Source organism: Canis lupus, chromosome 23 (genome assembly GCF_003254725.2).
Source record: "Canis lupus dingo isolate Sandy chromosome 23, ASM325472v2, whole genome shotgun sequence".
NCBI classification, from domain to species: domain Eukaryota; kingdom Metazoa; phylum Chordata; class Mammalia; order Carnivora; family Canidae; genus Canis; species Canis lupus.
Genome location: NC_064265.1, coordinates 51,459,832 through 51,604,010, shown reverse-complemented (window position 1 = coordinate 51,604,010; position 144,179 = coordinate 51,459,832). Strand labels below are relative to the sequence as shown.

At 43.9% G+C, this 144,179-nt stretch overlaps 2 protein-coding genes and 1 long non-coding RNA gene across 3 annotated transcripts in view; 2 read left to right on the top strand and 1 right to left on the bottom strand.

Annotated features, from left to right (window-relative positions):
* Positions 1–29,973, bottom strand: part of RSRC1 (arginine and serine rich coiled-coil 1) — a 397,789-nt gene extending 367,816 nt beyond the window's left edge. The window contains exons 1-4 of the mRNA XM_049099884.1: positions 29,967–29,973; positions 28,357–28,671; positions 18,654–18,849; positions 17,762–17,887 (exon numbers count right to left, since the gene is read on the bottom strand). Coding sequence (XP_048955841.1) covers positions 17,762–17,887; positions 18,654–18,849; positions 28,357–28,671; positions 29,967–29,973 — 644 coding nt within the window. The remainder of the gene's footprint in view (positions 1–17,761; positions 17,888–18,653; positions 18,850–28,356; positions 28,672–29,966) is intronic.
* A 1,793-nt stretch (positions 29,974–31,766) lies between these two features.
* SHOX2 (short stature homeobox 2) lies at positions 31,767–42,173 on the top strand. Its single transcript, XM_025436161.3, has 5 exons — positions 31,767–32,651; positions 35,172–35,380; positions 37,854–37,911; positions 38,216–38,304; positions 39,863–42,173. Exons 1-5 carry the CDS (start codon positions 32,306–32,308, stop codon positions 40,118–40,120), a joined length of 960 nt encoding a protein of 319 aa, XP_025291946.1. The 5' UTR covers positions 31,767–32,305; the 3' UTR covers positions 40,121–42,173.
* A 37,850-nt stretch (positions 42,174–80,023) lies between these two features.
* Positions 80,024–117,541, top strand: LOC118352082 (uncharacterized). The gene is made up of 2 exons (XR_004808598.2): positions 80,024–80,415; positions 114,740–117,541. It is a non-coding gene; the product is annotated as an uncharacterized LOC118352082 (long non-coding RNA).
* Positions 117,542–144,179: the final 26,638 nt, after the last annotated feature.

Sequence of the window (144,179 nt, the reverse complement as noted above, 5' to 3'; positions counted from 1 at the left end):
TCAGCTCAGGGAGTGATCCCAGGATCCGGGATCGAATCCCACATCCGGCTCCCTGCGAGGACCCTGCTTCTCCCTCTGTCTATGTCTCTGCCATTCTCTGTGTCTCTCTTATGAATAAATAAATAAATTTTGTTTAAAAAAAATCTTAAAAAACAAAAAGTTCGGGCAGCCCCAGTGCCTTAGCAGTTTAGCACCACCTTTAGCCCAGGGCATGATCACGGAGACCCGGGATCAAGTCCCACATCGGGCTCCCTGCATGGAGCCTGCTTCTCCGCCTGTGTGTGTGTGTGTGTGTGTGTGTGTCTCTAATAAATAAATAAAATCTCAAAAAAAAAAGTTCAATAACATAGAACTATGAACAGATGTTTGACTAAACAAAATCAGAAAAACAATGCATAAACAAAATATTAGTAAAGAGATAGAGACCATCAAAAAAGAAACAAACAGAAATTCTAGAGCTAACAAACAGAATAACTAAACTGAAAAATTCATTAGAGGGGTTCAACAGCAAATTTGATCAAACAACAACAACAACAAAAATCTGTGAACTCAAAATCAGATATTTTGAAATTACTGAGTTAGAGCAGCAAAATAAAAAACAATGGAGAAAGAGGAAAAAGCCTAAGGAAATTATGAGACAAAAACAAGTTGATTGATATACAAGAGAAGAAACAGAGGACACAAAACTTGTTAAAGAAATAATGATCAGAAATGTGTAAAATATGAGCAAGGTAATAGACATAAAAATTCAAAAAGCTTTGAAAAAAATTGCCAACCAAGAATACTATAACCAGCAAAACAATCCTCCAAAATTAAAGGTGAAACAGACTTTCTTAGACAAATAAAATTGAGGGAGTTCATTACCAGCAGATCTGCAAGAGAATCCTGCAAGATAAATGGAAAAAAACACAAGACAGCAACACTAGAACATTCGAAAATATAAATTTCACTGATAAAAGTAAATACATAAACAGATACAGAATACTCTAATATTGTACTGATGATAGGTAAACCACTTTTAATTCTGGTACAGAATTTAAAAGCCAAAAGTATAAAAAATAATTATAGTACCCTAATCTCAGCTCAGGTCATGATCTCTGGGTCTTAGGACTGAGCCCTGAATCTGGCTCTGGGCTCAGTGCTGAGTCTGCCTGAGATGCAATCTCTCTCCCTCTTCCTTTGCCCTTACCCCTGCTCATGCTGTCTCTGTATCAATTAAGCAAATAAATCATTTAAAAAAAAAAAACTAAAAAATTATGTCAATAGATACACACTATACAAAAATATAACTGTTAACAAAATAACAGTTGGAGACATGTAAAATGTATATAGGAGTTATATTACCCTTGTGAGTTTTTATTTAATTTGAAATTATCAGAAAACAGTTTCCTATACATTATCAATGAACAAATGGATTTTAAAGAGCAATATGATTCATAAAAATTTTTGTAAACCAAAAATGGTGCCCCCTCACAATGAAGTACTTAGGTAAAAAAATCTAACAAAATACACACAATATCTATTGAAAGACAATTTAAAAAACTCTGATGAACAAAATAATAACTAAATGGATATTCCATATTCATGGATTAGTAGACTGAATATTGTCAAGATGAGTGTTCTTCCTAACTTGATCTCTAGATTGAATGTAATCCCAGTTAAAAGCCCAGCAATTTATTTTGTATATATCAACAAACTGATTCTACAGTTTATATACATAGGCAAAAGACCCAGAATAGCCAAAAAGAATTGAAGAATAAAGTTGGAAGACTGACATTACTTGACTTCAAGTCTGCTCTAAACCTATAGTAATTAAGGCAGTATGGTATTTACAAAAGAATAGATAAATAGATCCACACAACAGTAGTAGACCCACAGAAATAGTTGATCTTTGACAATGGAACAAAAGCAATATAATGTAACAAAGATAGTCTTTTCAGTAAATGATGTTGGACCAGCTGGACATCCACAAGCAATAAAAAAAAGAAACAACAAATGAACCTAGACAAGGATCTAGTATCCTTCACAAAAACTTACTCAAAATGGATCACAGACCTAAATATAAAACACAAAACTATATAATCCCTATAACATAGAAGAAAACCTAGATCACTTTGGATATGGCAGCAACTTTAGATACAAAACCAAAGGTATGATCCATAAAAGAAATAACGGATAAGCTATACCTCATTAAAATTAAAAACTTCTGCTCTGCAGAAGAGAATGTGAAGAGATAACACAACAAGCCACAGACTGGAAGAAAATATGTACAAAAGACACATCTCATAAAAGGAGTGTCACCTAAAATATACAAAGAATTCTTAAAACTCAACGATTTAAAAAAAAAAAAAAGCCAAATTAAAATATGGGCCAAAGACCTTAAGAGACAACTCAACAAGAAGATATACAGATGGCAAATAAGCATATGAAAAGATCTTCCACATATGTGTCATCAGGGAAATGCAAATTAAAGTAATAATGAACTACCACTAAAAACCTATGGCCAAAATCTGAAACACTAGCAAGGCCAAATGCAGGTAAGGATGTGGAGCAATATAGGAACAGCCACCTTGGAAGACAGTCTGACAATTTCTTACAAAACTAAACATACTGGGGATCCCTGGGTGGCGCAGCGGTTTGGCGCCTGCCTTTGGCCCAGGGCGCGATCCTGGAGACCTGGGATCGAATCCCACGTCGGGCTCCCGGTGCATGGAGCCTGCTTCTCCCTCTGCCTATGTCTCTGCCTCTCTCTCTCTCTCTGTATGACTATCATAAGTAAATAAAATTTAAAAAAAAAAAAAAAAAACTAAACATACTCTTACCGTATAATCCAGCAATCAGGCTCTTTGGTATTTACCCAAAGGACCTGAAAACTTAAGTTCACACAAAAACCTGCACACATATTTATAACTGCTTTATACATAACTGTTAAAACCTGGAAGAAACCAAGTCATGCTGCAGGAGGTAAATGTACAAACTGTGGTACATCCAGACAATGGAATATTACTTAACACTAAAAAGAAATTAACTATCAGGCCATGAAAAGACATAGATGAATCTTAGCTGCATATTACTAAGTAAAAGAAGCCAACCTGAAAAGGCTGAATACTATATGATTCCAACTACAGGACATTCTGGAAAAAGCAAAACTATGGTGACAGTAAATAGATCAGTGGTTGCCAGAGGTTGTTTGGGGATTGGAGGAGGGTGAATAGGCAGAGGAATTTTAGGGCAGTTAAATTACTCTGTAAGAAACCATAAGGATAGATACATGTCATGATACGTTTGTCTAAACCCATAGAACGTACAACACAAAGAGTGAACCTTAATGCAAACTATGGACTTTGGGTGATTACACATTGTCAGTGTAGGTTCATTACTGGAACAAATGTACCACTCTGGTGTGGGGGATGATGAAAATGGGGGAGGCTATGCATGTGAATGGAGGGGCAAAGAATACATGGGAAATATCTATACTTTCCTTTTAATTCTGTTATAAACCTAAAACTGTTCTAAGAAAAAATAAAATCTTTAAAAACTCAGTAACTATAAAAGTAGGTTAATAGATGCACAATATATTATGATATAATTTGTGACATCAATAACAGAGTCAGGGTAAGCAGACGTAAAAGAGTAGTTTCTGTATATAACTAAGTTGTTACCAACTTAAAATAGATTTTTCTAATTTTAACATTTTAATGTAAATTCCACAGTCACAAAGAAAATAATCATAGAAGATACACAAAAGAAAATAAGGAATCAAAGCATGTTAATATAAAATGACAAAACACCAAGGAAAGCAGCAAGAGAGAACAGGGAAGGCAAAACAGCTATAAGACAGCTAAAAAATAGCTATGATCTTTCTATAGTTATAATTTTTTTTGAGCCCTCGAAGATAATGTAAGTGACTTACGCTCTTCAAACAAAAGATATAGACTAGCTGAATGAGGTAAAAAAACAAGATACAATCATATGCCATTTACCAGAAATCACCTTAGATATGAAGACAGAAACCAGCTGAAAAAAATCAAAGGATGGAAAAGATATTTCATGCAAATGGTAACCCAAAGAAAATAGAGGCTGACACAACAGCCCCTATTTATAGGGACGCAACAGACTAAGTCAAAAATTCACAAGGAGGAAAAAAGGATATTATGTCATAATAAAAGGGTCAAGTCACCAAGAAGATATAACAATTGTAACTATATATGCATTTGATATCAGGATACTCAGATATATGAAACAAACATTGACAAAATGGAAGAAATGGAGCAACACAGTAAAAATAAAGTGTTTCAATCCTCCATTTTTTAAAAGATTTTATGTATTTATTTGAGAGACAGCACACATGAGCAGGGGTGTTATTTGAGACACAGCACACATGAGCAGGGGTGGGGGCAGGGGGAGAAGCATACTCAATATGCTTCTCAGACCTCAATATCATGACCTAAACTGAAGACCTCCACTTAACGGACTGAGCCACCCACTCAATCCTCTACTCTCAATAATGGAGAAAACAAAGACACAAGATCTATAAGAGAACAGAAGACTTGAACAACACTATAGACCAATTGGATATAAAAGATATATAAAGAACATTCCATCCTAGAGTTGCAGAATATACATTCTTCTCAAACACACATGGAACATTCTCCAGGAGAAATCACAGGTTAGGCCACAAAACAAATTGTAACAAATCCATACAAAGTATCTTTTCTGACCACAATGAAACTAAACTAGAAACACAGCAGCAGAAAAACTGGAAAATCCATAAATACATGGAAATTAAACATATACTTGAAAAATCAAAGGGTCAAAGAAGAAATCACAAGGGAGGGGCACCTGGGTGGCTCAGTCAGTTAAGCCTTTGGCTCAGGTTATAATCTCAGAGCCATGAAACCAAGCCCCACTTTGGACTGGACACTCAGCAGAGACTGCTTGTCCCTCTCCCTCTGCTCTTCCCTCAGCTCTCTCTTCTCTCAAATAAATAAATAAAGAAACTCTTTAAAAAAAAAAAAAAAAAAACTCTTTAAAACAAACTAAAAAAGACCAGAAATAATGAAATAAAGCATAGTAAAACAATTTTAAAAGTCAATGAAACAAAGGGGCAACTGGGTGACTCAATTAGTTGGGTGACCAACTCTTGGTTTTTGGTTTGGGTCATGATCTCAGAGTCATGGGACTGAGCCCCACGCTGGGCTTGGCCCTCACCAGGTAGGCTGCTCGAGATTCTCTCTCCCTCTCCCTCTGCCCTTCCGCAGCTCCCATGCACACACTCTCCCTCAATCTCTCTCTCTCTCTAATAAATACATCAATTTTTTAAAAAGTCAGTGGAACTAAGAGTCTCTTTCTTAAAAAAAATAGAACTGGCAAGCCCCTAACTAGATTAACTAAGGGAAAAAAAAGACATAACTAAAATCAGATATCAAACAGGAGAAATTACAACTGATCTCAAAGAAATAAAAAGGATTATGAGACTACTATTACCAATCATACATCAACCAACTGGATAACAAAAAAATATGGATAAATTATACAAATACACAATCTATGAAGACTAAATTATGAAGAACAGATAATCTGAACAGAGCATTGCAAGGAGACTGAATCAGTAATCAAAAACCTCACAACAAATAAAAGCCCAGGACCAGATGGCTTCATTGGAGAATTCTAGCAAACATTTAAATAAGAATCAATGCCAATCCCTCTGAAACTCTTCCAAAAAATTAAAGAGTAGGGAACACTTCCAAACTCCTTTTATTACCCTGTTACCAAAGCCAAACAAAGATAGTACAAGAAAACTACAGACCAATAGCTATTTGAATATTGATGCAAAAAACTCAACAAAAAACTAGCAAATCAAATTCAACATTCAAATAATTATAGAGCATAAACAAATGGGTTTCATGCCTTGAATGCAAGGATCATTAAATATACAAAAATCAGTGAGTATACCACATTAGCAAAATGAAGAAAACAAAATTACATGTTCATGTCAACTGATATAAAAATATTTGACAAAATTGGGCAGCCCAGCCCGGGTGGCTCAGCGGTTTAGCACTACCTTCAGCCCAGGGTGTGATCCTGGAGACCCGGGATCGAGTCTCACGTCAGGCTCCCTGCACGGAGCCTGCTTCTCGCTCTGCCTGTCTCTCTCTCTCTCTCTCTCTCTCTCTACTGTGTCTCTAATGAATAAATAAATAAAATCTTAAAAAAATATATTTAACAAAATTAAATATCTTTTCATGTAAAAACACTCAACAAATTAGGAACAGAAGTAACTCAATATAATAAAGGTCATACACAAATGGCCCAGAGTTTAACATCATACTGAACAGTGAAAAACTGAAATCTTTTCCTCAAAGACTAGTTAACAAGGCAAGGATGATCACACTTGCCACTTCTATTCAACATAGGACTAGAATTTCTAGCCAGAAAAACTAAATAAGCAAGAAAAAGAAATAAAAGTCATCTAAATTGTTAAAGTAAAATTATGACTTTGACATGACATGATCTTAAATGTAGAAAACCCTAAGACTACACAAAACACACAAACAATAAGCAAATTCAAGGAAGTTGCAAGTTACAGGATCAAATTTAAAAAATCAGTTGTGTTAAAAAAAGAAAAGCTGTGTCTCTTTACACTAACAATGAGCAAACTAGAAAGAAAATTAATCTCACTTACATTATCATTAAAAAGAACAAAACTAAGAATAAACTTAACCAAGGAGGCAAAAATCTTGTACACACACACTCCACAGGAAAACACTGCAGAAAAAAATTAAAGATGACAATAGAAAAATATCCCATGTTCATAACATGGGAAGACTTAGTATTTACTGTTAAAAAAAGATGTATTATATCAAAGTTATCAAAGGATGTAATGCAAACACTATCAAAATCCCAAAAGGTCTTTTTCACAAAATAGGAAAATTCTAAAATTGATCTTGACTCTCAAAAGACACTAAATACCCAAAACAATCTAGCAAAAGAACAAAGCTGAAGGCCTCACACTTGTGATTTCAAAATATATTACAAGTTATATTAATCAAAGCACTGGTATTGGCATACAAACATATAGAAAAGTATATGGAAAAGTATAGAGAGTCCAGAAATAAACCTTTGTCTATGTGGTGAAATGATTTTCATAATGTTAATAAGCCTACACAATGGAAAAATGATAGTCTTTTCAAAAAAAGTCGGGAAAACCATATCCACATACAAAATAATGAAGTTGGGGTGCCTAGGTGGCTCAGTTCATTACACATCTGCCTTTGGCTCAGGTTATGATCTCAGGCTCCCTGCTCAGTAAGGTGTCTGCTTCTCCCTCTCCCCCTCCTTCTACTCTTTCTTGCTATCACTCTCTCTCTCAAATAAGTAAATAAAATCTTAAAAAAAAAATGAAGATGGACATTTATATCATATATAAAATTAACTCTAAATGAGAAAAAAAAGGGATAAGAAATTCGAAAAATTAATAGCTGACAACTTCCCTAATCTGAGTAAGAGAACAGACATTCAGATCCAGGAAGTAGCCCCCAAAAAAATTAACACAAGGAGGTCCACACCAAGACAATAATAATTAAAATGGCACAAAGTATGATAAACAGAATTGTAAAAGCAGCAAGAGAAAAGAAAATAGTTACAAACACGGAAAACCCCATAAGGCTGTAACTCTTTCAGCAGGAACACTGCAGGCCAGAAAGGAGTGGCAATGATATATTCAAAGTGTTGAAAGAAAGAAAAAAAAAAAAAAAAAAAAAAACTGAAACCAAGAATACTCTACCTGGCAAGATTATCAGTCAGAATAGGAGAGAGAATGAATTTCCCAAACAAAAGTCCAAGTTCATTACCATTAAAACCAGCCTTATAAGAAACATTAAAGGCAATTCTTTGAAAGAAAAAGCTATCATTTGGCATGAAAAATTAGAAAAGAAAAAGTTTCATAGGTAAATACAAACATATAATAAAAGTAATAGATTAATCGCTTAAAAATTAGTATGGAGTTCAAAGTACAGAAGCAATAAAATCAATTATATCTATAAAACTCACTCAAAGGATTGACAAAATAAAGGATGTATAGTATTAATTCATATAGATAAAACATGGAAGGAGGAGAAGTAAAAAATTTAGTGCTTTTAGAATGGGTTCAAGTGACCATCAACTTAATACAGACTGCTATATATACATAAGATGTTATATATGAACCTCATTGTGACTACAAATCAAACATCTAAAATAAATACACAAAAAATACAGAAAAAGGAGTCTAGGCATAACACTACAGAAAACCATCACACTATAAAAAAAGAGAGCAAAAGGAGGAGAAAGGAACAGAGGAACTATAGAAACAACCACTAAATAAGTAACAAATTGGCAATAAGTACATACCTACCAAAAATTACTTTAAATGTAAATGGACTAAATGCTCCAATCAAAAGACATATAGTGACAGAATGGATTAAAAAAAAAAAAGACTCAACATCCTGCCTACCCAAGATTCACTTCAGAACTAAAGACTTTTGAAGATGAAGGGTCAGATAAACATCTACCATGCAAATGGGAGCAAAAAGAAAGCTGGGGTAACAGTACTAACAAATTAGACTTTAAAACAAATAATGTTTTAAGAGACAAACAAAAAAGGCCACTACACAATGATAAAGGGAACAATCCAACAAGTAGACATATCAATTGTAAATATTTATGTACCCAACATGGAAGCACCAAAATATATAAACTATGAACAGATAAGGGAAGAAACTGACAGTAATTCAATAACCATAGAGGACTTTAACACCTACTTACATCAATGGATGGATAGACTATACAGACAGATGTCAACAAGGAAACAGTGGCTATGAATGACACGTCAGACCAGGCAGGCCTAACATAACATATTCAGAACACTCCATCCTTAAACAGTAGAATACACATTCTTTCCAAGTATATATGGCACATTCTGCAGAACAGATCACATTTTAGGTCACAAGTCTGAATAAATTCAAAAAGACAAAAATGATAACATACATGTTTTCAAAAACACAACACTGTGAGACTAGAAATCAATCACAAGTGAAAATCTGGAAAGAACACAAATAGATGGAGATTAAAAAAACATGCTACTAAACAATGAATGGGTGAACCAAGAAATCAAAGAGGGAATAAAAACACACACAGACAAATTAAAATGAAAACACAATGGATGGGACACCTGGATAGCTCAGCTGTTGAACATCTACCTTTGGCTCAGGGCGTGATCCTGGACTCCTGGGTTCAAGTCCCAATTGGGTTCCTTGCATGGACCCTGCTTCCTCCTATGCCTATATCTCTGCCTCTCTCTCTCTCTGTGTTTCTCATGAATAAATAAATGAAATCTTTAAAAAAAAAAAAAAAAAAAAAGAAAACAATGGTTGAAAATCGTTGGGATGCAGTAAAAGTTGTTCTAAGAGAGAAGATTATAGTAATATGGACCTAAGTCAAGAAGCAAGAAAAACCTGAAATAAACAACCTGAAATTACACCTAAAGGAGCTAAAAGACAAAACAAAACAAAAAGCAAAGACCAAAGCCAGTAGAACAAAGGAAAGAACAACAATTGGAGCAAAAATAGAGACTAAAATAATTAAGAGATCAACAAAACCAGTAGGTAGTTCTTTAAAAAGATAAACAAAATTGATAAATGTTTAGCCAGACTCAGCAAAATAAAAAAAGAGGGAACTCAAAATCAGAAATGAAGAAATAGAAATAAGAACTTACAACTCAGAAATACAAAGGGTTATAATACTATGAAAAAGTACATGCCAACAAACTGGGCAACCTAGAAGAAATGGATAAATTCTTAGAAACGTAACATCCCAAAACTAATCAGGAAGAAATAAAAATTCTGAGCAAACTGATTGCTAGTAATGAAACTGAAAAGATAATCACAAAATTCCTGATAAACACAGGCAGCCCTCGTGGCTCAGTGGTTTAGCACCACCTTCAGCCCAGGGCATGATCCTGGAGACCTGGGATTGACTCCCATGTCAAGCTCCCTGCATGGAGCCTGCTTCTCCCTCTGCCTGCGTCTCTGCCTCTCTCTCTCTTTCTCTCTGTGTGTCTCTCATGAATACATAAATAAAATCTTAAAAAAAAAATTCCTGACAAAAAAGTCCAGGACAAGATGGCTTCACAGGTAAATTCTACCAAACATTTATTTTTTTTAAGATTTTATTTATGTATTCATGAGAGACACAGAGAGAGGGGCAGAGACACAGGCAGAGGGAGAAGCAGGCTCCATGCAGGGAGCCTGATGTGGGACTCGGTCGGGGGACTCCAGGATCATGCCCTGAGCTGAAGGCAGACGCTAAACTGCTGAGCCACCCAGGGATCCACCTCTACCAAACACTTAAAGAAGAGTTAATACTTATTCTTCTCAAATTATTCCAAAAACAGAAGAGTAAGGAAAACTTCCAAATTCATTCTATGTGGCCAGCATTACCTGATACCAAAACCAGATAAAGGCACCACAAAAAAAGAGAACTACAAGCAATTATCTCTCATGAACATAGCTGCAAAAACCCTCAACAACATATTAGCAAACCAAATCCAACAATACATTAAAAACAAATCATTCACCATTATTGGATGGGATCTATTCCTGGGATGTAAGGGCAGTTTGATATTCACAAATTGATCAACGTGACATATCTCATTAACAAGAGAAAGGATAAAAACCCTATGATCATAACAACAGATGATCACAATAGATGCAGTAAAGCATTTTACAAAGTATAACATTCATTCATGATAAAAAACCCCAACAAAGTAGGTTCAGATGGAATATACCTCAACCTAAGAAAGGCCATATATGAAAACCCCAAAACTAACATCATACTGAGTGTTGAAAAACTGAGAAACTGAGAGCTTGTGCCCTAAGATCAGGTACAAGACAAAGAAGTCCACTCTTACCACTTCTATTCAACATAGTAGTGGAAGTCCTAGCCACAACAAAATCAGAAAAAGAAATAAAAGGCATCCAAATTGGTAAGGAAGATGTAAAACTGCCACTATTTGAGAGGGCATGACACTATATATAGAAAACCCTAAAGACTCCACCAAAAAACTACTAGAATAAGTCAATTTAATAAAGTCTCAGGATGCAAAGTTAATATCAAAAACCTGTTACATTTCTATACACTAATAATGAAGTAGCAGAAAGAAATGAAAAATAATCCCATTTACAATTGCACTGAAAGGTATAAAATACCTAAGAATAAACATAACCAAAAAAGTAAAAAGACCCATACTCTGAAAACTATAAAACACTGATGAAAGACTGAAGATGACACAAACAGGTATTCCATGCTCATGAATTGGAAGAACAAATATTGTCAAAATGACCATACTCCCCAAAGCAATCTACAGACTTAATGCAACCCCTATCAAAATACCAACAAAATTTTTCACAGAACTAGAACAAACAATCTTAAAAATTTGTATGGAATCACAAAAGACCCTAATGAGCCAATGCACTCTGGAGGGGGAAAAATCAACTAAAAGTATCACAATCCCTGATTTCAATATATACTAGAAAACTATAGTAATCAAAAGAGTATGGTACTAGCACAAAAACAGACACATATATCAATGGAACAGAATAGAGCCCAGAAATAAACCCATGATTATATGCTTTAATCCATGACAAGGGAGGCAAGAAAATACAGTGGTGAAAAGACAGTCTTTCCAACAAATGGTGTTAGGAAAACTAGACAGCTACATGCAAAAAATTGAAATGGGACCACCTTCTTATACTATACACAAAAAATAAAATGTATTATAGGCCTAGATGTGAGAACTGAAACCATAAAACTCCTAGAAGAAAACATAGGCAATAATTTGACATCAGCCTTATTAGCAAAAGTCTTCTCAAGGAAGGGAAACAAAAGCAAAAGTAAACTTTTGGGATTACACCAAAATAAAAAGCTCTTGCACTGTGAAGGAAACCATCAACAAAAAGGTAAACTACTGAATGAGAGAAGATATTTGCAAATAATATATTTGATGAGACAATATTCAAAATCTATAAAGAAACTTCTACAACTCAACACTGAAACATATATACACACACACTCGCATGTAAATAATCCAATTAATAAATGAGCAAGAGGATTCAGTTTTCTAAAAGAAGACATACACATGGCCAAAAGACACATGAAAAGATGCTCAACATCATTCACCAACAAAGAAATGTACATCAAAACCGCATTAAGATATCACTTCACGCCTGTCAGAATGACTAGAATCGAAAGACAAGAAATAAGATTGGCAAGGATGTAGAGAAAAGGAAACCCTCAAGCACTATTGCATGCATGAGGGAATGCAGACTAGTACAGTCACTGGAAAACTATGCAATTTCCTCAAAAAATTAATAATAAAAGTATCATATATGTATACACACACAACACACACACACACACACACACACACAAACAAAAGGATATTACTCAGCCGTAAAAAAAAAGAATGAGATCCTGCCATTTGCAAGACCTAGAGGGTATTATGCTAAGTGAAATAAAGACAAATACCATATGATTTCACTTTTATGAGGAATTAAAAAAACAAACAAACAAACATAAAAAAGCAGAAGTAAACCCATAAATACAGAGAACAAACTGATGTTTGCCAAAGGGGAGAGGGTTGAGGGAGGGGCAAAATGGATGAAAAGGAGTGAGAGGTACCGGCTTCCAGTTATGGAATGAATACTTCATGGGGATGAAAGGTACAGCACAGGGTCAACAGTATTGTAATAGTCAGATGATAGCTACATTTGTGGGGAGCCTGGCATAACATAAATTTGTGGAGTCCCTATGTTGTACAGACTAATGTAACATTGTGTGTTTAAAAAAAAAATACACAGCTTTGTAAAGGACATAATAATGCTGAGCTAATAAAAAAAAAAAAAAGCAAGGTTTATACAAGAAAAACTTTAAAAATACTCCTGAATTGCAAAACACCTTGCCTACAACAAAGGAAAAATTATCCCTCTGCTCTTTGAACAACTCAACATGATAAAGATGTCAGTTCTCCATAATTTATAAGTTTAATAAACTCCCAATAAAGGCACCAAAAAGCTTTTTTAATGGACCTAAATGAGTTAATATCAAAGTTTATATGAAAAAAATAAACAGTTCACATGAAAATAATGGCCAAAAGAACACTGAAAAAGAAAAGGTAAATGTCAAAGGGGGACTCAGCCCTACTCAACATTAAAGTATACTGTGAAGTTTCTGGTGTGTCTGGGTGGCTCAGTGGGTTAAGATGACTGACTTGATTTTGGCTCAGGTCATGATCTCAGGGTCACAAGATCAGGCTCTGAGCTGATTGTGGAGCCTGCCTGGGATTCTCTCTCTCCCTCGGCCTCTCCCCCAACTCCCTAAAAATACATGTATATACACACAGTGAAGTTTCTATAGTTAGAAATGCGATACTAGTGTATAAATGCAAATTAGACCCGTGGAATATGCATAGACAAGAAAAAGACCCAAGTAGTAATGGAATTTAGTATATCAATAAAGAGGACATCATAAATCACTGGGGCAAAGATGCACTTTTTAATAAATGGTGATGTCACAATAGCCAATTGAAAAAAGAAAACAAGAGATCCATACCTCATATCACTGACAAGAATAAATCCACATGTACGAATGACATAAACGAAAAAATGAAATAAAAAGGTATGCTAGAAAAATACATCAGTGAATTCCTCTTTATCTGGGTCTAAGGAAAGAATCTCTATATTTGAATGTGAGGAATGGAAGGAAAGATGGACTGAGTGATAAATTTGACCACATAAAAAAGCTTCTGCATGGCCAAGAAATAAGCATGAACAAAGGCCAAAAGGCATCTGAAAAACTAAGAGAAAATATTTGCCTTATGTGTTACCAGTAAAGGGTTAATCTACCTAGTAAGTAATTCTTAAAAATTAAAGAAAAAAGGGGTGCTTGGATGGCTCAGTCAGTTAAGCGTTTGCCTTTGGATCAGGTCATGATCCCGGAGTCCTGGGACCGAGCCCCACATCGGGCTCCCTGCTCAGCAGGGAGTCTGCTTCTCCCTCTCCCCCTGTGTGCTTGCTCACTTTCTATCTCACTCAAATAAATAATAAATAAATAAATAAATAAATAAATAAATAAATAAATAAATAAATCTTTTAAAAAATTAAAGAAAAAATATCAAAAATCCCAAAGACATGAAAATTCACACACAAAAAAGGAAAAGTAGCCCTCAAACATAAAAATATGTTCAAACTCACATATGATAAAAAGAAATGAAAACCAAAACTACACTAGAAAATCATTTTTCATCTATCAGATTAGAAACGTTTAAATAGGACAACACATCCTATTGATGAGGCTGTGAGGAAACAGAAGTCTCATACATTACTGATAGGAATTTGGCAATTTCTATCAAAACTAGAAATTTACCTTTTTCTCTAGCAATCCTATTTCTAGGAGTTTACCCTGAAAATATACCTCTGACAATACAAAAATATTTATGTACAAGGTTATCCGTGGCAGCTTTTTAGTAACTGCAAAATTTGGGAAGTCTCCTTAATGTCCATAACTAGGAGACAGACTAAACAAATTAGGATACAGCCATACAATGAGAAACTAAGCAGCCATAAAAAAAATGAGAAAGACTACCATTGATGGACATGGAGTGCTTTTCAAGGTGTATTAGTCAACAAAAAGAGCAAAGTACAAAAGAATACAGTATGCCACAGATTAATACTACTTTGTTTAAAAAGAAAGAGAGGAAAGCTAAAACACAAATAAGATAAGTTACCTACAGAGTGGTTACGAACAAGATGAAAGGAGAAAGGGGAGTGCTATTTCTCTGCATATACCTTCTTAGTATAGTGGTGTCTGTTGGAACTTTATTAATGTTTCACCTACTGGACAGCCCCGGTGGCTCAGCAGTTTAGTGCCGCCTTCAGCCCGGGGTGTGATCCTGGAGACCCAGGATCAAGTCCCACATCGGGCCCCCTGCATGGAGCCTGCTCCTCCCCCTGCCTGTGTGTCTCTGCTTCTCTGTGCGTGTGTGTATCTCATGAATAAATAAATAAAATCTTAAAAAAAAAAAAAATGTTTCACCTACTAAAATAAGGGCGGGAGGGGCACCTGGCTGGCCCAGTCAATGGAGCATGCAACTCCTGGTTCCAGGCTCATGAGTACCAGGCCCAAGTTGGGTGCAGACATTAATAAAAATAAATAAATATATTTTAAAAAATAAAATAATAAAATAAAGGGGAGGACAAATAAAATTTTTGAATTTAGGGAGATAAAAAAAAAAACTTAAAATGAAATATAAACAAAAACAAAGGAACCTACACTTTGAGGAAACTAGCTGTAATGAAGTAAAGAAGTGAACTAGTTAAGTTTTGAATAAATCCCTGAACTTGTTTTCTGATATACAGAATAAAAGTATTACCATGCATGGCACCCTGACAGAGTTACAAAACCCAAACTACAAAATGTGTATGTGCTAGATATTTGGTCATTGACTAGACAGCACTGATACACGTTTTAAGGTCTTCCTTGCACTGCAAAGGAAAAGAAATTAGTATTTCCAGATTTCCCTTTGGAGACCAAGCTAGGTAACTGGGCAGAAAAACAGCTTCCAGGTGAGTATCTTGAGAATCACCCACTGCAGTGCTACAAAGTGAAAGAGCACCTAAAATTTCCAGTGACTTCTGAGCAAACAACCAGCTGCCATGCTTCAAGTCAAAATAATCAAGGACAGCATCCTCAATCCCCAAGCCCTTCCAAAGGTTACCAAAGTTCCCTCCATTAAAACACTGATGCTTGAAATCAAACTATAAATGACTGAAAATACATGGGAGTTTATGTGAAACCACTTTATAAACTAAAAAGGACCATAAAAAGTATGTATTATTACTTTTGTTCCCACTGATGGGAAACTTCAATTGAAATTGTTTTCTGGTAATCCGCCTCTTTTTAGACAAATCAATACATCCAAAATAAAGCTTTCCTTCTGTAAATCAATAAAACAATAAAACTTTTCTTGCTACAAAACCAAGCATTCTACCCAACTTCATTTCCCCAATTAAACATTCACTTAAATCAAGGCACATTTACTAAGCAAGGCATTTTGCTAGGTAATAAGAGGATCCTCCTGCAAGAATTTATATTATATGAGAATAACGAAACATAATATTCAAAATACAAGTGTTAAAAATCAGGAACTATATGTGATGGGGGGGTCAAAAAGGAGGGATTAAATTTGACCTGGGAGTGAAAAGGTACAAAATCAAAAAAGGACTGAGAAAAACTAAAGGGTAAGTCAAACTAAACATTAAAGGGTAGATAGTGCAAGAAAGTGGAAGAAAGAGCATGTTCAAAGAAACAAAGCTAGCAACTCAGGGACACGTAACACCAGAGTGGCTTATCCATGGAATATGACAAAACGACAGGAGGCTGAGGCCAAATAACACCAAGGCCAGAAAGCTAAACATTTAAACGTAAACTGCTGTCATCCAACTTCAGATTCAGTGATTTATAAAATTCTGTGCCTAAATAACAAAACCAGCCTAATATGCCCCACAAGCAGAGCCTAATACAGGTATGAAGAACGAAGCAGAGAAAAGAAATTGCCTAAAATGCTTTTAATCCTAACATTTTTCTGCTCAAAAATCTTCAAAAATTTCTGAAAGCCTACTTTTATCAAGTCCATCAATACCATAGTCCCCATCCTATTCAACCAAATTTTCTACCACTGCCCAAACGTACAACTGACTTCAGATAGGCTATTCTCTTCATTATCGACTCTTGAGCACAGCAAGAAAACACAGGTGCAGTATGAGTCTGCAGTGTATTAGTCTAGCTGTGTATTAGTCTGTTCCAGCTGCAATAACAAAATACTACAGACTGGACAGTTTAAATAATGGAAATTTACTTCTCATGGTTCTGAAGGCTAGAAGTCCAAAATGAAGATGCCAGCTGATCTGGCTCCTGGTAATCACTGCCTTCCTGGGTGAAAAGGTGGATATTTACCTCACTGTGTCTTCACATGGCCTTTCCTCTGCGTGCACACACAAAGAGAAAAATCTCTCTCTTCCTCTTCTTAGAAGGCCACCAGCCCTACAGGATTAAAGCTCCACCCTTATGACCTCATTTAATCTCAAATACCTCCATAACGACCCTACCTTTAAATATAGTTAGGGGCACCTGGGTGGCTCAGTGGTTGAGCATCTGCCTTTGGCTCCGGTCATGATCCCAGGATACTGGGATCGAGTTTCACCTCAGGCTCCTCACAAGGAGCCTGCTTCTCCCTCTGCCTGTATCTCTCATGAATAAACAAATAAAATCTTTAAAAAAAAAAAAAAAAAATATATATATATATATATATATATACACACACACACGCATATATATGTAATTAAATTGGGGCTGGGGCTTCAACAGACAAATTTATGAGGGGACACAACTCATTCCATAACAATAACACACTGAGGCAAGATCTTGAAAGATTTTACAGGTTCTTCACTTACAGTCTTCAAAAATTTCCTCTATCATGTGAAAAAGCCCAGTTCTGCCTACTGGAAAATGAGAAGCCAATGAGGATGAGTGACCCCAGGTGAGACTAGAACTGACAGCTGAACTCATTCAAAATCATAAAATCATGAGGCTGTAAGAGATTGTTGCTTTAGATCACAAAATTTGGAAATCGTCTATTACAAAGCAATAAATATCTGATATGGCATACCTTCTTGTTCTGCTTTTTGACCTAGATCTCTGAACTCTATAGGATTTCCCTCGACCCCTTGAACGACTTCGACTCCGTTTTCTTCTAGAGCCATAAGAAGAGCTACTGCTTGATCGATGCCTGCGTCTGAAATAAAATATAATCAAGTATCATAGCTATAAAAAAATTTTTATGAGTATTAAAATCATCCAGATTCTAAAGAATTATCTCATTTTTACTATTTCTCAATCCTTCCTAGAAGAAAATAGAGATAAAATGAAGAATCAGATGACGAATTCCTAATTTCATAACTGGATCAGCTACTAATTAAGACATTAGAGGTGCTCAGTATTATACAATCCTTCCAAATATTATCAGATAATATGTTATGAGAACTATAGCAGTTTATATCTACATCTACAAAGAACAGACAAAGGAAGAAGATACTAGACCCATGCACTGGGCCTTGCCAAAAGGAAAACCTTTGGGGGAGGGAAGGGTTGGGCCCAGTGGGTGAAGTAGAAAGAGGGATACAGACCTCTGGTCATGAAATGGGTAAGGCACAGGTATAAAAAGCAGAGCATAGGGAATACAGTCAACGATACTGTAATGGCGATGTAATGGGACAGATGGGAGCTACACTTGTGAACAGAGCATAATGTATAAACGTGTCAAATAATTCGATTGTATATCTGAAAGTAATATAACATACTCAAGTAACATACTCAATATAACATAACTCAAAAATTAAAAAATTAAATAAGAAACAAACTTTTGGGTTGGGACTTAACCCTCATAAACATATAACTATCAAAAGAAAATGTTTTACCCAGAAAAACTTAAAGTACAAAAACATATATACTCTAAAGAATGTTACTCTCATTGCTATATAAGTAAAAATTATGAAAATCACCTTCTATCATATGAATGAGAGCGAGGCTGAAGATCTCTGGACCAAGATCTTGATTTTGATCTTGACTTCCTTCCACTTTTCTTTCGGCTATATGTTCTACTATCTGAAGAACTACTTGAAGATGACCGTCTACGGTGTTTCTTTTTTCTTTTGCTTCTGCTTTCTTCTTCAGTATCTGATGACCGGCGTCCCATTTCTCTAGGTTTAAATTCAAAGAAAATTAGTTCTAGCATAATGGCATAATGCATGAAATTTAACACAATAATTTTTGTAGAACTTCGTAAAAATTTATAAAGTCTTGTCTAAAGTAAAACTTTAAATGTACCTGGCTTATTTGACAAAAGAAATAGCTCTAAGATATACCCTTCCAGGATTATCAATTAACTGTTTTTACAGCTTATGAACAGTTTAAATTTGTCCAAATTTTTTCAAATGCCTCTCAAAAGATTCAATCCTAAGAACTGCTCATTATAACTTTCTTATATTTTAAGTTGCACTTATCATTAGTTTTATAATACCTGATTTAGGTTAGGGATCAGCCACTAATCTTTCATTTCCACATTCCTTATATATAAAAAGTATCTTACTATCTTTCAGAGTTACATTTTTCTAACTAAAAATTCTAAATTTAAATGATTAAAACCTCATTAGTCATCAATGAAGTACAAAGTGAAACAATGCAGTATCATCATTTCACTGGTGAAATCTGAGGGAGGAAATGTTCACTTAAGTACTAAAGTTGGTCAGGTTATTGTGAAGTCTGTCAACTCTGCACACTGCTAGTTCCTATATAAAGTGACAGTATAATCCTTCCAGAAGGCAATTAAGCAATTTAAAGAGTCATGAAAATGTTGTTTTTTTGACAAAGCAATCCTACTTCTAAGAATATATCTGAGAAGTTTTTCTTAAAAGGAATCTATACTCATGAAGATATCCATTAGAACATTATTAAAACCATATCTACAGAGACAATTTAAGGAAATATGTACCTATATAGGGCACCCAGGGGCTCAGTAGATTAAGTGTCCAACTCTTGATTTTTGCTCAGGTCATGATCTCAGGGTTGTGAGATCGAGCCCTATGTCAGGCTCTGTGCTGGGCATGTAGCCTGTGCGTGCTTAAGATTCTCTCTCTCCCCCCCTCCCTCTGCCACTCCACCCCTTTAAAAAAATACATATATATGTATATATACATGTGTTTGTGTCTGTATGTGTGTACATATGACTAAGAACAAAAATGAAAACAAGTGATAATATTTAAGTGAAAACTGGGTAGCTTTTTTTTCTTTACACTATTTTCTATATGGCTGTGATAATAATGTTTGTATATTTAGTATACAGAAATAGAACTTAAGGTTTCTATACCTAGAATTAACTTAATTGAAAGAAGCTTACTTGTCTTAAAGTTAGCCTTTAGAGACTCAAATGCAATCTCATTTATTTTACTAAAATAGTTATTAGCTATCTTTCAGTGTCACATAAAAGCAAGATCCATCCTATATAATGGTTAAGACAGCTAATGGATCAGACAAATAAAAATGTCATGCTTTAATATTTATTCAAAATAAGTTAGTATCAGTATTATAAACAAAGCAATATGTTAAATTACAGTTTTGTTTTCAGAATGGTCATATGAACCATCCCCTCCCTGACTCTAACACAATACTACTTGAAAACTACTGTCAGGACTAAATTCAAAATTCTAAGCTATTTACCTAGAGCCAGAATTAGCCGTTAACTATAGTTCTGAACCTCCAAGATATTCACAGTTCTAATATTCTAAGTTAAAAAAATATTGGAAACACTTAGTTTTGAAACTTTCAGTAAATCACTAGTGAATCTAAGCCAGTTTCCTCACTGAAAAATGAAATTGCCCTAGTTAAAAAATCACCATTACCCTTTCCAGCTTCAAAATACTATGACTTTGAAATTGTACATATGTAAACAATATAAATGTGCATACATACATATTTAAATATCCACACATATACATTATATATAACATATCAATATCTGTATGTATACATGTATATTTCCATTAAAGTATGTGCACATAATTGAAAGAAACAATCACCTAAGTTTTCCTATTTCTGGCTTTTCTTTCCTTTCTTGTTTTCATCTTTAGACAGCTATGAATTTTTGTTGTTGTTGTTAAAGATTTTATTTATTTATGAGAGACACAGAGAGAGAGAGAGAGAGGCAGAGGCAGAGACACAGGTAGAGGGAGAAGCAGGCTCCATGCAGGGAGCCCGACGTGGGACTCGATCCTGGGTCTCCAGGATCACGCCCTGGGCTGAAGGTGGCGCTAAACCGCGGAGCCACCCGGGCTGCCCAGTTATGAATTTTCTTTACCAAATAACCATTTAAATTAAGATGAGTTTTTATTATAATCTTATTATCTGGTTAAAGAATACTAAAATGAGGGGATCCCTGGGTGGCTCAGCAGTTTAGCGCCTGCCTTCAGCCCAGGGCATGATCCTGGAGTCCCGGGATCAAATCCCACATCAGGCTCCCTGCATGGAGCCTGCTTCTCCCTCTGCCTGTGTCTCTGCCTCTCTCTCTCTCTCTCTCTGTGTGTGTGTGTGTATGTGTGTGTGTCTCATGAATAAATAAAATCTTAAAAAAAAAAAAGAATACTAAAATGAGAGCAAAAAGATACAAAAGTACAAATTCACAAGGATAAAGACTAAAAGAGAAAACAACAGGAACAGTAGACAAGATATGTCAATAAATTTTTAGCAAATGAAAACCAGATGGAGGATTTTGAGCTAAGAAAGTTGAATATCACGCAACTGTAGAGAATTCCAAGTGAAAAGCCAATTCACACGGCAAAAATCAAAAAGGCTCAGGAATTTGAGACACCAGATACCCATAGCAGGCAAAATAGGTCATGAGACTAAAACACAAGAACCAGCTAAAAAACCGTAAAAGAAGTAATTTCCCAGACCCCCTCCCCCAACCAACCCAGACAAGTGACTACTCCTCCCCAATCCCAGCAGGAAAAGCGGGGTTTTTTTAGGTAAATGATAAAACAATGAAGTATAGGTCCAGGGGCACAGTAAAAGAGGGCAGAAAGATGCTAAACTAAAAATTAGTAAAGTGAAGGTCTTCAATCTAATGGTAAATACTGCAACATTCTGTGTGCTTGGATCCAAGAATTCTGGCAGAGGATTCTTTGCTAAAACTGAACCGTAGCCCCAAAATGGTATATAAATATTTGAAGACTCCCACCCAAGAAAGGCCAGCCCCTTATCCAATCACCCTATAACCAAGCCAAGTTAACAAGCCCAAACCTTAAACATAATAAACTTTGTAAACTTTTTACGTTAACTTTTTAGCAATTATACAACAAAAGATAACCAATCACTTGATGAAAGCCTTCATCATAAGAGACAGAAACCAAAACAGAAAAATAAAAAGCAATTTGTAGTAAACAAGGAACATGTAGGAAAAAATTACTATTAATATCCTCAGAAATATGTGAGAAGATGATCCAGCAAACAAGAATAAGAGGAACATCCAAAGAACAGGAAAGCTTGAAAGTTAAACCAATGACAATCTGTAGTAAAAAATACAATAGGGTTAGAAGATAAGGTCAAAGGACTCACAAAAGTAGACACAAAAAGATAAAAATAAGAGGTAAAAGAAGACAGATCCAGAAAGTCCAATATCCAATCAATATGCATTTCATAAAAAAAAAAAAAAAAAGAAAAAAGAAAGGAGAAAAGAGATAAGGAAAAATACCCAAAGGGGACACCTGGATGGTTCAGTTGGTTAAGTGTCTGCCTTTAGCTCAGGTCATGATCCCAGGGTCCTGGGATGGAGCCCCGCACATCAGGCTCTGTGCTTGCTAGGCAGCCTGTTTCTCACTCTCCTGCTCCCCCTGCTTATGCTCTCTTCTCTTTCTCTCAAATAAACAAATAAAAATCTTTAAAAAAAAGAAAAGAAAGAAGAAAGAAGAAAGAAAAAGAAAGAAAGAAAGAAAGAAAGAAAGAAAGAAAGAAAGAAAGAAAAAAAGAAAGAAAGAAAGAAAGAAAATACCCAAAGAATAATTCAAAAGAAAAAAAAAAAGAATAATTCAAAAGAATTCCCAGAGTTGAAAGATATTAATTGCTTTAAATCCCCAGGACAATGAATTAATAAAAGATATACATACATCAGGGGCACCTGGGTAACTCGGTAGATTAAGTGGCTAGCTCTTGGTTTCAGCTCCAGTCATGATCTCAGGGGTCTCTCAGGGTCCTGGGACTCAGGCCCCCTCCTGACCTCAAGCTCTGTGCTCAGAGAAGAGTCTGCTTGAGGATTCTCTCTCTCCCTCTCCCTCTGCCCTTCCCCCAGCTCATACACTCTCTCTAAAATAATTGAACCTTAAAAAAAAAAAAAAAAAGACATACACCAGATAGATCTCAGAAAAATTCAAACCACCATATATAGAAGATCCTAGAAACTTAAGAGAAACAAATGAGGTAATCACAAAAGCGACACAGAAAAGTTAAAAAAACACTTGCCTTCATAAATTTAAATGAAAATGACTTTCAACCTCTCTACATCCAGCCCAATCATTGATCTAATAAGAGATCAGAATAAAGATGCTTTAAAATATCCAGTGTCAAAATTGTACTTTACACTCATCCTTTCTTAGGAAGCTACTAGAGGATGTGCTCCACCAAAAGGAGAGAGTAAACCAACAAAGATGCTCCAGATTCAGAAAAATCTAACACTAGAGATAAGTAAAAAGTCCCAGAATGACAGCAGGCCTAGGGATAAGAGATATATCAGGGAACAAAAAAAAAAGTCCTGGAGGACCTGGGTGGCTCAGGGCATGATCTCGGGATCCAGGATAGAGTCCTGCATCGGGCTCCTGTAAAGAACCTGCTTCTCCCTCTGCCTATGTCTCTGCCTCTCTCTCTCTGTCTCTCGTATGAATAAATAAGTAAATCTTAAATAAAAAGAAAGAAAGAAAAGTCCTTCCCCCCTCTAGCTTATGCTAGAAGCGTAACAGCAATTTTCAAAATGTGGTCTATAGACTGCTAAGGGTCCCTAAAGAGGGACCTATTAAAGAGGTCAAAACTATTTTCACTATAATACTGAAACATGATTTACCTTTTTCACTGTGTTGACTTTTGCACTGATGATGTATGTAAATAAAAGCAATAGTAGGCAAAATTCCTGGTGCCTTAACAGGAATTAAGGCAATGGCACCAAACTGTACTAGTAGTCATTATATTCTTCACTGCAACGCATAGTTCAAAAAAAATTTTTAAGCCGGTTTCACTTAAGAATGTCCTTGAAAAAACAGTAAAAATCATTAATTTCGTTAAATTTCAATCCTTGAGCACACATCTTTTTAATATTCTGTGTGATGAAATGGGAAATACATTAACCCGCTCCTGCATACTGAAGAATACTCGTTATTTTGAGAAAAAGCATTTATACAAATGAATTTCAAATTGAACTAGCTTTTATCATGAAACACTATTTTTAAAGAACTATGATTACTCAAGTTTGTGTATTTGGCAGACATTTGCCCAGAAATGAATGAAGAGGGCCTTTCATTTCAAGGCAAACTTTTTTTTTTTTTTTTTTTTTTGCCAATGATAAAATTTGAGCTCTCAAGCAAAAAATTAGAATTTTGGATAACTTATATCCACCACCGTGAGACTGACAGCTTCCAGTCAGTACTTAAAGATTTCTCTGATGAGATCAGTGGTGATATTAACAGATGTGAATTTTTAAAAATTATATAATAAAGAGTGTCAAAATTTAGAAAGTATACATAACTCAGTGAACCACTATTTTCCCACAGGCCAATTCAGGATATCACAGAATCATGCATGGGTAACAAAATCCACTTGAGTGCAAGACCAACCAACAGATTTTAATGTAATAGACTATGAAGTCATTGACATGGTTTCAAATACCAGATTGCAACCAACCCTTAAGAAACCACTGCTTGTCAAGTTTCAGTGTAGTATCATAGAAGTAATTATCTGCAAAGGCTATTAAAATACTTCTTTTTCCAAACCATTATCTTTGTGAAACCAGATTTTCTTTATATATTTCAATCAAAACAACTCATCACAGATACAGGAATCCAATTGTCTTCTATTAAGCCAGACATTAGAGAGTCACAAAAATGGAAAATGTCACTTTTCTCACTAAGTTTGTTTTTTGAAAGCACAGTTATTTTTTTCACATCAAGTGTATTATTTATATTACCATGTAATGGGCTTATTATTATTACTTTTAAGTCGATTAATAAATATTTCAAAATTTGCTCATTTAATTACTAGCAAGGCAGTATTTCAGATACAGCCCACATGGATGAAAGTTCTTGGGGCCCACAATAATTTTTAAGAGTGTAAAGGAACCCTAAAACTAGAAAGTTTGAGAACCACTGCTCTACGGTATCTAAAGTTATTTCCGTTCTCCTTTCTTGTCCAGCTTACTAAATCCCTATGCAAGGCATAAAGAAGTAGAACGAAAAGGACACAGACCTAATTAATGTATCTTGTTGACTGGAAAAAAAAAAAAGAATAGGAAGTGGGTAAATATGTTCCTCTGTTTTCATTTTAAACAACATAATTCATCCATAGTAGAAGAATGATTACATTTAACCCAGAAAAGTTAGTAGTAGATACAAAATCCTTCTTTAGAGACACTAATTAAAAAAAGTTTTTTGAACTATGTCACAAAACTATATTTTCAAGTAACATATTTACATTTCAGAGAAATTACTCTGAAGTATAATCAATCTTTTTTTTTTTTTTTAAGATTTTATTTATTTATTCACAAGAGACACACACAGAGAGAGAGGCAGAGACACAGGCAGAGGGAGAGAAGCAGGCTCCATGCAAGGATCCTGACGTGGGACTTGATTCCGGGACTCCAGGATCACACCCTGGGCCAAAAGCAGGCGCTAAACCGCTGAGCCACCCAGGGATCCCCCAAGTATAATCAATCTCAAGAGACCTCAAAAGTCACTACATTTAATACAGTTAACTTCAAATATTTATTCAGAAAACTGAACACCAAGAGCAAATAAGAGATACATCCAGAAATTGTCCTCTCTATCAACGACAGGTACTGAATTCCTACTCAGCACCCTAGATATATATACTCACCTCTGGATTTCCATAATATCATTGGCATACATTTGAATATAGTTGCTCACTCAAGTCATGGTTGTAATCTATATTACACACTCTTAGTAAGAAAGAGCTCTTCAAATGTGACTCCATTGTTAAGGTACAGTACATGGAAAGACACCTTAATAACACTTTCTAGGAAGGGCAATAATGAACTGAGCAGAGATTTTGAGAAGCCCCACAAGCTAACAACTTTTCAATCTATCTGTAAACAGAAAACACAACTATGGTTAACAGAACTCCTGCAGCTCTTGGTTTTCTGTCCTCACTCTATCTTCTAGAACTTCCTGGTTGTAGTCTCACAGTTGTAAACCTCACCCAAATACTCCCGCTAGAACTGAAACTAAGGACAGGTAATCACTACAGCAGGACATCCACTTACAAAACCATCTCATTGTAAAATTTAAGTGACTGATTAAAGACGTGAAGCCAAGATGTGGTCACTAAAAAAAAAAAAAAAGCTCAAAGGCATACACAAGTAGTTCTTTGGTCTAGTTATTAAGGTACAAGAAGAAGTTAACCTTTTTCAAAAAACAGGCAGTTAGAACAAAGATTCCTAGAGGACATGACAGTTTATAATTATTTCTCTACTACTCAATCATTAGTATATCAAACTATACTCTTGTATCTTTGACGCCGTGCGGCTTTAAAAAAAAAAAAAAAAAGGAGTAGGAACAGTCATGTCAATGGGAAATCCAACTCAAAGAGGTAAATTAAAAATGGGGTTAATACCATTTTAGCCGGCAGTTGGGGTGGCTCAGTGGTTTAGTGCCGCCTTCAGCCCAGGGCAGGATCCTGGAGATCTGGGATTGAGTCCCATGTCAGGCTCCCTGCAAGGAGCCTGCTTTTCCCTCTGCCTGTGTCTCTGCCTCTCTCTATGTCTCTCATGAATAAATAAATAAATAAAATATTTTTAAAAATAAAATAAAATAAAATACCAACTATGGTATAGGAAGTATAGGAAGCATAGGAAGCAAATCCACAAATAAGTCAGAACCATGAAAAAGCAGTAAGAGGACTGGGGCAAAATTCAAGAGATACCGAATTATCAAAAACAGTTCTATGCTAACTAAAAATTTTGTAGACTAGCATCTCTTTTTATAAAAAGCATGATCAAGGGCGGCCCGGGGAAGCTCAGCAGTTTAGCACCGCCTTCAGCCCAGGGCCTGATCCTGGAGACCAGGGATGTCAGGCTCCCTGCATGAAGCCTGCTTCTCCCTCTCTGTGTGTCTCTCGTGAATAAATAAATAAAATCTTAAAAAAAAAAAAATGCATGATCAGTCCTAAGAATTTCTTCCAACGGTTTGAATATAAAAGCAGAAAATACACCTATACATCTTCTGTACCATTACAGTACCATTACAGAAGTTTTCCAACTCCTAACACAACTCTTGGCTAAGGCTGGTGGAACTGGTAAGGCCCATCAATAGGTACCAGCTGCCTTTTTTACTTTTTCCTATTTCAAACCTATTTAGCTGTCTTACTGAAGAACATAACAGGAGCAAAGTGTTACCCCTTAGCTGGAAACCTCCTCTGCCTGAAAAAAAAAAAGTGCGTATTTACAGGCTCTGAGGCTAAGAGGGGATACCCAGTTTCCCCAGAAGGTTGCACCTGTCCTAAGCGTCCAAACCTTTAAACCTGAGAATTCTGCATATCCCCTTCACTTAAGAGCTTTTTAGGTCTGCGTGCAGAGATGGCATCTGGAATACTCTTTGTAACTGCAAATTGCATTTGATTTATGCAAAATACCTAGGCAGCTGAAACTAACAGGTTAGTGCTCATTCTTAAAACCTCAACACCAAGAGAAAAATTCAGGCTTCCAGTGTCCATCCATGTAGTACATACGTGATGCGATATGCATGACCCCTGGGGCGGCGAGTAGGTTACGGCGGACCCCACATGGTGAGTCAGCAACCTGCAGGGACGGCGCATCGTGACCTCTCACCCAAGTACACAGAGTGTAGGGGGGGGAGCAGCCCTTAGGGGTGGTCCTAGGAGGCCAAGGCCACAAACCCCGAAGCCGAGGAAATGGAGCGGTTAGGGCGAGTATATTTGTATGTCAAAGAAGTTCAGCCGGTGTCACCCCGCGCGACCTTTCCCGGGGCAGGGGGGCCAGCAGGGAACGCGGCCCGGGAGCGAAGAGGGCAGCGCAGCAAGAGGGGCAAGGAAGGGGTGCACCGGCTGCAGCCTCCGCCGCCGCCTCCTACCTAGGCGAGGGATGGAGCACGCGGGGGTCGGTGCACGCCGAGGGCAGGGAGGGCAGGGAGGGCGCGGCTGGACCCTCCCCGCGCCCAGGGGCGAGCCCGAGGCCTGCAGCCGCGTGCACCGGCGGCCCCGCCCCCGCGCGCCCCCGCGCGCCCCCGCCCCCCCCGCGCAGGCCGGGCCGGGGCCCCAGGGGGCGGCGGGCGCCAGGTGCCGCACGCATGCGCACTGCGCCGCCCCGCTCGGCCCGCGGCCGCCGCCCCGCCCCCACCCCGCGCCGCCTCCCGCCGGGGCCGGGCCTCGGAGGCCCGCGCCCGGCCGCGCCGCGTCTCCGGCCGCCGGCGCGGGCATCACCTGGGTCGCGGCCTTCGGCCTCGCGCCTCCCGCTGACTCGCAAGCGCCACAGACCGAGAATCGCCCCTTCCAATCCGGGCGCCGCCGCCGGGCTCCGCGCTCGCTTCAGTTTAAGCGCACCGCCTTCCTGGTTCCAGCGCCAGGCGGCCGCAGCCGACCGCCGAGCGCACCGATACGGGCGGCCAGGACTCCGAGGAGCGCCGAGGGCGTCGATGGCCGCGCCGCCAATTTGCTGTTGTTGTTGTCGTTTGGTGCTGGGTGTGCGCGCCCGCGTCTTTGGGTTTCTGGTTCCCGAAGAGCAATAAAGGCGGAGACCTTAGAGTGTCACGGCCCGAGGCACCGTCGTTATCATCTTAGATAACCAGCAAACAAATGTGCACCGTAGGAAGTTACGTCTGAGACCCCACGCGTAGCAAAATTGGCTCCCGGGGGAGGGGGAGGGGGAACCCGGGCCAACGAGAGTAAGTCCCGGGAGCGTCTGTAGAGTCGTGTGGGATCAAAGTGCAATGATTCATTTGCAAAAAAATAAATAAATAAATAAATAATGCATTAGAAGCGGTGTCTCTACCGCCCCTGAAGGTGGGGGGCGTGCCCTGGTTGGGCGCAAATTAGTTTCTCCCATTAAAGTTAAGGGGTTGGTGCAGCACTGGGAGGAGGCGGGCCGGAGGCTGGGAAACGGGGTTTGTCCTGGAGGAGAAATTAAACGGTAGAGGGTTTGGGTTGTTATTTAGAGCAATAGGAATTACAGCGATTCGGCATTTCCTGTGGCTCCTATTTACATCATTTATGTGTAAGGCACGGAGAGCAGGTGAACCCACCCTTGGCCTGGGTTCGGGTCGCGGGTGGGGACCGACTCACAGCCACTGACGGATGCCGCGCTGCAGTCCCCCGCGGACGGGCTGAGAGGCCGAAAACCACCTCCACCAATACATTTCCTATAAATGACTGTATCTTAAAACAACCAGTGTTAAATAACTACTACACAACATGTTTGTTTTAAATAATCCAAGAGCTGGGGCGCCCCTTGGGGTCCTGAGTTTTATTGGAACCCGTGTATCTGTAGGCTGTCAACTGAACTTTATTCAATGTTGTTTTTTTGTTTTTGTTTTTTTTGTTTTGTTTTTTACCAAAACTACATTTGGAAATATCGTGTCTCCAGAAAATATTTTTTTTCTATAATGAAACAGCATCATCACAACTTTATGAGCATTTATTGTTATATTAAGACCTTGCTGTTTATTTTTTTTTTTAACTAAACTTCCCTTAGGCCAGTGGGAATCTATGGTGAGACACTGCAGATTTCTCACAGCCCCAGAGGATATCAACACCACTATTGCTAAATATATACAAAAAGCCAATGTGCCAGGAAAATCTATGGGAAAATCTATTTGGTGTGAATTACAGGACAATTGTGTCTGAGCCTTCCCTGATTAAAGTGGTCATCTTTCCCTCCACCTCAGTAGATGGAATTTAAAAAAGTAGCTAGTGAGTCTCCTGATCCCTCGCCAGACTTCTAACAGTGGGTATGTTGGAGCTGTTTGTGAATATGTATTTAACACCTCAGTTTCTGAGCTCTTTGAGCACCACATCCATTTAGTTGACCCCATTACTGGTCATTCTGCTAAATAACCTTAAAAATGGATTTTCATAAAGGATTAAAGTTGTATGGCTACTCCCCTCTGATAATATCAGAATTGAAGTGGTTACAGTAGTTAACCAAAACCAAGTGTAAGATCATGTTTCTAAATTCATATAACTTGAAAAACGTATTTGAGTCTCTTCTGTGGTGTGATCAAACAGAAGCAAGCAGTCGTGTAATTCATTAATACCTAAAAGCTGTTGCTAGTGGAAAGATCTTAATTATTTCTCCAAAAACAGCAAAAAAAAAAAAAAATGTTCCAAGAAGAACAGAAGATAGCTTCAGAATTTAAAAGAAAAAAAGGGCAAAGTTACATTTCTAAAATGTATGACTTTCATTTTCCTTAAATTCACTAAATGTGAACATTTTAACCTGAAGAGTAGGAGAGTATGATAAAGATACGTATAGCCTCTGTATTTATTGTAGAACCAGTAATATATTAAGTTATAATTGTTTTCCCTTTTTTACAAATGATTCAAGTTGCTTTGATGATAGTTCTCAAATTATCTGTTAACTTTGTGTTCACGCCTTAATGGAGGGGCAGACCATATACCTATCAAAGTTCTGTAATTGCTTTTATTTTCACTGAGCGAATCCGGTCCAAGAAGATGAACAAGTTGCCTTCAACATCAGAGGAAAACCTGCATTAATCTTGACACTACTTGAAAATGTCCCCCAAACCAACGTGAAGATTCAGATATATTTGTTCACAGACTCAAGGAATTATAACTTCCCTATGTAAATATTCTCGTGTGAGATACGTATGGACGGCCACACTGCCCACAGCCAGCTTCGTCCTGCACAAATGACTCAGTAATACAGATGCTCCTTCCATACAACAAACTGTTTCGATGAAAATAGTCCAGGAATAGAATTTTAAATTGTGTTTTTGACACACACACAGAGAGAGAGAGAGAGAGAGAGAGAAACCTTTCTCCCGGTGACCCTCTTGTTGAACAGTCCAGTTGATAAGTAAAATGAGATGGGGCATAAACTTAAGACGAATTTTTTTTTTTCCAAACTCAAAGAGGGATCATCACTTGCGTTTCAAGATTAGGAAATCAACTAGAATGTTCCGAGGATGCTAAAGAGGGGCTCCCGTCGTTAGCCGCGGGAGGGGTCCGCGCGCAGGGAACTGCAAGGGAAAGGGGGTCGGGATCCCGGGGCCTCGGGGAGGGCGCGAAGTCGAAGCGTCCTGGCCCGGGCACTCGGGGAGCGCTGCAGGATGGAGCCGGTCGGGGGGCAGCAGCCCGGGAGGTGGCTCGGCCGGCGGCGGAGGCGGGGACTTGGGGTCCGGGGCGCGAGGCGTGGGGCGGCTCGACCTCCCCGGGGGGCGCAGCTCGGGCTCGGCTCGGAGCCGCCGCGGGCCTGGGAAGCCGGAGAGGACCGCGGCTCGGGGCGGGCTTGCGAGCGCAGGTGCGGGGCCGGGCCGGGCCGGGCCGGGCCGGGCTGGGCCGCGGGGTCGCGGTCGGGGTCGCGGTCGCGGTCGGGGCGCCCGCCCGGGCCCCGCCGCCGCGCGCTGCTCCGCGTCCTGCAGGCCACGCCCCGGCGGGGCAGGTCCCGCTCCCGGGTGTTTAATTGAATCGTGACACCGACGCAAAATCCGCGCCTAATTAAATTAATTAGGGATTCTCGTCCACGCCGGATTAGTGGCCCGGAGCGCAGGCGGCCCAGGCTCCCCGACGACCCGGGCGGCCCGGGACCGGCCCGGCCCTCTCCCCCTCTCCCCTCCCTCCTCCCCCTCCCCCCTCCCCTCCCCTCCCCTCCCCCACCCGCAGGTACTGGTGCGGCGCCTCCCGGGCAGGGGCTCCCTCCGAGTCGCGGAGGGGAGGTGATCGGCTCAGAACAAGGGGCCGCCTTTGCCAAGTATAAATAGTGAGACTTGAAGCGCGGCGTCGCTGTCGGAGCTGAACTCTCGGCAGGAAGAATTGTCCAAGATCTTCACATCCAACAAGCGCGCTCCGGCGGGGGAGCATCAGTTCCCATTTCCCTCCGGCGGCGCCCGCCCCTTCCCTCTTCCTCCTCCTCCTCCTCCTCCTCCTCCTCCTCCTCCTCCTCTTCCTACTTCTTTTCCTCCTACTTCTCCTCCTCTTTCTTCTCGCTTCTCTTCTTTTTCTTCTTCTCCTTCCTCCTCCTCCCTCCTCCTCCTCCTCCTCCTCCTCCTCCTCCTCCGCCGGCTCCTCCCCCACCCCCTGCCCCATTGATGTGTTATTATTGGGGGGGCTGGAGCAGTAAAAAAAGAAGAAGGAAAAAAACGAGCGGGGCTCGGCTGGGAGAGGCTGCGAGCGGGGCGGGCCGGCGGCCGCGGCGATGGAGGAGCTCACGGCGTTCGTCTCCAAGTCGTTCGACCAGAAAGTGAAGGAGAAGAAGGAGGCGATCACGTACCGGGAGGTGCTGGAGAGCGGGCCGCTGCGCGGGGCCAAGGAGCCGACGGGCTGCGCCGAGCCGGGCCGCGACGAGCGCAGCAGCCCCGCAGTCCGGGCGGCCGGCGGAGGCGGCGGCGGAGGAGGCGGAGGCGGAGGCGGAGGAGGCGGAGGAGGCGCGGGAGGAGGAGGAGCGGGCGGCGGCGCTGGAGGAGGGCGCTCTCCCGTCCGGGAGCTGGACATGGGCGCCGCCGAGAGGAGCCGGGAGCCGGGCAGCCCGCGGCTCACGGAGGGTAACGGCCTGCGCCCCTGCCCGCCGCCCCGACCCCCACCCGCCCCCGCCCCCGCCCCCGCCCCCACCCACCCCACCCCGGGGAGCGCGGCCCGAGGGCGCGGGGAGGGCGCGCGGGGCGGGCGGGGGCGCGCGGGGCCGCGGGGGCGCTGCGCCCCGACTCGGGCTCCCGGGCCAGGCCGGCCCCGCGCGGGCGGCGGGGGCAGCGGCGGGGGCAGCGGCGGGGGCGCCCCTCGCCTAGGCCTGAGACGCGGAGGAGCGGGAGCGCGGGGCCCCCTTCACCCCTGCGCCCGGGTCGCGGCCGCCGCCACATCCCCAGCAACTCCCCGAATCCCCGGCGCCCGCACCTTGGAGGTGGAAACTTCTCCTTCTCTTTGCGCCAGGCCGAGGCAGGCGAGGCTGTTTCCCTTCGCGAGGCGCGTTACGCTCCTTTTATTCATTTATTTATTTTTGGTTGCTTTTTCGATATTTGCACGATTCTATCTCTGGTTCGAATCATTGACTACTCACTCTTTTTTTTTTTTTTTTTTTGCTGTTTTCGATTCATTATTATTATTATTATTATTATTATTTTGGTGGGGGGTGAAGGGGGAGGGGGCGGTGAGGCATCCTTTGCTGCCAGCAAAGTGTTAGGAAATGGCCTTTATCTAAACAGCGCAGCGTCCTGTACCGATTCGGAAGAGTTCAACAATAAAATTAATTTGGCACTTGGTGCCTGCAGTAACTGGTGTGCTGCCATATTTTTCCAATTAGGAAAATATGTGACATGCGTAGAATCACATATTTAAGCGGGCAATTAAGTTGTTTATAACACGGTCTGTTCCTGTTTAGGCCAATAAATGGAAATTTGGGGGCGAAATAGAGATTGTATTAAGTCTGTTAATCAAGTGGAGATGCGGACATCCTTCTCTTTGAAGCTCCAAAAGTTTGAGAGGCATCCACTGTGGATGACAAGAAATAGACAAAGCCTTCTCATCTCTTTGGTAGAATCCGAAGGGTGTGTTTTCATGTTTAAATTTCATTACCGTATCAGTGGAGATATTTTGTGAACTTGGCTCCTGATGTTTGCTATGTTGTCTCCTCCCCGGTGGAAGGACAAATGTGCGGGAAAACGAACTCTGAGTACAAGAAATGCGGGCAAGACTTAAGATCACCGGAGCTAGAATGCTAGACTGGGCTGGAATCTGGAGACTCTTTTTTACACACACACACACACACCCCCCCCAGACCAGGCAGCAGGTCCCTCCTCCTAAATTTGGAAAATGATGGCCCAGCTGTCAGGCAGCCCAGTGCGGCCTCCCGGCCTGAGTGCACAGCTCCAGGCCTTGGGCGCACCAGCCCACCGCGTGGCGGTGAAGGTCTGAGCCCGAGCAGACGCAGTCCTGGGATTGCCGATTTCCAAGCTCAGGACAAGTATCCATTTCTCTGCAGGCCGGCTCTTCCAGAAATGATCCTTAACACCCATGCTGATCGGGATCCTGGGCTAGGAAGAACCGCAAACAGCCTCGACTATCCAAACTCAGCTTTGGCACCTTAAAAACCCAAGGCTCCGACTCAGGCGCAAAGGATGAATGTTCCAGAGGGCAGCTTATGCTGATGCGGGCTCCCCTGACCACTGCCCCTTGGCCTGTATCTATCTATCCATCTCTGTATGGCCCCCCTACATCCCTCGGGTGACTCTGTACGCTCACAGTCGCAGAGCTCCTGCTTTTCAAGGGAGGAGGAGGAGGAAGGACAGTAAAGTAGCTACGGATGCTGCAAACCCAGAGCAGGAAAAAAAAATGCATATTTTATTAAACAACCGAGCTGCTGGATGCATGAAAAGGCTTAGAGCAACCAATAGAAACCAAGGATCACCAGTGTTCCGCTTGAACCTGTTGATCTCCGTGGGTTCGAGCATTTAGGGTCGAGGCTTGCTGCCTTTCCGATGGGGCGGGAGCGGGGGAGCCCGGAGGCCGCCGGCCGCGCGCGCCTCCCGACGCCGCTGCTCCGCGCTCGCCCTCCGGCCGCCGGCGTGGCGTGGGCGCCTCGGCTCGGGCGCGGGGCCTGGCGCGGGCCTTCCGCGGGCTCGGCCCCTGCGCCGCTCGGCACCGGGGCGCGCTCTGCAGCCGCGCCCCTGGGGCCCAGGCGTCCCTAAATTAGAGACGCGAGTTGGAGAGGGACGGCGGGGCGCCCCCCAGCCTGCCCAGGGCCCCGGGCACCGCCTGGCCGCGCCCTGCGCCGGGGCCGGGGGCTGCGTGGGCCCGAGGGGGGCAGCGGGGAGCGCGGGGAGCGGGGCTGCAGGTGCGGAGCGGGCGGCCGGGCATCCCCGGGATGCTCTTCCCCGGGGCAGGGCGCCGGACTGGACGGGAACTCCGGGAGGGGGCAGGATCCTCCATCCTTTTTTTTTTTTTTTTTTGGAGACAAATCTGGTAACAGGCTTTGCTGTGTTGTTTTTGTCCGTGTGTGTGTGTGTGTGTGTGTGTGTGTGTGCGCGCACGTGGCCACACGCGTGGCTCTCTATGCGTGGTGCCCCCTCCAGTGTCCCCGGAGCTGAAGGAGCGCAAGGAGGATGCGAAAGGGATGGAGGACGAAGGCCAGACCAAAATCAAGCAGAGGCGAAGTCGGACCAATTTCACTCTGGAACAACTCAACGAACTGGAGAGGCTTTTTGATGAGACCCACTACCCGGACGCTTTCATGCGCGAGGAACTGAGCCAGCGGCTGGGGCTGTCCGAGGCCCGCGTGCAGGTATCCAGCTGCGAGGAGGTCACGGCAGGGCCCGGGGGTGGAGGAGGGGCACGCGTGGGGTTAGAGAGGCAGCCAGGCTGGGAGACACACACCCAGGGCCCGGGCGCAGGCGTCTGGAGTGAGGTGAGAAGGGAAGGGATGTTCTTACTAGAGGTCTTATTTTGCAAAGTAAATCTTGGTCTCGTAGCCTACCCCCCGACCCTATCCCAACATATGTTCCCAGCAGAAGAAAGCTGTGCTGGGCTTGCTCCCAGAGTTTCTATAAACCACACCCCCCCCCCCTCGCCTTACGATGCCTTTAATGTGGTTTAATCCTAATGGGCCTACTTTTATAAGCCTTAAAAAAAAAATCCCACAGAAAACGTTTTATCTTCTGGATGCCTTAAAAGTTACAACGAATATTTTGTTCGCCTGAGTTGGTTTTCCTTGAGGGCCTGCTCCGGGGTCTAGGGTTGCCAAGCGGATATGCCAATTAGGTTTATAGATGTACAGACTATAAAGAAAATTAGCAACTGTTAAGTGTGGAAATTTACAGTTTGCCGTTAGCAGTCGATCTCAAACTGTGTGTAAAACAGTAGAGAAATAAATGCATTTTGGTCACTCTTTGTTCCCTCACGTACCCGTAACCGAGGCAGCAAACCTGAACCTACAGAAACTTGATTTTAAAACAACTCACATATCTTAAGATTGACATTCCCAAAGTCCAACACCCAACAAGTGCCATACGTGATGAACTTAGGATTGGAGCAGGGGTTTTTTGTTGTTGTTGTTGTTGTTGTTTTGGGGTTTGTTTTCTTTTTTTACTGATTGTGGGGGTAGAAATCACAGCAATAGGCTTTGGGAGCATTCAAGGTAGAAAATTATATACATACGTGCATACATATCCTTCTAGTTTTCTGGAGAAAACATTTAAATGTTTCAGACTGTATTTCCGCCCAAATAATAAAATAGGAGAAAATGATGGTCATTATTTGTTTGAACACATGGAGCAGTTTTAGGCCTGAACATCTGCAGCTGTTACAAAGTATCACTGTAACAGATACTCCCGGGGTCTCTGGGCGCAGAGACCACCATCTGCAGCAAACTATGCAATTCTTATGGGGCTTCCCCGCATCTTGTAATAGGATCAGGACAAAAACAGAGCAGTCACGTTGAAGGGGAAAAGTAATAATAGGCTGCCTTGGTCATCACAGCCATCAATAGAAGGCTCCGCTCTTCCTTTTTAAGCCTCTCCTGCTTTGCTGTGTGTACTGAAATCTCTAGAGGCTCAGCAACCCCTTAAAGACATGATGATAATTATTACAGTTATGAGCATTAGTATCTCAGTTCCAACTCTTCTAGGGGAAAAAAGAGGCAAGAAGCCTCAGGCCATGTGAGTTACACAAAGGATGCCACCCTGGCATGAAATCTACCCTTCTATTACACTAAATGGCAGGGGAATTTTTGAAGATTTACATGGACTATGACACTTGCTTTCAAAAACAAGGAAAAGCTCTGAAGCAGTATTTTTCTTTTATAGTTTTTTTCAGACCTTAATTTGTGAATCAGTCAATATGCTGTGTTATTGGAACATAATGCTGTATGATTGGAGCGTAAAAGCAAGCTTTACATGAATTTTTAAAAAATCTGTCATACTGCCTCTAAAAGTTGGCAAGTTTATTTAAGAAGGTAATATCTGGGAAAAGACATTATCCAGGAGTTACTTGATTCATACCTTCCCCTTTTCACAGAATATTGGTGGGGTTTGTTTTTTGTTTTTTGTTTTTTTCTCATAAGAAGTGAACTTTGTTGCTGGTCTTTATTTTTTCATACTTTTATTTAAATTTTAGGGTTATTTTCTACTACCCTAACTGTAAGCAGTGGATTTTTTTCTATAGAAGCAAGTTAGATTATCATGATAATGGCACAATTATTCTGCTACTGTGTTATACTCTGCTGCACAGAGGAACAGAGAAATTCTAAACTTCTTTGTAGTGAGGCTTTTATGGCACTAATTACCTCTTCCCCCACTCTTATCTCCCGCCCCCCCCCCAAAAAAAAACAGAGTCACTATTTGCTTTGGTGTTTGGTTTTTCTTGAAGATGAAGCTAATTAATATTACAGGCTATTAATGAGCACATTCTTCTCAGGTCTTACTGGGCAAACATCTAAACCCATTATCACTTTGGTATCAGGTATCAGGGAGAGTTTTAGGCCTTGGGGACTCCATAATGTAGAAAGATGAAACCAGGACTAATAGTAATTTATCAAGAAACAATTTATCTTGCAAAACTCTGTGAAACCTATTTTTGTCATTCGTTTGCATTATTTCACTTTGGAAATTGAGAGTGATTTTTTCAAATTCAAAAATTGCGTGCTGTGTCTCTCAATCTTTGCCTAAAACACTAATGTTTTTTCATTGTAGTCTGGTAATTAAAAGAAAATGTTTGAGTTCATAACAGCTAGGGTTTTTTTTTTTTTTTCCAATTTGTAGGTTTGGTTTCAAAATCGACGAGCTAAATGTAGAAAACAAGAAAATCAACTCCATAAAGGTATGTTTCTCAAAGAACATCTGATATTCTAAGCAAAAAGAGAATTGGGTAACATTGTTATACAAAGTCGAAAAGAAACTCTGAGAGATAAGGATGGTCTCTATTTAAAATCTGCTCTGAGGCAGTTAATGAGAGTCCAAAAGTTTGGGAGTAAATTGCGTTTATTTTCATTATGGCATAGTCCATAATAGTCCGATTCAAATGAATTAGTTTTATCTTGGTATCATTTAGAACCCTGAAAAGCCACGCTGGAAATATTAACCTAACATTATTGTGTTTTGTTCCCCCCCCCCTTTTTTTACAGGTGTTCTCATAGGGGCTGCCAGCCAGTTTGAAGCTTGTAGAGTTGCACCCTATGTCAACGTAGGTGCTTTAAGGATGCCATTTCAACAGGCAAGTATAGCCCAATTTCAACCAGTTTGTACTTGTAAAAAGACCTCGATGTTTGATTGAATTGTTGAATATACCCTCTCTCTGAGCCCCAATGTTGGTGCCCATGCGGTTAAAGAATAATTTTGAGGTGATGCAGTGAACCTACTCCCCTTTGAAAACCTATAAAATGTCAAGGGCCTACATGCCTAGTCCTTTCTGTCCTCCTGGGAAACGTGCAGAGGCCGGAGGCCAGCAACTGGTCCTTTAAAAATGCACTAAAGATTGCTCTTGGGGAGGGAAAGGAAAAGCCTTTTGATTAAGATTTTGTCAGATCCAATACAGAGAGTTTAGTCCTAAGGTGTTTTCTAAGGCAACTTTCTAAATATTTTTCTAGGTATTCCTTACCTCTTAGTCACATTAAATGTCTCTGGCAGAAGAAAAGTAAATAAATAAAGGTACTTCAACTCAGACTTGATTTTTTTAAAGCTGTCTCTGCAAACAAAGCTTCATCTCTAGTAGAGAGGGAAGCCTTGGTCTTCCCAGGGATGCCCTGCCTCTGCAATCCCTTTCTTTGGCATAAAGAAACCTTTAAGACTACATTTTAAAAGGACAGCCTGCAGCAATGATTTAATCCTGGGAAATCCCAGTGCTCAAAACGCCCCTGCTCTTCAAGCCTAAGGGCGCAATCTTTGCCCAACCAGCGCCTGACCTTCCGCATCCTCAGCCGGGACCCCTGCTTGGTAGGGCTGTGAAGTCACGAATTAGCTCTCAGTTGGCAGCACCCTGGACTGGGGAGGCACCTGGCTGTACCCATGTATTGATGGTTACTGTTGGGGAGATCTTAGCTCTCTTGGCACCACATGACTCTAGCTAGCATCCCTATGCTAGGCTTTTGAAGCAAGAGAGCATGATTGCAGAGACAGAGTGGGATCTTGAAAGGAGCCCCTCCGTACTCAGAAAGTGATCTGCAGGCCTTGCAGCAGCAGCAGCAGCAGCAGCCACCACTGGGAGACTCTTAGAAATGCAGAACCTGAGGTCCCAGTGCAGACCTCCGGGAACCGGAATCTGCATTTTAACATCTGCTTTATAACGAGGCCAGTTGCTACAACAGTAAAGTTTACAAGTGCCGACAATTATGCCAGTTGTGATGAAGGTGCAGTACTTTCCCCCAAGTGTGGAGGAAAAGTTTCACAGGTTGCTTGTTAGTGCTTCAGTGCTTTATGCTGGGTAAGAGGTGCGCACCGGCCTCGGCCTCGGCCTCCGCCTCCAGAGAGCCTTTCCAGATTAGCTTTGTAATTCCGAGGAGGGTGACGCTTTCCCACCCTGCGGGGTTGTTGGGCCCGACCCCCGGGGGAGGGGGGGCACATTCCTGCTGATCGGGTCGCAGAGCCTCTGGCGCTCCCGAGTGTCCCCGGGGCGCCCCAGATTCAGCCACAGACTCGGGGGGTCGAGCAGACTCCCCTTTGCAGTCCCCAGCCCCAGCCCCCCGCCTCGCCGAGCTGGACGCCGTTAATGCTCTGTTTCTATTCTGTTGTCACCCTAGGATAGTCATTGCAACGTGACGCCCTTGTCCTTTCAGGTTCAGGCGCAGCTGCAGCTGGACAGCGCCGTGGCGCACGCGCACCACCACCTGCACCCGCACCTGGCCGCGCACGCGCCCTACATGATGTTCCCGGCGCCGCCCTTCGGACTGCCGCTGGCCACCCTGGCCGCCGACTCGGCCTCCGCCGCCTCCGTGGTGGCCGCCGCCGCCGCCGCCAAGACCACCAGCAAGAACTCGAGCATCGCCGATCTCAGACTGAAAGCCAAAAAGCACGCCGCCGCCCTGGGCCTGTGACGCCCGCGTCCGCCCCGCGCCCCCTCCGCGCCCGCTGCTCGCCCGGCCCGCGCCCTCCCTGCGCCCTGCGCCCTCCGCCCTGCGCCCTCCGCCCCGCGCCCTGCGCCCCGCGCCCTGCGCCCCGCGCCCGCCCCGGCCTCGACCTCGGCGCCCCTCGGGCCCCCCGGCGCCTGCTCCGGCTGCGGCCGCACCTGCCCCGGGGCGAGCGCGCACCTGCCCCGGGGCGCGGGGGCGGCCTGCAGAGAGCCCGGGCGCCGGGCCACCGCACAGCTGCCACCACGGACTCGCGGAGAAACAAAAAAATCCTGTTAATAAAAAATAAGCAAAAAAAAAAAAAAAAAAAAAGTAGCAAAGATGAACAAGAAAGAAAAAAAAGAGAGAGAGAGAGAGAGAAAGGGAACTTATTGCTATTTGGCAGAAGTCGAAATCGGAGGAAGAACCAAGGAGCAAAAGCAAAACAAAAAAAAAAACAGATTTAAAAAAAAAGTATTTTATACGTTTGAAAATATGGAAAAAAAAATAATAACCCGGACGAGAATCTTGAGAGAATGGAGAGAATGGAAGGGGGTGGGAGGGGGAGAGGGGAGTTACCAACTTAAAGTGTATGGTATGGTTTGTTGTTGTTTTTCTTTTTTTTTTTTTTTAATGGGCTCCCCCCAAAAAAAAGGGCAAAACAGAAGGAAGAGGTATACTTATTTAAAGAATTAAGATTTTAAAAGTGCGCAGCTGGGAAGTTCACAGGTTTTGAAACTGACCTTTTTCTGCGAAGTTCACTTTAATACAAGAAATTTGATAAGAGAGGCGGGCCTCCTTTTACGTTGAATCAGATGCTTTGAGTTAAAAAAAAAAAAAAAACACCACGGATGGAAGAGTAAGAAGAGGGAAAGACAGTATCAAAACGAGGAGAGGAGAAAAATGATATTAACACAAAAAATGTTGCCGCAGACAATGATTTCTCTGAGAAATTATGACAGCAGCACTGTCCAGACTGCTGACCGTAGCTCCGGTTTTGCATGTTCCTTGTATTCCACTGATGGCGTCCGTCCCTCTGCTCCCTGCTTTGCTCACGTGCACTTACTCCATTTTCATCTTCAGTACGAAAAACAATACCGAAAGCATCTGGAAATTGATATATGTCAAATCTATAATTTTTTCGCCCCGTCTTTGATCCTGTCGGACAAAAGAAAAAGGTCGGAAGGGGAAAAAATTTACACTCTGTCCCAAGAAGACGGAGGTGGGCAGAAAATGTGGGGGAAAGGAAAAAGAAACGAAGACCAAATGAAATAATAAAGGTACAGCGCCTCCAAGGCTCCTGGCACACAGTAGGCGCTCAATCAGTGTCAGTCCCCTCTCCTCCCTCCTTTCTTGTATTCCCTCCTGCTGATTTCCTGACGTCCCGTTTGGGAACCTTGCTTTACTTCCCCCTCTCTATCCTGTCACACTCACCTTAAATAATACCCAACTCCATACAGGCAGTAGGTTTGTGTAAAATATGTTGATACACACGAACAAAGTTTATTTTGGCTATGATGTGTGAACTGATGGTTGACTTTCAACATTTGCATTTTATCTCACAAAGGTGTATATTCAAGTAATTTTTTTTTGTTTCAATTCATGTAACTATTTAAACTGGGGTACCCTGGACTAAGCAATCTGTATCCCAATCACTAGAAAGCCGCCTTAGTCTTGTTTTTTTGTTTGTTTTGTTTTGTTTTGTTTTCTAATTTACAAAAAAGAGGAAAAGCTCTTTTGACTGAACTTTGGTATGCGGTTGAGCTTTGTAACTATTTGTTCTCCATGAAAACAAAGTTATTTATATTTGCCATATTTTTTCTAGTGTATTAAGTTATTTTAAACAGAAGAAGATGCTGTTATTTCATGATGTGTTGTTGGTACAAAATGTTTCGATTTCACCTCTGTTAAACCTTTTAAATAAGTGCCAAGTTATTAATTGAAGACACTTTGCGATCAATTGAATGAAAATAGTATTGTTTCATTTGATGGGGTTCGCGTCATCTTTGTTCCTGTTCCTATTAAACTATCCGGGATAGTCTTTCCTTCTTCCTTTTTGATTAATGTGTACGTATCTCTCTAGTACATCAGCTCAGGAAAGCGCCGGCCTCTGCTGCTCGCTGCAGCTCTTAAGGGCGGTGAGTGCAGGCCGCGGGGCTCCCCGCCGCTTGGAGCTCAACCCCCACCCCCTTTATTTACCCACCCAGCATAGACGCCGGATTGATTTTACACCAAATCAATAAGGGAACAGATAATATGTAAAATAATACAGAATAGACTCCCCACCTCATTTCACCGTCGCAGTTTTCCGGGGAACAGTCTGGGGGGAAAGGGAAATGGGATCACACGGTGCCAGATCTCCGTAGGTTAATTGTGGCCTAAGGGACCCTGCGCCCCAGGTCGACCCCCCCCCCCCCAAGGGAGTGATGAAGGTTTGGGGGAGAGTAAGAGGCAGGGCGGGCCCCCCTCCTCCCGCTCCGCTTTAGCCCTTGGGCCCACAGAGATGTTCGTCGGTTAAATTTAGGGAAAACCAGAAAAGCAGGGGCCGAGTGTGGGACCCCGGGGTCGCCCTCCCCTGCCCCCTTCGCCCGGGGAAATCTCACTGCAAACCCCGAAGGCGCTGCCCGTTTAGGGGGGTGGAGACCGTGGAGACGCGCCGGGCCCGGCCGGGGGACCCTCCACGGAGACCCGGGTGTCGCGAGCATCCCGGGGCCCTCGGGCGCGGGCGCACACCGGACCCCCCCCCCCCCGCCCCGGCCCAGGCCCTTGCAGGTGCTCGGGTGAGCTGCGCCCTGGGAGACCCGGGGGCTCTCCAGCTTCTCGGCCTCGGCCCGCGAGGCTCCCGGGCGACAGGGCGCGGGGCTGTCGCCGTCCCGGTCCCCGTACGGACACCTGCCCGGCCGCGGTGCCCTGCAGCCTCGGGGCCTGGAGGGGTCGGAGGGGTCGGAGGGGTCGGAGGCCGCGGGGCCTGGGCCTGGGAGTGCGCCGGGGTCCCCGCTGTCCCCGGGGTCCCCCTCTGTCCCCGCCTGTCCCCTCCTGTCCCCAGGGTCCCCGCTGTCCCCTCCCGTCCCCGCGGCTCAGCGCGCGAAGCCCGAGGTCCGGACGCGCGGGGGCGGGGGCGGGGGCGGGGCGGGGCGGGGCGGGGCGCGCTGCCTCGGTGGGCCTGGGGGGCCGGGACGCTCCCCGGGGCCGCGCGGGGGGCGGGGGCGGGGGCGGGGCCGGGGGGGCCGCGGGGACCCTGGGGCCAACACGCGGAGGTCCGGGCCCCGCCGCCCCGCGGCCCCCCCCCGCCGTCGTGCCCCCGCGGCCGCTCCGGGGCGCCCACCGAAGTCCGCGCTTGGAACCCACGCGAGGCCCGACGGGCGCGTCGCTGCGCTAGGAACTCAGTGACCAACGAGACAGAGACAGAGACCCGCGGCTCCCTCCATCCCCGGGGCTCCCCAGGGCAGAACCTTCCCCTTAGAAGAGGCCACCGGGCACCAGCCGGCGAAGGACCTGGTGCCACCGGAGGGCCTGCGGGATCCTGGGGGGTCCCAGGGGGATCCTGGGGCGATCCCAGGGCCTGGGGGATCGTGGGGGATCCGAGGGCCTGGGGGACCCGAGGGGGATCCTGGGGGACCCGAGGGCCTGGGGGATCCAAGGGGGATCCTGGGGGATCCAAGGGCCTGCAGGATCTGAGGGGGATCCTGGGGGATCCGAGGGCCTGGGGGATCCTGGGGGATCCCAAGGCCTGGGGGATCCAAGGGCCTGGGGGGTCCAAGGGGGATCCTGGGGGACCTGAGGGCCTGGGAGATCCAAGGGGGATCCTGGGGGATCCAAGGGCCTGGGGGACCCAAGGGTCTGGAGGACTGAGGCCTCTGCTTGGAGCCAACTGATAAGCCTCTATTCTGAGTGTTGTCCCCGCCCCCCCCAACCTAGAACTTTGTAGCTCCTCAGATGGTAATACTTTAGTATAACACAGTGCTCAGATTTCGGATCTATTTTGATTTCTGAAAAATGTCTTTTTGGCTTCGGTGACATGGATCCTGTTATTATTTTTTTTTTTCACAAATCAGTTTACATCATAAATTGCAAACATTTGCAATAAGATCTCAAGATTGTTTATTCTACGTAACCTCAAGCACTTGACTATGTTAAACACCAGCACAGAAACTCTGTGAAATCAGTTTAATGTGTGTGAGGGAATTAAGGGATCACTCCTTTTCATCACATAAACAAAGCATTTAAGATTGTTTTCATTGTCAGTCTCCCAATTTTTAAACAGTCTTACAAGGGACTATTAATTCTAGAGTCATTCTGTGAAAAGAATTACTAAAGTTGTATCCTGCTTTAATTAAATGTTTCTGGGCAGAAGAAAATGGTATTCCACATTGGGAAGTGGGTGATTGTGTTTAATGTCACATTATTTTAAATTATTTTAGTTCAAATGTAAATAAAGTATGCTAAATTTCAATGGGGGGGGAGTCTGAAATGGTTTCTTATGGTGCCATCAGAACAGTTAGTCAGAGTGCATTAAAGGAGCATCACAAACCCAGAAATAATAAATACGTCATTGTAATGAGAGTGTTAACTTACGGATAATTTATTCAAGGTAGTTTCTACATTTCAGATGGAATCTCTTATTATGACCTGCCTGAGTACTCTGATGCTTGTTCTTCAAAATCTAATTTATATAGGCTCAGAATATACATAATTCATAACTCCTGTTGATATATGTATACACACCCCGAATTTTAAACCTTTACAATGTTTGCATGTATACTAGCATGTTTTCAAGCTGACTGAAATAAAAACATAAAAAGTGTTAAACATCATATTGAAAGCAAGTGCTTGTCCTATGTGTGGAGAAAAAGTAGTGGAGAATTAGAAATTAAAAAGGATTAGGTAATTTTCAAACTCAGATATAGAGTGAACACTGAAATATTTCAGACAGGGAACATTCCTGTATGAGAAATATGGAAATTTCCAAGAAAGACTTACAGATGTGAGCTTATAACACTTCTGATGCCCAGGCGATCCTTTCATGTCTCTAATTCATAGAACAAAAAATCCTCAAGTCTTGGGGTATTTTGTTTTGGGTATTTTATGTGTCAGTCAAGGTAACCATCGCATATGCCTTCAGTATGGGAAAATTTAGTATAGTACTTACATGGAGCTCTATTGGCATGAAGAAAGGTTTTAGAATATAATCAAATAAATCACACAGGGAGGAGTAAACACATTTCCCCGCCTTGTTAAACAACCACTCACATGTCCTGAGCAAGGATCTTTGTAGATTCTTATTCAAGCAGAAGAGAGCAGAACAAGTTAAAGTCACAGACTCCATAGCCAGACTTTCTGGATTCAAACCTCACTGCCGCCGTTTACCAGTTTTGCGAGTTTGGATGAATTAAGCTCTTCAGTTTCCTCATCTGTAAACTAGGGATAAAAACAGCACCTATTTCGCCGGGATATTAGGAGGATTAGATGAGTTAGTATTTGTAAAGCCCTCGCACATGTATATATGAAGCAATATGGGACATTTATCTTAATAGGAAGATCAATAGGCATCGATTCTTGTAATAAAGCCTTAGAAGAAGAAAATAAAGCAGTGCAATACAAGGAATGAGCACTTTTCTGTTGTGGGCCAGAGGAAAACATCACCTGTTAGTTTGTGATCCTGGCTAAGTGCTTAGCCTCTGCCAGCCTCACGTGGACGAGGTGGCAAAGGTCACAATGTAGTTGGGGGCGTCCCCGTCAGAGCAATGTATAGGGTGCATGGTGCCATGCGCATGACAGTCCTGTTACTCTGCTCTGTGCAGCTAACATGGTGAAATGTCAAGCATGACCCTTGCCCTCAAGGGGCTGACCATCGAGGGGGAGACGGTTCCCAGCCCCCCATGATGGTGCCACGAAACATGCGCTAACTGCACTTGCTTAAAGGCATTTAGACACTTTATGTGCAACTGAATGGCCATGCGACACATGTGGGGCCTGTTGTCCTGGGTCTGGAAACGGGATCTTTCTTGGAAACGAGTAGCCTTATAAAGGAATGGTGGAGCGACACCCAGAGGTTAAGAAACACACTTTGTTAGAATTAAATGCGTACCACATGTTGCCAGGGTCTGTGTTCCGTAGGCCCATCTGCGTCTTCTTAGGCTGCCCGTGTTCGCAGAGCATGAGCAGTAAAATGCCAAACGATGCAGAGCCAGCTGACCAACCGTCTTTAATAGCAGTTTGAAAACCCATAAAATACAAAGAAAGGAATATTTATTTAATTATTATTATTATTATTATTATTAGGACCTGTAGAATTAACAATTGAGTCCTCGTTACAGATTAAATGAAGAGGACCTTCCTTCCAATGCCTGAATTTCGATATATCACACTTGCCTCGTATTTTATATAGTATCTATTAAGAGCTCAGAGCACTTTTTACACATCTTCACTTGGGAGTCCGTGTGATATCATGGTATATGACTAATCTTTTTTTTTATATTACAAATTTATTAAACTTCAAATGAGCACAGTTATTTTCTTAACATGTTTTATGATTATTGATACTTCTTGCAAGGGAGCATGATGTCAAATGTAACACTGTATTTATGGAAAAAGAGGGCTTCTTCAAATGATCATTACAAATAATATAAGCAAAAGTTAAAGAATTTGTGGCCTTAGGAAAATTAGTGGCCTTTGCAGAAGCAGCTGTGTCAAAGGAACAAAATTAACTTAAATAGGCCACTCCAGGTGTTAACATTAGGGGAAACTGGGTGAAAAGCCTATGGGAAGTCTGTATTAGCTCTGCAACTCTTGTAAATGTAAAATTATTCTAAAATAAAAATGTGATTTTGAAAAAAAAAAAAGTCACTGTTTCCTGTGGAAACTCCTTCCGATTCTATTTCATTGACTCACCCAACGTTTAGGGAGGTGCTACTATGTAATGTCCTAAGTTCCCGGGAGAGAGCGGGACCATCGGCCTTGGCCTTGCGGAGCTGGCATTCTGCTCCAAGTGGAGGGAGCAGGGAGGCAAGTCTGCAGGCGGCGTAGCAGACAAGTCACTGGGGGCGCAGATGAACCTTGGGAGTCGAAACCCTAACCCCTAACCCTCGAAAGACCAAACTCCAACCCCAACTCCTAACCTCTAACCCTTACCACTAACCCCTAACACTAACCACTGGGAGACCAAACCCTAACCCTAACCCTAACTCCTAACCCGTAACCCTAACCCCAACCCCAACCTGTAACCTCTAACCCTTACCAACGAACCCCTAACACTAACCCTTGGGAGACTAAACACTAACCTGTAACCGTAACTCCTAACCTGTAACCCTAACCCCAACCTCTAACCCCAACCCCAACCCCTCACCTCTAACCCTTACCACTAACCCCTAATACCCTTGGGAGGCCAAACCCTAAACCTGTAACCCTAACCCCAACCTCTAACCTGAACCCCAACCCCAACCCCCAACCTGTAACCCTTACCACTAACCCCTAACACTAACCCTTGGGAGGCCAAACCCTAACCCCAACCCTGACCCCAACCCCACCACCAGGCGTCCCAGCACATCGCCCCAGTCCAGGGCTTTGCATGGGGAAGCCACCAAGTCCCCCCCGCCGTGGGTGCCCACCCATGGATGCCCGCCCTCACCCCACCAGCATCATCCCGCGGGAGATGCCCGCCGCCCAGCAGCACCTGAGGCCCGGGAGGCCGGGCATACACCCGCCGACACGTCTACACCCGCTATTCGGGTTCGACTTCCCACAGGTGCTCCTTGCCCGCGATGGAAATCTCACCAGAAGTGACGAGCGCTCTTTTGAGGCCGACTTTGCAGGGTTCAGGTCTCAACCTTATCAGCAATTCATTAGATGTGATGTTTCAGGGAGTCTCTTAGCTCCAGACCCGGTCCCCACCTCCTGCAGGTGGTCTTAGCATCTAATAAAATAAGGCGGGTGAAGGGCCTGGCTCCTGGAGGTTCTCTGCTAAGGTACGTCTGGGCTTCTCTTACTTTTCTTTCAGGTCATTGTCGCACGGAGAAGAGTTTGAATTTACCTGTCTGTACTTAGAAACAGTAGGAAAGTACTGGGAGGTGCTGTGCACATTTACTTCCATTCCTCATATGGATGAATATTGCGTATGTGCGTGTACAGTGTGTGGCCTGGAGTTTGGGATACGACTTTCTTCAGATCTTGCAAAGCTTTTTTTGGATGAAATTTTTGAAGGACTGGGGAGGCTGCCTGGCCCAGTGGTTGAGCGTCTGCCTCTGGCCCAGGACGTGACCCCGGGGTCCTGGGATCGAGTCCCGCCTCTGGCTCCCCACAGGGAGCCTCCTTCTTCCTCTGCCTGGGTCTCTGCCTCTCTCTCTGGGTCTCTCATGAATAAATATATAAAATCTTTAAAAAATAAAAAAATACATTAGAAATAAAAGCATAAGCTGAGAACATTAAAAAAAAGAAAATTTTGAAGGACTGTAACTTTAGAGCTGCCTTTCTGTATAGAATAGAGAAGGTTCAAAAAAAAACACACACACACAATAGAGAAGGTTCTTTCTCCCTGTTAACTCGAGGGCATTCCTAATACAAGGATTACCCAGATTGTCTGACCTTCAGGCCTCTATATTCCAGAACGTCAGCATACAAATCAAGACGGGGCCTTAACTCTCTAGTCACTTTGATATTAGATTTATTGTCCTTCCGTTTACTTATTTATTTTTTATGCTTCCGTGCTAAGGAAGAAGAAAATAAACTACCCTTAAAAACGATTTCAAAAGTCTATCAACCTATCCAAATTTTCAGAACTCACGCTACATTGTGTTGTGTATGCATCTATTGGCATTTAGTGGTTTAAAATGGAATTACCTGGTTTGAGGGCTATATATTTATTTACTGAAATTCTCACTTGTCAGCAGTTGGGTTTCTTTTGAGGCTTATGTAGTCTCCCTAAAAACTTAGTCTTGGGGATCCCTGGGTGGCTCAGCGGTTGGGCGCCTGCCTTTGGCCCAAGGCACCATCCTGGAGTCCTGGGATCGAGTCCTGCATTGGGCTCCCGGCATGGAGCCTGCTTCTCCCTCTGCCTGTGTCTCTGCCTCTCTCTCTTTCTGTGTCTATCATGAATAAATAAAAATAAATCATTAAAAAAATAAAATTAAAATAAATAAAAATAAAAACTTAGTCTTGCCCGATGCTCATTTAAAAGGGTCTAGGACCCCGTCTGGGAGAGTTTTGGGTCCAGACCTCCTTCCAAAACTTTTTAGACAAGTGGAATGAGGTGGAACTAGGCATCAAAGGAAGGCTTGGAAAGAGAGACTGGCCCTGGTCCTCCAATTGCCTTGGGAGTAATAGGAAAGTGTGATAGAGTAAGGCTTCCCCAAAAGTGTCTGCGTCCTAATCACTGCAATACATAAATATGTTACATGGCAAAGGGAAGGGAAGATTGCAGTGGAATTAAGGTTGCTAATCAGCTGAGGGAGAGTATCTGGGACCATTTAAGTGGGCCCATTGTGATTAGAAGGGTTTTTAGAAGTAAAGATGGGAGGCCAAAGCAGAGACTCAGAGAGACAGGACCAAGGAAGGAGAGCAAGCGCGCAGCACGGCTGTCTCTGAAGCTGGAGGCATCAAGGAAAGCCGTGGCTCTAGGAGCCGGGAGAGGCAAGGACAGGGATTGCCACAGGCAAATGCGGCCCTGCCCACATCTCCATGTCAGCCCAGTGAAGTCGGTGTTGGGCTTCCAGCCTGCGAGCTGAGAGATAGTCAACTTGTGTTGTAAGGCACTAAGGTTAGGGAAATGTATTACTGCAGCTAGAGGAGACACGTCTAGGAGTTTCTGAGCTATTTGTATGTGTAAAAGCCTCTGGGGGACCTTCTGGGCCTGCTCAGGAGCAAGAGTCCCCCCAAAACTCAGGGCTGGGATGCTTTGCCACACCCTCGAGCATGCTCTCCCTCCGGCAGACAGACCCTCACAGGCCATCCAGCAGAGTCCCCCACAAATCTCTCTTCTTATAAAACGGAGCCTATAGAAGCAATCTGCAAAATCGCGTGTTTTCCCGCATGAAACGTTAGTCAGCAATGAAAATCTTTTATTCTCCTTTGTCGTCTTCTCGTTATTATTTACTTTTTTTTTTTTTTTTTTTAGTATTCAATGTAGAGGAAAGGACCATTAGTTTCAAGCTCTTGAAGTTGTTTGCTAATGCACTGCAAGGGAACAGCCTGAGCAATTTGAGCTTGTCTGTCAAGTTGGCCAAGGTGGAGAGTAATGTGGTCTGGGGTTCCCAGAGCCCATTGGACCTTTGACCTTTTCTGTTGAGACTATTGATCTAGGTTAATAGTCAGCACCCGTTGTGCTGTTTGAGGAGTTGTGTGCCTGTGTGTGTGATTCCTCATTGAGTACAAATGAGGCTCTGACTAACTCAGAGGGTAATTGGTCCTTTTTGTAGTTCTCCAAGATCAGGGTGGAGAATTAGAATAGATGGGTCCTGACAGGCAGGGGAAGATTCATTTCTAGTGTGTTTGCAGTTGTATCAGTGACACGGCAGTGGACGTGGGCGTGGAGCTGATTCTACCTTTCACGCCATGGACTAGCCTCACCAGAGCTGCCCATGGAGTCGAGTGCGGCCAGGAAGGGCCGGATAACGTAACTTCTGAGGTGGGTGGAGCAAGGAGGTGGGGGTAGCCCTGATCCACCACCTGTATGCCCTGCCCTGCCCACCACCTTCGTACTTTTCATGCCATCTAATTGGGTACAGGATGAGCTACACAGCAGGTCAGTGAACTGAATAAATAAAGAAGCGTGGTCACACTCTGACCTACTGAAATGCAGGCTACACAGCGGGGAGAAAATTCTCCTCAACGGTGTCAATTCCCATGACCGTCCCCTCTCTAGCCCTTCCTTACTTGGGGGAGATGTTCTCTTTTTCTACTCACTCTCGGAGAAGCGTTTATGTTGTCTTGAGCAGCTTCCCACCTCTCCCAGCGCATCCTTCTATCCTCCTCCGATCCTCCTCCCGTCTTCCAAGTGACTCATTCTAGAAGTCTAGCTGCACGTGACTCCTTCATTCACTCACCCAGCAGATACTCATTAAAAACCTACTATGTGCCTTGGACTCTGTCCCCCTTTCTACTTTCACTTGTCAGAACTATCCTGCTCCGACTCCCCCTTGGAGTCTGACATTGTGGAAGGCAGTGGTAGCTGAAAGGGAGGGAGGGGTATGGTTGACATGGGATGGGGACGGGATGCAGGGCAAGGGGTAAGTGCTAGAAAGACTAGAGAAAGGGGGATGAGTAGGTTGGCTAAACTTAGGAGACCTTTACTCACCGAGCCCTGTGACATCCACATATCACATGCTCCAACAGTTGCTTTAGTGACGAATAAACCTTGGAATGATTTGGGATGCTTAATATATATATAATACATATATATATTATATGCATTCTTTTTTTAAAGATTTCATTTATTTTATTTAAATTTTAAATTTAAATTTTATTTTTAAGATTATATTTATTTATTTGAAATATTTTACTTATTTATTCATTTAATTAATTAATTAATTTATTTGACAGAGAGAGAGAGAGAGCACACAAGCAGAGGGAGCACCAGGCAGAGGGAGAGAGGGAAGCAGGCTCCCCACAGAGCAGGGATCCCGACGCGGGGCTCCATCCCAGGACCCCGGGACCACGACCCGAGCTGAAGGCAGACACTTAACTGACTGAGCCTCCCAGGCGCCTCTCTCCATATACACATTCTTAAACATATTTTTGAATCTTAAGGAGAGAAAACCAATTACAGTTAAAGTTCAAAGTATTCAATAAACAGTTGAGCATCTGGTGTAGGCCCGGCGCTGATAGTTAATGAGAGATAGAGGGAGACGCAAATGGTCAGGGGAGGTAGGGCACCTTGGGACTATCTGCAAAGCTCGGAGGGGAGGTAGGCTTTTAGGGGGAAGCAGGCGGCACCATGTGGGGCACATCCGGGCGGGCGTTCAGGAAACGCACAGACTGGAGACTCAAATTTCCTTCTTAAAAAGACAAATAACACTTGGCAATACTCCAATTTTCTTTCCTAAATTATATCTCCGTGCTAATAATGATATAATACGTAATTAGGACAAATGCTTACATTCTTTAATTTATTCATGACTCCCCCCCCATTCTTCTTTTCCTCCTTCTGATTTTGTTTTTCTTTGTGGTTTAGGTAACTGGTTTACTGATGCTCCTCTAATATATCCAAATCTAAACCTTTTGTTTCCGTTTATCTCCTCTGCATTCACTTTTTAAAAAAAAATTTAAAGTGATTTTATTTATTTGTTAGAGACAGAGAGGGCAAGCAGAGCAGTGGGGAGGGGCAGAGGGAGAAGGGGAAGCAGACTCCCCGCCGAGCAGGGGGCCTGATGTGGGGCCAGGCCCTGAGCCGAGCTGACGGCAGGTGCTTAAACTGACTGAGCCACCCCCGCACCCCTGTATCTGGGGTCACTCCTTTATGTGGGTGCTTGCAGGTTACACCTTTACCTTCCTATATCTGCTTTTTATTCTCCTCTGCTAAGATTCGCTCATACTGCCGCAGGTCCCTGTGCCTCACTGGCTGCGAACAGTGCCCCGGGTTCAAATACCAATGTATGCACCTGCTCTCCCACAGACGGACACCTGGGCTATTCCTAGGCCGATGGAAAATGCTCTCAAAGTCATGAGGCTGCACGTAATCACCGAAAGGCTGAGTCGGGAAGAGGAGCAAGGATTGAGGCCCGGGAGCTCCGTCTTTAGGAGCTGGGGGAGAAGGGCGGAGAGCAGCAAACGGACACTGAGGATGGCCTCCCCGCACGATGGGGAGAAAACCAAGGGAGCCCAGGGTCTTGGGGGCCCTGCGCAAAAAAGGGCATCGAGAGGAAGTGAGGACTGAGAAGCCACTATTGTCCGGGTCGTTGGTGACCCCAATAAGGCGGTGCGGGCCGAGTGGCCGAGGCCCAGGCCCTTGGAGTGGGAGCAGGCCCTGCCCCTCTTCTCTGAGATCCTTGTCTCCCCCTCCTCAAGCCCATCCTTCATGTCACGGCCCCTAATTACCTTCCTAAAATCAAGGTCAGATCACGGGACTCCCTGACATGTTTTTGGGAGCTGCAAACTGCGTGCCGAGCAGCGCTCGGACTCCCCAGGGTGACCCTAAGGTGCCGTCCCCGCCTGTGCCTGCGGGCCGCCCTCCTGTCGCCGGCGGTCCCCGACCACCCTCCCGGAGCCGAAGCCGGCCTCCCTGACGGCGCCCGCAGGCCCTGTTCCTGTCACGGGCCCTGCGCCCTGGGCCACCCAGCTGGGCCCGGGGGACCTGGGGGGGGCAGCAGGACCTGGGGGGGCAGAAGGCCCAGGGGACCTGGGGTGGGCAGCAGGTGCATACATTGGTATTTGAACCCGGACCTGGGGGCGGGGGGCAGCAGGCCCTTATCGGGGCAGCCCTGGCAATAGTCTGCAGCTCCTCCAGATGTTCTGCTGGACACAGACCTTGGGTCCCGGACGGTGGCTTGAGGTTTGGCAGTAAGTGTGCTGGAGAAGCTGGGGAATATAAATTTTTATGACAAATGAAGTGTGGGGGAAACTTGAGCGTGGCTGTTTTGCGATGACCCCTTGTCTACTCTGGCTCACAAGGGCACCAAAGGTCACGGGCGGGGTTCGCTGCAGGCAGTTCCAGACATGAATTCCCCAAAACATTTTGCACGGCGACAGTATTGGGACTAAGGCTGGCTTCTAGGGTGGCGACTTCAAGGGACGAGATTCACTTGGATCTGTAAGTTCTGGTATCTGGGTTAAAAAAAAAAAGAAAAAAGCAAGCCAGTATTCTTCTCTTGTAGTCACATCTTATTTTCCGGAGTGAATTTTTACATGCTAAAGTCCACATTATCTCCCGAGTATTTAAATCCTTTCTTTGTGACTTTATGACTTTCAATTCTTTCTTTTGTAAGCATTGTCTTTCAAGGCAGCAGCACTTGAAAATTCTATTAAAATTGTTTATTTAAAAAAAAAAAAACTATTCATAAGACCATTAACCAAGACCAGATTTAACACCAATTCCAGTGGCTGATCCCTACCCCAAATGGATATATGGCCATTTGTTATGATCTTTTGTTTACTGATTTTCAAGCAGTTTTCAATCTGTGTGACACTGATCAGATCCAAGCCAATTTGGACTAATTTTTCGAGTCACTTTTCATGAAGCAGTGCATCAAATGCTTTACAAAGTCCAAATGTGTAACATCTGCTCTCCTTTCCCTGATAATTTTACAGTTCTCTCAAGAAGTCAACCGCCTTATCAAGCGCGGAATGTGTTTTATAAGTCTCGGTTATTATTGCCCATGATTCTCTCACCTTTTAGAATTTCCTTTCTCAACTTTATTTGCCAAGTCTTGATAAAATACTTATTAGTTAGCCATCTGATACAATTATTCTTCCAGTAGTAACACGTTGTGACTCCAGGTTCACTTGGATTAGATCTATATATAATCTTTTCAGTTGTTATGATTTAAAAGATGCAAGCAATAAAATCTGTGTTAGTCATTTTTGTTCATATCCTGGGAGAGATGTTATTCAGACTTGATGATTGCTATATGTTTTGAGGTTTGAAGTATTCACTTACCTGCTCTTTGTCATTAGCTTTTTTTTTTCCCTATGTGCATTTTACAGTTCCCCATCTCTACCATATGTTAAATGGATATTACGCTTGCAACAGCGTGCCTTACAGAACAGGGAAGTGGCTGTGCACGTTCAGTAAGTCGACTCAGGCAGCCTTGGATAGAGATTGAAGTTCTTGACGCTTCCATCATCTCATTGATGTAGGTGAGCAGAGTTTAATAACATTTGCTTTCGAGGGTTTGGGGGTAATTGCTATGTACATAAACGGAGAAAAGTTTGCTTTATAATTAGTTTTTGAATCAAATTCAAGAAGATTCCATGTAAATAATGCATTTTTTATGAGTTAGGCCCCGAGGTCATTGTGTTTACTGATAGAGTTCAGTTAATTGAATAAATATGAAGATCTTGTATTGAGTCCCCTCGCATTGGTTAAAAGGTAGTGTTCCGATATCTTATTAACTTCTACACGTAAGTTACTGAATTAATAAACCGTATGAGAATATAATGATTCTATTTGATAGAATCACATAAATGAAGACTTGGTTATGATTTATCAAGGATTACTCAAGGATTAATTAACTGACAGCTAGAACTGCTACTTTCGACATTCTCAAATTTCCTTTGGTTAATCTTATATGCATTATAGATTAGTCAGTTTCTCCCTCTTTATATAAAATATTTAGCTTTTGAAGTGTTTTGACATATGGTAAACTTCAATAAGAAGGCAGACTTTTTCAGTTTCGAGAAATGTAAATATATCATTCTGTAAGAAATTCCAAAATGTTGGCTATGGGACAATGGAAACCACATGTAGTTTTCTCCCAATCTCAATATACAAGTAACTGCTTTCAACACATCTTTTCTGTCTCCAGTTTTAATATTAACTACTTGATTAAATGTTAAACAGAGCAAAGGCCATTCTTGTCAGGCGTCACTAATATTCATATTTTTTCCAGAGGATGGAAAACATTTATTTTTGAATATTTACCACTCTTTTGTTGCTCAGTGACGACTGGTAGTGGAATTCCGCTTCTCTATAATTTTAAATTCTCGAGTTGGGATTCACTGGCTGAATAAAAGCTATGGTGTTTTGTTTTTAATTACTAAATAGCAATTTTACATTTTTACTGTTAGAGCCACAATTTAGGATACCAGTTTTGGAAACAGATTCAAAACTTTTTCTTAAATCCAGGATAGAATTCTTCTGTTTTCAATGTTATATTTATAGATATTATAAATGTTCTGTTCATAACATTATAACAATGCACTGCTGACCATTGCCTTGTATGTCTACAAATAAAATAAATTATCGACATTTTAAACAGAGGTGAAAGGAATTCACATTTGTATAGCTCATGCTTTTCTAAATTTAAAATTTGATTTCACCTAAAAGGTAAATCTAAATCTAGAAAGTTTTTTCTAAGGGTAAATGATTCAAAGTTAGTAGGACATAGTTTATAAATGAATGTACATGCCTTTAGAGTCAAGGCCTCCAAGTCAAGAAATGGTATTATGTTGGAGGTCAAACAGAGAAACTCAAAGAGTAAACGTGTTTAGGAGTTGCTTTCTTTGTATAAATATTTAAAATGATGCATCAATATATATATCAAACAAAGAAGAATGCATTATTCTTTGTGAATAAGTAAAATCCAAAGTTTGCATTTTGCACCATAAAAATATGGTGACTCTGTTTCTCAAGATGCTGATCATATACGTGAAAGTTTTTTAAAAAGTCAGTTTTCTGTGTAGTTCTAAGTTTCTTAATTTACAGTGATACATTTCTGTTGCTCTCTTGTTATTTACAGATGTATATGTGTTGTTTAAAATTTTTCTATTTCAGGACACCTGGGGGGCTCAGCGGTTGAACTACCTTCTGCTCAGGGCGTGACCCGGGGGTCCTTGGATCGAGTCCCGCATGGGGTCCCCGCAGGGAGCCTGCTTCTCCTTCTGCTTGTCTCTGCCTCTCTCTCTGTGTCTCATGAATAAGTAAATAAAATCTTAAAAATTTTTTTCTATTTCTATTAAATCTATGAATCATTGACAAAGACATGGAAATACTATTAAATCAATACATTGTAACAGATGACTTGTATTTCTGAAATTTTAGAATTATTTCCTAATTAATTATGAGCTAATGCACTTTATTTTTCATTTTTTATATTTTTGTGGCTTAGGCCCAGCTGGGAGAGCACAAGATCACCACACAGATTGAACTAAAGCACTTTAAAAGAAGATTATACAAATAGCGTGAATAGATACGGTCAAATGAGAGGTTGAATATGGGCTGAGAGCTTTCTGATTTTTAAATAGAAAGTAAGTGAAAATTTGTGTCACAAAAATATTTCCATCTTTATGATATAAAACACGGGCAACCTTAAGATAAAATAATATTTAAGTCTATGCATTTTTTAAACATCAGAGGATTCTTTATGGATGGTGGATGAGCAACAACTCTGTTCTAATTACTTCACCAGACAAATTCATTCACTCTGGATTATTCTCAATCAAGATGTTTTTCTAGGACTTCGGACTAAATGCATCCTCCTTGTGACGTTAGCCTATTACTATTTATATCAATACTCACGTACCTTGTCATTTGTTTCCCTCTTCTGTTCTTACTGCTTTCAGCCATTTATCTATGCTGTGGAGGGAGGGTAGGATTGTGATGTGAAACGAGGATGGCATTACTGTGTTTTGACCAGAATAATTTGGAACTTTTTGCCTTCACGCTTTTCAAAGCATAGGTTTTGTCAAGATGTCAGGTCCGGTCACATCAATGAAGAAAGCAGCTTGTAAGTGATCAAAACTTTATTCTTATGAGATGTTTTGTAAGATGTATGTTGCCGCAAGGAGTTAGGTGAGACTCAAGGTGTTGATCAAGTCTAAGAAATACATTTTCAAGTAGGATATCCAAAATAAAAATAACAGTACATCTTAGGCTTTCTAGTACCTTTCAAAAAATAGACTCACATGCATTACTGCCACACTCATCTTCATATCATTAATTTGTTTTAAGTACATAAATTTAGAGAGATATATAAATATGTATATGTATTTATAGAGAGAGCGTGAGCAGGAGGTGGGGGAGAGGGGCCGGGGGAGAGAGAATCTTAAGCAGGCTCCATGCTGGCACAGAGCCTGATGAAGGGCCTGATTTCATGACCCTGAGATCGTGACTTGAGTCAAAATCAAGAGTCAGATGCTTAACCGACTGAGCCACCCAGGTGCCCCTAATTTGTTTCATGTATTGAATCATTCAAAATTATTTGGTTTTAAACTAATAACTTTGAGAATAATTATTCTTTCTGTCCTAGGTAAGATATATAGGTATTTGAATCAAATTGGTTGAAATCAAAAGAAACAAAAATCTCTATTTTTCTTTGTAGAGTTTAAAGTTCTTTTATTATGTCTAGTGGTTGCTGTAAATAGACTTTCAATTTTCTTTAGCGTCTTCATAGGGTAGGGACAGGAAAAATGAAGTCCTTTTTTTTTTTTTTTTCTCTTGCGCACCTCATTTATCTTAATAGTTAATCTTTAAGCAAAAATCTGACTGCAGCAAAATTTCTTAATTTGCAATTTAGGAGCCTCTGGGGGGTCATGTGAAGGTTCCCAGGACAAGGGGGAAGTCATATTCATTGATATGCCATTCTTACTCTCCCCTATGTGCTCCTGCTCGGGTCACCTCCACAGGTGTAAGACTAGAAGAGGCGGATGGGTAGAGAGCAGTACACAAGAAAGAGAACTCTGTGGAGTTTGGAAAATGATGGGAACGTTTGTAAAAGGGACCCACAGTTATCCTGTTTGTAAAGGACAGAGTGTGGTACCGTGCACCTTTATAGATTTAGGAGATGATGGTTGTCACTTTTGCACGTTGACTTCAAGATTTTTTTCTCTGTGGTATGCAGTACTAACGTGGAGTAAATGTATAAATTCAAAGTGTGTTTTATTTCCATGTTAATCAAGTCTCTCGAGTTAAAGAGTGTAAATTAGTGCCCAATTACCTATTTTGTATGCCTGTGGTATTTCCATGTTCTACTAATATGGTAATGAATCAGAATATTGATTAGATGGTTTTAAATCTCTCAAAGAATTGAATGCCATTCTCATAGATTTAAATTGTAAAGAAAATTTAAAAACATAGAGTGTGTACAGGAACTGATTTCTTTCTTACGATAGTAGTAATACACTTTTTTTGGGTAAAAACAGTACATGTTCACTGTAGAAAACTCACAACCTGTTAACTAGAGAAACCACAGTTAACATTTAAATAGAAATACTTCTTGTCTCTTTTTTCTATATCTGTGTACATACATTTTTACCATATTGAGCCCATGTAGTTCAACAGGTTCTTGTGCAATAAAAATAGCTTATTTAATAGTTGTTTAAAACTGAAACAAGAGTGTTGTAAAAAAAATTCCAACAGTACAGAAAAGTAAAAAGAAGAAAGCAAAAAAAAAAGTCATTTAAAACTCACCTTCTGAAAAAAAAAAACTCACCTTCTAGAGAGAATCACTGGTAAATTTTAGGGCAGTTATGAGATATGCCCCCAAATGAGGAGTTAATAATATTAATAACATTCTTCCAGATACTTGTCAATGTATAGATACTCATAAAATATTATGTACATATTGATGTTTGAAAATATACACTTTTACTCAATAATATGTGGGTATAATTCTGGGTCAAACAATAAAGGTCTATACCATAATTTTTGCTGAGTCATATTCTTTTATATAGGGAAACTTTATTTAAAAATTTTATTGTTAGATACTTATATTAATTGCCATTTTTTCTATTATAAAGAGTACTATAGTAAGTGTTCTTATAACTAAATATTTGTGTACATCTTTGATTAATTTCTTATAGCAAATCTTAGGAGTGATGTTGTTGGATCAAAGGCTGTACTTGTTTAAACTCCTACCTGCTATGTATGAAGGAGCCTATTCCCTAGAAATCTTACCAACATTGAATATTATAATTCAGTATATGTATTTACTTGCAAAGACATCTTATTTCTGTTTTATTTTGAATTTCTTTGTCTTCTACTGAGAATAAACAGTTCTCAAATTTTTATTGGCTATTTATTATTCTTCTATTGTGATTACCTATATGTATCATTTGCAATTTTAAAATACAGATATTCATCATTATGTATAAGTATATAACTCCTTTTTGTCATGTATTTGGCATTTTTCTTTAGTAATTTGCATTATACTTTTCAATTTTGTACACATTCTTTTTCAGTATATATAAAGATTATAAAGCTTTAGGTGGTTGGTTATATCAATATTTGAGTTTACGATTTTTGCTGTTTTTAAAATCATGCTTAGAAAATCTTCTCCTACTCAAAGATTATGCAACCATGTATTAAAGTTTTCTCCTAAAACTTTTGTCATTCATTTATTATGTTACCTGATTAATGTATCTGGAGCTCATTTATATGCAAAATGTGAGATAAATCCAACTTAATTTTTTTCTGACATCACTGTATTGCCTTTGAAATACACTAATTTTTTTGAATAGTTAAATTCAGCATTCTTTTTCTTTATGGCTTTCATCATTAGTGTAAGAATTAATAAAAGCCTCCTATCTCGAGTATATATGTGTATGTATACACATATAGGTATATGTCTGTCTTTATAGTACATTTATGGTTCCATTTTTAACACTGACATCATTAATTTATCTGAAATTTATTTTTATGTATTGTGCAAAACAGTTAATTTCCCCCTCAATGGTTGGTCAGTTAAATAAATATAATTACCAGACAATTCATATTTTGCATTGATTTTAAATCTTGACTTCATCACATAACACATTCTTACAACTATTTGTGCATATTTCTGGATTTTCTGTTCTATTCCATTATCTGTTTATTCTTGTACTATTTTCATGCTTTAAAAATTATAATAGCTTTATAATACACTTAAAAAACTCACGGCTTGGGACACCTGGGTGGCTCAGGAGTTGAATATATGTCTTCAGCCCAAGGCGTGACCCCGGGGTCCCGGGATCGAGTCCCACATCAGGTTCCCCGCAGGAAGCCTGCTTCTCCCTCTGCCTGTGTCACTCCCTCTCTCTGTGTCCCTCAGGAATAAGTAAATAAAATCTTAAGATTTATTTTCAGTTTGGGGTATAGTTTAGTATTGCACTGTCCTTTTAAAAAAAAGTTATTATTTAAATTTGAGTTAGTTAATATTAGTTTCGAGTATAATATTAGTTTCAGCTGTACAATTTTAGTGACCCAGCACTTCCACACAACGCCCAATGCTCATCACAAGGGCACATCTTTTTTTTTTTTTTAAAGATTTTATTTATTTATTCATGAGAGACACAGAGAGAGAGAGGCAGAGACACAGGCAGAGGGAGAAGCAGGCTCCATGCAGGGAGCCCGATGTGGGACTTCATCCAGGGACTCCAGGATCATGCCCTGGGCCGAAAGCAGGTGCTAAACCGCTGAGCCACCCGGGCTGCCCCACAAGGGCATTTCTTAATCCCCATCACCTATTTCACTTATCTCCCCAACTAACTCCCCTCTTCTAACCATCAGTTTGTTCTTTATAGTTAAGAGTCTGTGTTTTGGTTTGCCTTTCTTTTTTCCCCTATACTCATTTGTTCTTTTTTTTTTTTTTTTAAGATTTATTTATTTAAGAGAGTGAGGAATGGCAGTGGGAGAGGAAGAGAGAGTTTGAAGCAGACTCCACACTGAGTGCACAGCCCCCATGTGGGGCTCAATCTCACCACCCTGAGGTCGTAACCTGAGCTGAAATCAAGAGACAGATGCCCGACTGCACCGTGCAGGTGCTCCATCATTTGTTTTGTTTCTTAAATTCCACATACGAGTGAAATCATACGGTAGCTGTCTTTCTCTAACTGATTTATTTCACTTAGCTATTTTCACTTCACTCCCTAGCTTCAACCACATGTTTGCAAATGGCAAGATTTCATTCTTTTTATGACTGAGTAATATTCCATTATGTCTACATACTGTATCTTCTTTATCCATTCCTCTATTTTAATGGGCTATTTCCATACTTTGGCTATTATAGATATGGCTGTAAAAACGGGGAGGGGTGCACGTATCAGTGTTTTTGTATAGTATGTCCTTTAATTTACATTTCTTTGTAGTGATTTGGAGCATTTTTTAAAAAGTAGGCTCCATGCCCAGTGTGGAGCTCAATGTGGGGTTTGAACTCATGACCCTGAGCTCAAGACCTGAGCTGAGATCAAGAGTTGCATGCTTAAACCGACTGAGCTTTCCAGGTACTTCTGGAGCATTTTTCCTGCTTGCTGACCATTTGAGTTGCTTCAGTGTGAATTATTTACATATATTCTTAAATCTATTTTTCTCTTCAGTTGTGTCTTTTTCCATAATTGATAAACATTAACCCTTTGTCATCTGTATTGCAAATAGCTTTGCAACTCTACTATCTATTACCTATGATATATTTTATTGTGTTTTATTATATGAATCTTTAAGTTTTAAAGACACTTGCAAGGTCTATGTTTAATTTTACAGCTTCTAGATATCCTGTCTTAGTAAAAAAAAGGTCCCCTACTAGTGGCTGTACCTATAATCTCCTACATGTTCTCACAAGATATGTGTTGTTTAAAATTTTACATTTAAAAAAAATAAAAAAAATAAAATTTTACATTTAAGACATTTACTCATTTAATTTTCATATGTGGTATAAAATGAAAGTCTAATTTTATTTCTTCAGAAGTTTAGCCCATATGCCAACACTATTTTCATGAATACAAATATCACTTTTATTATATTTAAAACTTTTACGTATACTGAAATTAAATTCTGGAGTCTCTATGCTATCCCATTAGTCAATTTGTGTACCTTGTGTGAATACAATATTATGGTACGTATAATACAATACGATATTTGGACTAATACTGCAGTTATTTGATTACAAGAGTGAATGACATTCTCACACATGCAAGCATATAAGTAAATATAGTAACTTTGAGTTCTTGGGACAAAAACACTTAAGAACAAAATTCAGGCAACAAAGAAATGAATAAATAAATTAGCAAATGTGAAGTCAGGTCATAACAGAGCTCATGGGGAACATTAATTCATTAACATTAAAAAAAAACTGTGACCAAACAAGTGTGGAAAACATGTTACAAAACAATGTGTATGTAAATGTGATTAATATTGACAAAGTAGAAGGAACAAAAACAAAAAATCAGTTGAGGGCTATTTGGTGATTTGACAATAAGTATAAAATGCCATCGGCCCAGCAATTCTACTCATCCATATACATGGAACAAGTAATTACAAGTTCCATCAGTGAACAGACCGGAACACAGTAAGTATAAAACGGGTACATTTAGCCAGGTGGAGGGAGTTAGAGAAGGCTTTGTGGAGAAAGGGACATTTTAATTGAAACATAAAGGATATTCAGGAGTTAGGATGGGAGCGGGATAGTGGGTGGGGAATATTCCGTGTAGGCAAATTATGAACATGAAGGCTCTTTGCGGGGGTGAGGAGGAGGGAAAGGCCTTGCATGTTTCAGAAAGAGGCCCAGAGCGGCTGGGGCTGGAGCACGGGGCGTGTGACCCAGAGCAGTAGGCGGGATGAGCCAGGCACGAGGCCTCGAGCAGGTTGGGTCACTCCAGAGGACACTGGGAAGTCGCTGTGGGGGAAGGAAAGCGTGGGGAACCCTCCTGAGATATATTTTGAAAAATCACCCCAACGACTGCCCTTTGAGTAGACAAGAGCAGAAGGACCAGCGGAGATGGGGCGGCTACTGCGGAGTCGGGTGAGGGACGAAGCGCTGACAGTGGAGGGAGCGATGGATGGACTCGGGGACATTGGGGCATCCGTGGGGATAAGATCTGCTGATAGATGGAGCGCAGGCAGCGAGGAGGGTGGAAGAGCCAAGGAAGGCCTGATAGGGAACCCCGAGGGCGGGGGTGGGGGGCTGCTGTGCTGAGATAGGGACTCCGTAGTGAGAAGATAAGCGGGGAGACGACGGTCAGCCTTGGACCTGTCAAGATCAAAATAGTAGGTGGCAGATATGGCCGTGGGCACACAGTCTATGGGTCAGCGTGGGGCGCGGAGACGAGCGCGGCCTTGAGATAGAGTCGGGGGCTGCTGGGGCACAGAGGCAGCTGCGAGCGCCCAGCCCAGCGGTCGCCTCCGAGTCCTAAGCTACAGAACCAGACCAGCAAACCAAGTGCAGAGACACCCCGATACCCCGATGGCTGGGGGGGGGGCTGGGGACAGGGGAAGGGCGAGCACAGGGACCACGTCACTGTCGCCGGCTGGAGGTCAAGCTTCCTGGGGGCCCATGGAAGCTTTGCTGGTGGCGGGGGGTGGGGGGGCGACACCCATGGACGTGTCACCTGCTGTGTTGTTCACCTGAAACCAGCACGACATTTTGGGTCAAACTGTCCTTTAATTAAAAAAAAAAGGGTGCATGGTGCAGAGAGGCGGGAGTCTGGGGGCGGCCGGGGCGGCTGGGTCCTGGGGGGCGAGGGCGAGGGGTCCTGAGGAGACAGCAGGGCCCGACACGCCGGGAGGTCAGGCCGGGGCTTGCCCACCAGGAGGCCTCCGCGGGAGGCGCCAGGGCCACGCGAGGGGAGGCTATGGGGCCTGCTCCCTCCAGGCCGCGGCTGCGAGGGAGGAGACAGAGACCCGGGGCGGGGGTCCTGGAGGGATTTAGTTTTGACTTTTCAAACCGGCCGATAGGAAGGCTCCAGAAGAGCGGTTAGAGATGCAGGAGGGGAGCCACCCTGGATGCCTGGGGCCTGGCGGCGCTGGGGTCAGAGGAGGGCAGGCTGAGCACCTCCGAGCGCAGGGCTGGGCCTTGAGGGCCAAGGGGGGCTGGGGCCGAGGGCCGCGACCATGCAGGGCCTGGGCAGCCGGGGCAGCAGGAGGCCCAGAGGCCGGGGCGCCGGGCAGCTGCCGTAGGTGGGAGCAGGCTCCGGAGCTCGGGGCGCCCCCCCCAGTTACTGTCGGTGAAATCCAGGTGAGGACGCCCAGCAGCGCTCGGTTTGCGGGCCGCCTGGCACACGGGCCACAAAGCAGGGCAGGGCTGCGACGACTGGATCGTCCTGCTCGACGGTGCTGGGAAGCGGGTGTCGGGGCTAAACCCCTGGAGAGTGGGGTGCCACCCACAGTCCTCGGGCCGGGGCACCCGGACCCGCTGGCACAGGTGGCCTGGGTCAGAGGGCCCGGCCCGAGCTCCCGGACTGGTGGCTCTGCAGGAGGGGAGGGTGCGGGCGTGGGGTCGCCCAGGGTCGGGCTAAGTCCAGTTTCATTCACCACTAGGACGACCTCGGGTCAAGTCCCTGCCGGGCTCCAGGCTTCTCGTCCTCAAGGTTTCAGGTCCTGGGCGCCGTGGGATGTTGGAGGGCGCGGGGAGAGGCCGGGCAGCTCGCCCAGGGAGCGCGGCACCGGCAGCTCGGAGAGGACTCTCTGCACCCCTCCTGCTCTGTGGGGCCCGGATGGGCCACTTCTGGGGCGCGCACCAGCTCGGGTGGCCCCTGGCCAGCTGGGTGCCCCCGGCCGGTTGCAGAAGCCACGGCTGCAGCAGGTGCTCCTCGAGTTGCACCCACACGACGCTCTGGGCGCTCCTGGGCCTGCGGCCTGCTGCCCGCCCACCTGTGTGGATCCCTCCAAGCTCCTTGGAACAACTTTTCCCCTTCCTAAAACCCGCACTTTAACGAGTCTTTCTTCGGCTCAGTCAGAGGACACACGTCCCCAGAGTCCCCAGCAGGCCGCCGCCGGCCAGGGGACGCCAGGTGCGTGGTTCCTCTGCTAGGCCACCTCCCAGGGAACTCAAACGTCCTGCTTCATGAAGTCCAAAAAAATGCCACGAATGCATCCTCACTGTAAAAAATTAAAACACGAAGCCCGGGTGTAAGATGTGAAATGCCCCATTCTTTTTCTCATCCCTTCCGCTTCTTCTAGGTAACACCGTTAACACTTTGGGGAATAATTTTCCAGATGTTATTCTACGTATTTCCACACACATTGATTTTTGTATGGAGTATGTACATTCACATCTATATTTTAGATAAAAATGGGATTCTAGGACACCAGTTATTCCCAAACTGGCTTTTCTCACTTAGTAAATGTTGGAGATGTTCGACACGATGCATTTAGATCTGTCTCATTCTTTTTTTTTTTTTTAAAGATGTATTTGGGGATGCCCAGGGGTTGAGCGTCTGCCTTCAACTCAGGGTGTGACCCTGAGGGGTCGAGTCCCCGTCAGGTTCCCTGCATGGAGCCTGCTTCTCCCTCTGCCTGGGTCTCTGCTTCTCTCTCTCGTGGATGAATATACAAAATCTTAAAAAAGTAAATAAATAAAAGTAAAGACGTGTTTGTCTATCTGAGAGTGAGGGAGCGAGCGTGGTGAGGAGAGGCAGGGGGAGTGGGAGGCGACTCCGCGCTGAGCGTGGGGACTGACGCGGGCCGGGTCCCAGCCCGAGGCCACGGCCTGTACCGCCGGGCCCTCCACAGCCGCCTCCTCCTGGTTTGGCAGGTGCACGGGATCCTATCTAATCAAGAAGCAGGATTCCCATCTACGCGGAGCGAAAGCCGAGCTCCCGAGTCTCCTCCCAGTTTGCCCCCCATCAGCTGCAGCTCTTGGGGCGGCCCAGGCCTCTTCTCCTGCCGCCTTTCACCGGCTGCCTTTCCTTCTCCTTTGCAGCAGCTGCCATGTGACAGACGCGTGCAGACACCACCTCGTCCCTCGGGAGCGTGACATCCATCGGGACCAGGGATGGGCAGCAGGTGAACCTACTCAGCCAAGAGCCAGGTGGCCGACCAGCCTTGGCGCCGACTCCGGGTCACAGGCCTCCCATGACCCTGCCGGGAGCCCCCCACCCGAAGTCGCCGGTTGTCCCCGTCGCCCTGCAGGTGTCCCGGACCTCGTTTGCCCTTTTCTGCCTCTTACATGCCTGTACAGCCTGAGGCTTCGCGGCCTCCCTAAGCACATCTTGCACTACACGCGTCCTTCTGTCCCAGGCTGCGGGCAGCGTGCCCAGGCTGGCCTCTGTCGCCCCGGTGCCCAGCTCTGCTGTCACCCCACCGTGGGCCCCACTCCGCCCTCGGACAGGTCTTCCCACAGCGACACCATAAGCCCCCGGGGCTCCCCTAGCCTCGGCCTGGGAGTCCACCCTGGGGTGTTCTGCTGTCCCTCCCGCCTCGCCACGCTTCATTTGCCCCCACGCTCCCCGAACTTCAGCTCCTTCCTTCCTGTCTCAGGGCGTTGGCACAAGCAACTCCTCTGACAGGGCCGCTTGCTCCGTCCACCCTCCAGCCTCCGCCACTCAGGTCCCACCTCATGTGCGTGGACACCTGTGTCCCACTCGTCCGACTCGCGTGTACCTGATTCATACCTGTTTTCCCAGGCAGGCCGCATGGCCCGTCTCCGGCTTCTTCACTGCCAGGCCCACGGGGGCTTCTCGTCCAGCGTGTGCTCAACAGATGAAGACAGTCTATGCTTTGGAAGAGTAAAAGTTCTCTAAAATCCCTGCTGTGATGCGGAGCTTTTTCTCATGTGCGTGTTGGCCATGTCTGCGTCTTCCTCTGTGAAATGTCTGTTCATGTCTTTTGCCCATTTCATGATTGGATTGTCTATTTGCTGTTGAGTTGAATAAGTTCTTTATAGATCTTGGATGCTAGTCCTTTATCTGATACGTCATTTGCGAATATCTTCTCCCATTCTGTAGGTTGTTTTGTAGTTTTGTGGACTGTTTCATTTGCTGTGCAGAAGCTTCTTATCTGATGAAGTCCCAATAGTTCATTTTGGCTTCTGTTTCCCTTGCCTTCATGGATGTGTCTTGCAAGAAGTTGCTGTGGCCAAGTTCAAAAAGGGTGTTGCCTGTGTTCTCCTCTAGGATTTTGATGGGTTCTTGTGTCACATTTAGATCTTTCATCCATTCTGAGTTTACTGTTGTGTCTGATGTTAGAGAATGGTCCAGTTTCCTTCTTCTGCACGTGGCTGCCCAATGTTCCCAGCACCATTTATTGAAGAGACTGTCCTTTTTCCAGTGGATCGTCTTTCCTGCTTTGTCGAATATTAGCTGACCATTGAGTTGCTAATGAACAACTGGGAAATGAACAAGGGGTGGTGGAAAGGGAGGTGGGTAGGGGGCGTTGGGGTGACTGGGTGATGGGCACCGGGGGGGGGCACTTGACGGGATGAGCACTGGGTGTTATGCTATATGTTGGCATATCGTACTCCAACAACAACAAAAAAAATACAATAAAATACAATACAATAAAATAAAATAAAATATAAAATAAAATCGCTGCCATGGCCCTGCTTCAGGAAGTGATGATCTGGTGCTGAGACCTTGCGCCCGTGACACAGAGCGAGGCAGGACAGGAGACCACGAGGTGGGGCCGGGGCAGGGCCCGGCCGCAGCCCTCCCAGATCACGCTCCCCCGTGTCCTCCTGGAGGGGTTAAGACCAGAGCCACTCTGTGGTGCAGTAAGGCATTCTCCCCTTACTGCATAGATACACAGAACTTAATTATACGCTATCATGTCATTAATTGTTTAGAAACTGACCCTTAAGAAATTCACTGTTTAGAAAGTTGCCTGTGATTCATCCTATAGCATGACGTTATTTTTCAGACAATCTCCTCATTGTCTTTATAAAAATGATAATGTGAGTTATCCTTAAGGACAAATACTTGACTCGCTCTCAACGGATTTTTTTATTGTTATTATTCACCTTGAGTAATTTAACGCCACTGATGTTTCTTACAACCAAATCATCACATCAGCTTTATAAATTGGATACAATTGAAGGGAAAGAGATTCAAGCCTTTGTGAAGGTTTTGAGGGATAGAAGATAGAATATGATCTCAGCTATAATTATAGTATTTCCAAGTTGAGACTATAATTTAGGGATTTAACCTTCATATTTCAAATTTAAGGGTTTTGTATGACTGCAGGAATCCACAAACAATGATGACATCCTCAAGAGGAAAGAAATTAGAAGGAAATAACTCTGCTAACTTTTCTATCATACTTAGGAGCCTGGTAGAGGAGGGCCAGTCTAGCACAATGCGCCAGGAAGGAGGCTTATGACCATTCTTGCTCTTCAGTCTGCAGTGCTGGTTTCAGCAGAATTTATAATCAGTTGGGGGTTTGACAGACTGACAACAACCTCTCTGCTCCCATTTTTATCTTCTTGATTGCTTATGTATTGCAGGAGCATGATATTTATTCTTCATAATACGCTAATCATAATTACTAAGGAAATCACTGGTTAGCCTGTCTGGTGTTAGGCGATCAAAAATAAAAGCCCAGGATGGAGACAAAAACATTTCATTAGAAAACAAAAGGAATCAGAACGGAACACACTTTGATATCATTATGATTTGGTTCCTACAAATTATTAGTAACAACTTGACTCGAAAATGTCACTGTAGACATACAAAGCCAGGTTGTGCAGTATGTGGATTGGAGTTTGCTCCCATCTGGGACTAGCTGAGAGAGTTCCCACGGAGGGCAGTAATAAATAGTGGTCACTCTCACCAGAGACAGCCAGTCCTAATTTAGTTCTGCATCTTCTGGTCTCCTCTATTTGCCTCCTTGTTTCTGTGTTTCCTGTCCACTTTAGGTTCCTGGCACTTTCTATCTTTTTTTTTTTTTTTCTCCACTCTCCCAGGGAACATTCTGTGGGAATATAATTCCATGTATTACTCCTCCTTGGGATAGTTACATTTATTATTTACTTTATCTCTAATTGAAAAATTACAGGTTTCTTCTCTGTTTAATTCTGAACATCGATGGCTTTTTTTTTTCTTTCTTAAAATGCAGGGGCACTGTCCTAGTGTCTCTAAAAATAGAAAGTTGTCTACTTTGCCTTCTGGCAAAGTGAATTCTGGATCTAAAATGAAAGATGTTATGGAAGAAATAAGAAGATTGCTGCCCAGTGGGTGATAGCAGAGAATAGAGAAAGGTCCAGAGATGGTTTAGAAAATACTTTCCTTTTAAGACCATCTAAGCTCAAAAAGCCCAGAAAATTTATCAATGGTAATATACTTGGAAATGCTTTAAAATACTAGGAAAATGCAAAAAGGACATCTAAGATGAAATGCAATGATGTAATTTGCAATCATTTTGCATGTAATTCTGAGAGATCTCTCCAAATAATCTAATAAGAATCCGATTTATGGGGAAAATCAACCCAACAAAATAAAATTGAACTTTCTCTCGCAGATAACTGATAAGAAGTAGCCTGAGAAGTAGTATTATTGAAACAAAAACTCATCATGAAGACCAAAATGCCGCAGATGTTCCACACTCGACCAGATTAAAGAACTGTTTGGAGTATTTGGGAACTGTAATAGACTGAAGATAATGATTTTGCATATCACTATGGTTGCCTCTGTAATTATTGGATAACGGTGTCAATACCTGTTTCTTCTGGATCATTTGAAAGTTTGAACTAGTTTGGAGGACTGGAAGATTTGTAGAAAAAACAGAGCCCACTATATCTAAAGGATTTGGAAATTTGATGAAAAGAGCTAATTATATATAACCTAACTGGAAAGAAATGAGAAGAAATGTCTGCAAAAGATTCTAAACAGAGTAATATTTTAAAGTCACTACAATAAAATAAAATAAAAAAATAAAATAAAATAAAATAAAATAAAATAAAATGGCGGCCAGAAAAAAGGGTACACGGACAGCAAACACACATGACGGAATGATTTAAGTTGAATCTGAAAAACTGAATAAGAAATCTACTACACTTTGGAATACTCTCCTATGGGCCCAATGGGAGTCCATTTTTAAAAGTAACATGAGAATAGAGAAAATTTATTTTCAGGAACCAACTACTTATCTCCAGTTTCGCCTTTAGTTTTGCATCGTGTTAAGTAGAACAGTGCACCTGGACTAGTATCATACTAGCAGGAGTTGAAGTCTCAGCTCTGCCGCTTACTAGATGTGTGATCTTTAGTAAATTCAGAAAGCCACAATTACTCTATATATTGGCAAATTGAGCGCTAATAAAAAATACAAAAAAAAAAAAAAGCAAAAAAAAAAAAAAAAAAGAAAAAGAAAAAGAAAGAAAGCAAGCAAGCTACATTTACCAATGGGGATAACGGCACCTACCTCACTGGGTTGTTGTGAGGCTCAGAGGAGGTAAGGGCTGTGAAAGTGCTTTGCAAATACTAAGTAAAAGCCTGTACTAGTGAAGTAGTCTAATCCTTTTCTTTAGCGGAGCCAAACTAATATAACCGTAAAGCAGCAGCTTATATTATATTCTTCTGAAACTTAACAATTTCCAAGTAGGGTTAGCATTAGAAAGTTATTTCATCAAGGAACAGACTGTGGGAAAGTTAAGGCTGCATAGTCGTGAAGATTATGTGCTTATCAGTGGCCTGGTTTAATGGATATGCTACTTGTCGTGTACTGTCGCCCTTGAAAGACCCCGCTAATTTTCTGGAGGTAAATTTGGAGTAAATGTATTCAATTAACTTCTCCAAGAACATTTTTTGGCTGGTAACTCTTAATTGTGTTGATCACCAGATCTTTCTCTCGTACGTTTCAAAATCATGGTCACTCCTCAATCTCTTTTTCTCTATAAGGAAAACTTTTTAGATTTTGTCATCGAAAGTGCTGAAAAAGAAAAATTGGCATATATATTATGATGTATTGAGCCAAAACAAAAAATAGGAAAAACTAGGTGAAAAAAGGAACTTGAAATTTCTTTGTTCGATTTAATTGGGTTAATGAGACAACTGTTAAAATGGTTATATCATGTGTTGTGGATTTTTAAAAAGTATTGAATAGAATATAAATGATTCTCTTGGTGGGCATGCAGAGCATAATCCTTTGAATTTATTCTGGTTCGGTGTTGAATGTCTTTACTTCGTATATCTGTCTTTTGCACTTACTTATTATGACAAGTTTCTGAATTCTTACATCACCTTGATTTATCTTATGTGAATTTTGTTATGAAATTTGGTAAATGAACATCAATCTGTTTAATTTCTTCTGAAAATCCCAGACCCTTTCCCCACCACAGCAGTAGGTTCAGATTCAAACTGCCTTTTTAATTGTTAGACCCTTCTTTATTATGTAACAGATATATTTTGCATGTAAAGGAAAAAAAAACTCTGTTAATTTTTTTAACATCCTAATCATAGTGTGTGGAGAGATGTTTTGTGGTCACCTACAAAGGTTTTCTAGTTTTCAAGTGAATATAGTCTGTTAATCCATTTATAGCCAAGACTGAGAATGTTATAATATCAATCTTTTCACATAATAACCAGTGGGTTGTGTGAAATACTATGTGACTATAATTTCACATTAAAATAGGTAAAACACAAACAGTTTAAATTAATTTTTATGTTACATTTGGCTTTGGAAATAAGATGGGATCAATCTAGGTTTAGAAAAACAAGTGGAACCACTAGAGGAAGTACGCCAGATTGGTTGTGATTATTTCTCCCAAATCATTAAAAATAACATATACTTAAAACATTTTTTTTGTTTTTACCCCATTCTTCACCACCTCATGTATGATTGAAATAATCACATCTAATTATTCTAGATGATGATACTAAATGGTCCTTTTCTAACTTATTGACATGGTTTTGAATAGAACATTTTTTTTTTTTTTTGTAAATTGACTACCTCCTTAAAGAGACTCCAGGTGCCAAATGTGTATACATGTTACATTATGCTTATCAGTGGGAGAACTCTTGATTTTTTTTCTTAAATAAAGAGTAAAAGATGAAAAGATAACATGAAATGGACAACAGAATATAAACTGAATGAGTAGAAATACAGTTAAAGAAATACAGTAAAGGAAAAAAGAAAAAGTTAAAAAAAAAAAATCGGGTCCCAGAAAATCACTTTAGGATACAATAGACAATATAATACAGTAAAAAAGAAAGCATAGGGATTAAAGTCCTGAAGATAAATGGGAAAAAATAACGAGGTGTATTTTAGGCAAGGCATGAATAAAACAAAGTTTATAAGAAAACAAGATTTATTGTAAAAATCAAGAAAAGTGTGAAGCTATTTGCAATACCTTAAGGATGACTGAAATCCAAAAATATACAGGAAGAGGTATACAAAAGCAAAACCATGAAAAAACATTTTAAAATTTATTATATATTGTCGCAATGATCTCTATTTTTGAAAAAAGGCAATAATTGGATTAACACCTAGCACGAAGTAAGGTGTCCAGGACTAATTTAAATCCATAGGGTTTACCTATTTAAACTAATGCCATCAGAATGGAAGAGGAAACTCTTAAAGACATTATCTAGAGGTAAAGACCCAATCACCAGACATAATTGAAAGGTAACTTTCTTACAGCAGCAGCAATCCTAAAGCCTTTTATAGAACCTAATAGCGGTTAAGCAGCATTCCTGCTGCTGCTGGAGGAGTTATAGCCAATAACGGTGTATTGACATTTATATGGTTATGATGCTCTGACCTGAACTTGCTTAACTAGCGCCCTGGTAATCGCCAAGTGTTTCACATTTACTGTAATGCCCAGATAAAAATAGCAAAGTTGATTAAATAAAGTTAAATGTTAATATAAAATAATAAAGTTAAGTACTTCATATAAGGTTGTTCCTGGCCATTTGTTTTCCTCACTGAGTAAGTGAATGCAATTTATGAAAAAGTAGTCCTTCATATTATTTCCCTAAAGTTAGGCAGCATGAATAATTAGCCTTTACAAAGCAGTTATTAAAGCTTCACTCGCCTTGTAAATCAGGTGAAAATGAGGAGCAAGAGGAGAAAGTGAGATTGTTTTCAGACCGCTGTTTCTGTGCATTTTAAACTACTAGGTCTCCAGGCTTTTGTATGATTATTGTAACATATTAGATAAGGAAATTCGATTTATTTAAAACCCCCTTTTAAACATTTTCATCCTCTTCAACGACCAAAGACTCAGTACAAAGTTGAATATTTACTTACAGTTCCATTAAGTTTTCCTCTAAATCAGGCATTTCCCTCACTCTCTTATATTGTGATAATAAAGGTACTAATGGATGCTTTCATTGATGGGCCCCCTACTTAAGGAAAATGAAAACTAAAAATGATTCTGGTTCTTTAAAAGTTTATCCCTATGGCACCATCGTGTAAGCATACATATGGGACAGTAAAAATGGAAGACGACACATTAAATGACATTATTATAAAATGCAATACTCTTGGAATGATCCCTTATTAAATTAGGCTCTATGATCTGAGATGAATTTCCCCGATCCCTAATCCATCACTGGAGAAATATTAAAAGATAGGTCTCAACTGGTATTAGAATCGCACTCAGTCTCTACTTTCATTATTTTGAATTAGGGTGCTACTGGGGGAAAGCCTCTTAATGAGAATTAGAGTGATTCACTGGCCTTCTTTTGGATTTTGACAAGTAAAATATTAACTCTTCAGTCACAGCTGTCTGAATTAAAATACTTGGCAGCTGCAGATGCACAAATTAAATTGGCCTTTATGTTTCCATATTGCTGACCTCCTTAGAGGCAAAAACATCAAACCCAACAATAACAAAAAAGTCACAGTGTGTCATTTCTTGGAAGAAAATATATTTATTGAAGTTTTTATGTTTGCCTCGGTTTTAACATATAATTGAACAACTCTAGGACCTTTTTGAAGTGGAGTTTTGTTTTAATTATAAATTACGTAAACTTCAGCCACACATCAGTTAGTCTAAGCCATTAACCAGGTGTTAAAATAATCAGCGGAGTTATTTGGTTTTTTTTTTACCTGTTTAAATCCCGTTAATGAGATCTGTGAGCTGAATATCAGAGTAAATATTTGAGTTCAGCTTCAGGAAGTTTAAACAAATGTTTCCTTGGAAATATATACAAAGATTTATCCCTCCCTTCTGTCCAGCAATAGATTGAACTGAAGATGCGGAATTAATTTAGTGGGATAGACGAACCTCAATCGGTTTTTCTCCTAAACGTGGTGTTTATCTTTTTCTAAATATGGTGTTTAAATATAAACCTTACCTTAAAACCAAACAAATAAACACAGCCTAGATGCAAAAAAGGTCATTGACACCTGTGTCTTACTCAATGGAGTTAGTGATTTGAGTAAATACTTACTCAACATAGTAATTTATACAGTAATTCTAAGGATGATGAAAAACATGTGGTCTGTCATCACACCCTGGTTTCTGATTCCTCGGCCTCTCTGTAGTCACTGCAACATCATCTTCCACTCCTCTCTAATTACTGCTCATTGATCTGAACTTGTGATTGGTTGAGCAATGATTTGAGATGGACATTGATGAATGAATCTCACCCATCTTGCTTTACACCTCCGGTAGTGTGATGAACTCGGGGACACGTGTGGTGAATCTAGGTTTCCCCTAAAACTGAGAACAAAGAGGGTCAGGAAATCCCTCCCCACCTGCCTCCCCACGAGGCCCAGTGTATGAGGACGCACTGTCCTTGTGAGAAGTTAGGAGAACCTCAGGATTCGATGAACTGTAGTTCTGGAGACAGAGCGACGTTGACATGCCCCCTGAATCACGCCTCTACATCTCGGGGCAGGTGTGGACCAAATGCTGAATTACGGATCCTCTAATTAGTTTTACTTGTGTACACTGTTCCGTAGGCACAGACGTGTGCATCGGTCCAAGGGTACTGGTTCATCGGGAAGGATGCTAGGCAGGATAATAAGCGATGGAATTCAATGTTATTAGTTCATTCCTCAGTGCATTTAGGATCTTACCAAAACTTCTTCTTCTTCTTTTTTTTTTTTTACCAAAACTTCTTATTGGATTTTTTAGAGGTGATATCTTAAAATGTCTATTTTCAAAATAAATAAATAAATAAATAAATAAGTAAAATAAAATCTCTATTTTCATTTTAATTATTTTGACTAAATTATAACTGCTTTTTACTATGCTTAAAAGGAAACATTGCCAAGCAGAATGCTTTTTTTTAAAAAAAAAAATGTAAGTATATAAATGTATACTTACAATAGACCAACATATTTAAAGTCTTATTATTTGTATTCTTTTGGGGAACAAAATAGGATAAGCCAACAGTGTCTTGGGAACATTTCTGAATATACATTAGTGAAAAATATGTACTTCAAATGGATTGTTCTTAAGTTTATAAGAGAAAAAATAACTCGGTAGAAGATATAAAAAGTGAATTTGTATTGTATGTGATTATTGAGATGGTGTGTTGTTGCATAAAAATATAAAGTTGTTAGTATCACTGTATGTGTCTTGCTTTGTTTCAAGTTTCATTTTAGCCTGGGAATATGTATATTTAAAACATTTGGTATACGGGAACGCCTGGGTGGCTCAGTGGTTGAGCGTCTGCCTTGGGCCCAGGGCGTGCCCCGGGGGTCCCGGGATCCAGTCCCCGTCGGGCTCCCCGCAGGGAGCCTGCTTCTCCCTCTGCCCGTGTCTCTGCCTCTCTGTGTGTGTCTGTCATGAACAAATAAATAAAATAAAATAACACAAGTTTGGTATCCCCTGAAATCTTAGGTCTCACTTTCTTGTAATCACTTACGTCCAGTCATCGCGTAAAATAACCTGTTGCATTGAGAACGCATCCTTAAAATTATTGCTCAGTTGTTCCCAAAATACGGATGGGCCTCGCGGGTTTATCGGCAATTCTCATCCCATCATTAGTGAAAACTCGGAATACTGCTCGGATGAAAAATCATTGCCCCAGTTCAAAGGAGAATGTGGCTCTGCAGAAATAGGTTAACGTACAGGAGCCTGTGTCCAGATGGCATCACAGTCTACAGCCAACACCATTAGGCCCAACCACAACCACGACCGCCCCTAGTCAGCGGCCTGTCTGCGGGGCCCTCGGTAGTGGAGCATCCTACAGACAGATCACCGAGGCGGGAGGCTCAGTCTGTGAATTAGTTCTACCAGAACTACTTAATGCATCTTTTCTGGAATTAAATGTGCATGGAAGGCTGCCATAGGGCAAGCCACAAGGTGGTTTAATTTCTTTTTTAGAACACATTAGTAGAACTCGATAAAGGGTCAAGTAATTTCATCCAAGTTGCCACTAGTTAGTTAAGAGAAAATGACAGTACTTGAGGCTGACATTGTTACATTTCCACAAATATATTTTATAAAATAGCAGTTTAAAATTTCATTTTTTTGCAGAAAGACTGATTGCCTAAGGAATACTTCTTAGCTTTAAAAGATTACCTCGCCTGTAGCTAAATAGGGCATTTTGATTAATATTTGCTATTTTGAGAGTGGGTTGAGGTCTGAAATGAGATGGTTACTTTGCAGGCAGGAGTGACTTTGGTTCCAAGGCTCCCCCAGTTTCCAGGGAGGCTGCACCGGGAGTAATTTCAGCGAATTGCGAGCGGACAGTGACTCCGCAGGGAGCCCTGGCAATCACGGCGGAAACAATGTTTACATCGATCAGCTGTCACGGTGATTTATGGCTTCATTTTGCTGTAATGGAGAATTAGTGGAAAGATTATCAGGGACTCAACACTTTGGCTTGTTACCCATGTCCAGACGAGCAATTTGTCTCCCTGAAGCAGCGAAATACTTGTGACAGCTCCAACACTTGCTCTAATTCAATCAAGAGAAAATGTTGGAATTAATTTGTTACAAGAAAATTTAAATATGTTCAGCAAACAGTAACCGCAGAGCAGAAGGCTGATTTATTGTGCTCGGCAAGATATCGATCCACTTCGATCTGGCCCATGTTGAGGTTTTAATGTGTAATAATTTCCAATTTAAAGCTCCTTTTCAAGATCACGGGTTTAAAGAGAGGGCAGGGTGGGTCTCAAGACCTGATTAGGAGCCTGTTGCGAGGGCTTTGTCAAAAGCCTGTTTGAATGTAAATTCCTGGTTATCTTCTGCGCTATCTTTAATATTCTTGACGTGGGTTTTATTGTGTGTCAAACCTCGGCCGGCTGCCTGCCCCCCGCTAACGAAGCATCCTGGGGAATGAACCTCAGGCCCCGCGCGACATCTCCAGACGCCGAAGCATTACACGTCGGAGAAGAAGGTCCCGCAGCCTCCCCGTGCCCTGCCCGCAGCCCCCGGCGAGCGAGCGGGAGGCCCGCGGACGCGCGTGGGACCTGCGTGCGGCTTCTCGGTTTGCAGGCCCAGGCCCGGCGGGCGCCAAGTGCATTTGCTGCTTTCCGACTTGCCACCCCCCGCCCCGCTTCCCCCCTGCACCCCTGCTCCCCTCCTGCTCCCCCGCTCTTCCTACCTCTGCTCCCCCTCCTGCTCCCCTGCTCTCCTTCTCCCCGCCCCCCCAGCTCCCCTGCTCCCCCTCCCCCTGCTCCCCTCCTGCTTCCCCACTCTCCCTCCCCCTGCTCCCCTGCTCTCCTTCTCCCCGCCCCCCGAGCTCCCCTGCTCCCTCTCCTCCCTGCTCCCCTCCTGCTCCCCTGGTCTCCCTCCCCCTGCTCTCCTCCTGCCGCCCCCCCACTCACCCCTGCCCCCCAGCAACCCCCTCAGCTTCCCTGATCTCCCTCCCCCCTGCTCCCTTCCTGCTTCCCTGCTCTCCCTCCCCCCTGCTCCCTTCCTGCTTCCCTGCTCTCCCAACCCCCTGCTCCCCTAGCTCCCCGCTGCTTTCCCCAGCTCCCCCGCCCCCTCCCTCCCAGCTTCCCGCTCTCCCTCCCCCTGCTCCCCTCCTGCTCCCCTGCTCTCCCTACCCCTGCTCCCCTCATACTCCCCTGCTCTCCCTCCCCCTGCTCCCCCCGTGCTCCCCTGCTCTCACTCCCTCCCTGCCCCCCTCCCCCCTCAGCTTCCCCCGCTCTCCCTCCTCCCTGCTCCCCTCCTGCCACCCCCCTCCCCCTGCCCCCAGCTCTCCCCATCTTCCCCGCTCTCCGTCCTCCCCGTGCCCCCCTGCGCTCCCTACTCCTCCGCCTCCCCCTCTCTCCCTCACCCCTGCTCCCACTTGCTCCCCCCCTGCTCCCCAGTTCCTCCCTCCCCCTACTTTCCCCCATCCCCCCGCCCGGCCTGGGGGGGGGGGCGGGCTCTGCACGCGGGCAGTTGCAGCCTTTATTTATTATTTATCTTTATTTTTTTATTTTTTATTTTTTTTATTTTATCATTCCCCCCCCCCCCCCCCCCCCCCCGCTGTGCATCCTCTAGCTGAGCCCAAGCTGCGCGGGGCTCGCGTCCTCGTTAAGGTTCGGTCCACCCGGATGGAGCCGCGGCCTCCCGCCCCCGGGTCGGCGCAGGGCGCAGGGCGCAGGGCGGGCGTGGCTCACCTTGCCTTTTTTCATTTTTTTAAGATTTATTTATTTATTCATGAGAGAGAGACCCAGAGAGAGGCAGAGACGCAGGCGGAGGGAGAAGCAGGCTCCGTGCGGGATCGGACGCGGGACTCGATCCCGGGACCGGGTCACGGCCTGGGCGGAGGCGCGCTGACCCCGGGGCGGGGTCCCTGCCTGCTGGTCTTTCCGTCCATTGCTTTATTGATGTGCGACTGACTGTGCGTTGTGGGAGCCTCGGGGTGCGACGCGAGGGACGTGAGGGCCACCACCGCGCCCGGGGGCCGCCGCTGGTGCGCGGCACAGTCCCCTCGTGTTGAGCTTGCGGCGGCCTGGGACACGGGCTCCACCTGCGCACTGCCCGCCCCGGCCTGCACCGCCCTGCGCCCACCCTGCACCCACCCTGTGGCCACCCTGCGCCAACCTGCACGCGCCCTGCACCCACCCTGCGCCTGCCCGGCCTGCGCCCACCCTGCACTTCCCCGGCCTGCCCAGCCTGCGCCCACTCTGCACCCACCCTGCACCCACCCTGTGCCTGCCCAGCCTGCGCCCACTCTGCACCCACCCTGCACCCACCCTGCGCCTGCCCAGCCTGCGCCCACTCTGCACCCACCCTGCACCCACCCTGCGCCTGCCCGGCCTGCCCAGCCTGCGCCCACCCTGCGCCCACCCTGCGCCCATCCTGCGCCCACCCTGCGCCTGCCCGGCCTGTCCAGCCTGGACCCCCTCTGCACCCACCCTGCGCCTACCCTGTGCCCACCCTGCGCCTGCCCGGCCTGCCCGGCCCAACACAAGGGGAAACGTGGCTGCTCTTTTTCCGTCTCATGGTTTTACTGCTACAAGCAGCACCCTTAGCTGCTGTCCCCGTGGTTCAGTATTTGACTCCAATATGCGTATTTTGGGGCCAGGGAGCAAGAATGCAATGCTTAGCCTACAACCACCCAAAGTGAGGTTCTTGGGCCTTGGCTTAGCCGGCCTCTGGGCACAGATCTAGGTGGCAGCCACCCGCGGGGACCCAGCCTACTCACCGAGGGGGCAGCTGCACACGTCCTGCCCTCCCAGGAAGGCCCCACCTGACCCTCCCCTCCGCTGGATCAGGGTTGCCACCGCGGACCGTAAGTACAGCAGAAGCAGCTCTTCTGAAATATCTGGACGTTGAAATGTTTCCTTGAGACGTTTGAGGTTGAACCACAGAGAAATACACGGATGTCCTCCCGCGGAGTGGGAGTTGGCCTGGGCGCCCAGCCGAGACCGGCTGCAGAGCCCCGCAGGCCCGCAGGCCTCGGGCAGCACACCCGGGGTTCCTGCGCTCGTGGGCCCGCGGGAAATCCACCCATTTTCTTATTTGCTAACTTGGAGCTGTGACCCGGGGAATACCTCAGAAAATGAGTATTTAGAGGTCGCGGCTCATCATGACTAAGTCAAATGAGGAAGTGCCCAGTACATCCTGGTGGCCGGGGAATATTTGTCGAATGAATGAATGAAGAAGTGAATTTGACTTTTGGTGAGTCGATGTGCTTCCAGTTCTTTGTTTCCCCTCATTTTGTCTTCTCACTTTTATTTTCCTAGTCGCCCATAGGCATTTCTTTCCTTTTTTCCCTTTAATATGGAGAAAGCTTTGTGAAGCAGTAAGAGCATCTCACTAGTAGGTGCACAAAAAGAGAAGTTAATGCCCAGTGAGAGAGGGCTCTAACCCATTCCTGGCTTAGTGAGGCTCCAATAACTCTCACCTACGAGTGTCTAAACCTGGGCTTCTATTTCTGGTAGTAAAGCCATGAAAAAGCCCGGTTTCCTAAATTCTGGAATTCTGTTAACGGAGTTTCTGTGAAACGATGGTTTCCTGGCACACGTTCTACATCCCACGTCGTGTGTTGTCTGTTGTTGCTGGACTTCCTGCTTGTTCTCAGGTCCAACGACTGTCCCTTTGTGAGGCATAAACCCCCACCCTGTGGAAGGTTAACAGCCCCTGCCAGTGATGACCCTACGCTCAGTGACAAAACCACGTTATTACAATTTGGAAATCCATTGACTGGCACAGATACTAAGTTTAAAAATGGTGAGACCTTTTTTTTTTTTTTTGATGGAATATAAAGTTAGAATTAATTAATGGAAGTTTTCCCCGAAGTACTAAAAAATCTAGAAATTCCTACAATATAATAAAAGCAAATGGATGAGAAAGACAGTCATGCTGTTTAGGCCTGTGATACAATTATTTGACGTTCAGAGGTTGTTAAGGGAATCATTTGAACATAGCACATTACTTATATTTATATGCTTAGAATGTTTTATTGTTGACATTTTCCAAAAGCATTATATTCCATTAATAAGCACGATACAAAAGATTTACTAATTCTCGAGTTATGACCTCATGACAGTCACTGGCTACTTTTAACCGCCTAGTAAATCAGCAGGGAAACGCGAATCGTTTAATGACATGAGTTTTGTAGTAAATTTGCAAACGCTAAGCTGCATGCCGGGTGATACCCGCAGCTGTGAGCGGGTTTGTGTCTCCTTAGACGGTGACTGTCGCTTTGTTGAGGAGGTTGCTATGTTTTGGGTAGAAGTACTTCGTTTTCAAGCTAGTAGCTTTTGTTTCCCGGTTGAAATTTCGAACCAACACTCGGGCTCAGGAAAGTCTCCTCCACCTGAGCAAACTGAACTTGAGGATCATTAAAGGAGGAAGAGAAGGCCGCGGGCCAGCCCTGAAGGTGCGTGCGCTGCGCTGGGTGAAGATGCGGGAGAGGTGTGTGCCCTGCGAGCCAAGCGCAGCGACAGGATGCAGGCCTGCTCAGGCCTGGCCTCGGGGCGCTTCCCTCGGGGGTGCCCGCGCCCCCTGCCTGCCTGGCTGTGCCACCCCCGCCGGGGCCACCCTCTCCCTCCAGCCCGCACACCTGTGGCCTTGCAGAGCGCTCGCGTGCCCCCGAAGGCTTGCAGGTTCGTGCAAATTCTTGCCTTAGTTCCCGATGCTAAAGAGGGATCGATAAGCTGTTTTTGTTCCTGATTATGACACAGTTCATAGGCTGTGCATTCCGAGGTGAGAGGGGCTTTAGGGGATTATTTTGTCTAAACCCTGTCTCAAATGTAGGATCCCACTGTTAATACCATAAAAGATGCTTATCACCTGATTTTACCGCAGAAAGTTGAATTTATGGATGACGTGGTTCTGTGTTTTGCTGTAGCTGTTCCAGCAATAAACTTGTCTAGAAAAAGGCCGTCACCTACTAGGGATCAAGTTGTGTCAGTCGGGCTCGATGCTGAGCACAGGCTCTGCTTCAGGTTCTCGCTCTTCCTCTCCCCCCCCCACCCCTCCGCACTCTCTCAAGTAAATAGATACATTGATTAATTAATAAAATAAATCTCAGACGGTCTCAAGGTGATCCTTCATCTTAGGGGTCAAGTCTAGCGTGTGCCGCGTACAACTTTGTATTCCAGGCCTATTCATTTATCTCTTTATGGAGAGAATGTAATTTATCATATAAATCCTGGAACGAAAGGTTTAGTCTTTCAAATTTAAGCTAAATGAAGCCTCTTGTAAAATGTGAAATTGAGAGAAAGAGGATTATTTTATGGACCAGAAGGAGAATGACAAGGGAAAGAAAGAAGAGTGTTCTAGTAGGAGCGAGGCTAATGCCACCTTATTTAAAGAGTTTCTCCTGGGTGTTAGCTGTGTCGTCAGAGGTACCTTCTGACAGCTTGTCACTTCTTTTGGGTGGGCCGAGGGGCCACAAGGAGGCTGTCAGGAGGACCCCACAGCGAACAAAGCAGAAGTAAAGGAGGGCAATGTCTGCATAAAAGGGCAAAAACATGGTATTTGCTTTGAATCTGCAAACTTAGGCCCACCCAAGGCTGATTTCAAATGTCACTTAAGGACGTACACAATTATGTGCATATTTTAAAAATTAGATTCTGGGTTTTATAGACGTGTTACTTCACTGACTGTAACAAAAGGAGAGCTTTTTCAAGGCTTTTATTCTAATAAGATTTTGGAAGCCAAACTATTGCTAGTCTATGTTATCATGGTGGTGCGAGATAAAAAAAGTAGATTACAAAGCCTAAAGAAAACATTTCTAGAACCACCAAGCAAGCTGCACCCTGATTACATGCACTGAATATTGTTCTTGGCAAGAAAAAAAAAAAAAAAAAAAAAAGAAAAGAAAGAAAGAAAGAAAGAAAACAATGAATAAACATTTATAAGTTTCCTCTTCCTCTTTTTTTTGAGCATATGAAACACTGATCTAGTTCTAAATACAGATCTCTCCAAAAAGGCGTCCTCGAGGTACTAACACTTGCCCCCATGCCTCCTCTCCATTTGTTTCCCCTATTCTCTCCCCCCTGGGGCTTGACCAACTGCGACAGTCTCTGGCTCATCCTCCCCGTGTTTCTTTTTAAACAAAGGAGGGGACACATGTTAATTTTCTTATTTCCCCTTGATTTTTATAAAAGGTGTCATATCGTAGGGACTCTCACAATATATCCTAGAAGAATCCACCACCTCAGGTTATAGAGCTTTTCCTCATTCTTTTTAGTGCTCCCACGTGTGGACGGACCTAGGCGGGTTGACTCTGTCTTTCTCCCACGTGTGAACCGTTAGGTTGCTTTTGAGTGAAAGTTATTTAGTTTTTTATTTAGTTTCTCCTTTGGATTTTGAATTTGGCAGTGGATTTGAGCAGAACGTAAAAATAGATCCTGTCCTTCAAACCTGGTGACGCAACACATGTCACGAGCGATTTCACTTTTGTCCTCGTCTTACTTTGCTGAAGATTCCATCATAGAGCTATTGTTACGTTTCTCTTGCTTTTTAGGAGCTGTTGTGACTTCTGTGGGGATATCTGGCTGTTAGTGTGCTGGAACCTGCAGACTGGAGGAGGAGGAGGGGGAGGAGGAGGAGGGAGGAGGGGGAGGAGGGGGGTCTTGGTGATCGTTGTGAGAATCCACACAGACTAAATTTATGTGATATTGTGTTTGTAAACCAACGCCCAGCTGGCTGCCTGGAGTTCGAGTTGACTGTTTTCATTTCAGGTATTTTTCACATATGGAAAATGCAGCTTTCCTTTGGTCTGAAAAAATGTTAGGCTTGTTTATGGGGACAGTTGCCAGCCTGTTATTTCAGAACCTTTAGGGATGAGCAGAACGGAGTAGAAATTCCACGTACAATTCACCTTATGAAATAGTTAACTTAGCAGCAGGGCTGTCGCTACGCGCATCTCCCAACTGTAAAGCTACCGGGTAGGCAAAGACGGAGATGGCCCTTCTCAGGTTCGTATTGGGTCTTCAGACTAAATATTAATTAATATTTGTGTGAAGATATCTAAAGTATTTAGATATTTAAATATCTAAATATTTAAAGAAAAAATATGCGTTGCTATTTGAATATAACTAAGTCACGCCACAGGGGCACCGGGGTGGCGCAGGTGGCTGAGCAGCCGACTCTTGATTTCGGATCAGGTCGTGATCTCAGGGGCCTGGGATGGAGCTCCTCGCTGGGCCCTCTGCTCAGTGGGGAGTCGCTTGAGGATTCTCCCTCTCTCCATCCCTCTGCCCCTCCCCCTGCTTGTTCTCTCTCCCTCTTTAAAATAAATCAATAAATCTTTAAAAAAAAAAAGTCATGCCACAGAGAGGGAAACCAATACACAATGTAAGCAATGAAAAAGAAACTGTAAATTTGAAGATTGTGATGCACCAGGAAGTATGTCCAACAAGAAGGGTGCTGTCAGGATGAATGCAGGTGGTGAGGAAGATCCTCCTGAAGCACAGAAAATGCGGGGTCTTCGGTCTGAGCCAGAGGGCTGCCTACATGCGGGCTGTGGGGAAGGTCTGTTTTCTGCAGAGACAGAAACAATTCATGAGGATTACGGTGTTTGTGACTTACTATGAAAGGTTTTGCTGCAATATGCATTCTGATTTTACCAGTTAGCCTCCATGGAGCCTGGCATGCAGTCAAAAGGGGGTCCTTGGTTGTGTTTTTGAGTATCTGCTCCCTGCGAAGGTATAAAATTGTCATTTTCTTGTGCGCTGATGAAGCAGGGTTCTGGAAATTAGAAACTGAGGGCCAGTTCCTGATGACACAACCACCTCCTCCCCCCACAAAAGCCAAGTTAGTTTGCATACTTTTGTTACCAATACATAATACATTGAAGTTAGAATGTGAAGCCCCCAATGAGATTAAATTCATCAACTTATTTTCTTTAAACCTCAGTGTTTTGGTGTCTCCAAACAAGGCGCTTTCCATTTAATTTTTTTAATTTATTTTTAACTTCTATGGTAAAAATTTCCAACCACATATAAAAGTAGAGAGAATCGTATGATGGAATGAATCTGAAAGGCTCATTAACTCCGTTTCAATAATTATCCAATATTTGGCCAGTCTTTTTTCACCTGTTTCCCCATAACCAGGCCCCACAACTTTCTGTTTGATTCTGATATTTTAAAACAAATCCCAGACATTATATCATTTAATGTGTAAACACTTCAGTGTCACTAATAGCGAGGATTCCTCCTCACACTTAGCACCATTGCTACATCTAACAGAATAGCCATCATCTACTACCAATTTCACACTTAAGTTTTACCATTTGTCCCAAAAAGTTCCTGCTGTTGTTGCTTTGTTTGAATCAAGACAAAAAAAAAAAAGGCTCATAGGTGCCCCTAAAAACAGAGACTTAAATAGATATTTGTATACTCATGTCCATAGAGTACTATTCCCGATTCCAAAAGGTAGAAACAACCCAAGATTCCATAGACAGATGAGGAGAGAAAACAAAATGTGGCATGCACATACAACGGAATGTTATTTAATCTTAAAAAGGGAGCAGGGGCACCTGGGTGGCTCAGTGGTTGAGAGCCTCTGCCTCCGGCTCAGATCGTGATCCCGAGATCCTGGGTTCGAGTCCCATGTCGAGTCCCCACAGGGAGCCTGCTTCTCCCTCTGCCTGTGTCTCTGCCTCTCTCTGTGTCTCATGAATAAACAAATAAGATCTTTAAAAAAAAAAGGGAGGAGATTCTGACATAGGCTCCAGCATGGATGAGCTTTGAGGACATTATGCTAGGTGGTATAAGTCAGCTACAAAAGGACAAATACTATATGACTCCGGTTCCAGAGGTCCCTAGCATCGCCAAATTCACAGAGTCAGAAAGCAGAATAATGGTTACCGGGGGGCTGGGGGAGGTGGAACGGGGAGGTATTGTTTAAGGAGTACAGGGTTTCAGTTTGGATGATGAAAAAGTCCTACAGATGGACAATGGTGATAGTTGCAACACAATATGGATGTATTAATGCCACTGAACTGTGTACTTAAAAATGGTAAAAAATGGCTCTGTTTATGTCTATATTATCACAGTAAAAAGTTAGCTTCAATCATTTTTCAGTTTCCACTTTTAGAGATTTTTCCCCCCCTTTTTGATTTTTTTCATTATAAAACAATTGCATATTCCAAAGTGAAAGTTATCAAGCAAGTTTCTTTCATAATAACCAAGACATACCTCTTGCTCTCACGCCAGTCTCCACCCTGTTCCTTTGATTGCCATAGAAATAAGCATTATATTATAATTCATTGTTTTTGGTTTGTTCTACTATTGTTTCTTTTTGAAAATATATGGAAATAGCTACCTGTATAGATATTTGTGACTTTTTTTAGTGTAAAAATGGCAATACTCTGCAAACACTGCTCTGGACTTTGTGTTTTTCACACAAGGCCACTGAAAAACTAAGATTAGAGAAACTAGAATTACAAGTCACAAGGGAAGGCTTGGCTTCTCTGAGACAATCGTGGGAAAGGACTTATTTCTTCTGGAAATTTAAATACTCATCTTAGAAGCTTCAGTGAGGAGAACCCTGGGTGGCTCAGCGGTTGGCACCTGCCTTGGGCTCAGGGCGTGGTCCTGGAGTCCTGGGATCGAGTCCCGCATCGGGCTCCCTGCATGGAGCCTGCTTCTCCCTCTGCTTGTGTCTCTGCCTCTCTCTCTCTCTCTGTGTGTTTCTCATGAATAAATAAATGAAAGCTTTTTTTTTAAAAAAGAGGTATTTTAAAAGAAAAAAGAAGCTTCAGTGAAATCAGAGCACAAAAATAGGCCTTTAAGATCATATCCATGGAAATTTATATAGATCTTAATTAGTCTTTTTTAATTGTTTCATAGTACCCTTGTATGGAGACAGAAAACGGGGGAAAGGAAAGGAAGCTATGTATTGAGTGCTAGTTATTAGCTGTTGTTCTGTGAATATTCATGTGTTTATTTTATGTAATCTTTACGAAAAGCTCTTTGATGTAATATTACTCCTATTTCATAGATGAAGAAATAAGCTTGGAGAGATTGGAAAACTTGTCAAAGTTCCCTTAGTAAGAAAATGGAGTAGGGACTTGAACTTGGGGTCTGAATTAACTCGATAACGTATAGCCGTCGCTCTCCGCAGCTGGAGCCAGGCAAATCTTGGTTTAGAGGGTAATGGGAGCAGGCCGCAGCCCGGAGACTCGGTTGGCGTCGGTAGAAACCTGCGCGCCGAGGGAATGCAGCACCTAGGTCACAGCACTAGCAGGCTGCCTCCAGGTCTTGGAGGGTTTGTCGTCAGAGAAGTCTGTTGACAGGTAGCAAGGACTACTGTCCTGGGCTTAGACCCGGGTGCTGTTTTGGTGCTGGGAAGGAGACTGGCGGGGACAACGGGCCCAGACGGCAGCTCAGCCTATTTGTTAGAGCCAAGGTCATCTCAGAGTGCAGTGAGCCACGACGGCGGAAAGCTGAGTCCTCCCCCTTGGCCTGGACTGGAGCCGCTCACGTCACTTCCACGCGGGGTCAGTGGCAGCCTGAGGGGCCGGTGGATAGAGGAGAGATGGACAGGCTGGGCCCTGGCACCCAGTAAGGATCCTGCTGACTCTGACAGGTACCCGGCACCAGTGTTCTCCGGCTCTTCAAACCTGGAGTCCGAATCTAGTGCCCCGGGTTTAGAGTAGACACTGGCTAGCTCTCCAGGGATACAGGAAGGGCTACTGTGATTATATTAGGGTTCTTCAGAGAATCAGAGCCAATGGAATATGTGGCCAGACAGACAGACAGACAGACAGATATTTATTAAAAGGATTTGGCTCACACAATGATGGAGGCTGTCAATCCAGAATCTGCAGGGCGTGCTGGCGGCCTGGAGACCCGGGAGAGCCGATGTTCCCGTGTGAGTCTGCTCCCGGAGAGCCAGGAGGAGCTGATGGGCAGACCAGGTCCAAAGCTGGTCTCCTGGAGAATTCTCTCTTGCTTGGGGCTGCTTGGGCTTTTTCTTCAATTCAGGCCTCGAGCTGCATGAGGCCCACCTACACGATGGGCGCAACTTGCCGTCCTCAAAGTCCAGCCATTTATTTATTTATTTAACAATTCGATAAAAAGATTTATTTATTTATTTATTTATTTATTTATTTATTTATTTATTTATTTATTTATTTATGATAGATGTAGAGAGAGAAAGAGGCAGAGACACAGGAGGAGGGAGAAGCAGGCTCCACACCAGGAGCCCGACGCAGAACTCGTTCCCGGGACTCCAGGATCGCGTCCTGAGTCGAAGGCAGGCACCAAACCGCTGCGCCACCCAGGGATCCCCAAGTCCACCCATTTAAACATTAATTTCATCTAAAACATGCTCAACAGAAACACCCAGAATAACGTTTGACCCAATATCCGGGCATCTCGTGGTCTAGCCAAGTTGACATATAAAACCAAGCATCGCAGTGATCTTGGTAAAGTGGATTCATTCCATCAGGCAGGATAAAATGAAAAAAGGGTTTAAAATCAATGAGGAGATGCTGATCCCCAAATCATAATCCCAGAATGTTGGCGCTGAAGGGACACTGGAGATGATTTATTTTAGCTGTTTATTTGCAGATGAGAAAACAAAGGCCCAGGGTGATTAGACGGATTTTGCCCAAGATCCCACACTCATTCATTAAATTAAATAAAGAAAAGAAATACTGATTGAGCCTCTTCCGTGTGTCAGGGGCGGTGCTAGGCGCTGGTCGGACAGTGGTGACCAAGACAGACACTGTCCCGCCTTTACAGAGGGTTTTTGATGAAAGGTCACTTACGCTGAGGTTTTGGGGTGGGTAGGAGTCAATCAGGGGTCACAGATCAGGGACGAGATGAGGGAATCACTTTTCACACATAAGGACCTGAGTGGGCAGGAGTCGAGTAACTTTGAAGAGCCGAGAGAAGTTCAGAATAAATTGAAAGAGGCAGTTAAAAGACTTGAAGACGCTGTTTACATTGCACTTTCCCCTAAAGATGGTCAGTTTTCCCCCACAGCTATTTCTTTTTTTTTTTTTTTCCTTTTTTCTTTTTTTGCTATTTCTTTTTCAAAGTGCTTAGCAGTCTGAGCAGACCCGGTCTCCTGGCCCAGGACAGCAGGTGTCACCACGCCATCCGGTGACTCGGGGAGCTAAGGCATCCAACACCCCAATACCTGGCCCAGGGCCACGGAAAAATTAAGATTAGGGAAACTGGGATCGAAAGTCACAAGGGAAGGCTTGGCTTCTCCGAGGCCATCGTGGGAAAGGAACTTGCTCCTGGAAATGTAACTAGTCCCCTCCGAAGCGTCGGAGTCAGAGTGGGAATCAGGCCTTCTCCCGGCCCCAGCCGTGGTGGTTCAGGGGTGGCTGTGACGCTGATCCCTGGACCGCGTGCGGCTCGGCAGGAGTCCCAGGGCTGAGTGCCCGTCGCCCTCGCAGTGGCCCTCGGTGACCTGCCGGGCCCGAGCGTGGGCCGGGGCCGCCCTGTGGCCCCAGGTGCCCCGATGGGCTCCGCCGCCGGCAAACGGGCTGCCCTGGGTGATTCACCGGGACGGAGGCTCCGCTGCAGGTGTCTGGTTCCCCGCCCGTCCCTCCGACTCTCATTTACCTGTGGGTTCTCTGAATGTGTTGAAAACATTTAACTTTTATAATTCTTTAATTTTTAATAGTCCTGTGATCGTCGCTTAATTACGCTTTAAGAGAGCCTACGGAAGAGAGCGAGCCCGGGGCTTACTGGCAGGCGCTCGGGTCTTCAGCACGTCTGACGAGCCAGAGACATAAAGACACGGGAAGACGTTGACGTCTTCTGGAAGATGAACCACATGTAATGGGCTTGGGCTTTGCTCGTGCTGGGAAAAGGGATGATTTTTCAAAACCACAAGATGTTCAGATGTCATTCAAATGTGCCCGTTACAGCTAATGCGTGTCTGTGATCGCTCTGAGCCACTTTTCAGTTTTCACCAATTCATTTTCGAATATGGGGTGGGAAGCTCTGCCCACCCTGTTGGTGTGAGTGGAAGGACGGTAGGCCTCGGGGAAGCAGAGACCTTGGTTCGGGTCCCGGCACGAGAGTCTCCTGGACATACGATCGTCCACGTGTCACTTAACCTCTCTGATCTCAGTTTCTTTATAAACTTAGTGGGGATAACATTTTCCTCCCCGGAGATTTCTTGTGGGTTAAATGTAATGTGAAAGCCCCTGACACGACCCCACCCCTCCTTGCCAGTTCTTCTAATACTTTCCCTGGAAGTTTTCTCACTCAAGTCTCAAGCCTGAGAGTAGCTAAAATGTATAAAAATGTGGTGATTTGTTCACTTCTTATAATTATATTTAAGCATCGCATTTTATTTTTTTTAGGACTTAGAAAACGACACAGGAATTATTAAAGCAAGGCATCTATATCATCTTTTCAGTGTTTTGAAATGATTTCATGTTTCACATTAAAGGCAATTTGGAGGGCAGCAAATAGGCCACAATTAGAGAAAATTGAAGTGGATCATAACTTATTTAATATTCCTTTTTAGGCTAAGAGTCAAGTACAAGTGAGTTCTCGTGTATTTTTATCCAAACCACATTCAGAACTCGACTCGTATCTTCCTGCTAACTTCTATTATCTGTACTTGATATTCACATCCACAAACCCTTCTCTTGCTCTTTTTCCAAGTGAAACTAATTCAGAATCTTAAGGGGTGTCCTTGTTGAAACTGCAGAGCAACGATTTCCAACGTGGAGTGAACGGTTCAGATGGCTTATTGACATACGTAAGAGAAGAACTGAAATGCAATGGTAATGATAAGAGAAGGATTCCTTATATGTTTCAGAACTTCGTGTTACTCAAGATGTACTCATATATTATTTAATTGCTCCTTACAATGACTCCGAGAGGTTCTTCCACAGTAAAAAAAAAAAAAAAAAAAAGTAAAGGGTGAAAGCCACCAAGCTTGTATAATTCTGATGCCCAAACCAGGCAAGATAATGCAAGAAAAGAAAATTGTAACCCCTTCCATCTATGAATATAGATGCAGAGATCCTAAATAATGATTTTAAATTATTTTTTACTTTCTCACTGAAGCACAACTTATAGAGACGTATATAATCTTAAGTGCACAGCTCAATGAATTTTTATATCCGTGGACACCAGTGTAGCCCCAGATCAGGATATGAAACAGTTCTAGAACCCATCAGTTACCTCGTACAATCTTAGTTAATACAAATGGAACCATAGTATATATACTTTTTTGTTTCTAGCCTCTTCTGCTCCACATTAGGTCTATGAGATTCATGCATGTTGTTGTCTATGCAGTCGTTTTTCTCATCGCTCTGTATTTTTCCATTGTATGGTGGTACCACCATTTATTCATTCTACTTCAGTGTGTATTTGGGTTATTTTAAGTTTTGGGCTCTTATGGACAAAGCATCTATGAATATTCTTCTAAATATGTTTTATAAGTATTCATTTATTTGGGGGTGTGAACCCATAAATGGAGCTGCTGAGTCATTGCGCAGACAATTTCCTAAAGTAGTTCAACCAATTTACACTCCCCACTATTGTATGAGAGTGTATACAGTTGCCCCACATCCTCCTCTCACAATATCTTGGAATTTTCAGTCCTTTTAGTTTTAGTAATTATGGTGGAGTAATAGTGTCTCATTTTGACTTTATTCTGCTTTTCCCCAATGATTAATGATGGTTAATATAGTTGAACTTCTTTTATATGCTCATTAGCTGTTTGGATATTCTCTTTTATGAAGTGCTTGTTCAAATCTTTGCACATTTAAGAAATTGAGTTGTCTTTTTCGCATTGATTTGTAGGAGTATTTTTGTTGGGGGGATACTTATCCTTTATTGGATATATGGATTGGGAATATATTTTCCCAGTCTACGATTTGCCCTTTTACTCTCTTAATGGTGTCTTTTGATGAACAGAAGTTCTTAATTATAATGAAGTCCAATTTATCAATCTTTTCTTTTATGATTAGTGCTTGTGGGTATTGTTGGGGAGATCTTTTCCTACTCCAGAGTAATGAAGATATTCTTTTATATTATCTTTTAAAAGTTTTATTGTTTTATCTCTCACATTTAGGTTCTATGATCCATCTTAATTTTTTTGCATGTGTGAGGTAGAGGTTAGGGTTTACCTTTTCCAAGTGGATATTTAACTGACTCCTCACCGTCTACTGAAAAGACTATTCTTTTCCTGCTGAAATTCAACGGTGCCTCTGTTTGTAAGTCAGGTAACTGTATATGTGTGGGTTTGTTTCTGGACCCTGTTCTGTTTTGGCCAAGACATTTATCTTTGCACCGTCTTTTACTTTTTTCATTGTTTTAGCTTTACAAAAACTCATGATACATGATAGTACAAGCCCTCCAGTTTCTTCAAGATTGCTTGGTTATTTTAGGTCCTTTGTATTTTCACATAAAGTTTAGAATCAGCTTCTCAATTTCTTTTTTTTTTTTTAATTTTTTTTTTATTTATGATAGTCACACAGAGAGAGAGAGAGAGAGGCAGAGACACAGGCAGAGGGAGAAGCAGGCTCCATGCACCGGGAGCCTGACGTGGGATTCGATCCCGGGTCTCCAGGATCGCGCCCTGGGCCAAAGGCAGGCGCCAAACCGCTGCGCCACCCAGGGATCCCAGCTTCTCAATTTCTAAAAAAAAACCAACCAACCAAACAAAACAACAACAACAAAAAATGCCTTCCTGGCATTTTGATTGAGATTGCATTACATTCTATGACAAGTTAGGGAGAATTGACATCTCACCATTTTCTTTCTTTTTCTTTAGTATTTTTTAAATTAAATTTTTTTTTTAGTAATCTCTACACCCATGTGGGGCTTGAACTCACAACCCTGAGATCAAGAGTCCAATACTCCTCTGACTGAGCCAACCAGGTGCCCCTCACAATTTTCTTTAAGTAGAAAAGTGTTTTGATAAAGTCTAACCCCTATTCACGATAATATATTTTTTTAAACAAAGGAGAGAAACATATGGAAGCATAAATGTCTAGGACTATAGAAGTTAACCTTAAAAATGAAGTACGGAGGAGACTTTTTCCCAGCCAGATGTTAAAGCATACTACAAAGCCGTAATAATAAATAAGGTATGGTATCGATCTAAGAGTAGACAGATCAACTACTGGAACGGAAGAGGCAGCACAAAGACCAAGTGCAATAGGAAAAGGGGCAAAAGATATGAGCAAACATTTTATAGAAGAGGAAACCCCAAAAGGCTTACAAGGATTACATACAAGTGATGCTCAAGGTCCCCGTCAGGCACGTGCACTCCGCGGGCCGGCCGTGGGGTCCTGCACACCCGGTGCAGAGCGCTTCCCCCAGAACAGCGGGGAGCAGCGTGTTAGTCCCTCGTGGGGGGCCGGGAAGTAGCCCCGTGTGCTGCAAAGCGGAGAAGCGAAGTGTAGTGAGCGCACACCCTGAAGTATTATACATCAGTTTTAAAAAAGATTTTATTTATTTATTCGTGAGAGATGCAGAGAGAGAGAGAGGCAGAGACACAGGCAGAGGGAGCAGCAGGCTCCGTGCAGGGAGCCCGATGTGGGACTCGATCCCGGGTCTCCAGGATCACGCCCTGGGCCGAAGGCAGATGCCAAACCACTGAGCCACCAGGGATCCCCTGTACATCACTTAAAACCACTTTTAAATGTGCACGTAGCAGAGCGGATGCCACTTCAAGAGGTGCGGCTTCGTGAGAAGAGTTTGGAATGAAAGAAAGCAGCACAGGTAACCAGGTGAGGCACCGCATTTCGCATTCTGCACCCAGGACAGGAATATATTCGACAAGAACGTGCCACGAAGGAGATGCACTCTGGATGCGTTAAGATGGTTGCTCATGAGGGGGTTTGGGGCTGGGATATGGGGCTAAAAGGGAAAAGCTAAACAAGCTGGGAACACCATGCACCCAGATATGGGGCGCACCCAGCCAAAGCCTTTATATTATCACTCAGCCAACCGGACAAGCCTCCTACGTACCTGAGGGTGAGGACGGCTCTGTGGGCACAAAGGTGACTCGGACATTATCAGCCATTGGGGTAAATAAACAGATACGCTCACTATAAGGTGCAAGTCCCCTGGATATCACGAGAGCCTCGGTGAGGGATGCTCTCTATCCCGACAGCGCTCCTTCTACGTCAGCCCTAAACAGAATCTGGAGGGACAAGTGGGAGGTAGTCCGGCTAAGACCAAAGGGAAGGGTGTCTTGAGAAAGAATTATTATTCGCCCCCTTTTTATTTTTGAAAAATCTTAACGAAAAGAAAAACCCTAAGAACTAAAAAAGACAACAAACCAGCAAAACTCTCAGAAAGTACCAAGAGTAATATGATAAATATGCTTATACGCATGACCTAAAATGGACAATTGTAGCATATTTGCTTCATCGTTAAAAGTATTTTATTTTATTTTATTTTATTTTATTTTATTTTATTTTATAGATGTTATTTATTCATAAGAGACAGAGAGAGAGAGAGAGAGAGAGAGGCAGAGACACAGGCGGAGGGAGAAGCAGGCTCCATGCAGGGAGCCCGACGTGGGACTTGATCCCGGGACCCCAGGATCACACCCTGAGCCGGAGGCAGACCCTCAACTACTGAGCCCCCCGGGCGCCCCAGAAAGTAGAATTTCCTTTCATCCCAATTCCTACATCTGTCGCCTTCCTCCTTCCCTGTTTAGTGTGGATCCTTTCAGTCTATTTCAAAATAGTCTGAAAAAAAGCTTTTAATACGCTTACACTTCTTTAAGAGGAATCTACTGCAATACTGTCTACCAGAAATATAATGCACTTCACATGTATAATTTAACATTTTCCAGCACTCACGTTTACAAAGCAAAACGTACACATGCACCACAGTAGAGCATGTTCCGTGATGACAGACTGAAATGTAATACCGTCAAACATCAAGGTTGTGTTTAATGGAAATAGCATTTCACATCATTTTGGTTATTAAAATTTAAATTCATTAAAATAAATAAAATGAGACAATTCAGTTTCTTCGTCACACTGGCTGCATTTCAAACGCTTAGTAGCCACTTGCCCTTACTGGGCAGCACGACTCCATAGGTGTTGCTTGTATATCTTCTGAATTTACATAAACTGAACACTCTATTTACCTTTTTGCAATTTGCTTTTTGCATTTAACGTTATGTTTTGGGATATGTTCACGTAGGTGCCATGTGGACCCCGTGTACTCTTCTGAACAGTTGTGTAGTATTCCATCAGAGATGGACTCAAATACCACAGCTTACTGTACTATACAATCACCAAATATTTTTTTATTTAAGCAATCCCATTTTATGGATATTTCGATGATTTATAGTTCTTGCTATTATAAATGATGCTGCAGTAAATTTCTAGTCTGCACCTCTTTGGTTGTAATACATAGAATTCCTGGGCCATAAACCATACTATAAACCATACTAATTTTTTTAAAGAATTGGTTTATTTATTTGAGAGCGAGAGCACAAGCAGGGGAGCAGTAGGGAGAGGCAGAGAGAGAAGCAGGCTCCCCACTGAGCAGGGAGCCCCATGTGGAAATCGATCCCAGGACCCTGGGGTCACGACCTGAGCTGAAGGCAGACGCTTAACCGACTGAGCCACCCGGGCACCCCAACTTTGGATTTTATAATCCATTTCATGCTGGTATGGGAATTCCAATCCCTTCACGCCCTTAGGTGACATATATTGTCACACTTAAGAGCAATGGAGACGATGGTCTTCGTTTTAATTTTTTTGGCTGGATAATTTAATCAGCTAGCTCAGAAAGACAACGGATGTCACGGTTTTGTTTTTTTTTTTTGTTTTTTTTTTTTTTGTGTAAATACCATATACTGAACATATCAACCTAACCTGAAAAATATGCTATTTTAAATGACTCCAAGAGAAACAGGGAAATGGATAACAATGAATCCACCAAAATTCTTACTTTTAAAAGCACAGGGCGAGCGCAGGAAAGGTGCCTTATTCATGTATATGATTATCTGGTCGCATGTCATCAGAAAGGACATGAGAAGGGCGAATGGTCTTGTCTTCTAAGGGATGGACCCAACGACTAGTTTATGGTCAATAAGTAGGTGTAGAAAAGAAGAGAAGAGATACGCGTGCCTGGAGAACACGTGATCACGACGAATTCACGCCCTGTTAGCGTGTCGGTAGTCGGCCTTCAGGCCTCTTGTTCCGCGGCCCAACATGCCCGGAGCGTGGCCGGCAAGGCCCTGCCCGCGGCCCTTCCCTCCGTCGCTCCAGGCCCGCGCGGCCCTCTCCTCCCGCCCAGCCCGGCGTCCTGTGGGCAAAGCAAGTCCCAGGCCCGCGGCCTTGCCCGGCTGTGCTCCCCACGGAATTCCCCCGGGGCGTGCTCACCCCTGCGGCCTCCTGACGGCTTGGCCTGCGTCTCCTGCCCTCGGTCAGGCTCCGAGGCCCAGGCCCCTTGGTTTTGCCCTCCTCCCCCCGAGCTCCCGCCGCCTACGGTGCCTCTTGCCCACCCCACTCTCTCTTCTTAGAGCCTTTGGCTCTTTAAGTACTTGGGATGAATGAATGAGCATCGAGGAAAAGAGCAGCTTCTGTCGTGCTCAATATCCTGGCGTTGGCTTCGTCGCGGACTGCAGTGATCACGGAGAGTTTCGGTGTTTCTCCTGAAAATTGTTAAGGGTCTCGGGGGGCGGGGGCCGTGCTCAGGCTTGTATGCACTGTCAAGTATTCATGGAACAAAGACTGTGTGTAAGTGTTGTGGTGGGGGGCGGTGAGTCTACACAAGGAGCATCCATCTAAACAAGACATGGCTTTGGCCCCAGTTTACAAATTAGCAGACTTGGGGGAAAGTAAGCGTACCTCTCATGCCGTCTAAGGGAATGGGAGGGACCTACATTTAGAAAGTGTCTAGTGGGACACTCTGTAGGGTAGGGACTATCATGCCCATTTGGTATCTGGGGAAACGGAGGCTTCAAGAAATTCATCAAGGGCCAACCCTTAGGTCTGTGTGACTCCAAAAGGCAACCTTCCCGTTTGGAAGCAGGGATTCCAGAAACATACACAGAATGAGTAAATACGGGAAGCCCCGAGCCCTGTGTGACGCACCGTATACAGTGCAGAGCAACGTTGAGGAAAGAGCGGATTAAACCCAAGACATTTCTTTTGTTCGGTCTGACTCTCAGACTGAGATTTGGCTCCTCTTGGCTCCTGACTGTTTCCCTCAGGCAGCATCGGTCTCCTGCCTCATCCTGTCCTCTTTCTTAACTTTCCCTTCGGAGAAAGCTTCGAGAAGAAGTGACATTTAAACTAGGGTGGGTAGTGGCCACCAGGTAGACCAGGAAGGGCGTAGAAGGTGCTCTGGGAAAAGGAACAGGATGTGCCAAGGCCTGAAAGGTGCTGCTGGATCTTGGGGTCAAGGTTGTAACCAGAGGAGAGTAAATGAGGTTCCCGGGGTGGTCAGACATGAAGCCTTTCAACAAAACTGACTTGCCCGCTGTGTCCCAGGACTCGGCATGTGGTTGTGTAGACCGTGCACCGCACAGGAGCGCCCGGCGGGTGGCTGTGTAGACCGTGCACCGCACAGGAGCACCTGGCGGGTGGCTGTGTAGACCGTGCATCCCACAGGAGCGCCCGGCCGGTGGAGGCTAAACTTGTGCTGTCCGGGCTGAGGGTCCAAGCCCTGGGTGACTTCAGTCCAGAGGAATCGAGGACCATCTATCTAATCTACCTGGACTGGGGGATTTTTCTAATTTGTCTTTTAAGAAAAGTTCTCTTTTTGTGATTTATTCCTCAGGAGGGGACACTTTTTCCTACCTTGTGCAGAGTCTCAGGTTGGCCGATTTCTGCCCTGCCTGGTATTGTTTAGAAATTCCTGTTCTCTAGGAAGAGGAGCTTCTCCCACTGATCTCAGTTTGAGTCTTTGGCAGGAAAGCAAATACCAAACCCAAGCCGGTAACACGGACAGTGAACACATTTTATCTTTCTCCTGGGAAGGAAGTATTTGCCACTTTATCCCCTTGGCTGTTCCTCTTCCTTCCTCTCAAACTGTTTGCTCCAAAGAATCCGAAAAAAGTAGAAGACGCAAGCCTGAGCTGGCTGCTGTCGTCCGCCCTCTGCGTAGCGGGGTGAGGGTAAGGCCGCGACCCAGGCGTCCACAGCAGGACACTCGGGATGGAGGCTGCCAGCTTGGGCCGCTCAGGGCGCAGAGCCGCCTTCCTCCTCCCCCCCCTCCTCCTCCTCCTCCCCTAAGTGACCAACACCTATTCGGATGGATGCGCACTCTCGTTCCCTTTTGTCTGCTCCCTCCCCCCCCCAATTACCTGTACGTAGTATTACGTATCTTTTAAGTTCGAGTATTTTGAGAATTAATAGTATCCCCTTTTCTGATACGAGTTTAATGCAATCACAAAGTTCCACTGATTATTCTATCCACAAAAGCGGTTTTTATCAGCATTATCAAAGGTTGGTGTTTATATTTAAACTCTGTTTTCACGGTGGAGGATGCAAAGTCCTCTCGGCCCACGAAGCTGTCGGGACGTCTTTAACGTTAGTCCTTAAGTGAGTCAAGAGAGTCTGAGGCTAAAAACGTTTTTACAGTTTTAAGTGAGTAAGCCAGGGGCGCCTGGGAGGCTCCGCGGTGGGGCGTCGGCCTTGGGCTCAGGGTGTGACCCTGGGGTCCCGGGATCAAGTCCCGCATCGGGCACCCTGCAGGGAGCCTGCTGCTCCCTCTGCCTGGGTCTCTGCCTCTCTCCCTGGGTCTCTCATGAGTAAATAAATCTTAAAGAAAAATTAAGTGAATAAGCCAGATTCCACAAATTAATCTAAAATAAACACAATTTCTATGAAGGCATTTTAGTTCATTTTTTTTATATCCAGTTTTTGAAAAAAATAAGTGCATCTCCGAATACTGTTGCCAGTTTTCTGCTTATGGAGAAGAGCTGAAAAATAGGTAAGTGAAAGCAGCATGCATTTTGAAGGATGCCCTAGAATGTATTGCATAACTGTTTTTCCTGCCAGTGGACTTCTTTATACCCTTTAACAAAGAGCAATATAAAAATTACTTTGTGTTTTTCTGAGTAGACTAGTTGCAAGGCAGGGATTACAAATTCACCAGAGTAAATCCCTGAACCTACCTCTCTAGTTGGTAGCAGGAGATTGAGTGTAAGTATCGTTATGCAGCCAATAAGAATGGGTAGACTAAAAGCCCACATCTATGAAATACCCATTTTTTACAGAGGGTTTTACAATTTGCGTTAGTGGGAGTGGGCTTTTTAAGGGGCGATTATAAAATAAATCCTTGATTATTCTATCCCTTTTACAAATTTTCTCCTATTACATTTTTGAGGAAGAAATATGATTTTGCTTTCTTTGATTAATTCTGTTCCTTAAGGCTATTCAATATGTTGGCTAAGCCAACCTGTAAAGGCTCACTAACACTAATGGCTTCCAGAAATGGGGTATTTGACTCTTTATAGAATAAATTCTGGCAATATTTACTTAAGTATATCATCTAAATGTTGTTATGGACTCTCATTTTTGCCTGGGGAGGAAAGACAGATTACTTCCTCCTAGGATTTTTGGAAACAAATACTGACTTTTACATATTTTAGAAGTATTTTTCTCCAGTTTTTTTTTTCCTAAAGAAATTTGATTCTATAGAAGTGCTACATTTCTTATTTTTTATTCATTGAAAATAAGGAAAAAGAGCAGAGGATATTCTTATGGTGTCTGGAAAGAATTTGATTTTGCAGAATTTCTAACAATTCTGCCCGGAAAGGGCTTCTGGAGGACGACTTGAAGCAATTTTAGGTATAAAACTATTACTTTTCACTGGTCCTTCTTAAAATCAGTTGAACTAGAGAACAGTTGGTACTGATAGATTGGCTACAGCAGTAACCAAGTTTTATCTATGAAAATAATAAATATTACATCATTGCACTTTGATTGCCTTCTATGGCCCTACTTCTAAGTCCAATATCCACAAGAGAGAGCGACAGAGACAAGACAAGGAATAAAAACAAATAGGGTAGAAGGAATCATCCGGTTACCTTGGGTAGCTCATGGTACGGATGAATCAGCAGATTTTACAGACATCAATGACTCTGTGATGTTGATTACATAATTGGCTCAGAATTTTGTAGTATTGTGCTTAAGGCACAGGTGACGGACTCTGTCTGGGTTCAACACCTTATTGTGCCATGTTCTACCGATGCATCGGTTTTCTGATGTGTTAACTGGGATAATAATACACATGTTTAACATTTTTTGGTGAATTGAATGAACCAATTCATTTGGTGTCCAATGCCAAGTGCGTAGGGCACAGCACACGCTCAACTCAAGAGCTAGTTTGTTTAGATCAATACTCAGGGATGACCGAGTCCTTCACTAATAAAGGGACCGAGGGATGGGCAGTGGTCCCAGTTGGGGGGCATCAAACAGGGACATGCTTACAGGACAGGAAATGGACTCATTCTGAAGTGCCAGCCGCCGCGTGTGGATGGGGAAGGGGACGCAATGGTGTAGACCTGCAATCGACATGCGAGTAACAGGGTTTCGAGTCTAAGTAAATCCTCCTGACCGGGGTCCGAACATAGGTTTGCTTGGCCGCATGCGGGTTTGTAGAGAAAAGTGAAAAGGAACGGGGCTGGTTAGATACATGGTCAGAGGAAGGTTGGCTTAATTAGAAACAATCTATTTGGAAATAGGGAACTTTCATGTTCTTAAACCAAACAATGAGATTATGAAACAGGTATTTGTGAAGGTGATTCCGGCAGCAGCATCCGGGCTGGATGGGGAGACAGGAGGGTCCGTGCAGAGTGTTGGTAGTCCAGGGCCTGCACAGTGGTTTCTGGAAAGTACTACGGAATTAGAAAGCAGGAGAGCAATTCCAAGAGGCAGTTTGGATATGGCGCAGCTCGGTAACACGCCCGACGCGGGAATTAAAACAGCAAAGCTGAGAACCCCTTTGCTTATTAACTTTCCATCCTACCGCATAGCATCCGTATTGGAAATAGAGGACCGGGTGGTCTTCGTCTAAGAACTTAAGGCTTCTGCAATGGTGCTAATCCTGGCCTTGGTCACTCCAAGGGAATCGCTGTTGAGCAAGTGCAGGGAGGGCAGTCATTCTGCACCAGGCGAGAGGACTGTGTGTGGGTGCGTGTGCGTCCACAGAGTGCACACGTGTGTCTGCTCCTGACTGGCTGGTGAGGGAGCGAGGACGTGAGAAGGGTGGAGGAGACATAGAGAATGGCCAGGAACTGTTATGAATGGAGATTTCCGATACAAAATGTGAGTTTTTGTATGACGTATTCTTTTTTCAGTGTTCTCGGACTTCCAGGCACAGGTGCCACATTTGCCAGGAGTGTTTTCCTGCGTGCGTGCGAGCGCGTGCGTGTGTGCATGTGTGCAATGATGGAAGGGGATGGAGATCTAGGCCTAGGTTGATGTAGTGCGACGAGGACCTGGCCGGGGAAGGCAAAATGACCCTCACGCTGACGCGGCTGGGCGGAGGGGGCTGAGTGCCAGGCGGGTTTATGGCACTAGGAGTCTGGGCACGGGCCGATCCCCAGATCCCCAGGGAAGGCGTGGGCTTCCCACCGTCGCGGGGCATGGGACCCGACCGGAGAGGGTGACTGGCTGGACCCTTGCGGGGACAAAGTGGACTCTGCGTGCTCGGCTTAGGAGGGCAGGCGGCGGCCGTGTGTTTCCGTTAGCATTCGGTGCCCCAGGCCCGCCCCGCTGGGCCCCAGCTGCCCTGCCGGCCTCGCCCTGCCCTACCCTGCCGGCCTCCCCCTGCCCTGCCGCCCCGGGCCTCCGGGGAGCTGAGCTGCCGCCCGGCTGACGTGGCGTCTCCGGCCTCCTCGCAGACGCGGAGATGGGCCGGTGTGGGAGCCTGTGTCTTCCCGACTTACCTCCAGGACTGGGAGTCCCCCTCCCCCGACTTGTCAATAAAGATGACAGCTAGAGATGATCTCTCTAAGGCAGAGTAACATTTTAAATTTTTAAGTACTTAATGTATACTCCCAGAAATGCTGGGAAGGAAATCTGAGGCACTAGATTTTTTTTTTTTTTTTAGATGAATGCTTTTAGGAATCTGTTTGGAGTCATCTCTGGGTCTTTGTCTCTCATTTCTGTCTAATTTTGTGGTTATGATGCTATTTGAAAATAAATGTCACAAAGCACAAACCAAATAAATATGTCATCTGACTTTTTAGCTTTTAATTATTTTTAGTGTCGTATTTGAATGATTTTCCTGCCTTTTAACAGGCTGTTCTGCTCCTGAAATAAATGGGGGATGTGGGTGGGGAATTAATTGTAAAGAAAATAGAATTATGTGGGTACGTGGCTGGTGACAGGTTAAGGGCAAATTTATCGAGTTTGAATCCTAGCTTTTCTGCCTCCAAGCCCAGTAACCTCAAAGATGCTAAGCCGACCCGGAAAATGGGGTTAACAACAGTACCTACCTCACAGGGCTGCTTCCATAACTCACGTGAGGTTCCCAGAACATTATTGGGCATCTGATGAATGCTCAGTTAGTAGTTTTTAATATTATTAACAACACTGTTTTATTATTTATAAGAAAAATGAGTCTACTAGAAAAATCAATCTCCTCATTTCATGGCTTTCCTCTGTTTTTGACTCAAAGTGTTACTTTCTTGGTTGTGCATCAGAACCAGTGCGTTACGGGACCCCCCCCCCCCCCCCGGGGCTCTGCGGCTGAGCGCCTGCCCTCGGCTCAGGGCATGACCCCAGGGTCCCGGGATCGAGTCCCGCGTCAGGCTCCCCATAGGGAGCCTGCTTCTCCCTCTGCCTCTGTGTCTCTCATGGATAAATAAAATCTTTAAAAAAAGAACGAGTGGGTTAGTTTTTTTTTTTTTTTTTTTTCTAAATTTAAACTCAATTAGTTAACATATATCACTAGTTTCAGAGGTATGGGTCACTGATTTATCAGTCTTCTTTTTTTTTATAATTTTTATTTATTTATGATGGTCACACAGAGAGAGGAGAGAGGCTGAGACACAGGCAGAGAGAGAAGCAGGCTCCATGCACCGGGAGCCCGACATGGGATTCGATCCTGGGTCTCCAGGATCGTGCCCTGGGCCAAAGGCAGGCACCAAACCGCTGTGCCACCCAGGGATCCCGAGTGGGTTAGTTTTTAAATGACTATTCGCTGTTTTCACAAATTCATAAATGCATACAAGTCTGCAAAACTTGTGCCTACTGTAGGAATGTTCTATTGAGCTTGAGGCCGGCCCCCTCCCAGGTCCTCTGCCATGGGGAGCTCGGGCACAGTAGGTGCGAGGTCTCCCCAAGGGTCTTCCGAGAGGGGGTAACAGGTTTTTGAAAATGCAACGTGGTTTCCGTTAAAGCATGCTCCGGTGTATGAGTGCTGTGATGGGGACGACGGCCCACCCCGCCGCAGGCCGGCCTGTGCTCCCCACCGCGAGTGGCCTGGGTGGGGCGCGGGGCCCAGGCCTCGGGTGTGCGGTGAGGCCGTGGTGCTGGTTCCCCGACGGCCCCGGGGTTCTTATGGGTAAAATCGGGGCCGGGCGGGGTCGGAGGGGACCAGGCCGCTGCCCTGCAGGTGGAGGCCCCGCCGTCAGCCCCCGACCCGCCTCTACGGGGGTGCTGCCCCCGGGGGGCCTGCCCCGCTCTCGGGGTGCCCCCCCCCGTCTCGGCCGCAGGATCTTCCGGAGAAGAAAGCGGGTCCTGGCCAAGCATTGGGAGAGGCGTGTGCCCCGGGCCCCGGAGGTGCACGCGGGCCCTGGAGGCGGGTCACGCACAGGTCACACGGCGGGTCGCGCACGGGTCACACACGGGTCACACGGCGGGTTGCACGGTGGGTCACACACGGATCACACACGGGTCACATGGTGGGTCGCACCCAGGTCACACGGTGGGTCACACACGGGTCACACACAGTCGCACGGTGGGTCACACACGGGTCACACGGCGGGTCGCATGGCGGGTCGCCTGGTGGGTCGCACGGTGGGTCGCACGGTGGGTCACACACGGGTCACAAACGGGTCACACACGGGTCGCACGGCGGGTCACACACGAGTCACACGGTGGGTCGCACACGGGTCACACATGGGTCACAAATGGGTCACAAACGGGTCACACATGGGTCGCACGGCGGTCACACACGGGTAACACAGCGGGTCGCACGGTGGGTCGCACGGCGGGTCGCACGGCGGGTTGCACGGGTCACAAATGGGTCACACATGGGTCGCACGGCGGGTCGCACTGTGGGTCACACACGGATCACACACAGGTCACACGGCGGGTCACACACGGGTCACACACGGGTCACACATGGGTCGCACAGCAGGTTGCACGGTGGATTACACACGGATCACACACGGGTCACAAGGTGGGTCGCTCCCAGGTCACACACGGGTCACACACGGGTCACACATGGTCGCACGGTGGGTCACACACGGGTCACACACGGGTCACACATGGTCGCACGGTGGGTCACACACGGGTCACACGGTGGGTCGCACACGGGTCACACACGGGTCACAAACGGGTTACAAACGGGTCACACACGGGTCACACGGTGGGTCGCACGGCGGGTCGCACGTCTGGTCACACGGCGGGTCACACGGCGGGTCACACAGCAGGTCACACACGGGTGACACGGCGGGTCTCCTGGCAGGTCACACACAGGTCACCCAGTGGGGTCCCCCGGGGGCACCCTCCGCGGGGCAGCGGAAGCGGCGGGGCACGAAGCTCTTGGCTGCGGGGTCTGGTCCCCGCCCCGCCCCGAGATACGTAAGCGACAGGGCCTCTGCGACCTTCAGGTCCATAAAGGACAAGAGGGACAACGGGGCAGGTCGCGAGCGCCGGCGCGTGGGGCGCGGAGGGCGACGGGGGCAGCTGCGGGGCCGCGGGCGGGGGGCGCGGGGGGTCCGGGGGGGTCCGGGGGGCGGGGGGCCCGGAGGAGCGGCCGAGCTCCCCCCAGCCGCGAGGACGCAGGAGCGCCGGTGCGGGAGGAGGCCGGAGCCGGGCCGGGCGTGGGGGCTGAGCGGGTCCGCCGGCAGGTGCGGCAGGTGCGGCAGGTGCGGCAGGTGCGGGGCGTCGGGAGGCGCGCGGGTCCCACCCCGGGCACGGTCGACAGCGCACTTGGAAAGAGCTGCCGGTCGCATTAGTAAGATGCGCGCGTGGACGACGTGGTCCTCCTGCAGACCGTCCCGCGCGGGTACAGGCCGCGGGGGCGGGGGGCACGGATCTCCCCCCAGGACCAGGACAGGAACGAGCTCCTCAGGCTGAATCTAGAGGATGCGACACCAGTTCATGAACAAAACAAACCCACCACCACGCGCGCGCACACACGTGCACACAGGTGCACACTCTAGTAGAACCACGGAAAGCCTGCACCGCGGGGTGTGGGCCTGGAGCTGCAGCAAGTGCACTTTTGGGGCGCCGGAGGGGGTGGTGGCTGACGCCTGGTTTAGGCCGAGGTCGGGATCTCAGGGTCCTGGGATGCAGGCCCCGCGCGCTGCTCACTCGGTGTGGGGCCTGCTGAGACCTGCTCTCTCCCTCCCGCTGCCACCCCCCGTGCACCCGCTCCCTCTCTCTCTCTCTCTCTCTCAACAAGGTACAGTCCCCAGGTGCGCATCACCCGCCCAGCCTGGACCGCTCAGGGGCTGACTACAGGATTTTCACACGCTTACCCTAGATGACTGTAGGTTCCACATCCCCAGAGTTAAATGTCATGGAAAACTCCACTCTGGGGTTTGTGCTACATGACGGGGACCTGGGAACGAGCTCAGGGCAATGCGGATTGCCTGACCTAATCTCCCACGCGTCTTCTTAATGAATGAATCCATGTAGGATTGGACTTGTTTTTTTTTGTTGTTGTTTTTGTAATTCAGAGATGGTGCAGAGTGGTGAAGAGCGAAAGATTTGAAGCCAGACAGATCTAGGTTAGAATCTCGGCTCAGGGGCGCCTGGTGGCTCAGCGGTGGAGCATCTGCCTTTCGCTCAGGGCATGACCCCAGGGTCCCGGATCGAGTCCCACATGGGGCTCCCCGCAGGAAGCCTGCCTCTCCCTCTGCCCGTGTCTCTGCCTCTCCCTGCATCTCTCATGAATAAATAAATAAAATCTTACAAAAAAAAAAGAATCTTGCCTCAATTTCATGCAATGAGCATATGAACAAATTCTTTGACCTTTTCGAGGAATGGTAATAATATTTACTACAGATGGTTTTATGGAGATTAAGTGAAATGGCTGATATACAACTCTTGGCACAAAATATATACTCAACAAAAAAAATGTATTCTCTTAATAATATGGTAGATTTGAGTACAGCATACGACGTAGATGCTTGCTCGAAAGCTAGCGAACCCAGAATCTATTTTTACCTTAATGTTGAGTAACATAGGACTCGGCGTACTGGTACTTGATAAATGGTCGTTATGAATGTGCATTGATTGTTAAGCCCTGTGACCTTGGAAAAATTATAGTCTTCACTTGACCTCAATTTCCACATAAAATAGGATTAACCTATATTTTTTCAGCATTTACTGTGCTCTGAGTCTTATTAGAGCACCTGGTTTCTGAAAGAAGGGTTAGGACTAATGTACAAGGAACTGGGAGAGGAGAGCGCAGGGCTGCACCCCTGCAGGCGCAGCAGGAGCCGGGAGCCCGGAGAGTACCGGCCTCTGGAGCCTGGTGGGGGGGGGGGGGCTGGGTGCTGCGGCCTGGGAGGTCCCTTGGGCCCTTCGAGGAGCGGAGGCCGGGGGAGGCCGCAGTGCTTTGGGGCTGGGACCCAGCTGCGCCGGGGCGCCCAGGCGGCCTCCCGCACCTGGAGCAGGGCGCGCGCTCTGCTGTGGGTCTGAGAACCACACTGGAACATTCGAAGCTGTAATCATTGTCTTCAGGTGAGGAGAGGTGAGTAGATGTCGACTAAAAGGGAGTAGTTTCTAAAAAATATTTTATTTATTTATCCATGAGACACATAGAGAGAGGCCGAGTCACAGGCAGAGGGAGAAGCAGGCTCCCTGCGAGGACCTGATGCGAGACTCGATCCTGGGACCCTGGGGTCATGGCCTGGGCCGGAGGCGGGTGCTCCACCACTGAGCCCACCAGGCGCCCGGAAAAGCGGGGATTAAAGTTGGAGACATAACTGGAGGCCAGGACAGAATCCTCCCCGAGGATTACAGAGGCTTCAGAGGAGATGGGGTATGCGAACCCCTAAACCTCTTTCCTTCTCGTGGAACTCCGCAACCATCCACAGAAACTTCGGTTTTCCTGTTTCACTAGAATCTGAGTCCCTTGAGGTGAGGACCAAGTTTTGTTCCTTTCCCTCTGTGAGCACTGAATGCCGACACCTGACACTGAGTGCAAAATGCTCGGGAGGCGGATGGAAGTTTCTGGAGGTTCTAACCACACAGTGGTATTAATACTTGCTCTCCACTACGTTGATTCCTGCTACACATCTTGTCTGCTTGTAAAAGGCCTTTCGGTGTCCTGCGCGCTGAAACAGGGCGCCTGGTAAGAAACGGGGGTCAGATTTCAGAAGGAGAAAGCCCCCTTCCTCGCAGGCACTGAGGCCAGGCGGATCTGATGTTCGGGCAAGAAATTCAGATTTGGTTTCCGGCGGTGGTCACGGAGAGAGGATCACACTGTGCTTTCATTTTCTGATAAGCTGCCCACAACCTTCAAGTGCAGAGAAAGAGTTTTTTCCCCAGAAACAAACTTGAGGAGGCAGTGATCACATGGGAGCTCGTAATATTTCAATTAAATGTTCCCGTATAGGGAGGGATATTCAACTGGATACGGGGGAGCATAAAATAGGCTCCGGAGAGAGCTGGCACTGAGACCAACCCCGTTTCTTCCGGCTTTCCAGATGGTTCAGGGATGAAATTTACCCAGGGTTTTTTGTTTTGTAATTTCGGTGTTTTTTTTTTTTTTTTTTTTTTTGGAAGTGCTGTGCATCTGGAAAAAATAACCACAAATTCAATTGTTTAAGAAGTAAAGATATTTAGGTACAGTTAGAGGATGGAGTTCATATTAAATGATTTTGCTTTGAAACATGGTAAATAACTTGGAAAAGAGCATAAAACACTTTGCAGGGCCATGGCTCATAAATCTGTAACATTGCTTTTATTAATTTGGAATCTTCACGAACTGAGATGAAGAAGAGAGTCCTTGAACTGATTTCCACATTATGCTGATTTTGTGATCCTCTGTGTACTAGAAGACCACCCAATTCATCTCTGTTGTAACTCACACCAGATTTTGTCCTGGATTTGAGATCTCTAGCTATGACACGCAACATATTTAAAAAATCTGTTTGATTGATAGTTTAATCATTGTTCACCATTACATCAGCAGCCAGGCCTCGTATTCCAATTTTGAAGGATTGTTTTGCCTCTGTCCCCGTGTCACACAAAGTACTTGTGGCTTGCCAATAGTAGATCTGATTGCAGCTTCATGGGTTTCAGACGTAGCTGAAAGTTTAAATTTTACGTACGCTCTTGCGGTTACCTTTCAGACGGCCTGTGATTTCCAGTCCTCCTGCTGTGAAATAAAGTCGACCTCCCAATCGTTTTCATTGTGCACTCTCGCCTCGTCCTTTCTTTCTTCCGTATTTACACGAGTGTCAACAATTCTGTGCTTTTGAAAAGCTGGTGGAAAAGCCAGCCAAGCCACCCCTTGCCTTTTTGGAGCTGAGCAGGCCGGCGTGTAATCACTTTTTCATCCGGGTGTGGTCGCAAATCCTTCCCTTTGGTTAGTGTCATCATTCTAGGTTTTCTATGGGATTTAACAGTCCTGCAAATCCCCGTGGCTTTCAATGCTGAAGGAATTCAACTGGGCCTAAAAAAATATCACTGTTGCTAAGTACGATGTTTAATTGAACTTGATTGTTTGGATTCATCCATCGACGGCACACGCGGCTCTCAGGCCAGGCGCTCAGTAGGTAAAGCCGGCTGGTGGGGGCCCGGCTTCTGGGGCGTGTCCTCTGACGTCCTCATTCCCTTTATGACATTTTTGGGTTTCCTCAAAACTCTCTCCTCCCACACCTATAGCAAGCACCTCGCCTGATTTGTCTTTTTTGGGTATATTCCAAGTTTTGACTTTAAATAAGAACCTTCGCCGAAGCGTAATTGCTGTACAACAAGCTGCCCTCGGTGACAGTATAATTCGATGATCTTTGACATACGTGTCCCCCGGTGGCCACTACGACCGGGACAATGCACGCATCTACCACCAACCAAGCCTTCCTTCTGCTTCTTTGTGATTTTCCTTCCCACCTCTCCCTGCGCCCCGCTCCATCCCAAGACCGCCTCTGTTTCCTGTAACCATAGATTTATTTTTTATTTTCTAATATCTTGAATGAATTGAATCAGGTAGTATGTATTTATTTTTTGGCTTTTTCCATTCATTTGAGATTCATCCACGCTGCTTTGCATAGTAGCAGTTCATTCTGTTTATTGCTACTACTATTCCACTGTACAGACATAACCACAATTTGTTTATCTAGTCGCCTGATAATGGGGATCCGGTTTGTTCCCAATTATTGGTTAATACAAATAAAGTTTGCTATGAACGTCACACACGAGTCTTTGGACATGTTTTCGTATTTCTTGAGCATTTGCCTACAATATTCAAATGGCTGGGTCACATGCCAGATTCACCTTTAGCTTTTTAAGAAACTGGCAAACCCCTTTCCAAAATTATTGTACCACGTTACATTCCCACCATCAATGTATGAGAATTCCAGTTGCTCCAAACCTTTGCCAACTCTTGATATTGTCAATTTTTTCCCACTTTTTTTCTTTTCAAATTTTCATTTAAATTCTAGTGAGTTATTAACATATAATGTAATATTGTTTCCAGGAGTAGAATTTAGTGATTCATCACTTACATGTGACACCCAGTGTTCAACACAGGTGCCCTCCATAATACCCATCACCCATTCAAGCCCGTTCCTCACCTGCCTCCCTCAGTTAACCCTCGGTTTCTTCTCTCTCTTTCTTTTTTTTAAAGATGTTATTTATTTATTCATGAGAGACACAGAGAGAGGCAGAGACAGAGGCAGAGGGAGAAGCAGGCTCCATGCAGGGAGCCCGACATGGGACTCGATCCCATGACTCTGGGGTCACGCCGGGCAGATGCTCAACCACTGAGCCTCCCAGGCTTCCCTTCCTTCAGTTGGTTCTCATAAAAAATCCCTTATGGTTTATTTCGCTCTCCCTCCTCCCCTCTTATGTTCGTCTGCTTTGTTTCTTAAATTCCACATGTGAGTGAAATCATAATTGACTTATTTCACCTAACGTGATACACTCTAGCTCTATCCATGTCATTGCAAATGGCAAGATTTCATTCCTTTTGATGGCTGAGTAATAGTCCGTTGTATAGACACACCACATCTTCTTTATCCACTCATCTGTCAGTGGACATTTGCGTTCTTTCCATAGTTTGGCTGTTGTTGGTAATTCTACTATCAACACGGGGGGCATGTGTCCCTTTAATCTGTATTTTTGTATCCTTTGGATAAATACCTAGTAGTGCAATTGCTAGCTGGTAGGGTAGCTCTATTTTCAACTTTTCGAAGAACGTCTATACTATTTTCCAGAGTGGCTGCACCAGTTGGCATCCCCACCAACAGTGCAAGAGGGCTCCCCTTTCTCCGCCTCCTCACCAACACCTGTTGTTTCTTGGGTTGTTAACATTAGCCATTCTGACAGTTTTAATTTTATATATTCTAATAGATATATAGTGTCATCTTTTTTGTGGTTTTAATGCTTATTTCTCTAATGACTAACAATGTTAACTATCTTTTCATGTGCCATTTATGCATCTTTTTGTTGAAGCGTCTGTTTAAATCATTTGCCTATTAAATAGTTGTTTTCTTAGTATTGAACTTTGAGAATTCTTTATATTCTCTTGGTGTCAGTTCTTTAGCAGATCTGTGATTTGCAAATGCTTTCTTCTAGCTCATGGCTTGTCTTTTCATTCTTTAACAGTGTCTTTCTTAGGGCGAAAGTTCTTAATTTTAATAAAATTTAGCTTATTAATTTGTTCTTTTGTGAATCACGTATCTGCTATCGTAGCTAAGAAATCTTTGCCTAAACCAAGGTCACAAAAGTTCTCCCCTATAGATTGTTCTAGAATTTTTATAGTTTTAGATTTTACATTTACGTTTACAATCCACTCTGCGTTGGTTTTTGTACTTGTATGAGGTATGAATCTAAGTATCTTTTTTTGCATATAAGTATCCAATTGTTTATTGCCCTATCCTCCGCTGGCTGAATTGCTTTTATATCTCTGTCAAAAAATTAATTAATTATAAAAAAATAGAATCAGACCTATAAATACAGATAACAAACTGATGGTTGCAAGAAGTAAGGGAATGGAGAGAATACATGAAGAGGAGTAGGGGATACAGGCCTTCAGTTATGGAATGAAGTCATGGGAATAAAGGCACGGCATAGGGAATGTCTGGCAGAGATGGCAGTGAGGGCCCCGCAGCAGAGGAGAGGGCAGCGCCGCCAGTGATCGTGGCCAGAGCTGTGGTGCCAGTAGTAAGGTGAACGGCTAAGTGCCAAACTCCGAGCTTTACCTGGAACAAACGAACCTTATGAAAGTAGCAGTAACAAAGAAATAGACGCCTCCTCCTATGTGGATCCACTTGGCCCTCAAATAGAAAGACCAAAAACTGCAGCCAAAAAAAGAATCGACAATCGACGAGGATGATCTTGCTGATGAAGAATTAGGAGATGATTTGCTTCCAGAATAATATACACTTTAAAATTTTACTTACTAAAGGAAAGAAATTGCCTGACAAGATAACACTTATGTGAAATGTTGGATTAAACGCCCAGATTTTAATTTTGTACGCTGTCAAAACCTTGAATAAGTGTATTCTATGAGATGGGTCTAAGTTTTGTTTTGTTTTGTAGGAAATAAAGATATGTGAAACTAAACAAACCAAAAAAAAGAAAAAAAAAGACGGGTTGTAATAGCATTGTGAGGTGACCGATGGGAGCTACACTTGTTATGGGCATAAAGTGCAGTGTAGAGAGATGCTCAATCACCGGAAGCTAATGTAACATTGAGTGTTATTTGTAACACTCAATGTACAGTGTTATACTGTATTCAAATAAAAATATTTTAAAAACGAATTGGGTATATATGTAGGTCTAATTCTGGACTCTGGAAGTCAGGTTGCATAAGTTCTTCACCTTCGTGCCTCCTTTTCAAAGTTTGTTTTTTGTTTATTTTTGTTTTTGTTTTTGTTTTTGCCTATTTTAGGCTCTTTCCACTTCTATATAAATTTTAGAATAAGCTTGGCAATTTCTACACAAAAGCCTACTGGGATTTTGAGTGGAATTACATTGAATCTGTAGATCGGTTTGGGAAAAAAATGACAGCTTGAGGATATTGAGCCTTGCTCATACATAAACATGTGGTATCTGTCCATAGACTTAAGACTTCTTTAATTTCTCTAAGCCATGTCTTGTGATTTTCAGTGTATAAATCTCATATATCTCTTTTCTTCAAGTATTTCATATTTTCTGTATTATTGTAAACAATACTGTTTTAAAAAATGTTAATTTCCATTTGTTTGTTGTGATAGAAATACAAATTTTTAAAAGATTTTATTTATTTATTCATGAGAGAGACAGAGGCAGAGGGAGAAGCAGGCTCCCTGTGGGGAGCCGGACGTGGGACTAGATCCCGGGACCCCGGGGTCACGGCCTGAGCCAAAGGCAGATGCTCAACCGCTGAGCCACCGAGGTGCCCCTATACCTGTTTTTCTTATATTGACCTTGTTCATAGGTTCTGCAGGATTTTCTACATGAATTATTATGTAATCTGCTAATAAAAATAGTTTTACTTCTTCCTTGCCATGTTCTGATTTTAGAGGGAAAACATTCAGATATTCATCATTAACTAGATGTTCACTATAAATGCTCTTCATTAGATTGTTCCTTTCTAACCCAAGTTTTCTGAGAGATTTTATAATGAGTGGATGCTAGATTTGGTTAAATATTTTTTCTGCATCTTTTGAGATCATGTGGGTTTTAGTTTTTTAGTCTGTTAATATGGCCAATTATATTAATTGATTGTTTGAATATGAAATCAAACAATCTTAGGATAAAACTCAGTTATGGTGTATTATATTTTTATATGTTGTTGGGTTTGATTTGTTAAATTTTATCAAGAATTTAGTAAAATCTTGTCATGAATTTTATGTTTATGAGTGATATGAGTTTGTACTTTGCTTTCTTTGAATTGTGTTTGTATGGTTTTTGTATCATAGTAATTCTGGCCTGATAAATTGAGTTGGGAACTTTCTCCTGATTTCTAAATTTCTTGACAAGCTTATATAAAATTGGTATTATTTCTTTCATAAATGTTTGGTAAAATTCATCAGTAAAGCTATTTAAGCCTGAAGTTTTTCTGTGGGAAGATTTTTCACTGCAAATTCAATTTCTAGATATAGGACTATCTATTAAAAAAATAGATTCTTTCTTCTTGAGTGAGCTCTGGTAGTTTGTATCTTTCAAGGAATTTGATTATTTCATCTAAGTTGTCAAATGTATTAATATAAAGCCATTTATAACGTTTTTAAACTATCTTTTTAATATCTGCGAAATCTGTAATGATATCATCTCACTCATTTCTGATATTGGTAGTTTGTTTAGGTCTTCCTCCCCCACCCCAATCAGTATAGATAGAGGTTTATTGATTTTATTAATTTCCTGAAAGAACTGGTTTTCATTTTGTTAATTTTTCTCTATTCTATTTCATTGATTTGTGTTCTGATCTTGATTTGCTTTCTTCTGATCACTTCGGGTTTAATTTGCTGTTCTCTTTCTAGTTTCTTATGGTAGAAGATAAGATCATTAATTAGAGGCTTTATTTTCTTCTAATACAAGTATTTAGTGCTTGAAACTTCCCTCCAGTTATCGTGTTAGCTTGTATTTCACAGATTTTGATATGTTGTGATTTCATTTTCACTTACTTCAAAATACTTTCTAACTTCTTTTATTTCTTCTTTGATCCATTGTTTATTGAAAGTGTGCTATTTAGTTTCCAAAATATTTGGGATTTTCTGTCTTAATTTTAATTTAATTCTATTTCTAATTCTATTTTGTTCAGGGGACATACTTCGTATGATTTGGATCTTTTTAAATTAATCGAGACTTGATTTATGGCTCAGATTATGGTCTCTCTTGGTAAATGTTCCATGTGCACTTGAAAATAATCCTGTTGGTGTTGGGTACAGTCTACAATTTTCAGTTATGTCAAGTTGGTTGATATCCTGTTTTGAGTCTTCTGTATCCTTACTGATTTCCTACTTATTCTATCAAGTATTGACAGAGAATGTTGAGATCTTTGTCTACAATTGTTGATTTGTTTAGTTCTTGCAATTTGATCAGTTTTTGCTTCATACATTTTGAAGCTTGTCATTAGGTATATAAGCAGTTAGGCTTGTTATATCCTGTTGATGACATGACCCTTTTATCAGTATGAAATGATCCTTTTTCTTTTTGCCCCCAAGTAAGTGAAGCCTTTAAAGATGCCAGAAAGGGGATAAAAGGTAGCTGTCTCTTACACTTCCCTTCCAGGTGACTGGCTGCAGAGAAAGGCTTCGTCCTGGTGCCTCGTCCATGCTACTCCATGGCACCTCAGGGGTAGAAGATGAGCTCAGGGAATCTGCCTAACCTGGACCCTAGTCCCATTGGTGCCGACTGAGAAGCACTGAACTGGAAGGTCGCCGTCCCATGCTGCACTGTCATGTCTTCCTGCCCAATGTAGCTGAGCTCACTGCCATCCAGAACGGCCCTGGCTGTGTAGAAGGTGTCCTGCTCTACCTGCACAGGGTGTTCAAACCAGACCACGAGGGGGTTGCTGGAGCCATCTGAGACAAATGTGGTGAAATGACTCTCTTTGCAACTGGTGATCCTCTCTGCTCAAAAAAGAAAGAATATTTACTATGTCTGTTATTAATGCAGCCACTCTAACTTTTTAAAATCCATGCTAGGGTAGTATATTTTCACCGATCCTTTAACTTTTAACCTAGTTGTGTCTTTATATTTGACAGTTGTGTTTTTTTAATCCAGTCTAACAATAGCTATTTTTTAATTGGGTTATTTAGACCATTTATGTTTAATATGATTATTGCTACAGTTGGGTTTAAATTTACCATCTTGTTTTTGGTTTCTATTTTCTCATCTGTTCTTCATTCTCCTCTATTGTCTTTATTTGCCTCCATTTGGGTTGAATATTTTTAATGAATCCATTTTAACTTTCTCGTGGGCTCATTAACTTAATAACTTTGAATTATTTTAGTTGCCTTAGGGTTTATAGTGATAAGCTAGAGGTGTCACACTGCCCATATTGGATGCTGGACTTTATTTAGTTTATAAAAACTTCTCAACAATGTACTTACATTTCTCCCATCCTGGACTTTGTGCTGTTTATATCATACATTTTATTTTTACATATGTAATAACCTAACAATACATTGCTACCATTTTTGCTTTAAATAGCCAATTATCTTATAAATAGATTTAGAAATAAGAAAAAAAGATCTTTTATGCTAACCCTTATGAAACTGGTGCTCCTCTTTCCTTTGTGTAGATCCATGTGGTATCATTATCCTTCTGCCTGAAGGACTGCTGGTGATAAATGCTTTCAGCTTTTACGTGTCTGAAAAAGTCTTTATTTGTTCTCTATTTTTAAAGATATGTTTGCCATGTATAGGATTCTAGGTTGACTTAAAAATATAAAGAAGATATTGCTCCATTGTCTTTTGGTTTACTTCCAACAAGAAATCTGCTATCTCCCTTATCTTTGTTCCCATGTATGTAACATATCTTTTTTTCTGCTGGATTCTTAAAATTTTTTCCTCTTTATTAGTGGTTTTAAACAATTTAAATATGATATGTCTTGGTATAGTTTTCTTCAATTTTCTAGTGCTAGGGTTTGCTGAACTGCTTTTAAACTACTTGGATATGAATGTTTATATTTTTTATCAAATTTGAAAGAATTTGGTCATTATTTATTTAGATTTATTCAGGTAATTATTTTTTTCTGTCTTCTATTCTCTTTCCTTGTTTTGGGAGATGTCAATTACATGTGTATTAGGCCACTTAACATTGTTCCACAGCCTACTAAGGGTGTGTTCACTTTTTTTTTTTTTTTTAATTTTCTCTCTGAGTTTCATGTTGGACAGTTTCTATTGCTATGTCTTCAAGTTCACCAATCTTTCCCCCTCCCCCCAAATGTCTAATGTACTCTTAACCCCATCCCACTATTATTCTTTTTAGACATTATAGTTTTGATCTCTAGTTTGACTTGAGCCTTTTTATATTTTCCACATGTCTATTTAACATGTTTAATCTTTCTTTTAGGTTCTGGAACACACAGAAGAACATACTTACAATAACTTTTAATGTTTTTGTCTACTAATTCTATAATTTGTGTCATTTCTAGTCAGTTTTAATTGTTTGATTTATTTTCTGGTCATGGCTTGGTTCTGAGCAATGCTGCAGCTCTACTAACCAAATCAGACCCTCTGGCTTGCACTTCAGTTCACCCTGCCCTGTGGGACCCAGTGATTTGGAACTGACAATCCACTTTGAGGCCAGCCCTCCAGCTGGGTGGTCTTTCCAACCAGTCCCTTTATGCTCCTGGCTTACTTCCCTCTTCTCTGCTCCGCCACTCCTCTTCTGGATCCTGGTAACCAAGGTTGCATAGGTTATGTCACTCAGTGAAAAGTATTTTTCTTTCTTTTGCAAATTAACCCCATTTATTTATTTTTCACAGATAAGATATATTATTTTTCCAGATTATAAATATAAGACATACTAATATGGGCAACTTGAAAATTTTGAAAAAATATAGCTCTCAAAATTAAAATTAAAAATAGAGCTCTCAAAAAATTAGTAGCATTTTTTAATACTTCTCTCCATTTTACATGGTTGATCTTATACTGTATGTACACTTTAAATTCTGCTTATTTTCAGTTATCATTTCTTGTGTCACTAAAAATATTTTAATGATTAATGCTCTTTCATCATGGAGGCATGCCATAATTTATGTAACTATTTCTCTACAATAGGACATTTTTATAGTTCGCTTCCATTTTTTCCCCTATTATATCTTTCTGCAGAATTTCCTCCTGAATTTGGGATTATTTCTTTAGGATAGATTCCCAGAAATGTAATAATAGGAATGAACCTTTTCAGGCACTTAAAATGTAATGCCAGATTACTTTCCAAAATGGTTATAACAATGTACACTTAAACTCAATCAGCATTTGATGGAGTTTTCAGTTTTATCTGATGAATGTTTTTAAACTTCACAGGTTTCTTCATTAAAGTGAACGATAATATTTAATAAACTTGATATCTACCTGAATTAAACTGTCAGTTGAGGAATTTATTTTAGGTAGCTAAAAAAAAAACATAGGGGAGAATTTTTCTTCTGCTTTCAGATCAGTTTTTAAAAATTCACTTGCATCCATTTTATAACCAAAACCAAGTACAACCTTTTGTTTTCATTTGGAATCCTACATTTGCATGAATTTGACAAATCAAATCATAGGATGAGCATGTTATATCTTCCTTAATTTGGGTGAGAGTTTTCTTTCATGATTAATGTCAAGAGTATTTGGGGGATCTGCTTAAGCCTGGTAGAAGCCTTTGATTTATTATGCTATTTGTTTTATTTATTCAGGATTTCTATCTTGCCTACTACTAAGCCAGATTTGAGGTGACTTTTACATAACAAGATAAAAACAGTAAGATAAGGGATACAAAGAATAGAGAAAAAATGTTAATGGGAACCTAAGTTAATTATTGTATCTGGATATTGATTTTTAAATCAGAGTTTTGTGGCATTTTTGCACATTAGTTTTTTAATTTTTTAAAATTTATATTTATTTATTTATTTATTTATTTTTGGCCTTGGGCTCTGCAGGCATCTTGTAAGAACTGAGCGGGATGAGAGAGCAAGTCAGACACTGGCTGGGGAGGTTGTGGTACTTCGGCATCAACCTCAGAGTCCTCTGGGGATGCTGGGGTCTCACTTTCTAACGGGAATGCTATCATCTATCATATTCACATTGTCCCAGGAAACCCCAGAGAGGGTACCCTTCCCTTAGAGGACACCTCTCCAGGAGCTCTTGTGGCATTTGGTGGGCAGCATTTCAGACTACCAGCTTCCGTGGTGGGATGACAGTTTGTCTTCGACTTCAGCAAGGGTCCTTTGCACGGTGGTGCAGCAGGAAGTGGAAGACCGCGGCCCTGCCACTGTGCTAGGGAGTCATTATCGCCAGACAGAGTAGAAGTGGGGACTGCAGATAATGGGCCTCTCTGGCTGTCCAGAAATCATTACAGGACTGAGGAGGAGGCAGCAACTGTTTTAAATCCCATTAGTGGGGCTGATGGGCTGTCTGGGACAGGATGCCTATCCCTGAACCAGCAGCTTAGAATAACTGCTCCTTATTAACCCTCTAATGCTGGACCTGTCATCGGTCAGGCTGCAGCTCCATCACTTTTCCAAGAAGGAAAGGATATTGTGTCAGGTGCCTCATACATTATCTCATTTAATTCTAGCACCCAACTTCTGAGGTTGATATTAACTCCTCCTTGCGAGTGAGAAGCCTGAGCTCCCACGCGAGGCCACGCAGCCAGTCAGTTACAGAGCCGAGGTTTAACCCGGACCGGCTGACCCTAAGCCTATGTTCCTCTCACATCCCAGTGGCTCTCCAACGCTGTGTGTGGGGTTGGGGGGGTGCCGGGGTATTGTGGCTCATGAGTGCTCTTCCCGGTGGGTGACATTTATGACTTGGGATCTGACACGGCCTTGACACACACATTTTTGCCATCTCGAAATACTCACATTTCTCTATATAGACTCCATTTTCAGAATTTGTCAAAGCTCATGCCATTTTAAATTCTTCTTCCCCTTTCCATAAAAAGCTTTCCTTTCTATTTTTTTTGTTCTGCAGAAACTTAGATACGATTAATTTTGTAGGCTGATTGCCAAGTATGATCTAATAAAAGGAAGATGGAGAGGAGCAGCATATCTCATTCTTTATTTTTCTTTCAAGGTTTTATTTAAATTCAGGTTAGTTCACATATAGAGTAGTGTTAGTTTCAGGGGTAGAATTAGTGATTCATTGGTTGCGTGTAATACCCAGGACTCATTCCATCAAGTGCCCTCCTTAATGCCCCTCATCCAGTTACCCCATCTCCCCCACTTCCCAGCAACCTTTTATTTGTTCTCTATATTTAAGAGTCTCTTCCGGTTTGCCTCCCTTTAGTTTGATCAGCTAATTTAAGTTTTTCCAAGTATCCTCTGATTTTTTTTCTTATGCTTAAGAGTTTTAATGTTACAAAATGAGTAATTCTAATTGTGGCTTTGGGGGGTAATTTTTATCTGTTTAAATGTCTACAGATTATTACTAAGAATTTTAAATCATTTTCAGGATAGAAATAATGATTACAAGGTGAATATCATAATGATATCCTCTAATAACTTTGTGCTTTACAGAGTTACTTGATAGCTAAAGGGTCACCGTTATAGGATATGCCGAATGTAGGTATCTTTAAAAAATGTTCACCTTTTCTTCATTATGCTATTTTGGGCATTGAATAATTCATTGCCAAAGCATAAAAATTCCTCAATAATAAAAACATGGTTTTAGTTAAGGACCACCTCATTTTTTTTTTTTATCAGACTATCCTCAGGCTTGCAAAGCTAGATTGTATAAACTTGTTTATACTGAAGAATTGCCATAGTGCCAATTCCAATGCTTTTGCCACTTTGGTTCCACTTACTTTACAGAATAGTCATGAGGCAAATCAGTGGCCAAAACAGAAATAGTATACAGAAACAATCTGACTCTTAAGGAGTCTTTTTCCATGTGGTAATCAATGCTTAATTATATTCATTCCAGCTGTCTATGGTGCCATGCTAAGCCAGTTAGACTTTGTCTTCAACTTCTAAGTAATTTCTTTAAAGTAGTTTCCATGGCCAACATAGCTTGAACTCATGACCCTGAGATCAAGAGTTGTGTGCTCTATACTGAGCCAGCCAGGTGCCCCTGTCTTCAATTTTTAAGCAGTAGTGTTAGCAAAAAACTTTCATTATTTGGAAATCTTTTGGAGTGTTTGAGACTCCGAGATATTCTTCAAACTCAGCTACATGTTGGGATGAAAGAATGTTTTGGGCATGAGGGTAATAAACTACGCAGACGTGGGAATCCACAATCCACATGATTCTTAATCCACAGTGAGTTATCTCAGTGTGTGGATGTCCCACAGCAGATTTCTCTTCCTAAGACGATGCTTTTGCTTGCTAAAGTGGTATTTCTGAGGGGGCCTCCCCTTATACTGGTTAACACACTAGGCGTCAGTCTACTGACCTTGAGATGGTAGTAGTAATAGGTGTATACCCCGAATTCACAGATGAGGAAGGCAGCCCTGACCTTCAGTCCATGGGCATTCTTGACAGGTTTTAAATCATGGATAGCATTTCAATAGTTAGAAATAGGAAAGCAAACTCCAGGTCAGAAAGGATGGTGTATATCGGAGTGGTTGCAGGAGAGATGTGGTAGGAGCAAGAAGGAGGAACCAACCACTAGAGACTTGCAGGAGACAGAATGTGTAAGTTGGCAACTGATTAGACATGGAGGTGGGGAGAAGAAGAAGGAGAAAGAATGGATAAAGCACATTGGATTTGGTGATTAGGAAGTCATTTTTTAAAAAGATTTTATTTATTTATTCATGAGAGTCATACAGAAAGAGAGGCAGAGACACAGGCAGAGGGAGACACAGGCTCCATGCAGGGAGCCCGACGCCGGACTCGATCCTGGGTCTCCAGGATCACGCCCTGGGCAGAAGGCAGGTGCTAAACTGCTGAGCTCCCCAGGCTGCCCAGGAAGTCATTTTTGATGTCTAAATGTGCTGTGTCAATAAAGCAGCTGAAGATAGAAACCACATTATAGGAAATTGGAGGTGAGAGCGAGGACACAGAAGGGAATTCACTCTATTTCTCAAGAAATTTGTTAGCAAGCACTAGGAAGGAGAAAGGAGAGGGAATGGCCGACTGGTCAACTGAGAACTGAGCATGCTAGAAGGCAGAAGAGGAGGGGCCAGAGGCAAGTAGAGAGGAGCAGAACAAGTATAATTCATGGAAGGAGGAAATGGAAGAAAGGAAAGAGACTTTACAAGTGGAAGGATTAGCTTTGAACAGGAAGACAGATATCTGTTCTTTTGAGAGAGAAGAGAAAAAAACCAAGACCAAGCAAAGATAAGAGACATTGTGAAGTGGCCTGCGGGAAAGGCACTGGGTCTCAAATTTGTTGATCCTGATTTTGTGGAAATCTGAGGGGAGCTGGGGATGATGGAAAAGGCCTGACCCGTTTTTGTGGGGTAGAGGCCAGGGATCCACAGGTGATGAGGAGGATGACTAGTCATAAAGGAGTCCTAGCTGATGTCAGAGGGACATAGTGTGGGGTTATGGGTGGGGTGGGGCCACGCAGGTTGCGGGGGATGGGGGGACCCTCGGCTGCCACCATGCTGTCTGCTTTGCACGTATTGATGGTGTTAGTAGCCTAGGGAAGACTGCGTTCGGTTAATATGGGCTGAAAAATCATGCAATGGTATTTCGAGTCCATGAGCCTCTGTTCCACGAGTGCAGGTGCCTGGGGATGGGCTGCACTGTAGGTCTGACGGGATCTAGTTAGGACAGGCCTAAGCGCAGTAGCCTCAGTCAGGTGGCCAGTCCCACACTCTCCATGTCGGAGCCTACAGGGTCTATGGGACTCACCCAGGGCAGAGCGCCAAGCAGGGGTGTGGGCCGCATCTCCCGGGCTCGCTTTACGTAACCTGAGATGTCACTGAGAGAAACCATAAAGGGGAAACCTGCTCTGAGTGGGATTTAACAGAAATCAATCAGCACACAGAAAAGAAATGAAATATATACCGTCTTTCCTCTTTAATCCTTCTGTGGAGAAGAATCTATATAAAAATCTGTGTTTATATGGAGGCTTAGAACCGTTGTAAGAAAGTTTGAGTCATAAAATTTAAATGGGAAGAAGTTACAAAGGCATGGATGGCTGGAAGTAGTTGACAGGACAGGGATAATAGAAGTTTTATGGGTCAAGTGTTGCATGGCTGTTAATAGTTGAGGATTATAAGGTTAATTTGAGTAGACGAGGTATCTTGTGAGGATATATGTTTAACTGAAAGAATTTTGTTATTTTTATTTTTCAGAGAGAGAGAGAAGAGTATGTGAGTGGGGAGGGGCAGAGGGGGAAGGAGAGAGAGAATCTCAAGCAGGCTCCCTACAGAGTGCGGAGTCCAGTGCGGGGCTTGATCTCATGACCTTGCATCATGGCCTGAGCTGAAATCAAGAGTTGGACACTTAATTGACTGAGGCACCCTCATGCCTCTAACTGAAAGATTTGTTGTTGTTGTTGTTGTTGTTGTTTTTTGTTTTTTAACTGAAAGAATTTTATAATGACAAAATCGAATGAGCTGGAAGTTCCAAGTAGCTGAATTGTGATTTTAGGTTGTCTCAAAATCGAGGATAGTAGCTTAATTTCCCCAGGTCTTCCTTTCCTCAGCTGTAAAATGATGGGGCTGGTCTCAGAGGTGCCCTCAAGCTATAACATTCTATGATTCCAGACCCAGTATGAGCCCCTCAGGAATCATACAGGCAGCTTGTCTGGTTACACTCTTATCGCTGTACATTGGAGATGTGGTTAAAAAGAGCACTGAACAAGGAGTCGGAAGGACTATTTTAGTTCCAGTTCTGCCACTTGCTAGCTTTGTGCCAGAAGTTTCCATGAGCTCTAATGGTAGGCAGGGCAATGTCCCTCCCCTTGTTCCCACTCAGATATCCAGGTTCTAACCCCTGGAACAGGCGATATGTTAAATCACATAGAAAAGGAAATTTGCAGTTGGAATTAAGTCTACAAACCTTAAACAGGGAGATTGTCCTGGATTATAGGGTTTTTAAAGGTGGAGGAGGAAGGCAGATGGTAGGGTAGCAACATTTGACGATGGAAGGGGAAAGCAGAAGAGATTTGATGTAGGAGGGGGACTTGAGCCACCATCGCTGGCTTTAAAGGTGGAAGAAGCTAGCCACAAACTACAGACGGCGGGCGGCCTCTAGAAGCTGGGAATGGGCCTCAGCGGACAGCCAGCCAGGAAAGGGGGAGCTCAGTCCTAGGACTGCAAGACCCGAATTCTGCTAACAACCTGCATGAGCAGCGAAATGAATTCTTTCTTAGAGGCTCCGGAAAGAAGTGCCGTCCTGCCATCACCTTGGTATTAGCCTGGTGAGATCCGTGTCAGACTTCCGACCTCCAGAACTGATAGGTAATAGACTGGTGTTGCTTTAACCTGCCAAACTTCTGGTAATTCGTGATGGCAGGAATGGAAGACCTGTGCATCCACTTTCTTCATCTATAAATGAATAAGACTTGTAATAGTAGTAATTACAGCCTATTAGTCTCTAGATGAGGTTGATTATAAAAGATACAGGTGACATCAGCAAAAATGGCAGATAAAGGCATCTGAAATCTACTCCTCAAAAAAAAAAAAAAAAGCAGTGAGGAGACTGAGAAAAACTGTCAAAATCAATTTTTTCAAAATTCTTGGAATTAACCAAAGGCTTGCAACCATTGAAAGAATATTCAAGAAAAACAGTTGAATCTTGATAAGAACATTGAGCTTTTGGTGTTTTAACTTGCCCTATTTTCATTTCTCTCTCACTAGCTCTGCAGTAGCCTTGAAAACCAAACAAAATATTTAACACAAAAAAAGGCAGAAGTGGATGGAGAGAGGAGCAAACAAGACGCAAAACATACAGGTGACAAATAGCAAAATGGCAGACACAAACCCTACTTTACTGGTAATTACATCAAATGGAAAGGATTAAAAGGCAGAGGTCGGCAAAATGGATAAAAGACATGATCCAACTACATGTTGTCTGCAAGAGACACGCTTCAGATTCAAGGACACAAATAAATTGAAGGTAAAAAGATATGTGTGCCACGGTAGCCCAAAGAGAGCTGGAGTGGTTACGCTAAAAGCAGACAAAATAGACTTTAAGACAAAAATTGTTATAGATACAAAGAAAAACACTTTATAATGATGAAACAGTCAATCCATTAAGGAAACAAGTGACCATTATAGACATATATACACTTACCAACAGAGCCCTGAAGTAAAGAAAATGTGATAGAACTCAAGGAAGAAATGGACAATTCAGCAATACTCGTGGGAAGTAAACTAGAAAGCAGATCAACAAGGAAATATAAGACTTGAACATCAATATAAGTCATGTAGAGCTCACACCAAAGAACACTCTGGGGCAACACTCGAGTGCACATTCTTCTCAAGTGCTTATGGAATATTCTTTAGGATGCACCATATGTCAGCCCATAAAACACACATCAACAAATTTAAAAGGACTGAAATTATATAAGGTATCTTCTCTGATTATAATGGAATGAAATTAGGAAGAATTAACAGAAGGAACTTTGGGAAATTCACAAACACATGGAAGTCCCACAACACACTCCTAAATAATTAATGGGCAAAAAGAAGAAATTGTAAGGAAAACTAGAAAATATTTTGTAATGGAAAAAACCAAAATACAAGAAAACAAAATGTATGAGTGTAGCTAAAGCAGTGCTTAGAAAGAAATTCGCAGCTGTAAATACCTATATTAACAAAGAAGAATGATCTCAAATCAGTAACCCAATTTTTTACCTTAAGAAACTAGATAAGCTGGGGATCCCTGGGTGGCTCAGCGGTTTAGCGTCTGCCTTGGGCCCGGGGCGCGATCCTGGAGTCCTGGGATCGATTCCCACATCGGGCTCCTGGCATGGAGCCTGCTTCTCCCTCCTCCTGTGTCTCTGCCTCTCTCTCTCTCTCTCTCTCTCTAGGTCTAATATAAATAAATAAATATATATTAAAAAAAAGAAAATAAATAAGCAAGAGCAAGCTAAACCCTGAAGAAGCATAGCATAGGAAAGGAAATCATATAGGCTAGAGTGGAAATAATGAGATAAAAAATAGGAAATAGAGAAAACCAACAAAACCTGAAGTTGGTTCTTTGAAAAGATCAACAAAACTGACAAATATTAGGCTAGACTGATACAGAAAAAAAGAGAAGAGATTGAAATGACTAAAGTGAAGAATGAGAGGACGTCATCACCAACCTTACGAGAACGAGAGGGCTGTGAGACAGTCGTGTGAATAGTGGGAGTAATTACACGGCAGCGCTGCCACAAGCAGGATGAAGTGGGGGCAGGTGGCAGGGGCCTGGGCACCGAGCGCACTGCAGGGACCCGGGGACCCGTGTGGAGGGGCTGGAGGGAGAGCCAGGGGCAGCACGGCTCGGGTGGCCGCAGGGGGGAGCGACAGGAGCGCTCATCAGTTGGCAACCAGGTAAGCAGAGTACGGGCATCTAGCATCTACCTGGCTGGTCGTTTGGTCAAAAAAGGATAAAGTCACAGTACAGGCCCCCGCCGGGCGAACCTTGAGAATGTGACCTGAAGTGAAAGAAGCCCGACCCAGAGACTGTGTGTCGTTCGGTCCCATTTATGCTGAAGACCTGCCACAGGCTGATCCTCAGAGGGAGGAGATGGTGGGGCTGTTATGGGTGTTGGGAGGGGGGAGAGCGAGGTGGCGGGAGCTTAGTGCTGGGGGTGGGGGGACACCCTGGAGCGAGGTGGAGGGAGCTTCATGCCTCGGTCCAGGGCCAGGAGCAAGTGGGCACAAGCTGGGCGTCTGGCCACCCCAGGAGCCCACTATCCCCGAAGCGCCAGCTGCAGGGCTCGCTCTGGGGGGGCTCCGAGGAGGGCCTTGACCTCCCTGCTGGGGGTGCTTGTCCTGCCTGCATCCGCACAGCGCCCTCCCCGCGCTGCTCCTCCCGCGCTCCCTGCAGGACACCTGCCATGCAGGTGCACGGGGGTGCCTGCCCGGGCTACAGTGGGCTCCCCCGACTCCTGCGCTCCAGCGCTGAGACCTGGGTCACAGGGTCAGGGGCCCGGCCTGGGCAGGGGTCGCCGTTGAGCCTGTCGAGCCTGCTGCCGCCCCCCTCGGGCCGCACTCCCACCACCGGCCTGTGTCACCGCCGGCAACGCGGGTTATGGCACGCGAGTCATCTTTCAATAAAAGGGAGAAGACGTGTGAAATGCTTCCTAGTATCTTTACAAAGATATTCCTTATAAAGGGCAGTGATTAAGTATATATTTAGATAGATTTAAATAATCTTTCTTTTTTTATAGGTTTTTTGTTGAGTACAGAGGCCGCCAACGTTCCAGGAGTTTCGGGGGTACAGCGCGGGGCCTGTGAGCCCGGCCGCTGGGTTGCATGGCTGGGGCCCGGGACCCACCGTATTCCTCTCCTCGCCCCTCCTCCTGGGTCCCTCATGCCCTACCTGGAGGCCTGCATCTCCCTCTCCCCCTCGCCCATATGCCCACCATCCACCCCGTCCCTCCGGCCACCGTCAGTTTGTTCTTTGTGTTTATAGTTCTGATTCTGCTTGTTTTATTCATTGCTTAGGATTCCACTTAGGGTTAGAGTCATGTGGCATTTCTTCTTGCCAGTCTAACTGAGCACAGTATCTTCTAGGTCCCTCCATGTTGTCTCCAATGGTACCATCTCACCTATTTTTATTGCTGTGTCATAATCCAGTGCATGTGCGTGTGCATGTGTGACATTTTCTTTATCCTTTCATCTGTCAGTGGACGCCTAGGTTGCTTCCATGTCTTGGCTGTTGTGAATACTGCTGCCATATGCATAAGGGCACATATTTTTTTTAAGGTAGTGTTTTTATTTTCCCTGGGTAGATACCCAATGGTGGAATTATTGGATTATATGGTAATTCTGTTTGTAATTCTAAAAAAATTTTTAAAAAGATTTTATTTATTTATTCATGAGAGACAGAGAGAGAGACAGAGAGAGAGAGAGAGGCAGAGACACAGGCAGAGGGAGAAGCAGGCCCCATGCAGGGAGCCCGATGCAGGACTCGACCTGGGGATTCCGGGATCACGACCCGAGCCAAAGGCAGATGCTCAACCACTGAGCCACCCAAGAGTCCCTGTTTGTAATTTTTTGAGGACCCTCCACACTGTTCTCCACAGAGGCCACACCAGTTTGCTTTCCCACCAGCAGTGCACGAGGATGCCCTTTTCTCCACATCCTCACCAACACTTACTGTTTCTTGTCTTCTTGCTTTCAGCCACTCTGGCAGGTGTCAGGTGGTATCTCAGTGTGGTTTGGATTTGCATGCCCCCGATGAGGAGTGATTTGAGCATCTTTTCATGTGTCTGTGGGCCATCTGCATGTCTTCTTTGAAAAATGTCTATTTAGGTCCTCTGCCCAATTTTTACTGAGATTTTCTTTTTGGTGTTGAGTTGTATAAGTTCTTTAGAGACTTTTAAAAAACCAAGTATTATTGAAATTAATCTTAAATCTAATCTACTAATGTTATAAATTAAGATGGTAATCTCTGCAAAAAAAATACTTTAGAAAATATTTTCTTCTTTTCAATACCATATTTTACCACATTTAGTTTGAAAACATTTTTCGATGACTATAAACAAAGGTAGACGATCTCTAAGTTTTACTGCTTTAATTATCTTTCATTTTTCTTTTTTGGGGGCACACATGCTATATAACGGATACAAACAAAAGATACTTTTCAGATGTACCAGTATTCACCTAAACACTCAGAAACTTCCTTATTAATAGAGGTATATCCATCATCCCTTACTATTTGATGGTACTTCTCATATGAGATTTAAGATGAAAGTAATCCCTGACCTGAAAGAACAAAATGGGAGGTCAGTACCCATGGATAGTTTGAGAAGTAGCTTAGAGTAGGTGAATCAAGTTTTAGCTTCCTTTTTGAGAACCAGCTGCAGAAATGGGGGCTTTATTCAAAACAAGACTTGGACACTCATCACCTGTACATTCTTTCACTTAAAAATTTTTGTTTTAAAGATTTCATTTATTCACTTGGGAGAGAGAGAGCATGCAAGTGAAGGAGGGAGAGGGACAAGCAGACTCCGTGCTAAGCATGGCGCCTGACACGGGGCTCGACCTCATGACCCCAAGACCATGACCTGAGCCTGAGCCAAAAGCAAGAATAAGATGCTTAACTGACTGAGCCACCCAGGTGCCCCCCACCCCAACTTTAAAAATTGAGATATGTGACATATAACATCGTGTAAGTTTAAGGTGACAACATTCATTCTTTTTTTTTTTTTCTCACACAATTTCAACCACTTTTTACTGTGAGGACATGGACACAGACGCCAGCGCAGAAGGGAATTCTGTGTTAATGTATTGCTTCAGTTTTGGCTGAACGTTAAAAAGTGGTAAATCTCTGGTATGTTTTGAACAATTTGGTTTCTTCCTCTACAAATAACAAAGATTGGTTCTCATCTGTATGAGCCCAATATATGTTTATGCTTTTGTTATAAAGTCTATGCCAGTGGTTCATTTTTGTCTTATTCATCGAAAATCGTTGATTAGGGTGACTTTATAATGAGTGAGTCATCGTCGGTTTATTTTTTATTGCAAATAAAATAATTTTATCCTATTTTGCTGATGGCCCACCTAGAGCTATAATGTTATTATTAGATGTCTCACAATCCCTTTCTTCATGCTATTAGATATTATTATTTATATTATTTGTTTATCATTTGAAATCTATATTTTAATCCATCAGCCAAACAACTGACAAGTGTTTATTCAATGCCTCCCCTCTATCTGATATTATAGGGAAAACCAAAAATGTAAGCCTTTGAGAAACTTGCATTTTTCTTAAGGAGTCAAGACTTATGGCCATGGAAATAGTATTTTTAAAACTAGAGAGAACTTTGGAGAATACTTACTTAAAGATGAGAAAACTGAGGCTCAGAGACGTTAAGTGACTGCTGAAGGTCACAGCGCCGGTCTATGGTCGATTGGGCTAGAACTCCACCATGTTATTCAACTTCCTCATGTAACAGGTGAAAAAGACGATGTGACGCTATGTGACTAAGTGATAATGTATGTAGGTCCAGCTAAGAATGACTTCATAGGTGAAGGATAAGACATTGGTTTGGCTGATGGTGGGTAAGCAGGCTCCCAGAGCAGTGAGATCTGAGCTACAGGATTTGGGTAGGTAGAACGGAGAGAGAGAAGACCTTCCAGAAGAGGAATGCTGATGATTGCGGGAGGAGAAATGCTGGTGCTGGAGGCTGGCGCAGTATGGATTCTGGAAGAGGCTGCTGGGCGTCTTGGTTAACCTCTAACTTAGAAGCATCCACCCAAACGAAAGGCTGGGTATGGGCTCCACGGGAGGCGGTGTAAGCAAGGTAGCAGAAAAAGCACAGCATTCAGAGCAAGAAACATCTGGCTTCAAATCTTGGCACCTCTGCCTAGGAGTTAAATGCTCTTGAGAAAGTTCCTTAACCTCTCTAGGTCTGTTTCCTCATACAGCAAAGTGGAAATAATAGTATCTGTTTTATGAGGCTCTAAAGGATGAAATGAGGGAATGGGTGCGAAGAGCCTAGTACTGTGCTGGGCGCAAAGTATGTCCTCAATGTACTCTCGGTATGATTATTGTTGTTGTTATGTTCTAAGTGCAGATCACCCCCAAATTTGGTGAGTGACAAAATGCAAGTTTCTTCTGAATTGCTGTAGTTTTGGGCCCCATGGAGCATTATATGGATGTGGAACCTCAAACGGAAATGGTCTTTGCCTTCGACGAGTTTCCAGTTGAAATGACAGCGGCACGTACCTTTGCCGATAGATGCTCACAAACGTAACCAACACTGTCAGCAAGATGGGTCACGTAAGAGTAGATGCTAACGAGCCCACGGAAGTCTGCATTTTGAGGAACTCATGTCTGATGGAGCGTTCTTACTTGATATACAAACTGTGATGGAAAGCTCGAGTTCTCATTGATTAATTGGCTTATACTGTGAGAAACTATAGCCTTTTCTTCTTCCTGTGGTGAAGTCGTCTTTCATGATCACTCACGTGCCAAAGAACATTTTCCTCTGATTGGTGGAGACAGTGAGATACAAAGGAGAGACGCCTGGGAGAGCTGGAGGGGTGCGAACTTTGCTGAAAGACCTAGTTTGAGTGCCAGCTTCCTTCCCCTTCCTGGCTGAGTGACAACGGGCAATCCAGTCAGTCTTGCTCCAAATGGACATCCACATCCATGGAGTGGGGCTACTTCTGCCTCGTGAGGTTGTTGCAAGGATTAAGCCTAATAACGTATCTGGGTATGTTTTGTGAAGGTAAAAACGCTGTGTGAATATTAGTATTTATTCCCGGCGGATGGAAAGGGGCATTGTATTTCTTGGGAGAGTTTCCTTTAGTGCTGAGAAAATGACCCAAGGAGTATTTTAGACTTGAGATGCACAGAACAGAATGACTAATGTACCAGAAGCTCTGCAGAGAGAAGAACAATAGCAACAGCTGTTACTTATTATTAAGCATCTAGTATATGCCACTCACTTTCTATATGTTCTCCCCAAATATTACCCTGGTCCTTCAGTGGACTTAGTATTTCCATTTTACAGAAGAGGAAACAAATAGGGAGAGGTCATCTGACTTTCCCAAGGGCACACATAGAAAGTATCGAGCTACGATTTCAATCCAGGGATGCCTGACTTTAATAGACCACATGCCTTTAACTTAACATATAGCTCAACGTCGTAGTAGACATCCCGTGGGCAATGTGTGTGAGAGATACATCTCTCAAGAACCCTGCGATTTTTTTATTCATTGCTCTAGAGACATGTAGAAAATAATAATAAGTATGCCCCACGATATACTGAGGACATATTTTTGGCCCAGCATTATCTGGGCTTATCATATCTATTCCCTCACTTAGTCCTTCATGATGGAGATATTACTGCCACCTTGGTGATGAGGAAACAGACCCACAACTGTTAGGAACCTTGCTCAAGGCCATGTAACTGCCGGGCGGAGGTGTCAGAAATTGAAGCCAGTTGTGTCTTACTCTGGACACTGTGCTTTTTCTATTACCCACCTTGCCGCCATTTAGGTCTCCATCCAGCCTTCTCATGCTGGGATGGTTGGATGACAGTGCAAGTGGACGAGGGTCTAGGATCCAGACTGCTTCAGACTCCATCACCAGCATTTCCCCACATGGAGCCTGCAAGACCTTCTCCATCTTCACTCTTCCCACCTCAGTTCTGCACAGCCTTCAAGACCTCGCTCAGGTCAGTACCCTCACCTCCCTCTTCTGTCCCACACCAGGGGTGGTCAGACACCACACCCCAACCCTCTAATTCAAAGGTTCCTCTAAAATGCTAGCAGTGATAAAGATCTTTAAAAGGATATTTGTCATGAGATATAAACTGATGTATCTAGAAAACTATTCCAATTATGCCTGTTATTTATAGAAGTAAATACCACTGGTAAGTTTTAGCAAAGCACTTACAGTAGAGTGGTTTGGATTGAATCCAAGTTGTTCACTTGTTAATATATTATTTACATTAACAAAATCAAATGATAGGCTGAGCACCAAGTCCCCCCCCCCCCAATACTTGGTGTTTACCAAGGCTCTTGCCCTTCTTGAAAATTATTTGTCAAACATAAATTTCATGATACGCACCACAATTTCTGAGACCCTCGATGACAATTGGAAATGCAGATACAGGGGATCAGCTAACTTGAAGGACAACCCACTCAATCAATTTTGCATCATTACCCATGAAGCCCTTGTCCACTGTTGTTTAGAAAGATTTAAGATGAAAAAAGGCCATGACTTATTGCTGTTTTATATACTCCCCCACTCTGCAGTCTGCTGGGTTGTTTGCCATGGATTACTCATCCTCTCCCGGGTGGCTCTCAGCAGTGGTCAAATATTTAAGATGTATATATTTCATCAGGACTCTATGACATACTTCCCCTTCAGTGCCTTCCCCCCTCCTAGCCTGAGTCATCACACACTTGATAATCTATTAAAGCATTAACCTATTTCCATTTTAGTTTCCCTTTTCTTGCAGAGCGAGATTTTACAATATGGCCAACCAGAACGCATCCAACTGTGACTCAGGCGGGCACCTTAGAGCAGCGGGCACGGGGTGGGGGGGGAGGGCTGCCATCCAAGCATCGTGGACCGGACGGCCTGGTTCTTTCCCCACACTGCTTCATCAGCCACCCCTTGTGACTTCGGGGTGGGTGCTGTGGGCAGAACCTGGCCCCCGGGCCTTGTATCCATGTGGGTCCCACACGCGCCAGCTCTGCTGTTGGGGAAGCTGTCGTCCAAGTCTTAGTTTGCACATCTGAGCAAGAGGCTAATAGTGCACCTGCCTCACAGGGTTGTTGTGACAATGATATGAGACCACAGACATGAAAGTACTTCACAAATTCTGTGTAAAAGGCTGGCCACTTCATTGTTGGGCCTGTAATTATTAAAAAGCTCATCATTAATTCAAAATCTGCCTTCCTCTGAATTATGCCCATTGCCTTTCATTCTAGTAATAAACATCAATGCACCAATCACAATGCTGCCACTTATTGAGCACTTACACGCGGGGTGTTTTAGAGGACTCACGCACGCGGGCTTCACAGAGTGATACGACTTTTGAAATTGGCAGCATGACGCTAACTGGTGCATTGAAAGAAGCTTCGTTATTAAAATACAATAATAATAAAGCTAGTAGATATCTGGCAGGACGCGTCGTGCTTCTAACCCCACGGTGTGGCTGCGTCACTCAGGAGGTCAGCAGGAAACAGATGGGCCTTCCGGGGCCTCTGCTCACCGCAGTGCGGAGAGACTAGGGAATCCTGATACAAGGCGGAGTACCCAGGGCTGAGGCCCGGGAGCCTGGGCGTTGCCTTAGGCAGAAGGAACGAGAGGAGGGAGCTGTCACCGGTCCCAGGAGCCACAGTGCTGGGTGCTGGGTGCTGGGTGCTGGGTGCAGGATTGCTTCCCAGGGACTGTGGCCACAAGGAACCGGCTCCTGGCCCGCGGCCGGGAGGGACAGAGGGAGCACTGCTCCGCCTCCTCGCACCTCTGCTCCGGCCGAGGCCCCGCTGGCTGCCCTGGGTCCGAAGGGCGGAGGGCGAGGGGGGCCGGGAGGCGCCGGGCAGCCTGGAGCTCGGTGCCCTGGGGCCCAGGTGGGGGAGGCCCTGCGGTGGGTCAGCCTGGGTGACGGCGGAGGGGCCGCAGCAGAGAGAAGGAAGGTAAGGGATTCGTTATGCAGACCTCGCTTAAGATCGGGCGGTTTCCAAAACTTTGGTTTTCGTTGGTTTGGTGGTGACGCAGAGCGTATTTTTCTTATTTATCTTAAGCGCTGACGCTGGGCTGCAGCCACCCCTGCCAAGCCCTGGGCTTTGCCCTAACACGCACTCCTGTACCGCTGGCCCCCGGATGAACGCCAGGCTTGGGGCCAGGGTCCCCGGGACAAGGGAGCCGCCTCCGCTGCCAGGGCCCGGGACTGGCCGCCAGGTGGGCGGGTGCTGGGTGGGTGCCCATGGCCGTGGTGCAGGGCGCCCTTCCCACCGGGTCCTGGTGCCTGGCCCTTCCCACTGGGCCCCGGGTGCCTGGCCCTTCCCTCTGGGCCCTGGGTGCATGGCCCTTCCCACTGGGCCCCGGGTGCCTGGCCCTTCCCTCTGGGCCCTGGGTGCATGTCCCTTCCCACTGGGCCCTGGTGCCTGGCCCTTCCCACTGGGCCCCGGGTGCCTGGCCCTTCCCACTGGGCCCCGGGGGCCTGGCCCTTCCCTCTGGGCCCTGGGGCCTGGCCCTTCCCACTGGGCCCCGGGTGCATGGCCCTTCCCACTGGGCCCTGGGTGCATTGCCCTTCCCACTGGGCCCTGGGGCCTGGCCCTTCCCATTGAGCCCTGGGTGCGAGGCCCTTCCCGCTGGGCCCTGGGTGCATGGCCCTTCCCACTGGGCCCTGGGGCCTGGCCCTTCCCACTCGGAAGTGGAAGGTGGTTTACAGCCTGGGTCTGGGACCTTCTCCTCCTCTAGCCTGGACTTGGCGATTTCCTGCCTGTGCTGAGTCAACCTGTCTGGTTAGGTCTGCGCCCCTGAGATAGGGACCCCGGGGGGAGGAGTGAGCTTGCAGGGATCCCTCCTGGCCTGGCCGAGAACTCAGACGAGCAAACCCGCAAGGGCTGACTTAGTTTTCCTCCTGGGCTTCAAACCTTCTTTATTTTTTTAAACTTGTGACCATTGTTTTAATTTTTATTCGGCAAGTGTAATGAGTATTAAGGAACTTCTCAATACTTCAGCAGGCAAGATTGGACGGTCCCCGCACAGGACAACTCCGGGTTTTAATCGTGCGCCGTCATGCTGTGATGCCCCGATGTCCGCCCTGAACCGCGGGAACAACGGGAATCTGCGGAATGCACCTGATGGTGTTTACTTTGGAAACCGGGGAGTAGACAATATTCCCTCCAACACCACCTCCCTGTCCCCCCCCCGCAATTTTTAGAACTTGACCCTTTTCCGGAGAGAATGTGGTCTCTCCGTGCCTGGCCAGACCCAGGAAGGGCCTCCCCTTGCCAGGAGGGCCGTGCCTGGGAACCAGGGCACCGCGTGGAGCACCCTGCAGGTGCTGCCAGGGACGCCGGGGCACCTCTGGGGGTGCAGCCCGCCTTCTCTGCTTCTGTCCATATTGCTTGTGAGTGGGCTCTGCGTCCAGGCGGCCTCTGCAGGCCCGGAGCCTGTGGGTGACCTCGGCAGGGTCACGAGCCCTGGGTGGCTCAGTGTGGCCCAGCCCGCGGGGCGCCGGGTTACAGTGCAGGGTTGTAGCACAGGGTTGCAGTGCTGGGTTGCAATGCTGGGTTGCAGCGCCTGGATTTCAGTGCCGGTCCGGTTCTGCCGCCCCAGGAGGTGCAGCGGGAACAAGGCCCCGGCGCCACGCCTGCCCGGGACCCTGGTTTGCGCGCCCAGACCAGGCCTCCCTGCAGCTCTTTGCCAGCACTTCCGAGAGCGCGCGGCGAGGCGCCCCATGCGGGGGGCCTTGGCACAGGGCCCGGCACACAGTGGGCGCCTGCTGTTTGCGGCTGCCCGGCTGATCCTGCACCTGCACCCCCGCTGACGTAGGCAGGGGTCAAGGCAGCGCAATCTGCCTTCATTAATTAAGGAGTATAATTACCTCTCCGGGAGTCATTTGCATTTTAAAGAAGCTTGTTAACTCAAAGAGCTCTGTAATTCGGAGACTAGCAGGCACTGTGATACAGGGGTACGGGACCCCCGGGCACGAGATGCTGTGGAGGCGGCCGCCCGCGGGTGGGCCTTCTGCATCCTTCGTCCGGGTCCTGAGCCCTCCCATGTGACCCCCAGGTCGGGGGCCCGTGGCCTGGCGCGGGGGGGGGGGGGGGCGGGGGGCAGCCGTGGCCATTCACCCCCGTGGAGTCTCTGCAAATCTGGTGTCTCTAACCCCGCCGAGGCCCGCGCTGTTTGTATTTATTCAGTGATGTAACACAAGATGCACACACAATTTATTTGAAAAGCACGCCTTTCAATTTCATGCTGAGCCTAATGCAGGAAGTTCAGGGTAATGCAATTATCATAAAATGGTAGCAGAACAACGTTTTGTTTTAGGTTGTGGAATTAGCAAGTAGAGAACCAGTTGGAAGCCGACCTTCTCAAAGTCCTTTGAATGCAACGCTGATTTGGAGACCAAGGCTCGATGGCTACGCGGGCTTACTCTTCTGACCCAGCCCCAGAGGACATGGAAAGAGCACAAACGGTCTAATGAACAACAGTTTCAGACACAAGCTGACCAACCGTCTTGATGAAATGACAGGAAGTCCACCTTGGGTTTTCCAGGTCAGAAATATGTGATGCTACACAACTGCGGCACTTAGGCGACATTTAGGATTAGCTAAAAATCTGTTGAAATCCTTACATTTTTTTCCCTGCTTAAAAAAAAAAAATCCGGAAAACATCAAACTTTTTCTGGAAGTTGAAGTAAGGAAATTAATGTCAGTGACAGAAATACAGCGAATCTAATTAGAAGTCCCCGGGCAGCAGCTCATTAGTGTGGTTAGTTAGTAAATGAAATTTCAGCTGCAGTGAATTAGACTATGTGTCTTCGGTTATTTTTTTCTAAAAAGAATTACAAAACGTCTACAACTGGTTTTTGTTAGGAGAGTTTTTTTTTTTTTTTTTTTTTTTACTTGCAAACAAAAAATATTTAGGGTCTTTTGTCACAAGGAAAGAAATTGCCATTTGGGGACAGATTTTCTGAAATGTCTGTATGTTAAGCGTGGGCCAGAGAAACAAAAGGCATTTTCTCCGGTGACAGGGAGAGGCTTGCATTTGTTTCTTAGGCTGCTCAGCTTCACGTGTTTCTTTTGTCAAACCCTTTAGTTAGTTAGTTAGTTTGTTTTACCCATTTGTACTTAGTGATTGGATTTCTCTAAAAAAATAAAAAAAAATCTCAGCCAGGCTGAACAATACAGTCCTGGTATCAGATTTTTAGGGTAGGTTGGAAAATTTGTCAATTATTAAAACGTGACACTTGTTTCCTTTTTTATGTCACTGCCATGGGTGTTTATACTTTGGCTGCTGGAGAGTTCATACCTTTCTGGAGAAAGCCTGGAACGCATCGACTGGGTCCTCTGTGTCCACAGTTTAGCCATGATTCCAGTGTTTTGGGGTCTGCAGGTTCAGACTGGGGATGGTCTTTCATAGTTTTGCAGCTGGAGGTGACTTTCTCCAACAGGGAGTAGTTGGCAATATGTGGGCACAGTTTCAGTTGCCACAATTCACAAGTTGGGGTGTGGGGAGAGGGAGGGACTACTGGCGTCTGCTGGGTAGTGAGCGGGGGTGGGGAGGTGCTGCCAAACATTATACACGATGAAGAATAATCTGGCCCCGGGGATGCTGGTCGGCTCAGTCGGTCGAGCACGTGACTCTTGACCTCGGGGTTGTGAGTTTGAGTCCTACCTTGGGTGTGGAGACTACTTAAAAATGAAATCTTAAAAAAAAAAAAAAATCTGACCCCAAAGGTCAGTACTGAGGTTCAGAAACCCTGTCCTAAGTCATCACAAGCTCTCACTGAAGGAGCAGACACACGTGTGATGGACGGTCCACTTCTCGGCTGCGGGGATTGCTGCGGAGGGCAGGACAGGTGTGCGTGGGGCTGGGCCGGCGCTCCAAGGCCTCTGAGGCTTGTCCCCGAGGAGGCTTTTGCAGTGACTGTTTCCGCCTCTATGCTCCTCTTACAAGATTTACATTTCCAATTCATGTCTCCGCGGCGGTCCTTAGGGCAGAGGCGTGGAGCGCAGAGTTGCACTGTTGGCAACTGGCACATTTTCCAGTGTGACTGGTCCCCAGCATCAGCTGCCGAATAGTCTTCAATCTCGCTCAAAATCTCGTATTTTTTTTTTTTTTAAGTGGAGAAAGAACCATGTGAGGTCTTGAGTGAAGAATCTAAACCATCCTGTGCCCTTTGCTGTGCGTCACCTCCAACAGCAGTGCGCGTGTATCACAAGCAACGTGAAGCCAGGGCCCTGCGGGCGGGCGGGAGCGTGGCCCACGGGCTCTGGCTCCCCTGCCCACCCCCTCCACTGGCACCGCGCTCCTTGTATGCACGAAGCGGAGCAGGACAGGTTTTCTTTCCACGCTGTGTGGTTCTCGGAGCCGGGACGGAGGTGTTCGTGTCCCGAGAAAGGGGACTCGGCCAAGCCAAGAGCCGGGAGCTGCCCCCGGTGCTGCAGCTGCCGCACCCCAGGCGTCGGTGTCCCCCCTTGGTGCCGAGCTGGGGCCACCCGCACGCTCCCCTGGCAGCCGGGGGCTCGGCAGCCGCGACACACAAAGAAGCGGGCACCGATGTGTGTGCCAGGTTCCGCCTCACCTGTTCTTCTCCACCCTTAGGACGTTTGCAGTGACGCCGTTCTTACCCAATATTTCTAAAATTCTGTAAACGCTTGGCTGTGCAGTTTGACTCAAAAAATAGAAACACAAAGAATAAAACACAGAATGCAGGGAGAACGTTCCTACCCACCCAGGATTCTTATTCTTCCCTCCTCTTACCCTTATAGATATTGATATTGATAGAGATACGTATATGCATTCCTCTTAATAGCTTTATTGAGGTATCATTTATATACTATATAACTCACCTATTGTAAATGTGGAATTCAACGGTTTTTAGTAATTTATGTAATTGTGCGGCCGTCACGATCCAAGTGTAAAACCCTTCTGTCCCTCAGAAAGGTGTTTGTCTGTGGTCGCTTCCTGCTCCAACTCCCAGCCTTAGGCAATCACTGATCTGCTTTCTGCCTCTATAGTTTGCCTTTTCTAGAAACTTCCGGGGAATGGGACAATAGGTAGCCTTCCGCTGGACATAACGCTTCTGAGACTCCTGTTGGCCCGTGTTTCAATCGTCCATCCCTTCACACCGCTTGGTAGTTTCCCATTAGATGGATGCGGCACGTTGTCTTAGTCTGTTAGGGCCGCCGTAGCGAAACACCGCAGACGGCCTGGGTTACAGACAACAGAAACGTGTTTTGCTTAGCATAATACACCCTACTTCTAACCACGTCATTGTGAACGGCAAGGTTTCATTCTTGATGGCTGAGTAAGTAATATTTTAGTGTGTGTGCATGTGCGTGTGTGTGTGCGTGTGCGTGTTGCACCTTCTTTATGCGTCCATCAGTCGATGAACAGTTAGCCTCTTTCCATGCTTGGGCTGTTGTGGATAATGCTTCCACACACATCAGGGTGCATGTGCCCCTTCAAACCTGTTTTGTGGGATCTTTTTCTATAAAGGCCTGAATAGGGACGCCCGGGTGGCTCAGCGGTTGAGCAGCTGCCTTCAGCTCAGGGTGGGTCCCAGGTCGGGCTCCCTGCATGGAGCCTGCTTCTCCCTCTGCCTGTGTCTCTGCCTCTGCCTCTCTCTCTCTGTGTCTAGCATGAATTAATAAATAATTAAAAAAAGAAGGCCTGAATCCCATTCATGAGGGCCTCACCCTCATGACCTAATCACCTTCCAAAGGCGCCCACTTCCAAACACCACCACACTGGGGACTAGGGTTCAGGACAGGAATCTAGGGGAATACAAATCTTTAGTCCATAGTATACATTCCGCTTGTCCTTTACCAGACGCCAGGCATGTGAATTACTTCCACTTTCTGGCTCTCATGTTCTACTATGAGTATTTGCTTCTAAGGCTTTCTGCGGATACGTTTCATTTCTTTTGGGTTTACACCTAAGAATTGTGGGGTCACACTGTAAGTGCCTTTTAACTTTTTAAGAAACTGCCAAGCTGTTTTCTAAAGTTTGCGTTCCCACCAGCAGTTTATGAGGGTTTTAATTTCCCGACATCCTCACCCACGCTTGGCAAGTCCACCTTTTTGATTATGACCCTCGTAGTCGGTGTGAAGTAGTCTTCCTCCGCGTCCAATGCCGACTTCCTTCCTTCTACCCTCTCGTTCTTTTCTTCCCAACTTGTGCCGTCAGTTGTTTGGGCAAGTGCTGCAGTTGCACAGATCTCTCTTTCATGACTTGCCATGTGGTTCCATCCCAATAATATTGCAAATAAAGGAAAATATCATAAGTCGAAATGCATTTAATACAGCTCACCTATCAAACAGCTTAGCTTGGCCTGGTCTACCTTAACCATGTTCAGAACACTCATTAGCCTACAGTTGGACAAAATCCTCTAACACAAAGCCTATTTTATAGCATCGAGGATCTAATGTATTGAATACTGTACAGAAAATGAAAAAAAAAATAGTGGCTCTACGGGCACAGGATGGTTGCCAGTGTATCAGTGGTTTGCCCCCGTGGTCATGGGGTGGACTCGGGGTGCGGGGCGCTGGCCAGCAGCAGGAGGGTATCATGCCATGTGTTCCACCACATTTCACTGGCTACGGAAAGATGAAAATTCAATAGTCCAACAACAGCTTCTACTAACTGTGTATCGCCTCTACACCCTTGTAAAATTGAAAAATCATAAGTTGAACCATTGTAAGTCGGGGCCATCTGTATTCACTTATATCAAATCTCATTGCTGACCAATTCTTAGCAGACAAATAGTCAAGAAATGATGCTGGTGTGGATTCAAAGACTAATTCCCTTTGGCAACCCATTCTATTCTCTTCATAGATGTTCCTGTGTTCCTTCCAAATGCTCTAGTTTCACATGTAGCAGAGTAGAACAAGCAGCTTTTAGGGCCATGAAGCATATCTGTTTGGAATTAGTTTAATAATGTGGATCCGAGGACGCTACAGGCGCACCTGTAAGCAGGTCCCCCCAAGCACGGAGGAATGCTGCGGCGCCTCCACGACCCTCCAGCGGGAAGATGTCCGTGATGCCTTCAGTCGCGAGGGCAGATTTACTTTTGCTGGTGTTCTGCTCTTTTGTTTTTCTACCCTGAGTGCTTTGTCCTTGGCCCGAGGGGTGAAACTGTGAAGCCGAGTTTCTCGGAGTTTCTCCGGGTAGTGCCTGAGCCTAACTCGATTTAGCCTGGCAGTTTATGTGTCAGCAATCCACCGGGAGCCAGGCTTCTCCACCCTGGATGCCATTTAGGGTCGCTTACTGAGCTTCAAAGCCCTAACTCTCGTCCCAGTCCTGCGCCAGACCATTTAAACCAGAGCCTCAAATGACTTGGGAAATGCGAGATGGCCAAGGGCCTTCTTTCCTGTTCCTAAAATAGATATTTCAAAATTCAGTACTTGAAGTTTTGAAGATATGGGAAGAAATAGGCAAAATAATCAGACTAAGAAATAAACAGGCATCCCCTGAAAGCCATACTTTAGAGGTAGCTCACAGGTGTGGAATTAGATCTGGATCTGGGGGGCTCCTGGGGGGGTCAGGGGTTGAGCCTCTCCTTTCGGCCCAGGTCGTGACCTCGGGGTCCTGGGATCGAGTCCCGCATCGGGCTCCCTGCATGGAGCCTGCTTCTCCCTCCGCCTGTGTCTCTGCCTCTCCCTGTGTCGCTCATGAATAAATGAATGAAATCTTTAAAAAACAGAGAAAGATCTGGATTTGGACTCCGATGAGCAGAGTGATCATTCTGGCCCTGTCTTTGATGACTAGTCATAGGTTAGTCTGCTCTTAGTTGGGCCCTTCCTGCCTGTAACACGGGGGACTCATGTTTGCCTCGTGGTTGTGCTAGAGCCAAAGGGATGGTCTACCTAGAAGTACTTTAAAATAACATGTTTTTAGAGCACTCCACATCTGCTAATTATTTTCATCAGATTTTTTTGAACTTGTCTGGTCCTACTTTACTGCACACAATTTGGGGTTGTTTTTATCTTGTGTTTCCTCTTTTGATTGGGCCAAGAGCATGGGTTCTAGAGCCAGATGGCCTAAGGGCAAATCCCAACCCAGTCACTGATTCACTGTGGGACCTTCCATTTCACCTCCTTTAACCTCAGTTTTGTCCTCTGTAAAACGAACACAAGAGAACCTACCTACCCATGGTTTCATGAGAGTTAGAAGAGGCAATGATTGCGAAGCACTTGGCACATCCCTTAGATACCAGGGACTGAGGAAGTGTTGGTTTTTCTTATCATTACTGAACAGAGTAAGTGCTTAAAAAAAATCCCTAGAGATTAGGCATTTTATGGTAAAGGCTGAAAGGACAATTGCACCCTAAGTGGCCCATTTTAAGAGATTTTCAAGCCCAGGGTGGCAATGCAATCAGTCAGCCTCAGGGTACTTTTTTAGACTGTGCATCAAGTCAAATGAAATGTCAATGTTTGTTATAAAAAGCAAAACCAAAACTTTATATGGACTTTGTCATTATTGCATTATTGATTCCTCCTTCCATACAGCATGTGAAAGGAAGCATTTCATGCAAGTTTCATCTTCCAAAATAAGGTAAGGAATTGTGATGATAGACTTAGATCGCAGAAAACCTATTTCCCTAGAACTGCATATTTGAAATTACCAAAATGATACAGTTTAAGAAACCTTTTTATCATGGATATTGCCAAATAATCTATAAGCCATAGAGTCAGAGAAAATACTATGATGAATCCACATGTACCCATCACCCACATTCAACAAATAACAATGCTTGGATATGACAAACACTTGAAAGTGTCTTGTAACTGAGAGCTAGAGGAATTCCAATCAAACAGAGTTGATATATTCTTGTTGTTAAAAAACACCCAAATAAAACCGAAGTGTGTAAAGTACAAACAGAATACCCGTATTTCCAATCATTTGCTAATAAACCCTTTAATAAGGATGCTGTATCAGTCAGGGCTTACAAAGTCACACGGTGTCATAATTTAATGAGTGATGGATAAAAATTCTGGTCATATCCTCACTGGGGACGGTTCTGACATATCAGTTACTTAGAAAATCTGATCTTTTCAGACTAAAGCCCTTTGGCCGCCGCCACTCTGTTTTAGATCATCATAATTCACTTGTTTCTTCATAGATACGGATTACAAAATTTACAAGTTTCTGTAATTGTTTTCATGGCCACAGAAGGAAATAGAAAACATGCATAAAGAAATAGCAAAATAAATGGCTACAACTGTGTTATGGGATGGTTGTATTCTAATGAAGCTTTGGGTGAGGGATTACAAATGTGAGAAAAAGAAAGCTCATTATCTCCTGGTTAGGTTCAAGGACACCATCTTTCTGGATGAAAGGTGATTCTGGTATTCACATTTAGTACAGATTCTGAGCTGTGCATTGAAGGTTATGGTTTGAATTTTTCCCAAATTAGGTATATAGCCATTTCTGTCTGTGAGAGAAAATGGAAATTCAGGTCACATTTCAACTGGAGTTCATTTTTCAAATTGCACCTTCAGAAGCAGTGTCTACACAACCAACTGGTGGAGTTAGCCTTCCAGAAAGCCCTCTCCTGTTGTCCCACTTTCCAGTGACGATCTCATTTCTTTACCTTAGGCCCTGGGTACACCATGACACCAGGACATTTTATTTTAGATTTGACAGAAGTCTTGAGACCTCGAACACTCCTTTTTTTTTTTTTTTTAAAGTAGTGGTTGTTTCGTGGTTCTTAATCTGATTCCACTAATTATTTTTAATGCCATCTAATTAGACTCTATTTGCAATATCCCAGAAATATTTGACGAAACATCTTTTGCACCATCCACGATATTTTCAGTGAGTATTAAAGAAATATTCTAAATAAGTATTATTAAAAATATTATACAAATTCGATTTTGGTCCTATATATACAGTATGTTCTAAAGTATTACTGACTAGATTAGCTCAACAATTGGGCCACACAGGATGTTTCATAAAGTTTAGACACTAGAATAACATCTTAAGGCAATAGTAATTTGATTTTTTTCCCTAAATGTGTTGCCATAGATTTTCCTAAATGTTTCACAAACAGTTATTAAAAGCACATTGAGAATCCGAATTCCCTTTGGGCAAAATGTTTTAGTACTTAACTTTCATTTAATTCAAAATTACATATGGTTAGAGTTGCAGAAAAACATCAGAAAATCATAACCAGCTATCACAACACCACATATTCAAATCAGTGCAGCACAGCCTCATCAGAGGCACCTCGAGGTGCCTAATAATAAAAGTAAATAAAAGCCAGCAGTAGTACTTTTGTTTACACTGGGAAAAAGGGGGACGTTTTAATTTTAAGTTTATTCTTAACAGTGCAAAAGCAAAAGCTTTTCTGAGATGCTATAGAGAAATTTCCAGTGATTGGTGAATTTTGGGGATAGGCTCACTGCCAGAGAAAGCACAGGAGGGCACCAGGAAGGAATTGTTAGGGGCTGGGGCACGGGAAGATCTATCTGGAGAAAACATTGATTAAGAAACTTGATCCGAAGTCCCAGTTTACTGTCATGAGAAAAGCTTTGTTTATAAAATGAAAACATTTAGGATTACCTGAATTGGAGCTTGGACAATTAAATTGTATAATTTGAAGGATATGCAAATAGGTGATGGACTAACTACTAATGTATTTGGAACTCACCGAACAGGGAGTCTATGAAATGAGCCAGCTGGTGGATGAAAAGAGCCGAGGAATTATGTTTTATTTCTATTTAATGTTTCCATTTTAATTGTGCCTCTAGGTAACAGGCTTAT

Excerpts from the sequence above, each read along its gene's own strand:
- SHOX2 (XM_025436161.3), top strand. The coding sequence starts at position 32,306 with ATGGAGGAGCTCACGGCGTTCGTCTCCAAGTCGTTCGACCAGAAAGTG. Across the intron at positions 35,381-37,853 it reads TGTCCGAGGCCCGCGTGCAG|GTTTGGTTTCAAAATCGACG; the intron begins GTATCCAGCTGC and ends TCCAATTTGTAG. Across the intron at positions 38,305-39,862 it reads TAAGGATGCCATTTCAACAG|GTTCAGGCGCAGCTGCAGCT; the intron begins GCAAGTATAGCC and ends TTGTCCTTTCAG.